This window comes from Barbatula barbatula (assembly GCF_947034865.1).
Source record: "Barbatula barbatula genome assembly, chromosome: 12".
NCBI classification, from domain to species: domain Eukaryota; kingdom Metazoa; phylum Chordata; class Actinopteri; order Cypriniformes; family Nemacheilidae; genus Barbatula; species Barbatula barbatula.
In genome coordinates, this window is record NC_136775.1 from 2,885,621 (window position 1) to 3,029,495 (window position 143,875).

The following is a 143,875-nucleotide window of genomic DNA, read 5'->3' on the forward strand; positions in this document are numbered from 1 at the left end:
CATTGGTGATACGTGTTCTTTTTGTAATATGCAGGAGGAAAACTTGGCCCATTTATTTTATAACTGTCCTGTAACCCTTAAATTCTGGTCTGACGTAAGCTCCTTTTTATTTGTCCATAAAAATATTGTTTATATGTTATCTCTTAAAGATATTATATGTTCATATACCAATGAATGTAAAATGTTTGTTTATGTGGTGAATTTCTATATTTTACATGGCAAATATTATATTCATAAACAAAAGTTTGCAAAATCTGCACTTAACTGCAATTTATTTATGTTAGAAATGGAGAACTTAAGAAAATCTCTTTTGCTTATAAACAACCAAAAAAATGTAAAGTTGTTAAAATTTATACAGACGTTTTTTTCAATTTAATATCCCGTCTAATTTTATGAATGGTCTTTTGTTTAAATATGTTTATATATATATAATTTGTTTTGTGGATATAGAATGTGTCCATAGGAAAGAGGATAATACTTGCTGTTATTTTCTGTATTTCTTTATTTATTTTTTCTTTATTATTTTTATTTTTTATCAATCTTTTTTTTTTCCCTCTTTGTGTGATATGTATAATATTGCTTCTTAAATTTAATAAAAAAAAAATAAAAAAAATAAATAAAAAAAATGCATCTCACGGTGATCACCGGTGATCGGTTCTGCGCAGATTTTGTTCATCTCAAACAAGCCTATTGTCTCCATCATCATCATCATCATCATCATCAATTATTGCTTAATTTTAAGGGTTGCCAATTGGCTTAATTGGCTGTGGGAGTAAAAACGGTGTTTTAAATGATACGAATATAGTCCATCATATGATCCATCCTCGAGCCATATTTACATTTGACTATTTTCTGTTTTTCCTGAGTCCCCATGCTCTTGATTTTGCTTTCAGAGACAGCACACCAAAATGTCTTCAAGCAGCTTTTCTGCTTTTATTTATATTACCGTACGTAGTAATAAGAGCCGTCAACTCTGTTGTTGATGTCATATTACCGCAATGATGATTTTTAACGCGCACGCTAATTTGACTGCAGCCAGAAATTTGCTCCAAATCTGCCAACAATAAGTAAAAAGTTGCCAAGCTCAACACGAACGAGCCCCGTTCTGACAGAATTAAATCATATGAGCAGTGTGGTTGCTATGGCATATTCTCGTCGGTCTATTATTTGCGTGAGATTTATTTGGGCAGAGAGTGAGCGAGAAAGCGCGTCATGACGTGTCAAACTGTTTGCGCCTTGTTGATGCGGCGCAGCAAGATCCGACAGATGGTGACACGATAGTATCGCGAGAGTGATGCGAAAGATCACTTTTTGTGTTTTTTGGACTCGTTCTCGCGGTATTTTGATGTCATCCGCCGCATCAAGTCGAACAAGCCGACCGGGTTCGCTCCAACTCCCTCTGTAGTCATTCCAGAACATTGCGAAACGTTTCAATAGCATCTGGCTGCAGACAAGATGCACTGTCAGACACATGCACGCTCAGCCGCGCATGCGCACTCGTCACATGCACGCTCAGCCGCACATGCGCACTCGTCACATGCACGCTCAGCCGCACATGCGCACTCGTCACATGCACGCTCTAATGTGGTGAACTGTAAGATTCATTAATAAAATGTAAAGGTTACTGCTTTTTAAGAGTACCGTGAATACTGGTGGTTCAGGTCAAGGCCAGGTATTTATTATAATTATAGCTGAAATACATTGCTGAACATCTACACTAATAATGAAAATACATTACTAAATAAAACCTTTTCTTGTACACGTATTCTTCCGGCCTAAAATTATAAACAAACACACATATATACATAAATGACTCATTCTACAATAAAAAGGTGCTTGTTAATCAATGGTTTAATGATAAAGTTTTATTATGTAGACATACTATATATAGGCCTATATATATATATAAAGAGCAGGATGGCTCACATCTGTTTTTTGCGAAATAGAGGCTTCCATATCAGTTTTCAATGCATATGTTGCATAAAATCATAACACAAAACAAAAAATGGACAACCCTGTTCAATTTTGTACTCGACAAAAGACTCTAAGATGCATTTTGTCCACCACATTCTATAAAAATGTTTGCATGTCCTGCATAAAAACAAACATCAGAGGCTTTACACTATCATGTTCTATGAAATGTGTACTGAAGAACTGTTCCAAGGCCTCTGCAGCTTCATCATCCTCCATGAACTGAGCCAAGAAGATTCCCAGAGAGTCAGTTGTGATCAGAAGGTTGCTGGTTCAAATCTCAGTGCCAGAAGGTCATGACTGAAGGGCCCTTGAGCAAGGCACCTAACCCCTGATTGCTCTGCAGTAATGTGCCACTGTAAAAAAATAAATAATTACTTGTAAGTCGCTTTGGATAAAAGCGTCTGCCAAATGAATAAATGTAATGTAAATGTTCACCAAGCACCACTGACTGGCAGTTTTAAGATCCGTCATGACACGTTCATGACACAACAATGTAGAAGATGATAAATAAAAATATGCTGAACAATAATGGCCACAACCTCTCTAACAAAACCTACTTTTCGTGGAGACTGAACCACCTGCTTCTCAGATGAAAAGATTGGTTTCATCTACCTAAAAAGCAAATATTAATTTTAGTTACCTTTAGGACTACCTTTTTAAGGTTACTGGTACTTTTCCTGAGGAGTTACCTGAGAAGTTACCTGTCCGTCAAAATGCTCTTCCTGTAAGGGGAGAAAATACAGCCCATGTTTACCAAGTTAGTCATGACAACATGCCATTCTTTACCTTATGATTAGTCTATGCTTTTACCTGAGAGATTTATTCCAACTAACGTTTTGCAACCTAAATACAGGCTGCTAATCACCTCTCAGGAAGGCTTTGGACTCCTCTGTATAGTGGGCAAACAATTTTACATGCCTGGAAAATAGTGATTGAATGTTAGATAATTCCTTTCTCATAAAAGCTTTAAATATTCAAAATACAAACAATTCCATACCGGTCCAGTCCAAAGTTCTCCATTAACATGACGCACCACCATTTCCTCAGCTCTACCATGTTCTGCTGCTCAAAACATAAAAGTCAATGCCCTTTGTCTAAAAAAAAGTCTCAAAGTTATTGAAAACTGTACTAATACTTACAATTGTGTAGTCAAATGGGGCATCCAGCACAATGTACAATGCAAACTATAAATGAAAGAGACGTCAGTATTATGGCAAAACAATATAATATTAACTACAAACATAATGTAGGCCTACTTACCATCAACATAAACACACCACAGTCGTTGCCATATGATTGTACTGGAAAACCCTTAAATATAATGAAAGGAGGGAATAAGCAAAATTTCAAAGAAAGATAGATACATAAGACTTAAAGAGATGGATGGGATAGATAAATGGACGATAGGATACAATTTAGATAGATAGATTTGAATAGACAGACAGATATATGGATGGATAGATAGCCAACCTTTCAGTCCATTTTACGGGTTTTAACCTATGTGCAATGCCCCTGTCAAAAATGCAAAAAACAAATACGTAAATAATAATTGATGTGTAGAAATATAAGGCTGTACAAGCTTATACTGTATGCACAAGGTTATTGAATATATAAATAATCCGAATCATCTGAATATTTCGTTTTCAAGCAACTCTACAAAATTAATTTAGATAACGTTAGTTCTTCAATAAATTACTGTATGAAGAACAGGTATCGTTACCCAAGTATCATAGATGCGATAGATCTGGTATCATTATAAGGATTAAGTTAGTTTTCGAAAACAACATCTTAGATGTAAAAGTATTGTTTTAATATATATCTAATACTGTATGAATGAAATCAATATACTTACAACATTCGTCTGATAATGTTAAAGAACGTTTTCGATTACATGTCAAATAATTCAATAACACTTTTACTTCGACTTAATCTTGTTCGAATTGAATATAGTTAAAACAACACTTTCACTTCGACTTAATATTGTATGAGAATAAATACATTGAATATTGAATAAATATACTTACAATTGGCCTGTAGGTCCATTTGATTCACAAACGTGTCTAACAGTGCATTTGTTGGAGTGCGCATGCGCTGCTGAGACTGCATGTGTTGGAGTGCGCATGCGCCGCTGACAGTGCATCTGGCCTGAGAGTGCATCTGGTCTGCAGACAGACCCTTCTCCAACATTTAGCTCAAATCACGTGGTTTGGTCGCTTTGAAACAATTTGAAGCAACAAAGAGTGTAACAACTTGACGGATTGAAGTTGTCTTGTGGTGAGTTTATTTGATATTTGACAATTAAATGTTACCGCGAATCTTACGTAATGAAATGTAACATTTCTCAGAATAAACATCGAGTCTGACCGAAATCGCTACCATTTTCTAGCTCAGCAGACAGTAACTGTGGCAAGACAATCGTTCTACGTACTTTCCTGTTGTCAAACTTCTGTTTAAATAACAACGAAACATAGTTTAAAACACGTTAAGAAAGCGGAAACTTCACAAGAGTAATGTGATAGCACACTGTCACATTTAATAAGGCCTGGAAAAGTTGGCATGCTCTACATTTGATGTAATTCCAAAGGTTCAAAGCTCTCCAGGTACGAGGATTATCTTATGCATTAGGACAGGTAGTTTTAACAATCGTGCCTTGCTTAAAACATTTGTGTGCATTTTGAAACAACGCAAATGTACTGCTGTATAATATACAACGATGCCAATAATGAACTGATCATTCTTTAACATTAGAAGCAGACAACCGATATATGATCAATATACAGTAGGTATATTTATGTTAATGTAAAGTTCCCTGAAACAAAAGGCAAATTGTGGATAACTGCTTTTATTTGAAAAACATTGACTGCAGAAAACAAGGTAACTACTAGATCTTTTCCCCCTGAAAATCATGCACCAAGCCTACTTTACACTAGTTAATGGTTCTTTGACCTTCAAACTTTTTTGGTATATTTTTTATTTAATAAAAAAATTATAGATGTTCTTCCAGAGCAACCCAGAAAAAAATATTTATAGTCACATGTCTAACAGGTTTCAAGAACATTCAGACCAAAATGGTTTTTCCAGCAATATGTTTTTGTTCATTTATAAATACTTTATCTACACACCATACCTACATCAAAAATGTTTCGCTAATCGCAGTAAGTGAAGTATCGTGACAGAAAGATACTGTACTGTACTGTATATGAACTGTAAACAACTAAATAAGTTTAACCAGAGGAAATTATTTTTTATTTATCAGCTATAACATTAACATTAAGAGATAACATTAAAAGTGACTATTTATGGGTCGATCATTTATCGTGCATCCCTAATTTAAGGTATGTCTGTGCAACTTGTTTTCAGTTGGACAGCTCTTACATTTATTTTATTTTAGGACTAGTCTTATCCCTGTTCGGGAAACCGTCCCTTGTTGTTTGGTTTGTGTTTGGTTTCAACTGCTCAAAAAATCAGTGAATGTAATTATACCAAACAAACCAAAACTCAGTTAAATATACAGTTAGGTTTTATTTATCCTTAAGATTGAACTGTGTTGTTTATAAAAAAGTTTTACGGCAGGTTGTAACTTAAACATTAAAATTACAATATTTAATGTTATTTTATTTATGCCGATCTGTTATATCAAATTGCTTTTTTCAACTGCTTACATATTGCTGAGATAATAGGCCTTCATTTTTATATCAGGCCCGGTTTCACAAACAAGGCTTAAGACTAGTCCCAGACATCAATGAAAGTTTGAGTTGTCTAAACTGAAAATAATGTGCACTGACATACCTTAAAATATGCCAGTGCCATTGCATTGCAGATGCACACCATTAATGTTTTTTAAGGATGCATTTTTATAAAAGCGACTTAAATATCCTAATTCAATTGAGGCATAGTTCTGGCTTAAAGTGATAGATCACCCAAAAATTTTATTCTGTCATCATTTACACACCCTTAGATTGTTCCAAACTTGTATAAATGTATTTATTCTGCTAAACACAAAGGCAGATATTTGGAAGAATGTGAGTAACTGAGCAGGTCTTATTCCCCATTTACTGCTAAACTAGGGAAAAAAATACTATGGGAGTCAATGGGGTATGAGATCTGCTCAGTTATAGACGTTCTTCCAAATATCTTCCTCTGTGTTTCGCAGAACAAAGAAATGTATACAGGTTTGTAACAATCTGAGGGTAAATTAAAAATTTTGAGTGAACTATCCCTTTAAGCTAGGCCTTGTCAATGAAACCGGACCATATTATATTAGTATATTTAGTATATTAGTTTCCCTGTTTCGTTTGGCTTGAACTTGTTCTCTGTGCTGTTTAGGTAAATTCAGATTCAGGTAAATGTACTATGCTTGTTTCTCCTCTAAAACTTGTTATGTGTGCACTGTGTTCTGTTAGGATGGTGATATGTTACTTTTTTCTTTTTTTATTAGCCATTTTCAGCTGTGTGAAGGTTGAACTCCATCACTTCTATCCACCCAGAGCTTCAAGATGTCTCTGACAATGTCTCAAGGTGACGGTGTGACTGTCATCACTGTCACCACAGACCCAGAGAGCAAATGGCCACTTCTGTGTCAGATTCTGGGTACCTTGTGCTACAGTCCAGTGTGTTCTGTAGCTCACAAGCTAAAAGGAAAGCTGACTGAAACTCAGACAACTTTTGGGGTGAGTTTCTATACTGCCCAGCATCCATAGAGGAATAAAAGGCACTGCAATGCATCTTCAGCATTTGATATATTCACAATACAGCAAAAGCTCTTCTACGTTATGCTTAAAAAAGATGCATTTGTGAATTGTAAACATTAGTAAAAATGATTTTACTTATTGTCTTATTTTGTAGGTTGTACAGATGATAATGGGAATCATCAATATTGTGTTGGGGATTCTACTTGCAAGTTTAGGAGTATATAGTTTCACGATGGACTGTAATGTACCCTTTTGGCTTGGTGGTATGGTAAGCTCAATCTCATTCTTCTCAATAATAAAAAATAAAGTTTCCTAAAAGGTCCTGCTGTAAGGTTCATGAAGAACTTTTCTGTTGCACCCAAAGTACTAAGAACATATTACTGAAGGTTTTATCTGGGGTCCAAAAATGGCCTTGCTGCCAAGAACACTTTTTAGTATGTTTATTTTATATAGTGCATATAGTGAATCTATTCAAGACATGGCTGTCAAACATCTCATGTGCACATGTTCTTTTCACGTTTTAATTTGTTTGCTTTGTAGTTACTTGCAGTTGGAATGGTGTGTATTCTTGCTGCTAAGTTTCCCAGTCCTTGTCTTGTAAGTGTGCATCAAAACCATAACTTACATTTTGATCGTAACTTTTAACTTTCGACTTTGTTTTTCAAGCATAATCAGTTTATATTTATTTGTGTGTTACAGCTGGTCATCGCAGTGATTTTAAACATTGTAAGTGCTGGTCTGGCAATTGCCGGTGTTGTGCTGTATTCAGTGGATATTGCAGTGGGCAGCTATCAGGGGTGTAGTGACTATTACTATGCAACACCCTCTCCTGAACGGAGAAGCAACACAGAAATCTGTCACTACTACAAGCATCTCAATCAGGTGATATTCTTTGTTTGTTTGTTTTATTCAGATTTCACTACAACCAAACATCCAACTTATATATTTGTACTCATACTAAGTTACCGTTGTTGTCCTTTTGTCTGTTGACACTGATGTTTTTCCTACTGTAGATAATCCTCGGAGGTCTGGATATTATGATGATAGTTTTTGCAGTTCTTCAGCTCTGTGTAGCCATCAGTTTCTGTGTTCTGACTCTGAAAGCTTTGTGCAAGAAGAGTGGGACTGCAAAGGTAATACATTATTAAAACAATACCGAAACTAAACATATCCTCTGGGATGATTACAATTCCATTCGTGTATGTTTGTGGTTTTACAGTCTGTGGAGGACCCACAACTTTACAAGCCACTCCTGGAAGATGCCGCTGCCAATCCTGCATGTTAGAGAGACACAATGAGCATGGAAAAGAAAGCAATGTATTGCAACACATTAATCAAGTTACATGTTTATTCTTTGTTGGATAAGTTGCAGTGGTTCTTAAAGAAAACACTAGAGCACTTTGGTGACACCCCTTTTCCTTTTATATAACACCTATGTAGAAAAAAAAAAATATTCGGTAAAAGAGTAGATCAGTGCTCTCACTTTTCACAGCTGACCTTAAATGTAAATGAAAGTAGATTTTAGCTTGCGACAACTTTATTTTCTATATACTGTCGTTCTGTATATATTTACTATCAAGCATGCCTTAATGTATCCTGGTGTGGATATAATAATCAAGCTTTTATCCTTTACAACGTGTAAAGATTGATTTTCTGTGGTTACATCATTGTTCCTCTAGGTGGGGCTAAGATCCTCAAGTATTATAAATCTTATCAACTTGTTGCCATTGAGAAAGCAAAACAGAGCCACTAGTCAGGTCCCAGACATTTCTTTTCATACCAGCATGACATACATGGTTATATTTTACATGTGGAAGTAAAACCAAACATGTTCTTTATGTTTGGGTTTATTGACCATAAGTAAGGAATAAGTTCCAGCTCCTCATCTCTCAAGCCCCAATGTGATGCACTTATTTTTTATGATTCTATGTTATCCTTATTACACACATGCTTACCAAATAAATAGATTGAGAATATATTACATGGATGTGAAATCATTTTATATGACAAGAAATTGTTTAGAAATACAAGATGTACAATTGAACAATCTGGAAGCATTGAAGTAAAAAAAAACTTGCAACAGCAGAGACCAATCAGAATCAAGTATTCTGGAGAGCCTGTAGTACAAACAGTTGATGATAATCTCAAAATGAAGTCTGTTCAACATACTTAAATGATTGACAAGTCTGGATTAAACGGCATGAAAATCAAGAGTTGTTGGGCATGTTAATATACCAGTAACACACCTCCACGCTGATATGCATCAATGTGTTTCGTTACTGGTAATTTAGGTGTCTTTAGATGTCAAGGTAGTTTTTTATGATTCAGTAAAATGACCTCACATGTCTCTTAAAAACAGAAGTCAGCAAACGTCAGAGCTTCAGAATCCAGTGTTTTCATATTGTAAATGCGGAGTGTACTAAAGTCGAAGAAAAATAAAGAGACCATTCCCAATTTCCCTTTAACCAGCATTTCTATGTATTGCGGTCGTTCCAGACAAAAACAAACCTCAGGAGTGACATAAAGTCATCCAACAGCAATGTGAAAGATTGGACAGCATGACAAAACACATGTAAACTGTGATAAAAATCAAGGTTAAATCCATATAAAAAGAACTTTTCTGTTGTATAACTTACTTCTCTGCAGTATTTGTGAACTGTAATAACACAGAACGTCTTTTCACCTGTTTCTCCTGTTGTTATTTTCTGCAAATTGTTATTTGGAATTTGTGAGAAATATTTGTCGTAGTTCACAGAATAGAATAGTATAATTTTACCTAAACAAAACAGTAAATTGTTTTTATTTTTATTTTTTGCATTACAAAATGGTAAGTATGGTATGAAGTAAGGCATATATTGCTTGAGACAAGAAGAGTAATACGGTCTGCTACTAAAAACATGATGTGTTATATTGTGCTTATGACTTTGTTTCAATCATTTTGCATCCATTAGAACTAAGAGACTTGGATGTACAAACAGTAACCCATTAAAATTATTGTTTATGATGCCAGCTGACAATTTAGACGCTACAAATGTTACATTGTTTGAACAAAAAACGTTATTTGCATACTCTGCATGTTTTTCCTAACCGGATGACATGCTTACCACTTTTACTTCATTTACAGCTGTCTTTTAATATCACATTTTCTGATGCCGGGATTATATTAGGGGATTAATATGGTTTATGTCCTCTGAAATTGTGTTATTTAAACAGTGCAGCGCTTTTTAAGATTTATATAGAGAAACTATTTATTGTTTGTTGATTTAAAGTCTTTTAGCCTTTCTGTTCATCAGAACCAGGCTTATTGGCCTGTGTTGGTACACAGAGGAGTTTTTCATCAGTTTTGAATGGGAATAGACGGATAGTTTATTCAATGTCAGTTTACATATTATTATTAAAAGCAGAGTTCAGGTGAAAGATGGTCTGGAAGGATGGTCTTGATGTTTTGCGGCATTGTTTTACTTTATATCTAGCCTAAAAATGGTTTTATAAAAATATCGTTTTTATAGTTTTGGTCTTCAATATTTGTATGTGTAGATATGTTTACCTTTGATTAGACTCTTACTTTATTTTTTTATATTTAATGTATTTTCTATATGGTAGAGTTGGTATAAACCAATGACATCACCAATGAACCAAGAAAACCAGACTTTGTGTTTAAGCACATGATACTGGTTTTCTAATGAGTTTATTCATGTTCTAATCTTAAAAACAAGAGCCTTGTGAAGAACTAGGCTTTATATCTATGTAGACATTTGTGGTGGCCTCACTCAGCATGTTAAACCAGGAAAAACCTCACCCTATGGAAGTTTTTCCATGTCTGCGTCAAATCCTGTTGGATGAGCCAGTGCATCATCGAAGCCACTCACCTTCTTACCATTTATTAGATTTTTTTCAGATGGAATTGCTCCGAAATGAAATTATTTCAACAGAGACCGCTTAAGGGAAGAAATAAGGTAACACTGAGCCGAGCGAAACCGCCCCGATGCACGTGATGTTTTTCTGCGTTCCTAAGGTCACCTGATGGGGCCGGACTCAATGCGAGGCTCTGTGGTCAAATCATATTCATGGAAAAGTCATTTTGGACCGATTAAAAAGGATCTAATACGGGAGTGTATGTCCATCTCTTTCCTAAAGCCAGCTGTGCATTTTGAGCACATTTCTCTGACTGGTTGGCCTGATTTCTAGAACTCTGCTAATAAGTCTATTTTCATCTTAAATGGAAAAAAGATGAAAGATCAAGATGACTTATCTTAGTTGACTACAATAAACCCTAGACATCCCTTGTCTCTTGCCATTCTGTTGCGTTTAGCCAACGTCCAGAAGTGAGGCCATGTGTCCTCAGCCAATGAGGCCATTGACAAAACTACTGCACATTGCTTTTTTGGAAAAACAATTATGGCTTGAAAACAAGTAGTTCACACTTATACAAGACTGTGCTGATCAAATAAGGCCAAAAACGTGTTAGCAGGAACTGATGACTCATCTTGCACTACATACATTTCATCCTAAAAAGAACAAGAATATCACCTACTGTTAAGGGTTAAATTGGATTTCTTTGGAGGTGGAGAAACCCGAAAATCTGCTGTAGATTACCAGAAATGTGATAGAGAACTACAAGGGGCATGGTCCTTTAAAAGTGGAAGCTGTACCATCAAAGCACTATGGGTACAGGAGGTCGTGATGCAAAACATCATGAGCTACTTTGCAGTCCTCGCATTAGCTTGTTGCTATTCTCACATTATGACACACAAACATTCTACAAGCATAATAATAAATATTACAAACAAATATGAAGTAAAATAATCATTTAAAATTTAAATCACTTTATATTATATTTATATTATTTTAAAAACATATCTGTTGTTCTCTCCTTTATGTTGTAAGGTCCGTGCAGAAAATTGGTGAATGCTCTCAAGAACCTAAATCATTCTGGAAGCTCTTCTGTCCACAATAACAAACGTTGGAACAATTCCTATCTTAAAGCCTTTGTAAAGCTCTGATTTTCCACATACAGTAAATGTTTTGTGTTCAGCTCACAGTCAAATTTGATCTTGTTTGTTTTTGACTGCTGCATTATAGGGTGGATCTTGGGATAATAATAGATCCTTCTGTGGCTCTTGGGCAAAATTACAGGGTATGATGGGTGTTTCATCCACAGTACATTTATTTTTACAGTGAAGCGTCTACAGCGATTTTTAAAAACGTATATCTAATGGCTGATACTTAAACCAGATTTACACATATATAAATCTTGCATATTGCAAATAGCATATGCAAATACAATGTTAAGTATTTTGTAAGAGTCTATGTGAGTCTGTGGTTGATTTTAGTTATTTTAAGTTTGGAAAGGATTTATAGGACACCATATGGTTTGCCGAAGTGTATTACGACGAGTAATAAACAAACCCCTAAGCAGAATGTTTGAGGAATATCAATATACTTCTGTGATATAGATTATCTATGGAAATGTTTCTCTGTTTCTGCGAGCTCGGGTTTTCAGATTTCACCAGAAACAGTCTGTTACAGGATCTTTGAAGTGTCCAAATCAAATAACGTGATGGGCTGATCCTGTATGTCTAGAGAGTGCTTGAAAAATACACAGATATACGCTTCAAAAACAGATTCACTGATTGTTTTATGAAAAAAAAGTATGAAGAAAATGTAGGTTGTGTACTTTATCATGACGGAACTACTGTATGAACAAGACAAAACATTACAGTTTAAAGTTAACATGAAACAGGACACACAATCCATTTTACATTCATATTTGACTTCTGATGTGTTTTTGAACAAAGCAGGATGATCAATCAGAATTTAATATTGTACTACATGTAACCACTTTTCAATCAAAATAATGCAAAACATTAATAGTGGGATAACCTCACCAGACCCCCACTTCATGTTCGCATAGCATGGCGCATGAAAAGATAATGATAAAGTGCACAGATAAGACTCTATATTCTATACAAATATATGATTATTTCAGTTTTTATTTCATGCCGTCTTTAAGAGAAAATCTGCAACCAAGAAGTCCAATTTAACGCCAGGACATAAAGCTAATTTAGATATAGAAAAAGAACTTGTATATCACAGAAAATACTTTGTTCAGTATACATTATTTTGTCACACAAAATTAAAATGAATGTTCGAATGCAGTTTATTGTGTATTTCAAGTTCATTGTGAGGATCAAGCTCATTCAATGACTGACACAGAGGGAATTTTTGGACTATTTCTTCATTATAAGCATGCAGGAAAAATTTATATTATGTGTTTACGACATATTTTAGAACTATTATTATTTAAGGGACAAGCCAAGATGCATGTTAATAAAAATTAAGTTTTGATGATCGATATGTTGATCACTCTGTTTTAAATTATATTATCATGTTTTTATCCATGCTTGACCTCCAAAGCTGTAAACGAACAGTTTTAATATGTCATATGTTTGCTTTGTATATGTCTGATATTGACTATTCTTCAACACTTAGTAAATAATCAGTGTACCAAAACACTACACAACTTTGACTATGGTTAATTTAAGCGTCTTCGGAATCAACTATCCTCGTCTGTAACAGATCAAGGCATATACTGTACATGTATATCACGGAAGTGGAAGCCACGACATAAAAATCAATATTAAAATCAATGCAGCCTTTTCTGAGGGTCATATTTGTTTTCTCAAAATGAGACCTTTAAAGTAACCTGAGATGAACTGGAAAGCTAGACTGTGAGGAAAATATAAATGAGTATCACTTGTGCATTTTCCATGGGCCAACAAAAAAGTAAAAAAAATAGCTTGTTTTGGCAAATTATACAGCAATACAGATGAGTGGGATCGGCTGCCAATATTAAAAGTTAAGACAAAAATGTAACATTCCCAGTAAAGTCTAACAGAATGTCTGTAATGTCTATTTTTTAGTTTTTGTTACAATTTATGTTTTAATTTCTTAATCATTTTGCAACCTATCAAGCATACAATATGTATTTAAATGATAGAAATGGTAAATGTAAATTATGTTATTGACGTATTTTTTATTATTTTTATTTTGCATCACATGCTGTAAATACAGTATGAAAAACGCACATTTAAATTCAGAAAGGCATTTCTGTTTTACATACTGCATTGTCATTTTGCATATTACTTTCTAAATAGAAGATTGCTACCCATTACTTTCATGAATAACAGCCAAATGCAGTATCATTAAAGCAAACTCATACGTTTTCAAGACTCTTTCTATACCATGTACTGTACTGTTCTACCCTTTTCTGTGTTTATCATTTTGTTTTGGTTTCTACCTGTAAAGCTGCTTTGAAACAATGCAACATTGTAAGAAGCACTAGATAAATAAAATTGAATATGACCTGCAAAAAAATCAAACCACCACTAGTTCACAAATATAGAAGGAATCTTCTTGGATAAGTAAAATTTCTTTATTACGCCAAATAATAAAAGTATACAAGTCTTCAGGCAACAGGCTAACTGGCCACAGTGTGAAAGCAGATCTTTTGGCTCTAGTCTTATACTTGTGCTTTGAAAGAAAACGATAGATAGATAGATTTGTATTGTATTTATTTCTTTGTTTATCCCATGCTTAGTACTACAAAAACTGTACATTTACATTTAAGCATTTGGCAGACGCTTTTATCCAAAGCAACTTCCATAGTTTTATCCTATACATTTGTTTCTAAGTGTGTGCAATACCCTGGGATCGAACCCATGACCTTGACGTTGTTAACGCCATGCTCTTACCACTGAGCTACAGGAAAGCCTATCCTAAAGAAATAGTAGTACAAACTCTCAGATGTCGAACATATGTTTTGGCCCTCACATCATAACCACAGAATGGTTTTGTACTGTAAATATTGTGGTTTACTAAAATATCATGTTGCAATGTCATTCTTAAACATCTGTCTAGCTGTTGAGTATGGCATTACTGTTTTCTGCTTGTTTTAAGCCGAATGAAGAAAGACATAAAAGTTCTTGAACTCTCCATAGTACTGTAGTTCATCAGAGAAGCTGCAGGAGAAGGCCAATTCTTTACACGAAGTCTTGACTGTATGCACCACACAATGAGGGATCATCTCAAAGAGCTGTTCAGCCATCGCCGTCATCTCAGGCTTCTTCTGTTCTGACACAAAAGTCTGAATCCGGACTTTATCAATGGGTTCAGGTGATGCGCTGTAGGAGATCACAACATTTGACTTCTCATCCGATGGCACCTGAAACCGACTCTTTCCCGTCAAACACTGAAAGTCTTTCTTGTTGGTGAACAGACCTTTGGGAGAGTTAAAGACACGGACCGACCAGCACACCCAGTCGTATTTATTTTTTAAATGGTCTGTTAACATGTCAGCCAGTTGCTGGTTGGTTTTGTCGCTGTGGTCTCTTACGATGCGTTTGGCTTCCAACTCAGCCTGTGTGGGGAAGCTGTTGATGCAGTCTTCAACAACTACGGTTATTTTAGACTGAACAACTTTCATCTTCTCGCCCCACTCTTGAAGTAACTTCTCCTCATTGCCGTATCCTTCCAGGGCTGCGTGTCCCAGTAAAGCGATCAAACCGATGCAAAACAGTTGCTTGAGCATAGCGCAGAATTCCTCCACCGGCCTGCGGCTCTTCTGCTCATAATTCAGTGTGATCTCCAGCACAGACTCTCCAGAGAAGTTATCCCCTGTTACAGCATTATACAGTTTGTGGAGGTTGTTGTCACCACCTGTCTTCTTGAAGTGTTCCATAAATGTCTTCTTTCTCACCTCCTTGAATTTAGGTTTAGCATTGAGAATGTCCATAAATTTGCGGAACTGGTTGGTCAGGTTCTCTTCCACGGAGAAGTAGCTATTATCTATCCCGCTTTTCTTGATCTCCTCGTTGATCTGCTGGATTTCTTCGGAAACGGCTTCGAGGCAATCTCGTACCTTCTGAAACTGTTCCGCCATGTACACCGCCTCTTTGCTTTCCACGTTATCCAGCGCCAGCTTCACAAGAGGAGCTGCGATGGAGAAAACGGGGAACAGATCTCCAGCGATGCTGGCCACCACTTCGGCACCCTGCTCGAAGACTTCCATCAAGGTCTCCACAACATCCTTCTTTTGTGAAACAAACTTCTGCAGCTGTTCGGCCATCTTTCAAGAGTTAGAGAGCTAAAAATATCTGTTCATTAGAAGATAAACATCATTAGAGAAAATACTGCACTTATACTAAATAACTAAAACTTGTACTTGTCAGACTGTGAAGGGATAGTTCACCAAAAAATGAAAAATTTGTCATTTACTCTCAAAATGTTTCAAACCTTTATACATTTTGTTTATACAGATACTTATATATTTTATACGAATTGTTTTATCATAAAATAGTTTTGAAAGAATGTTTGTAACCAAAAACTAATGGGGCACCACGGACAACTATAGTAGGAAAATCTATGGTAGTCAGTAATTTGGAACAACCTGAAGGTGAGTAAATAAAGACAGATTTTTCATTTGACTATCCCTTTAACACGAAGACCCTGAATTACGAAGAAAACATGTACACTCATTTGTTTTAAGCAACGTTACACATTGATTGCATGTGTGCCTTGTAGACATCTGGTTTACAAAGAATAATGGCCACACGTGCAAATAGTTGGACACACCCATAATTTAAGGCTTTCGTGCCTGGAAATAACAAATGCTGGCCCTCCAGCACAATGTCCAAATACCAAGGGTTTTCTAGTATGACAATACTAGTGCACTTCTAAGTGTGCATGCACATTCAAACCGTAAGTAAACCAAATAACTTTCTTGAGGAATGCCTGGAACAAGAACTTACATGTGTCAGTCCTGGTTTCCTCTAAAGGCTGTAGTGATTGATGTGAATCAAGGTGGGCTCGCTGAAAAAGTCCAAAGAAAAGAAATAAGAAACCACACAACTGCTGTTAGAAAGCAAAAGAGCAACAATAGCTGAACAGTACACGGCAGGTCTATGTACACATGGTAAGAGACGTACAGTATAATGTGTATTTCTGACGACCACACCTATAGATAAACAACCGAGATAGATGCATTCATTCAAATTCAAACAAACACTGAAAGAAATCGCAAACAGTCTTTTTGAACACTCACTCGCTGTAACCACACATCAGAATTGCAATACAAGAGAAAAGCATTTCAATTGGAAATAACCAGACCAGTTCAATCGGAGACGTTTATGTAACATAGCGTAACAAAGCCTTTTTCATAAGGAGTACAAAGTATTTTTGTTCTTTTTGATCTAAAAGCTTTTGCTTTAAAGCCTCTCAGTTGGAAACCTCATTAATTTAGCATTGAGAATACCCTGCTGGTTTGGCACAGTTTTGCTCGTTTTATAACAAATACTGTAAATACGCAGGTGTGAACAGACTTTATAGCTGCGTATTCATGAATATAGTTGTCAAAGTGAATCTTTGTGATGGCATTTCAAACGATAACTTTTAACTTCTGCCATCATTTATTAACCCCGATCTGGTTTAAAATCCTTATTTGACTCGTTCATCCGTGAAACACCAAAAATGTCTCAGTGGTTTTGTGTCCATACAATGGAAGTCAACAGAGCCAAGTGGTGTTTGCTCATCAACATTCTTCCAACTCTCTTATTTTGTGATCTGCAGAAGATGGATTTGGAATATATGAGGGTGTGTAAACGCTGGAAGAAATTTCTTGAGACAGGGCAGCATCTAACACAGAAATGTCGAAAAATATCTACACACACTAACATTCAGGTTCAACTAGCCTAGCAAGAACGTTTTCCAAAGCTCTACAGTAACCATGACAACAAGAGCAGAAAAAACATCCTGTCAGCTTCTCTCTAAACACCCGCATTTATAAAATACTGTCATAAGCTTTTTGTACAACGTTCTTTTTCGGAAATAATCTCTGATGCAAGCAATAATGTTTCCATAACTAAATGTCCAGTCACGACATTAAATCTCACTCCGTCAACAAGTTTCCTCATATACAGCAAGCCCGATGTAGGCCTGTATGCATTTTCTAAACGCTACCTGTTTCAAAGATGTGGCACAATTTCGTGTTTACACTGTTTTGTGAGGTTAACGTAAATTAACAATTATATCAATGCGCCGTCCAAACATACGCATGTAATTCAGTCAGTTTAAGAGACATAAAGTTGTGATACAGACGTAGGCCTCCGACGTAACCACGTGAAGGTAAGTTACGTGCACGTCAAGCCGAAGAAAACGTCTCCCAAAAACGTTTATAATTTACGTTATTTAATTGTATTCAGTTTATATTTTAGACACGAACAGCGCATGTTGTCATAAGAAACACTTCCTGGTTTAGGGCGCAAACGAGTCATCGCTTTTTGACAACAAATACGATTAAAGCGATGGATTTACAGAGACAGAGATGCCTTGCGTAAATAATCGATCAGACTTAGTCGTGTTATTTAAAAAGTATCATAGTCACGAGAAATGTCAGCCGCGAGAACAGGGTCTGAAGAGAAACGCCCTAAAACTTCAGCTCCCGTGAGAGAGAATTGAGACACAGACGACTACATTTAGAGAAGATAGTATAAACCTCGCGAACAAAACTCACCTTGGATCACAAATGGCACAAAAAAAGAAATCAAAACTAATTTGCGCAGATCTGTGTCGAGTAACTTCTGATCACGGGTTCTCCTGTAGCCTATAATCTCTCGACACACCCATCAGATAGAGAAGGAATCCGAAGTATTGGGTTTGGACACTTCTTAACATTTACCATGTTAACTACACTATAGCTTCCGCCCAAATACCAAACTCTATATCATTTCAGCATTTTGTTGATTTTTTATGCCTGATGACAAAATCAAACACATAAATTATATTGGATATAATAGAAATTGTATTGGTTTTAATGGAAACTTCACATTTGTCTCTTTTTGTACTCTGTTGAGTTCTATTATTTGGCTTTTATCTGGTTGATGGAAACAAAAAGAACACCATTAAGTGATTCACTACTTGAATAAAGCCCAAAGCCCACCGCATAAAGACAATAATAGCTTTAATGGTAAATGTTTCATAATGTCATTTGTAATGCCAATTTGTATTATATATTTTTTTGGCAGGGATGTCAGTAGGACTTAATTCTCTAGTAATTGGCAGATACTATGGTTACACCGGTAAATTTATGGTACAAGTCCCTACAAATGTGAAACAAATGGGTGGCTAGAGATACTTTGTGAAACAAAATTCTAGATCATATTCGTTTTATTTTGTGATTACATACCATGGATTACACAGGCTAAATATGTCAATGTATATTTTATATATACATGTATATATATTTGAGTAAAGCCCTCTCCCCTTTTTTATCAATGTTTCTAGAATCTAAAGTTTAAGTGATATGCTGCTTGATTGTAAACACCATGACTAACAATAAGTGCCATTAATCCACCCAGCCTCCTTTTGACAGCCACAGATGTGTTAAAACAGAGAACAAAACAGACTAATAATAATTTTACACAATATCTTTCATATGCATACATTAATATTTGGTATTCTTTGGCAAACCAGCAAGAATACACTTTCTCAGGTATGCAACAACAGCTGTTTCAGAGAGAATCGCCAGTATTTTTATCTCATATAATGCTTAGCAATCTACTATATTAAAGTCTGATTGCCATTTTGATGTTTCCAGTCTTGACACATCTATTCAGAATGAATGCATAAATATGCTTTTTTGTGAATCCCGAAGTAGAAGCATTCTGGCTGGAAGTTGTTTTTCTCCTCGACGTTCTTATAGCGGCTGACGGCATGAACCACGGTGTTGGGTAGAGAGTCGCACAGATTCTGAGCAACAGACACCATGTTACCCTTCATCTTCTGTGACTCAATCTGATCTAGCAGCTGGTTCTTGTTGATCGGTTTTGGGTCTGCACTGAAAGACACCACAACTCTGATGTCGTTCGTGGTGAGAAGATCGAAAAAGTTGCCACCTCCACCTTTTCCTTGGTACTTTTTGCCAGCGAGCCAATTCCAGAAGAACAGTCCACCTTGCTTGAACACCCTAACAGACCAAGAGACCCAGTCGTATTTCTTGTCAAGGATTTCCAGTATAAATGACGTGAACTCTGGGTCGACAGAGCCCTTCCGCTCCACAAGTTCCCTCTCCACATCCATCTTAGCCTGCTGGGGGAAATTTTCGATGCATTCGTCCACCGCGGCCTTCATGCGCTGTTCCACCTCCTCCATACGACCCTGCCATTTCTTGACCATAGCCTCGCCCACTGCTCCATCCTTCAGGGCAGCGTGACCCATGACTGCGATAATTCCCACAACAAACAGCTTCTTTAGCCTGGCACAGAACTCCTCCATTGCTCTTCTGCTCCGCTGCTCTGTGCTCAACACCGTGTCCAGCATGGGATCACCAGACATATTCTCTCCGAGTACCGCGTTATACAAGGCATCAATGTTCAGATCTGCATCCGTGTTCTCGTAGTGGCTAAGAAACTTCTCCTTCTTTTTCTCCTTGAACTTGGGCTTAGCATTGACAAAGTCTTGAAACTTCTCGTACTGGCTGATCATTTGCGCCTCGCTGTCAAAGTTCTGCTTGTTCATGGATGTCCGCTGCAGCTCCAAAGCAATTTTGTCGATTTCATCTTGGATGCCTTCGAGTTTCTGGTTGATCCTTTCAAACTGCTCGGTGATGTATTTGGCCTCTTTACCGTCTGGGTTGCTGAGGAGCTCGGCCGAGGCCACAAACACAGCCTCCAGTATGGGGTGTAATTGTCCCACGGTGGCTGCTAAAACCTCACAACTTTGCCCCATAATTTCCACTCCTTTCTCGATCTTGCTCTGGTTTTCCAGAACCCATTCTTCCACCCGATTCATTCTGACCCAAAGGAGAGAATCCTTCCTATCCTGTCTGTAACAGATCGAGGCAGATATATTATAAACTGGAAGCCACAAGATAAAAATCAATACCAAAATCAATGCAGCCTTTTCTAAGGGTCATATTTGTTTTCTTTAAATGGGACCTTTACAGCTACCTGAGATGAATCGAACAGCTGGACCACAGGGGAAAAATATCATTTTTGGACATGTTTGTACATGGACATTTGTACATGTTTTCCATTGACTTGAGCCATCTTGTTCGGGCATGTTATGAACCACATAACACCCCGCCCGCAAAGTCTCGGCAAATGATACAACAATAAAGTCAGATCAGTGGGATCAGGTGTCTGCTAAGTAAGAATTAAAAGCAAACACTCTAATGTCTACAATGATTCAAAGAACACATTAAAATGTAATGAGTACACAGCCATTGTGAACCGGAGAGAATAATTTATCATTTAAACCCCATCTGTGTAGCAAGGCAGATGTTTTCAGGAGGGGTTCCTGGAAAAATATATTTGAACGCTCTGGCTGTTTAAGTATTTCAGGACGTTTCTGGGCACTTTGATTACACAAGGGAGATGATCTCACACTCATATCTAATTTCCCAAGACTCAATATACAGAAAAAAAGGCACACCCAGATCTGAGAAAATCTGTAACAAATACACTTGTTCTGCAGTGAAAGCATTATTGCCAGCAAAGAGTAAAATTACTTTTTATAAATAAGAAGACAACAAATTCGAGATTTAACAATAGATTTGATACATTTTAGTCATATGTCCATTATCAACAATCTTGAATGTAATAATTTATCACATAAGGATTTTGTAGATTAGGAATTGTATTTGTCATTTATGACTCAACAATACATCTTTAAGACATTTTGATTTTACAGGAAATAGTAGCAAATTCAGTAATACTTACTGAACAACACAACGATCCTGATTGTTTCAAGTCCTCCTTTGTAAGAGTAAATACGATGGTTTTAAAAAGAAAAATCCAGGATTTTTCAGATTTAAAAAATCTGTACTCTGTACTTAATAAAAAATAAATTCAAGCTAGTAATATATGCAACACTGTGCATTTGATGGTTCCAGTTTGAGAATAAAATAACCTAACAACTGAAAAAGAGGAAGGGAAACAACCAACTGTTCTGTTTAAGCTCAAAGCCACATCCCTTATTTGTAATCCAGTGTATTTAAATGCAGCTCAGAGATCCACGAATGCCAATATTGACTCAAGCGCAACATCCTGCTATAAAACGATTCCCGAAAAAGTGTCCCCAACAAATGTTCATCAAAAAATGTATAGAAGACTGTCCAACCTTATCTATTATTATTATCTTTGCAAAAAACACTTTGCCTGGGTCCTATGAAGTTTTTTTTATTGAGACATTTTATTTGTAAAATAGAAAACAAAAAAAGCTACAAAGAGAACAAATGTATGCAAGTATATAGAGAAAAAAAGTCTTACCGTTAGAAGTATACAGAGGTATTTTCTTGATGTTTCAACACAGTCCAACAGTGCCTGAAATCACCAGCTTCTCAGGGTCCACATGTATATATAGACTTTCCCCTGCGGCCCTCCCACTTTGGATTAACTCCGTCCCCTGCCAGCATTCCTCAGAGCCCACTCGGAGAGATGAGGGACAGGCATGAATGCAGATAACATCCTGTAAACATTTACGCACTTTAATTATTGATATGATAAGTGTTTAAAACCAGCAACACTTACCCAAAAAGTATTTTAGCAAACACAAATAAATTAATTTACTCATAATTTGCCAATTTCATATGCAAAGTTGTTTTCCTTTTAGGTCATTCGGCAGCACTTGTCGAATTGAAATTTGTATGAATACTGGCCGTGGGGGGACGGTCATTTCCGTCACAGTGCTTTACATCGCAGAGAAAGACTCCTCTGTTTGTGCATCCCCAGCATGGCAGGCAGTCAAATGAGCTCCTTTTCCCTCGGCAATCGCTGTGACACGCTGGCATGCAATGACTCGTCTGAGGAGGAACAGTGGGGGCTTGTCATGGACTACACAGACTGTGGTCCAGGTGAGCAAATACCTTAGCATTCTTCTTTATCTCACTGTTACATCTCACACAATGCAAATCAGTAGGGTTTCAAACAAATGTGCTCAAAATAGCATAACAATGTGGAACATGTTCATCAGTAAACAGGGTGTTTCCATTCACAACACTCATGCGACCATCTAGCAACACACTGAGAACTACTTGGGAAATCCCGACATAGCCCTAGCAACATCCAACAGCACCCTATGTAGCCTATTGTGGTACCATTTCATTTAAATTTACAGAAAAGTAAAAAAAATAATAGTTTGTTTTTGTGCATGTATAAGATAATACACATCTTGTTGTATTGTCGCAATGCATTAGGAAAAACACAAACTTTAAAGATGCTGTGTGTCTAGCATGCTTAGAATAGTAATGCATACTTCAGTTTGTGAAGTGCATCACTATGGGTGCACACACAGTATACTCAGCAACAAGAGGTCACTTCAGTTCTAAATGAGGACAGGAGACAAAATATGACATTATAAGAAGTCTGATATGTTTGTAAGGTAATTTTTACGAATCTCTGCTAGTAAGTTAGACAGTAAACGTGCTGTGATTTTTTTCAAGCGCTGGCAGGTAGCTTGGGGAGGTCTATGGGAATACATTTGTGTGGGAATTAGCTTTAGGCCTTGTTGAAATGATTCAGACAGGTTTGTCCTCTTAACCGAAATGAACGCCGATTTAGGTGGGCCTTACCTGGAATGACATCACTTCTAACGTGCATTTGGCACGATGTTGCAGTGGTGTAAGGTCAAACGCACACCTTATACCAAAAAACAACAATCTTTAAATAACAACAAGCGTCAACAAGCAACTTTTGACACGAGAGCATCGTTACGTTTGACGAACGAGGAAATGTTGCGTTTTTGCTTTTTGTTTAACGTTACGTGGCTAAAATGTATGGCAACTGATTATTGGTGCACATTAATATTAGATATTAACTAATAAAATATCTTAATCATGAACCATATTTACGATAGTTACACGAATCATATGAAAACACGGTTACAACACTTTTAGTAAATAAATCCATGGTTCATTTTCGTAAAGGGTTGTTATTAGAAGTCCGAACAATAACACTGAAATATATCGTTATATTACCGGAAAAGTTGTTTTTCACTTTATCCTAGAACTCCAATAACTGTCTGTCAACGTGTTAGCAAACCACACGGAACGCCCACTCTGCATGGCTGCATAGCAACGTACTGAGTTGATGCGTGAACACGTATGTGGCATATTCGACCGTTCACGACGCGTCCGCCATCTTGGAACGGCCGATATTTCAGTTGCTGTCGTCACTAACAGTAAAAATCAATGTGTTTTCTTTAGGTTCCGCAACATTGCGCAGCCTCTGATTGTGAAAACAACCGAGATGTAAGTTCTTGAAGAAATAGGAAATCTTTCACGTGTGGAAATGTTTTAAATTGTGTTTTTATATGTATAAGTCAGTATTTTTTAAACATGTCGAGTGCTCACACACTGTTCCAATATGGCGGATGGCTATAGTGGCCCTTAGAAACAGCCATTAATTAACCGTATATGTGTATATATATATATATATATATATATATATATATATATATATATATATATATATATATACATATATGTATACGTATATACATATATACATATATGTATACGTATATACATATATACATATATATATATATACATATATATATATATATATATCTACTCGTAGCGGCTAATTTTGCGCAGGCAGAAACTGTAAAATATAGTTGGATTTACTGCAGTTAAACCCCATTATAGTCTAACCATGGTAAAAATACATAAGTTAATCAATAAATAAAAAGCTTAGTGCACATTAACTGTAAGAAAACCATGGTTTATTTTTTATGAGGGAAATGTCAGTCAAAGTTCTGTGCATGGTTCATTTCCTCATTTAACTCGCTGTGTCATTGCACATCTGCTTCCGGATCACAGAGGTTAAGTGCACTGTGTAGAAATGTCGTTTTGATAAAGGCTGTTGTAATGACAGATCAGAATATCTGTTTCCTTTTTGGCCTGCTTAATAAATAAAAAAAATAAAAATGATGTAATTTAACCTTTGCATGAGATTGTCAACATGTGTCGGTTGGTGAGTTTGTTTAGCCATGTACTGTAATGTCTGGATTCAAGTATATCTGTATTAATTGCAGTCAGGTCTCGCTCTGACCTTTAAAAACCTCAACCTTCGTGTCCGATGTAAATGGAAAATGTGATTACGACCCAGACAGTGATGAAAGCTAAAGGTCACCTCATTTCACTTCTTTTATTCATGCACGATTGTGTTTTGTGAAGGCTCATAAAGTGAATTTATGATCCGTTGTCATTTAACCTTCTAATGAGTTTGTCATATCATTTCGGTTGTCCTCAGTCCATGCACCACACACGGAATTTAAAATGAGGAGTCTCAGCAGGTGCACATTCTCTTTGCTATGTGATTACATTCAAAGTTTGTCCGAAGGACATTTTTTCTCATCAGTTTTGTTTGGGTTCCATTGCAGATCAGGGTCACTTTGCTGATAACATGATGTTCCACCAAGAGCTACGACATATCAAGAATGACATTTAGACTATGAGCAGTGCTGCCACTGAGAGATAAGGAATAAAGGAAAGGCTTTCTGGTTATTGACGGTTTTCTGAAGAACAGCCGTTTAGTTTCATTTCAATTATTCGGAAGAAACTTCAGGTTATACTACTTAATAAGGTTAAATATAATAATAACAGGTCCATCAGGTCTTTACCTGTTTTCCTACCTTGATTGAATGCAGCATCAGTGCTAAAAAACAACCACCTACCCACACACACACGCACGCACGCACGCACACACACACACACACACACACACACACACACTTATTGCTCCCCGAACTCTTTGTAAGTGGCTTTGGATAAAAGCGTCTGATAAAATACTAAATGTAAATGTAAATATACATATATGAGGCTATAATGCACAATTGCTATGGGAAAAAGCACTATTGGAAAATAACCCTGAACTTTATTGTTGTCAGATATTTTACTGGAACAATGGAATAAATCAGAATGTTAGGAAAAAAACATTAAAATACCAAAAAGCAGTGTAATCCTAAAATACTAAACAACCTGTATAATCCTAAACAACACAATACTTTGTATAATTTTCTTGAGCTTCATTTAACACATTTTACCATTTTAAAATATATAATACATAATACTTAGTGCAGAAATGCATGATTTATTTTTTCTGTACAGTTTTAAGTTACCTGTGATATATATCTTTTTATATGCATTAAAATAATTATTACCGTTAGGTCAACAGTCTTCTTTCCGAGAAAAATTATCAACTCATCTTTCAATTTTATTTAAACTCAGACTTCTAGGAAGCCTTATAATTGTCTCAAGTATTTAAGCTGGATCCTGTTTTACAACTTTGGGTTTAACTAAGTACATAAGCATAATTATTTGTCATGTTACACAATCAAATAATTAATAACTAATTAGCAAGTACTCATTATGCAAACTGTTTTCCTGTTGAAAGCACATGATGTAATGTTGATGTCGGGTGCTTTTGTAGACCCACCAGATGGCGCTAGTTAACAGATCAATCAGTTCCAGGATTAAAATAATTACGTTTATGATGGCACATTTATTCAACTGAAAATAATTTGAATATTACTATTCTGTTAAACCATTAACTACATAAGTGTTTTGAATATTTTATATATGTATTTCAGTGGGCTTTCTGCAAGCCATGGCCTATGTCTGTTTTCAGTTACACTATATATTCATGTACACAAATTCACCATAAACTACTTTCTTATTAACATGCATATTGGTTGTATATTAATATGCATAAAGCACATATTAATTCCTTATTCAGCATTGCCTTATTCTACATACCCAATTTTTTTAAAGCAGTACTTAGGGGTATATTGAGGCAAAAGTCTTAGTTAATAAATGATGAGAATTGGTCCCTATTCTAAAGTGTGACCTTTTTTTCGATACCTGATAATTAAGAAATCATGTCTAAAAACGGTCTACTTCATATCATCACTCCTTTACGATGTCCATACTTTGGCTAAATTCACAGTGTTTATAAAATTGAGACACTAGAAAGGAAATCCGTCATTTCCTGCCAGAGCAGAACGAATGTTATGGGAACAAATGGAGTAGATGGCAGGTGGAGGAGAGGCAGATAAACTGACAGTGTGATGTACACCGGTGCCGAGGAGACACGCACACTGTTTAAAGTAAACAGAGCAGAGGAGCTGAGCTTATCACAACACAAGAGAAAACATTGAGATGGAGAGAGATTCCAGAGTGCCGACGTGTCCTTAGATACAGACGGTTAAAGACAGATAGATTTCAGATTGCAATTATTTGAGCATTTACATGCTCGTGTGATAAAGAGAGAAATACATCCATACCCATATCCTTACCCGGCTCCATAATCATAAGATTGAGATAAATATTCAGAAAATTTTCATTAACGGTATAAATGCTGCCAGTGGGTGAGCTGGTGTGTCACAGTACAAATGTTTCAATGCTGTTTATCAAATCAGGCCACTTAAAGGCAGAAGAGCGGTCGATTGTCCACTCTGATGAAAAGGTAATGTCATTAGTTCAGCCTGTGATTGGCAGATCCAGCCAGAGTGAGGTATCATAGGATTGATCATCTGCCCTTGGCACTATAAGGCTGGGCTTAAAAAACAACTACTGGTTTATTAAATATTGATACTGACTTTCCAAATATGCTGACTTTTATAGTTTTATTCTCTATAAATAAAGTTAATGTCATGTCAGAGTACAATATTCTTTTTTTTTTTCAAATCAATTTCAAAATGTGTTAACAGATTAAATAGCAGTGGCGTTGTTTAGTTAAGTTCTTGTCCACCACTTGTCTTTTAACATCCTTTTGTTAAAACATTACATTAATAGTATAGGAAAATACATAAGTGATTTTCCAACAACTTCTGTACTCATTCAAGTAATGTGTTGTTAGCGCCCCCTGTCAGCAAATGTATGGAACAACTTTTAGACTAATGATAAATGAATTTTCCACAAGAAGTCAAGATTAATGGTGGAATTGTATACATTTGTTATTTTCCGTTATAGTCAGATTTAAGGTTTGGTCACTTATAAATTGTTATCAGAGATAGAAGCCATATGGGTCGATAATGTTCCTGCTAAATATTTGTTTTCATTCAATCTCTAAAACATTTGAAATAATTCAGGAGTCCCACTCATCTTTAATATTTAGCATAAGCTCCTTGTACTTTCAGATACAGTAAATGTATTTTAACTGATTGCAGTGGATTGTTTAAGTTTGTATAGAGCTTTGATGTGTGCTAACCGATTGTATATAATTGCAGATTATTTTTACATCTCACCGCTTCGTCAGACAGAATGTGCAAGATTTGGACCCATGCACTATTAAAGCCACTGTATTTCACAGACTGTTGCTATTTCAAAGCATTTAAAACCTTTTCTTTTGTGTTTTTGCCCACTTTAGTTACTTTTTAACAAAAGCAACATGCATGCATCTCACGAAAACAACAGATTTTGACAGATATAAAAGTTTGTATGTAAACTCAGTATACTCCTGAATATAATATTGTATAATGTTTTATGAAAAAATATAAAGGGATTTCATATACATTAGGTTTGAGTCTCAGGAGTGACAAACCAGACTTTAAACTAGAAGGTCTATTATGCAGTAAATAGAGGGAATGTATAAACTCTTAGAAGTCCAAATCAAGTTTAGGCTTCATTTAAATATCTATACTATTTTGGTAAATTGTGGTGCAGGTGTTTTCCCAGTCAGTAAGAAATAAAGGATAGGCCTATAAATAAATACATTCTTCTGCTATGAAAGTGCCAAAATTGGTAAAAAAATCTATAATATATATATATATATATATATATATATATATATAAACATGCATGCACAGAGAAAGAGAAATTTTTACAATCTGGTATGTATTTGTAAAGCTGTTGCACTTTAATACAATATACATGTGAGATGAGTGATTATACTACTGTATGAATCTTCTCGTGCGATCTTCATACAGTACTTTACCATTTTGAAGTTTAAAATATTTTTAAAAAGTTTAAAAAGTTTAAAACAACCCATGTTTTGATTACATGGGTTGTGCAGAACATGCTGAAATATATCACATCCATTTACCCATCACCTCCTGCAATTTGTCCGTCTTCACCTTCCACGCCATTTCCCGATCTTTCAGGTCATCATTCTTGAAGCCATAATAGGTCATCATAGTGGTGTAGCCAATGGTGAATAGGTAGGCGAGATAAGTGCAGAGGTCTTTCATGACTTGCTTGTCACCCTGTGCATACTCCAAATACACTTCTAGAACAGGCCGACCGAAGAGCTTACGTACCCCCACCACACCCTCATAAAGGTTGTTCATGTTTTCGTCATCTTTGTTTCTCTCGTAAACTTCTATGAATTCATCCTTCATGCGCTCTGACTTTGCCTCCACCATCTCCTTATATGTGCGGAACTGGTTTTTAAGGTTCTTTTCGATCTCATCATACAGTTTGTCCACCGCACTTTTCTTGATTTCCAGCAGAATTTGATGGTTGTCCACTGATATTTTCTCCACCTTTTGGTTCATGAGTTCAAATTCACGATTGAGGTCCTCCATTAAATCCTGCCCTTCCACATGTTGCAGCATCACCTTGATGAAAGGGCTAGCCACATTAAAGATGGGAATAAACCCCCCGACTACTGATGAAAGTTTGTCCACAATTTGTAGAGCTATCTTTATGACTTTCTTCACCTCTTGGTCAGCCATGATGTCTGTAGAAAGATGAATCAGTGATAATACTGACCTGAAGAAAAAATGAAACTTATAATTTACAATTTGTAGACAGTAATAAAAAATGGGCTTTCAATGGTTTCAAATATTTTGTAAGAAGAACAAACGGTAGACAAGACTATCCTAGATACTGCTAACCATGTATAACTTTTCAGAAAATTTTTAGATAATATTCATTCACGCTAAGATGGAAAAGACATAGGCCTGCTGCAAGAGGAAAGTTAATTTAAGATGAGAGCTCTTTCATATCTCTACAATTTTTTAACTTTTGCTTAAATCACTTGCATCTTAAATATTTCTCTTCGGAAAAGACCCCAAAAATGTCACAAATGTCTCTGTTAGAGTTTCAGAAGAGATCTCAACATTATCACATCAGTATGAACTCAAGTATTTGTCATCAGATTTACCCACATCCAGATCATTTAACCTTTTAAATACTTCATCTACATTCATTTTAGACTTCCATACTCTTCTTGTATTTTAACAATTGTATCATTTGTTTGAGTTAGAGGGACAGTTCACCGGCAAATGACAATTCTGTCATGAATGACTCAACCCTAAATTGTCCCAAACCTTTATAAATGTCTTTGTTCTTTTGAACACAAAGTAAGATATTTGGAAGAATTTTAGCTAAAAAACTTCCACTATGGTAGTCAATGGTGCCGCAGAAATCTCAGTTGTTAACATTGTTAAAAATATGTTTCCCTGCGTTCAACCAGACAAAGAAACATATACAGGTTTGTAACAACTTGATATTGTTTAATTCATGATAGAATTTAAATTTTGGGGGGAACTATCTCTTTAGGTCTTAGGTGATACCTAAATGAAACACAACCGAGAACTTCCTTACGTCTCCTTTTGGTTTGCACAACACCGGCATTGAAGCATTTTCCCTTGACAGCTGAGAAAGAATCAAACAGTTTACACCAAACACCTCTAAAGTCAAACCTACTTATGACAATCTAACATTCAGAGTATGAGTAATGTTCCTCCTGTTCACATTGGTCCAGAGCTTAGCTTCAATGTCAGTGATGCTTTGACCCCATTTGTCTTTGACTTCCTTGTGGTCTTCTGTTACCGAGGTGTAGGCTATGAGCACCATAAGACCGATGAAAGGTGCACCTGTCCTCCATCACTCTTCTGTTTCTATTAGAGTGGCCTTGCAAATAGAGATCCAGTACCAATGATTAAACACATCTAAACTCAAATTCTGCTCACATACATCTCACAGGTCTTGATAAAATCATTTATTTAGGTCAGACTCTCCACCACACGGATAATTGATTCACTTCTCATATTTGCCAAAAGTTTTCTTGATATTATTGATGCGGATCTGAAGGATCTGCTTGGTCTTCCTATCCTTCCAGCCTTTCATGGATCGAAATATATGTTACAGAATGCATGTTCAGTAAAAATGGAGTAAGCTTACCTGTGTCTGTAGTTGTTCTGTTCCTAATGGTACTGCTGCTGAACAAACAGCCACCATTTAACTGTTCGCTCTGAGAAACAAGTCCCTCCCTCTCTGCCATTCAAATGCTGATTTCTTTCTATAGCTGTTTACAATTTTGCATTGTTGCAAATCACTTTTACAGAAATGTTTTCATTTCGCACAAACAGTTCACACAAACGAAAAAACTGACAAATTTGCTCTTTCATAGGTCAGAGTAGTATAATCATATACTATGTGTCAAAATGTTGATTGATTTATGACCCTCCTGTCAAAGGTCTGTCAACATGTCACTCAAATGGTTCTTTTATGGCCTGTCAATCTTACTGACATTTATGTTTTATGGCTGTTGGGGATCCTATGGCCCCCACCTTCCTACAGTGGTAGCCCCCTCACCATTTCAACCTGGTTGCTATTCTACTAGGGTACATGTTGTGAAAAGTCGTATGCTTTTGTAAACTAGAGAGAGATAGAGATCATGTAAAATGTGTGATTGTGACATAGGTTTTGCAAAGAGTGATTTGGCCCAACTCTCTCCCAGGCATGTCATGTCATCCAGTTGATCAAGATAGTTTTGTTTTATGACTTTTTTATCTGTTAAAAGTGTGATTGTGACATAGGATTTGTAAGAGTGATTTTGTTTTTAGTTTTGTTTTATGGCTTTTAATCTGTTAGATGTGTGATTGTGACATAGGTTTTGTAAGAGTGATTTTGTTTTTAGTTTGTTTTATGGCTTTTAATCTGTTAAATGTGTGGTTGTGACATAGGTTTTGTAAACATTTATTTTGTTTTTATTTAGTTTTTTGGCTTTTTATCTGTTAGATGTGTGATTGTGACATAGTTTTTGTAAGAGTGATTTTGTTTTAGTTTGTTTTATGGCTTTTAATCTGTTAAATGTGTGGTTGTGACATAGATTTTGTAAACATTTATTTTGTTTTTTATTTTGTTTTATGGCTTTTTATCTGTTAGATGTGTGATTGTGACATAGGTTTTGTAAAGAGTGGTTTTAATAACTTCTAATAAATTTAAGTGTAAAGCCCGACAACTTTTGTATTAACTAAACTCAAATGTTAAAACAACAACTTAAGATATGTAACATGGTAACACAAAACCGTATATTCACCTTTCAAGTAATAAGATTACTTTCAAGTAATAAGGCTAAAACCTAGGGTAGCATCAAATCTTTTAAATGAAGAACTTTCTAAAAGCTGATACCAGAGCAAGTCTATCTTGGGAGATCTATATGTTGTTAAACATTTAAACCCCCCATTAACAGCGTTTCGCAAGACACATTGTCTGCATAAGTGGCCCATTCCCCTGCATGCTATAGGCATTTTTAAGTTTATTAGTAGTTTTTCATTTAAGTCTAGATTTTTACATTTAAAAGATGTTCTTATGTCTAACACACAATCCTGAAAAAAATTAGTCAGATCTGTCTGAAAAAAGAAGATTTTACACATATAGAAAATACGCATGAGTACAATTGTACAATGATTCCACCTAAATTAAAACCTATCAGAATATCTGAATGACTCTTTAATGAACATGACTTTAGTTTCACATGAATATTACTGGATTCAAAGATATGTTTCTGCATAACCATAAATCAATGATATGTCAATCACTCCTCACTTAAAGAAGACACACTTCTTAAGAAGGGCAGAAACCATATAAACCATAGAAACCAACTGACAAAGGACAATTTCACAATCACTGAGTCTTAATCTAGACATTCATTATTGCTTCATAACATTATATGACTTTATTTTCTATAATTGGAAGTAAATCAAGGTTACTGTAGAACATTAAACTCTGTGTCTCTTAAAAAAAACGAAAGGCAATTTTAGTTCAACTCAAACAAACACATTTAGTGAGGCAACAGGACAGACAGTAAAGAGACTTGGTTTGGTCTGAAACTAGTAAAACACATATGCTTGATGTGCCTTTAAATTCATAATAAAGTTAAAACCACTGGAACTAGAAATATCACAATTTTCTTAATAACATTCATGCAGGCATTTTATCAGAACTCATTAATGAATATCACTTTATTGGCAAAAAGTCATTGTCATGCTGTTCATTAATTGGAATAAACTTTTCTTTTCACCGCATGCTAGGGATTTTGAGTGACCCACTGAGACCCACAGTGTCTTAAACCATAATAATTCCTCCTCAGTACTTCAACACAATAAAGATGTGTTTGTTTCTGTCCTTAACAACGTTAAAGTTCAAACCATCCAGAACTAATCATTGCTATATTATCAAAATGTATTTGATCAAGATGACATCTTTATGAAGATGGCTCATTAATGAACACGATTTTAGTTTAGGTTATAACCAGATAAATATCTAGGTTTCTGCAGAACCTTAAACCGTGTGGGTTTATAATTTGCAGGTAAACTTTGTTAAAGGCTTATTTGAGAAGAAAGACCTATGACATGGACCACGTTTCCCATCTTACCCCGCTGCTGAAGACACAAGCATTTTTCCTGATTCATCAAGAGGGATGATGCCCCCCAGAGTTAATGTTTTTAATCGTTTAAATTATGGATGTTTCAGGCTCTGAATATCAGCATTGTACATATCTTACAATTTGTTAATATCTTCTTGGAATCAGGATTAAATACGTTATATTCATTTTCAACAAAACTACTATGTGTTATGTCAACCTCGGTCACAGAAAACATGTCCAGAATTGTTTGTGAGAGATCATCTTTAATCTGATGAAAATATCTGGATCTATTGACTAAAAATATGTAAAATAGGTGTTACAGAGACGATTAGGGAAGAGAAAAAGTTTGGCATTTTGAAAAAAGAATTGAAGACAAACAATAATTTTTATTTGGAATACCATGCATCAATGAATTTAACCTGTAAAGACTGCAAGACTACAAGAGCATTTGAAAGAATTTGTTTAGCTGTTGACAACTTTTCTATTTTCCTCCCTGTTTTTTTCAGAGTGAACAAAGACTTGGAAGTTTTCAAACTTTATAGAGTAGTACTGCTCATCAGAGAAGCTGCAGGAGAAGGCCAAATCTTTACAAGAGGTCTTGACTGTGTGAGCCACACAATGAGGGATCGTCGCAAAAATCTGTTCAGTCTTCATCGCCATTGAGGGCTTTTTATATATAGATGTACTCTGTTCCAAAACCAGAATAAGGGTCAGTATCAGGGCTTTATCAACGGGTTCGGGTGATGCACTACAGGAGATCACAACATTACATTTCTCATTTAACACCGACACCTGAAACTGATTATTTTCCATAAAACACTGGAAGTCTTTCTTGTCAGCGAACAGGCCTGTGGGAGAGTTAAAGACACAGACCATCCAGCACACCCAGTCAAACTTCTTTTATAAATGGTTCATCAACATGTCAACCAGTTGCTGGTTGTTTTTATCAGCATGCCCGCTCACACCTTCTCAGCTTGTATGGGAAAGCTGTTCATGCATTTTTCGATAGCCTCGTCTATTTTAGACTGGACCACTTTCACCTTCTTGCCCCACTCTTGACTTAAGGCCTCCTCTTCACCAATGCCTTCCATGGCTGCATATCCCAGTAAGGTGATCAAACCGATGCAAAACAGATTTTTCAGCCTAGCACAGAAATCCTCCAACGCCTTGCGGCTCTTACGCTCGTAATTTAGAACGGCCTCCAGCACGTTAATCCTGGTATCTCCTATCACAGCCTCATACAGAGTGTTAAGGCTGTCTTTTACACCCGTCCTCTTGAAGCTATCCATGAACATGCCCTTTCTGGCCTCTTTGGCCTCACCTTCGGCTTCGAAGATGTCCATAAATTTGCGAAAACTGTTGTTCAGGTTGTTCTCCACGGATGAGTAGACATCATCCATTTGGTTCTTCTTGATCTCATCTTTGATCTGCTGGATCTCTTCAGAAATGTCTGCAAGGCGATATTTTAACTTCTTCAACTGTTCCTTCATGAACTGGACTTTTTCACTTTCCTCGTTACCCATCGCCAGCTTCACACACTGAGCTAAAGTGCTGAAAATGGGGGAAAGATCTCCAGCGATGCTGTCTAGAACTTCAACACCCTGCACGATGGCGTCCACTATAAGATCCTGGTTCATCTTGTGAGAGATCGTAGGCAAAATATATCTGTGTAAACAATACAACATCATTAAAGATAAGACCCATACAACAGAGTTTTACTTCCAGTAGTGTCCTAACGTAATGAGATCAGAAATAAAGATCCGGGTATTAGATTCTAATGTATCAAGTTAATTTCATGAATGTGATGAAATTAAGTTTCTTACAAAGTTTTGTTGTTCTTTTAATCCCAGAGGAAAAAATGTAAATGATCAATTTAGGGATGATTTCCAAAAAATTGCAAAATGTTAAATGATAGACACACATATGACAATTGTGAAAATACATTAAGAGTAAGAAAGAACCAAATTAATGAAAATTGTAGAGGTAAAATAAACTGGTTTTGGGTAAATTTTTAAGAAATGATTGAGTTCATGTTAAGATTGCTAAAAAATTGCAGAATTCTCAGTTGGAGACATGTCTAATAGTGGCATTTGTGAGATGTGCAAAAGTTATCTATCCATTTAATCTCCTTGATTTCTAGGATAAATGATTAAGACATCAAAGACATCTGATCTTAGATTTTTCTGTTTTATAGGATTAAGTGAATTTGAGAAAAATCTAATTTATTGTAGATCACAGTTTCATTGTAAATGCAATATCTGAAATAAGAACCACAGCATTTTGCATACATTTAGGTTAATGTAGTACACGTTGTAAGGGGATTTTTTTATGCCTGTATGAACAAAAAACAACTTGATGCCAAGTGCATTCAAAAATAATGCTTTGACAAAATATATCCTTCAATATATTTTCTTTGGTGTTCAACAACAAAAGAAAATCCACTGTGGTAGTCAATGGTGCCCCAGAAATCTCAGTTGCTAACATTCTTCCAAATATATTTCTTTGTGTTCAACCAAACAAAGAAACAAACATATAAACAACTTGAGATTGTTTAATTCATGACTGAATTTTCCTTTTGGGGTGAACTATCTCTTTAGGTCTTAAGACTTAGGTGATACCTAAATAAAACACAACCGAGAACTTCCTTAAGTCTCCTGAACTATAAGTCACAATCTTTCCTTTGGGTTTGCACAACACCGGCATTGAAGCATTTTCCCTTGACAGCTCAGAAAGAATCAAACAGTTTACACCAAACACCTCTAAATTCAAACCTACTTATGACAATCTAACATTCAGATTATGAGTAATGTTCCTCCTGTTCACATTGGTCCAGAGCTTAGCTTCAATATCAGTGATGCTTTGACCCCATTTGTCTTTGACTTCCTCGTGGTCTTCTGTTACCGAGGTGTAGGCTATGAGCACCATAAGACCGATGAAAGGTGCACCTGTCCTCCATCACTCTTCTGTTTCTATTAGAGTGGCCTTGCAAATAGAGATCCAGTACCAATGATTAAACACATCTAAACTCAAATTCTGCTCACATACATCTCACAGGTCTTGATAAAATCCTTTATTTAAGTCAGACTCTCCACCACACGGATATTTGATTCACTTCTCATATTTGCCAAAAGTTTTCTTGATATTATTGATGCGGAGCTGAAGGGTCTGCTTGGTCTTCCTTGCCTTCCAGCCTTTCAGGGATCGAAATATATGTTACAGAATGCATGTTCAGTAAAAATGGAGTAAGCGTACCTGTGTCTGTAGTTGTTCTGTTCCTAATGGTACTGCGGCTGAACAAACAGCCACCATTTAACTGTTTGCTCTGAGAAACAGTCCCTCCTTCTTTGCCATTCAAATGCTGATTTGGTTCTATAGCTTTTTACAATTTTGCATTGTTGCAAATCACTTTTACAGAAAACTATTTTATTTTGCACAAACAGTTTAGACAAATGAAAAAACTGACAAATTTGCTCTTTCATAGGTCAGGAGATGGCTTTTAGTTGTCTTTTGATTAAGTAGATTTGGTTCAATTGGATGAGAATGGTTTGAGTTCATATTAAAATCTTAAACAATCACAACTTTTCATTTCAGACCTAATTGGCAAATCTGAGCTCAGTTTGTGACATTGTGGACATAAACTCTCATGAAGACATTTGTGAGATTGCTGGCTCTTTTTCTCAAGAGAAATATGTGAGATGCAACATACTCGAGTATTTACAATAATATACAAAATGTTTGTGATTTAATGTCAGAAGAACAGGTCAAAGGTGACGTTTGCAAAGAACCAAATCCTGAATGGTGAAAAAGTGGAGAAAACCTGGGCTCATCAGGGAAGGCCAGTTCTCCTCTAGCACATCATAACACCCGTGCAACTTGACAGAAGTTAAAAACTGTTTGTAAATGGAAACCAAACAAATGTGTGAAAAATTATACAGAAAGCAGTCCTTTATGCATATTATTCAAGACGTCCATCTCATGTTGTTTGCTGTGTCAAGTGCCGCATACAGTATTCATTGTTCTTTGATGTGGTGATGATGTTTAGTTTCTGGCTGAATGTATAAGGTCACGAATAAGGTCATGATCATGACACAATCCCATTGCTCTTCTGGTTGATGCAGGACAATTTATAAAATTTATAAAAATAAACTCAAAACTCTTAAACTAATCTCTTGTGTTGATCCCTGGTTTCAATCCAAAATAAAATAAACACTACCTTATTGATTTATCTCTGTTTCCTCATCCAAGATTACCTTATGAATCAATAAAGTATTTGACTTTCATTTCACATGAATTTCCTTGTAATCAAATTAAGCTTTCTGTGGAATCACAAACAGTATGTCTGTTTGTGATTCCACAACAAGGTTGTTAAATGCCTCTGTCACTGTTTTCTGTCGCCTGTTTATTAAATATTTGTTTAGCCAAGAGGAACTGACTCATGTCATGACAATTTCATATAATTAATCCAGACATTATTGCTTCATAACATTATATGACTTTTTCACATGAATATAATTGGAAGTAAATCAATGTTACTGAAGAACATTAAACTCTGTGTCTTTTTAAAAAATGAAAGGCAATCTTAGTTCAACTCAAACAAACACATTTAGTGAGGCAACAGGACAGACAGTAAAGAGACTTTGTTTGGTCTGAAACTAGCAAAACACACATGCTTGATGTGCCTTTAAATTCATAATAAAGTTAAAACCACTGGAACTAGAAATATCAAAATTTTCTTAACATTCATGCAGGCATTTTATCAGAACTAATGAATATAACTTTATTGGCAAAAAGTCATTGTCATGCTGTTCATTATTGGAATAAACGTTTTCTTTTCACCGCAACATGCAAAAACTGTTCCCCCTTGTCCCAATCCCTTTGGACTTCCCCCCATGGACTCAGGTGTTCCTCCCATGAACTTTGTTGTTCCCCCTCCCCCCCTCCCTTGTTTGTTATTTTTATTATGTCACCCCAACCCTTTTGTAATGTATTCTTGTCTGCCCCTGATCTTGTTTAGTATGTTTTGCCTTGTCTTGTCGTTGTCCCAGTCTGCCTTGTCTTGTCAGTCTACCCCTTGATGAACACCTGGAGGTGTTCATTTAAGGGGGGGCTTATGTCATGATTCCGCTATCATGTCATGTTTATTCTTGGTCTTACAGCGGAGTCATGGCATAGCCTTGGGTTTTGTGTGAGAAAGACATGGCTTTGTTTTGATTCTGACTTGCCATGTGCTTTCTCGTGTCTCGTCAGTGTTTCCCGACATCTCGTTTCCTCGTTAACCTTCCCTGAGTGTTTCAGTACCCGCACCTGACCCTTGTCAATTATCCTGTGTTTGTTTCCCTTTAAAGCCTCCTCTTGTCTATAGTCCTGTGCTCGTTCGTTGTATGCTGTACTTGTTACCCCTGTACATGTTTCCTGCTCTGTACATGGTCATTGGAGTCATAGTTCTTGTTTGTATATTGCCTTTTCAAAGTTCCTTATTCGTTGTCCTTAGTTGGCCATTTTTTGCCCCCTTGTGGGAAGTATTTGTTTTCTGTTTTTGTATCTTAATCAGTTAGTGTTTTCCCCATCGAGGGTGTTTTTGTTCTTTATTAAAGTATTTTTGTTAACCCCTTCACCCCGTGTCTGCCTGCACTTGGGTTCTTCCTCAACCACGATCGTGACAGAATCAGAGTGATTAACGCCGAGCTCTATACACAACGTCACAAATGAATTTGATGCAAGCGGTATGCACGTAGTCTGCAACACGGCGAAGCAACGCGCCAGAATAGCGTTGAGGATTTGAGACAGTCGCTAGCGAGACAATTCGCCCAAATAACTTCGAAGAGCTGTGTTTGCGAACAGAACAGTCACCAGGCGACAGCGCGCCGAAAGTCGCTGCATCAATGCGCTCCAGGACAAAACTATGGCGTTGCAGTCAGGTAGCCAGCCCTTAGCTCCGCAGAACCGTAACGCCTAAAATGGTCAAAACCTATAAAGTATGAAACCAAAATAGTAAACATTGTCTTAAAAGCAAAACGGATACAAACAATTTCGTATTTACCTATAAGGTGCTGCAGCTCAAGTCATTAATAGCGGGCACTCGGCCAGCAGTAAAGCACATAAGCAGTGGCGGTTTTAGGCACGGGCGAACCGGGCAGTCGCCCGGGGCGTCATTTTTTCATGTCACGTGGGGGCACCGACACGAGCAGTAAAAAAAAACTCTGGGCCGCCGCGAATCGGTTATCTATTATCTATCATTCATTCATTGTGTGGGGAATTGGCAAATTGGCGCCCCTGCATGCTGAAAAGATAAAGGTATGAAACTATAATGTTCTCTCTGTGTTATGATTACTGTATCCATGTTGTCATCTAAAGGCTAATTTTAATAACTCTTACTCTTAACGTTTATTACCCTTTTTGCAGTGCGAAAAGACGCTGCGGTGTTTAGCCTACTCGTTAGAGCGCCCGACTCTCATTCAGACGGACGTCGGTACGAGGCCCGCGCAGGACGGGTAGAACCGACAACACTTATACAACAAATTTTGTTTTAAGTCAACAAACACTAGATCTAATTTCACCATAATATTGTGCTTTGCAACAAAACTGTTACAAGTTCAGTTAATATTATTTATTTCCATCAGTTGGGTTAACGTAAGGTCCCGTAATGAGCAAACAGAATTTTCCAATCTGTAGCTAGTTTCAAAGACGAACATAACCTTTGCTATTTATTTGCTACATGACACATGTCCTAAACTTTGGAACAGTCTTCCCTGCAATGTCCGGGAGGCAGACACACTCTGTCAGTTTAAATCTAGGCTAAAGACGCATCTTTTTAATCTTGCATACACTAGATTATCATAATATATGTATTTCAAAGATCTAGGCTGCACTAGTTAGATCAACCGGAACCAGGGACACTTCCAATAACAAATGATGCATTTGTTGCATCAAAGAGTGCAGAACAGTACTCTACTCTCAGCCAGTCTTGTTTCATTGTTCCAAGGTTACCAGAGTAGGCAGGATGCAGTCCAAGGTTACCGGAGCGGGCAGGGCGCAATCCATTCCCAGACCTGACAAATGCCGGACGAAGGAGGTGGTGACTCTACAAAACTTCAGCCACTATTAGATTATTAATGATAATTTTAAATCTAATTTTTTTTTTATTTTGCCTTGTTGTGCAAGCACTGTCGAGCTTGTGCAGAGGCTGCAGTTTTTGCCAGAGGGGAACTGGAATCCCCTGGTTAGGCCTGGTTTTTTTTCTCCTTCAATGGAGTTTTGGGTTCCTCGCCACCGTTTGCATACTGTTTTGCACTGTTTTGCCTGGCTGCTAGAATTTGATAGTCTTATTTAATTAACAATGCATATAGGAATTTATTGTGTGTTTGATATTTGACCTGTGTTTTGACTTCCACAACCTTTTATGTTTTACTTATAGTCAATTTTTCTTGTACAGCTGCTTTGTAACAATGAAAATTGTAAAAAGCGCTATATAAATAAAGCTGACTGACTGACTGACATGTCATGAATATGAAGGAGGTTTTATGCATGTTTATGACAACTGTCATTAAGTGTCATTCGCTCAATTATGACATTTTTAATGCAAATATTGTTTGTTTGAGGTCTTTGTTGACAACTTTACATTAACCAATACATCTTAACCTGTCATAATTGTCATAAAAACATGACATAGCAGATTAATTATTGAATTTTAGACACTACTTAGCTGGGATAACTATCATATTCGCTGTCATGAGGCCATTATAACTCTCATTAATTTTTTTCTGACCCCTTTTTTTCCAGTGGTACAAATTGAATGTCAGTAAAATATCATTAAGTGTTAATACTCTGTCAAATTGTTTTATAACTATGTCATGTATACTTTTCTTGACCTCAACTACAGTGGTACAATAAAATTTTAATGAGAAATTAAATTTGTACCACTGTAGTTTAGGTCAAGAAAAATATGACATAATTTAGTTTTTTCGAGGGGGGGGGGCGCTCAAAGATGTTCTCGCCCGGGGTGCAATTCAATGTAGAACCGCCACTGCACATAAGCCTAAAAACATCGAATCATGAGGCTCTAAACAACTCTTATTATACGAGGCTGAATCCAGCTTCTTATTCGCAGTTTCTTATTGACGCTATCCGTTCCACCTTAAAAACGTGAAGCATCCGCTTTTCCAGTTCCCTATCGATACTTCACTCGTACTGCGTAGCAGGACGCTATGGGGGAAAACTCCTTTTTCTCCGATGACTGAAGCAATTCAAAAGCGCAGTGAAAACTGCACGGTGATTGGTTGGAAAAAAGTAAAACTTTAAACCAATCGTAGCGGAGCTGCCGGACCAATGGTGATGGCACCCGCCAAAATGGGCGGGGCTTATGGCTATATAAGCAGACACATCACCATAGGGTCTTCAGATCTCTTCTCCTTCAGCGACGACCTGGTCTTCGCTTCCCGAGACTGACTGCTTCGCCGTCGAGAGAGCACCTGCAGCGGATTCGACCTCCTGCTCAGCGCCTTCGCTCCAGCGGATTCGTCAGCGGCTTCGCTCTGGCGGATTCTGTTGGCGGCTTCGCTAGCGAGCGGTTTTCGCTAACCAGCCGGTCTTTTCCCTGCCGCTATCCGGCGACGCTGAAAGAGCATATTTTCACGCTTTCTTTTCAGAGAGTGTTAGAGCAAATTTCCTGCGGCATTCACGTGCAGTTTTCACTGCGCTACAATGCCGCGTCGTCCCTGTCACTCGTGTGGGGCTTTCCTACACGCCGTTGACGGGCACGATGAGTGTGTCTCATGTCTGGGTCTCTCCCACGCAGAGAACGCGCTCAAAGAGACGGAATGCTCTCACTGCGAGAGTATGAGTCTCTCCTCTCTGCGCTCGCGGATAGCTTTCTTTTCAGAGAGTGACTCCGCCCCTCGATCTCCCCCGCCTCTGCACGCACAGGACACTGTGCGAGCGAAGCAGCGGGGTAGAGGAGCAAAGCGCTCGGGGAAGCGCAAGCTCACGCCGGCTCGCCGTGCCTCGCCTTCCCCGCAGAGAGATGTTTCCCCGGTTTGTTTCACCCGGACAGATCAGAGTCCACTGGCGGCCGCCTGTGACATGATCTCGTTTGGTGGAAACGAACCGGAGGATGACGACGCCATGTCGTTAGCGGCTTCAGACGGGGAGGAGTTAGCGGGCTCGTTGGATGACCCCGCCCCCTCGCCGTCTCCAGAACCCAGCGGACACGGCCCCAGTGCGGACTCCGAGCTCTTCCGGGTCCTCACGAAGGCGGTCAACGAGCTGGGTTTAGAGTGGTCTCCCCCAGAGGAACCCACTCACAGCCGCCTGGACGAGTGGTTCTTGCCGGGGCGCCGTCAGGCTCCTCGTCAAAGAAACTCACCGTTCTTCCCGGAAGTTCACGGCGAACTCACGAAGTCGTGGCGCGCCCCCTATTCGGCCCGTCTTCGACCTTCTTCCTCCTCTGCGCTCACCTCCGTGGACGGCGCAGAGGAAAAAGGGTACGAGAAGCTACCCCTCCTCGATGAGTCTGTGGCCGCACATCTGTGTCCGCCCGCCGCCATCGGATGGAGGGCTAAAGCGTCTCATCCTTCAAAGCCGTGCAGAACCACCTCGGCCCTCGCTGGACGCGCATACTCGTCCTCAGGCCAGGCGGCTTCAGCGCGTCACTCCATGGCAGTGCTCCAGGTCTACCAGGCGAAGCTCCTCCAAGGCATGGATGAGTCCGACCCTGACCCTGCGCTCTTCAGAGAGCTACGGAGCGCGACGGATCTTGCTCTACGCTCCACCAAGGCCACGGCCCAGGCGATAGGCAGATCCATGGCCAGCTTAGTGGTGCTCGAGCGTCATCTATGGCTGACGCTGACGGAGATCAAGGATGCGGATAAAGTCCCCTTCCTGGATGCTCCTATTTCCACGACCGGCCTCTTCGGACCGGCGGTGGAGGGTTTCGCAGAACGCTTCACGGCAGCGCAGAAGTCTTCGCAGGCCATGAGGCACTTTCTGCCTAAGAGACCCGGATCTCGGCCGGCGGCGACCCGTCCGAAGCCAGCCTCGACGCAACAGCCGGTAAGAACCCCTGCTGCTCAGAAGGCTCCGGGAGCTGACAGCCGTCAACGCTCCCGATCCGGACGGCACTTCCCGCATCCTCAGCGACAAGGTCCCCGGCCTAAGATCACGCTGGACCCTGTGCCTCAGGCCCCGTCCTGAGCCCGATGCAAGGAAGAGGAAGGCTACAGGGCCCGCTCCAGCCGGCCCTCCTTCAAAGACTGCTCTCATGTCTGCCAGGTCACCCCGTTCAGTTCCGGGTGCCGGCAAAAATGTCTTGATAATGTGCAATGTTGTAATTGCAGGGCCTATTCTAACGCCCACACCACATTCTGCAAAATGTTTAATAAAACTCAAACATTGTCAAAAAAAGAGCAAGCTTCCTCTTCCGTTATCCTTGGGAGTCAAGCCCCCAAAAGGCGGCGTACCTCCTCTTTGCACCCAAACCCTTGCCGCCCGGGCCAAGGCCTGGAGGGCCATCCCCGGGGTGTCAGATTGGGTTCTGGAAATAATATCCCGAGGATATTCACTCCAGTTTGCTCGTCGACCCCCGCGCTTCCGCGGGGTCGTCCCCACCCGAGTACAGGACTCAAATTCTCACGTTCTGCGCACGGAGTTGAGGAATTTACTGGGAAAAAGAGCCATAGAAATGGTTCCCCCAGATCAAATCGAGTCAGGCTTCTACAGCCGGTACTTTCTCGTACCAAAGAAAGACGGCGGCATCCGCCCCATCCTCGATCTCAGACATCTGAATCGCGCCCTTATGAAACGGCGCTTCAGAATGCTCACGATGAAGCAGATCCTCTCGCAAATTCGCCCAGAGGACTGGTTCTTCTCTCTGGACCTGGAAGATGCTTACTTCCACATTCAGATAGCCCCTCGTCACAGGCGATTCTTGAGATTCGCCTACGAGGGAATTGCTTATCAATACACGGTCCTTCCATTCGGACTCTCTCTAGCTCCCCGCACTTTCACGAAGTGCATGGATGCGGCTCTTTCCCCTCTCAGACAGAAGGGAATCCGCATTCTGAATTACCTCGACGACTGGCTTGTCCTAGCCCAGTCGGAGGACGAGCTAAGGTCCCACAGATCCCTCCTCCTCAGCCACCTGGAGTGCCTGGGACTCAGGATCAATCTTGCAAAGAGCGCACTGTCACACAGCCAACGTATTTTGTTCCTGGGAACAGTCTTCGACTCAAAACGCATGTCCGCCAGAATATCGCCAGAACGAGCTCTGGTCATTCGACGGCTTGCGGCCTCATTCACACCCGGGGTTTCACGCCCCCTCAGGGTTTTTCAGAAAATGCTAGGCCTTATGGCCTCTGCATCTCAGGTACTGAGCCTGGGCATCCTCCGGATGCGCCCCCTCCAGTACTGGCTGAAGCCCAGAGTTCCTCCACACGCTTGGCGTCTTGGGCGACTGCGTGTTCTGGTGAATCAAGCCTGGGTAACCGCCCTAGCCTCGTGGAAAGATCCCCTTTGGCTAGAGCAGGGTACGCCCATGGGCTCCACATCCAGCCGGAAAGTGGTCACGACAGACGCCTCCAACACGGGTTGGGGGGCTCTGTGCGATGGCGAGCCGGCCTTCGGCCTCTAGTCGAACCAGGAAAGAAGCCTCCATATCAACTACCTGGAAATGCAGGCAGTATGGTTGGCTCTCCGCTACTTCCTACCGGTGCTAAAAGATCGTCACGTCTTAGTCCGATCAGACAGCATGACGGTTGTATCTTACATAAATCATCAGAGAGGCCTCTCCTCAAGACGCCTTTTTTCCCTAGTATCTCACCTCTTGGAATGGGCCCAGTCCAATCTGTGCTCACTGAGGGCAACTCATCTTCCAGGCAAACTGAACCGGGGAGCAGATATGCTATCTCGGAGCAACGTTCCTTTGGACGAATGGACGCTCCACCCCATGTCGGTTCAGCAAATCTGGCAAATCTTCGGCAAGGCGGAAGTCGACCTTTTCGCCTCAGAAGACAATACTCATTGCCCGAGTTACTTCTCGAAGGGCAAGGACGCCTTGGCCCACGCTTGGCCCAACCGGCACCTCTATGCTTTTCCCCCGATCGCGCTCTTGCAGCAGACGATCAGGAGAATCAGGGATCAAGCGCACTCTGTGGACGAACACAGCCTTGGGTCGCGGATCTCTCCCAGCTGCTAGTAGCAGCCCCGTGGCCCATTCCCCTGAGGCGGGACCTCCTCTCTCAGGCAGGGAACACGATATGGCACCCCCAGCCAGAGCTGTGGGTTCTGCACCTTTGGCCTCTCGACGGGAGCCTACAGACCTCCCAGAGAGCGTACTGAACACCATATCACAGGCTAGAGCCCCGTCCACTAGACGTCTCTACGCCCTCAAATGGTCTGTCTTCGCCTCCTGGTGTGCAACACGTGGCGCTGACCCAGTGTCCTGTGACATATCGCTGATACTGTCATTCTTACAAGAGTTGTTGGATAACGGCCGTGCCCATTCCACACTCAAAGTCTATGTGGCGGCTATTTCAGCCTCACATAACCTCATCGGAGGACAAGGAGTGGGCAAGAACGATCTTATCGTTCGTTTCCTGAAGGGCTCCAGGCGGCTACACCCCCCTTGCCCTCTTACAGTTCCCACTTGGGATCTGCCCACGGTCCTGAGGGCTCTAAAGGGTCCTCCCTTTGAGCCTCTGCTGTCTGCGGACCTCCGTTCATTAACGCTCAAGACCGCTCTGCTTCTCGCTTTAGCATCGGTGAAGCGTGTGGGGGACCTACAGGCTCTCTCTGTGAGCCCATCCTGTCTGGAATTTGGGTCGAACGACGCCAGAGTCGTCCTCAAACCAAGGCATGGCTATGTACCTAAGTAAGTAAGTAAGTAAGTAAATTTTATTTCTATAGCACATTTCACAGATAAAAATCACAAAGTGCTTCACAACAAAAGAAGAATACGCAACATTTATGAAAAACATTACAGTACAGAGCCTAATCAAAAGGACAGAAGTTCACATTAGACCGGCCTAGCCACCCTACAGTCTAGTTAAAAGCCTCTTTAAAAAGAAGGGTTTTTAACTGGTTTTTAAAATTTTCCACACAGTCCAAACAGCGTGTGGAAGGAGGCAAGGCGTTCCACAACCTGGGTGCCACAGCTTGAAACGAACGGTCCCCTCTTGTTTTAAAATGAGTACGGGGGGCAACTAAAAGTCTCTGACCTGTTGATCTCAAACTACACGAGGATGTATGCAGCTGTATCAGGTCAGAGATGTATGCGGGCGCCTGTCCTTGCAGGGCTCTAAAAGTTAGAACCAATATTTTAAAGTGTATTCTAAATTTCACTGGTAGCCAATGGAGTGAAGCTAAGACAGGAGTGATATGTGCCCTTTTACTTGTGTGCGTTAAAAGCCTAGCGGCGGAGTTCTGTACAGTCTGGAGACGGCCAAGATCCTTCTTATTAAGGCAAATAAAGAGACTATTACAATAGTCTAATCGAGACGAAATAAAAGCATGAATTATCATCTCCAGTTCTGCCTTTGACACTAAAGGTCTTATCTTAGAAATGTTTCTTAATTGAAAGAAACAATTTCTAATGAGTTGCTTCGAGTGTTTCTCCAACGACATGGCCGCATCAAAAACAACACCTAAGCTCCTGAGACTCGGCTGAACAGACGAGCCTAGGTCACCGAGATGTTGTTTTATCAGAGGGATGCTCTGCTCAGGGGCAATGATTAAAGTTTCAGTTTTAGCCGAGTTCAACATTAAAAAGTTATCATTTAGCCACTGCTTGATCCCACTCAGACAGTTGATTAAAGATGACAGTTTAAATAACTCAGTAGGCTTAAAAGAACAGTATAACTGAATGTCATCTGCATACAAGTGATAAGAGACATCTTTAAACTGGCTAATTATCTGTCCTAGAGGGAGTATATACAGAAGGAACAGAATCGGTCCCAGGACAGAACCCTGAGGAACACCACTCGATAAGCCTGCAGTATCTGACATGATCTGGTTTATAAAAACACTAAAACTTCTACCGGAAAGGTAAGATGTAAACCATTTTAACGCTGATCCAGATATCCCTAATAGATCCTGAAGTTTATTAATCAGGATATTGTGGTCAATAGTGTCAAAGGCAGATGTAAGGTCCAATAAAACTAACACTGTATGCTTCCCAGAATCTGCTGACATCAAAATATCGCTTGAAACTTTAACTAGTGCAGTTTCCGTAGAATGCTTTTTACGAAAACCTGACTGATATTTGTCAAAAATATCATTTATCTCTAAGAAAGTAGTAAGCTGCTCTGCTACCACTTTCTCTAAAATCTTAGCCATGAAAGGGAGTTTAGATATAGGCCTATAATTAATAGGTTGCAATGGGTCTAAACTGGGCTTTTTAAGAACAGGTTCAACAATAGCATGTTTAAAGAAGTCAGGAACCACACCAGTTAGAAGAGAAGTATTGATCATTTCTACAACACAGGGGCCAATACTATCAAAAACCTGCTTAAACAGTATAGTCGGGAGAACATCACTGTGGCCATTAGAGGGCTTCAACTTGTCTAGGAGAGTGGTAACATCATCTAATGACACTAGTTTGAAAGAGAAACACGGATGGAAAAGAGCCAAAGTACAAGCCTTGATATATGCAGGAGGTGGTGAAATGCTAGCTCTGATATTCTGAATTTTCTCTACAAAGAAATTAAGGAAAACATTACTGTTTGACAGAGAGAGCACCGCAGTTGGAGACACAGAAAGCGAAACCATAGAATTAATGGTGTCAAACAAGAATTTGGGGTTTTTCTTATTAGAGGATATTAGCTGAGAGAAGTATTTAGTTCTAGCACTTTTCAGAAGATCATTTAGAGAAGCAGTTAATTCCCTAAGATAAAGTCTGTGAACTTCAAGTTTAGTTGTTTTCCATAAGCGCTCTATTTTCCGACGTTTACTTCTACAGCTCTGAATAGATGTATTTATCCACGGGCAGGGCTTTTTAAGAGAGACAATGTTTGATTTCATAGGAGCCACTACATCTAAAATTGCTAAACATTGGCTGTTAAAAGATTCAGCATACACATTTACATCACTACAACCCCTTAGCTGGCATGGATCAAACAAAATAGAAAACTTCTCAGCAACATCCTGGTTAAGAACTCTCCTTTGAGTCTTAATTCTCAGAGGCGAAGGGTCCAGAGGTAAGTTCAGGTTAAAGAAAACACAACTATGATCACTCATATGTACATCCTCCACACACACATTTACTATCTCAAGACCTAATGTAAAAACAAGGTCCAGGGTGTGTCCCTTTAAGTGTGTAGGTTCTGAGACATGTTGCGTAAAATTAAAAGAGTCAGTAATGGATAGGAGATCTGTAGCTGCAATACATGACATATCATCAATATGAAGATTAAAATCTCCAATAATTAAAACTTTCTTCTAAGGTGCTCTCTACTATTCAGACGGTCGGAACAGCTCTTTGTGTGCTTCGGCGACCGCACCAAAGGGTCCTCGGTCTCGAAACATAGACTATCGAAGTGGATAGTTGAGGCTATATCGCTGGCTTACTCTTCCTTGGGCCTTCAATGTCCCACGAGAGTTAGAGCCCATTCCACTAGAGGCGTTGCCTCTTCCTGGGCATGGTATAGCGGTGTCTCTATAAAAGATATCTGTGCGGCGGCCTGCTGGGCTTCGCCGTCCACTTTTACAAGATTTTACAATCTGGACGTTCCGGCCCTTCAGGCCCGGGTCCTTTCTGCTTGAATTAGGTCGCTGAGCCATGGCTATAGCCACGCCAGCACTTAATTACTTTGGGACGATAACCGGTCTAGGCCACCTTCTAGCTTGGCCTTCGCCGCTTTTCAGGGTTTCCCTGCTTTACCCCGTCTCCGAGCCAAGGCTCCGAGACTATCTATGTTTTCGTTCCATCTGTAGCACGGCGTGATTATACTGGTTCCCCATAGCGTCCTGCTACGCAGTACGAGTGAAGTATCGATAGGGAACGTACTCGGTTACTTACGTAACCTCGGTTCCCTGAGATACGGGAACGAGTACTGCGTTCCTTGCCGTGCTACGAGCTGCATTGTCGTCGCTTCAGTCGAAGTAACCTGAAGACCCTATGGCGATGTGTCTGCTTATATAGCCATAAGCCCCGCCCATTTTGGCGGGTGCCATCGCCATTGGTCCGGCAGCTCCGCTACGATTGGTTTAAAGTTTTACTTTTTTCCAACCAATCACCGTGCAGTTTTCACTGCGCTTTTGAATTGCTTCAGTCATCGGAGAAAAAGGAGTTTTCCCCCATAGCGTCCTGCTACGCAGTACTCGTTCCCGTATCTCAGGGAACCGAGGTTACGTAAGTAACCGAGTACGTTTCTTATTCACGCTTAGCTTATGGACCATCTCGCGTTTCTCTTCTTTTACGTTTTTAAAATAAAAACGTTTAATGTGTGTGTGTGTGTGTGTGCGCAAGAGCGTATGTGTGTGTTTGAGAGAATGCACAGAGGATGGGATGCTGCTTGCTGTCTAAGTCACGACATGCTGAATGCCCCTTAAGATGAACGTAAACTTCACGTGGAACCCCCATCACCCACTCCCCCTACCATTCTGTATATTACTTTGATAGAACAGTTTTTTAGGCAGCCTATCTCCACAAAGAATATTAATCATATCCAAAAGTACCTACATGTTTGAAAGTGCAATATTCTAGTGCAGAGCCTGCAATACGGTTTATGCATAATTAAGTAATTTACGTGTATATTTGTAAAAAGCATAGTATACACCGTTTTGTTATACTTTGCATATCTATAATTAACTGTATATCTTATGTTAATTAATTATTTTCATCATTGATGTATTTTATTTTTATTCTATATATTTATTTTTTTCCATTTCCTGTGTTTGTCTATACTGTATTTTTTCATTCTGAGCTCCTGAAACCACAACACGTTGCTTGTCTGTGTGTGCAAAATTGAAATAGAAAGCTTATTTGAATTGTTTTCTGATCCACTGCTCTTATACAATTTATTATACTCTTATTGGTCTTAGCCAGTGCGTATATTACTGCTATGTAGTTACATGTATATAGATTTAAGTAAACTTTGTCACTTGTTGTATGTACAGAATATGTGTTTTTGTACAAGTATGTCTTTGATGGTGCGTTAAAAGTTCCACAGCTAGGTTATACCTTGTCTTAATGTCTACCGCATGCAAGAAAACAGTTTTACTGTAGCATTATGGGGTTATTAGGAAATTTGGGGTGCCATATCTCAACTTTCTTTGAGGGTGCGTTAGAAGTTCTACATTGGAGTTATACCCAGTATTTGCGACTAACATCTAGCCAAAAAGCAGATCTTTTAACAGTAGCATTTTAAAGTTATGGACCCATAAACTTGGCATATCTCAGAGTACTGTTCAATAGGCCGTTGCACTTATGGGACAATTTGAGGTGCTACATCTCGAAAACCTTTAAGGGTGCGTTGAAATGTCCACATAGTGGTTATACCCAGTATCCTTGACTACCACCTAGCCAAAAAACAGACATTTTTACTGTAGCATTTTGGAGTTATTGACCCCTGAAGTTGGCATATTTCACAGAGCTCTTCCATGGGCCATTGCACCCATTGGGACATTTTGAGGTGCTACATCTCGAAAACCTTTAAGGGTGCGTTGAAATGTCCACATAGGGATTATACCCAGTATCCTTGACTACCATCTAGCCAAAAAACAGAAATTTTTACTATAGTATTTTGGAGTTATTGACCCCTGAAGTTGGCGTATTTTACAGTACTCTTCAATGGGCCGTTGCACTTATGGGACATTTTTAGGTGCAACATCTCTAAAAACTTTGAGGGTGCGTTAAAAGTTCTACATATAGGTTATACCCAGTATCCTTGACTACCATCTAGCCAAAAAACTGACATTTTTACTGTAGCATTTTGGAGTTATTGACCCCTGAAGTTGGCGTATTTCACAGTACTCTTCAATGGGTCGTTGCACCTGGGACATTTTGAGGTGCTACATCTCGAAAACCTTTAAGGGTGCGTTGAAATGTCCACATAGGGATTATACCCAGTTTCCTTGACTACCATCTAGCCAAAAAACTGAAATTTTTACTATAGCATTTTGGAGTTATTGACCCCTGAAGTTGGCGTATTTCACAGTACTCTTCAATGGGCCGTGGCACCTATGGGACATTTTGAGGTGCTACATCTCGAAAACCTTTAAGGGTGCGTTACAAGTTCCACATAGGGTTTATACCCAGTATCCTTGACTACCACCTAGCCAAAAAGAAGATATTTTTACAGTAGCATTTTGAAGTTATGGACCCATGAAATTGGCATATCTTACAGTACTCTTCAATGGGCCGTTGCACTTATGGGACATTTTGAGGTGCTACATCTCGAAAACCTTTAAGGGTGCGTTGAAATGTCCACATAAGGGTTATACCCAGTAAACTTGACTACTGCCTACCCAAAAGGCAGACATTTTTACAGTAGCATTTTGAAGTTATGGACCCATGAAATTGGCATATCTTACAGTACTCTTCAATGGGCTGTTGCACTTATGGGACATTTTAGGTGCAACATCTCGAAAACCTTTGAGGGTGCGTTAAAAGTTCTACACATAGGTTTTACCCAGTATAAATATTATTAGATTCAATAAAGGTTGCTGCAGAATCACAAACAGAATGCCTTCAAAAAATAAAAGTGAATCTTTGTTTGACTTTAACAGAAGATGTAGAACCGTGACAGGACAGTAAATCACATGGTCTGCATGAGCCCGCACGAGTACAATTGTACAATGATTCCACCTAAATTAAAACAGAAATTCTGAATGACTCTTTAATGAACATGACTTTAGTTTCACATGAATATTACTGGTTTTAAAGATATTTATATATTTATTATAATTAATTACTTAATAACATGCACGCAGGCATTTTATCAGAACTCATTAATGAATATCACTTTATTGGCAAAAAGTCATTGTCATACTGTTCATTAATTGGAATAAACTTTTCTTTTCACCGCAACATGCTAGGGATTTTGAGTGACCCACTTTGAGACCCACAGTGTCTTAAACCATAATAATTCCTCCTCAGAACTTCAACACAATAAAGATGTGTTTGTTTCTGTCCTTAACAACGTTAAAGTTCAAACCATCCAGAACTAATCATTGCTATATTATCACAATTTATTTGATCAAGATGACATCTTTATGAAGATTTTAGTTTAGGTTATAACCAGATTAATATCTAGGTTTCTGCAGAACCATAAACCGTGTGGCTTTAAAATTTGCAGGTAAACTTTGTTAAAGACTTATTTGAGAAGAAAGACTTATGACATGGACCACGTTTCCCATCTTACCCCGCTGCTGAAGACACAAGCATTTTTCCTGAATCATCAAGAGGGGTGATGCCCCCCAGAGTTAATGTTTTTAATCGTTTAAATTATGGATGTTTAAGGCTCTGAATATCAGCATTGTACATATCTTACAATTTGTTAATATCTTCTTGGAATCAGGATTAAATAAGTTATATTAATTTTCAACAAAACTACTATGTGTTATGTCAACCTCGGTCACAGAAAAAGTGTCCAGAATTGTGTTTGAGAGATCATCTTTAATCTGATGAAAATATCTGGATCTAATCACAAAAAATATGTAAAATAGGTGTTACAGAGACGATTGGTGAAGAGGAAAAGTTTGGCATTTTGAAGAAAGAATAGAAAAAACAAGAATTTTTATTTGTAATACCATGCATGAATGAATTTAACATGTAAAGACTGCAAGACTACAAGAGCATTTGAAAGAATTTGTTTAGCTGACAACTTTTCTATTTTCCTCCTTGTTTTTTTTCAGAGTGAACAAAGACTTGGAAGTTTTCAAACTTTATAGAGTAGTACTGCTCATCAGAGAAGCTGCAGGAGAAGGCCAAATCTTTACAAGAGGTCTTGACTGTGTGAGCCACACAATGAGGGATCGTCGCAAAAATCTGTTCAGTCTTCATCGCCATTGAGGGCTTTTTATATATAGATGTACTCTGTTCCAAAACCAGAATAAGGGTCAGTATCAGGGCTTTATCAACGGGTTCGGGTGATGCGCTATAGGAGATCACAACATTTAATTTCTCATTCGACACCGACACCTGAAACTGATTATTTCCCATCAAACACTGGAAGTCTTTCTTGTCGGCGAACAGGCCTGTGGGAGAGTTAAAGACACGGACCGACCAGCACACCCAGTCAAACTTCTTTTTTAAATGGTCCATCAACATGTCAACCAGTTGCTGGTTGTTTTTGTCAGCATGCTGGCGCACGATACTTTCAGCATCATTCTTAGCTTGTGTGGGGAAGCTGTTCATGCATTTTTCGATAGCCTCATCTATTTTTGACTGGACCACTTTCACCTTGTTGCCCCACTCTTGATGTAAGTTCTCCTCTTCACCAATGCCTACCATGGCAGCATATCCCAGTAAGGTGATCAAACCGATGCAAAACAGATTCTTCAGCCTATCACAGAAATCCTCCAACGCCCTGCGGCTATTACGCTCGTAATTTAGAACGACCTCCAGCACGTTAATCCTGGTATCTCCTATCACAGCCTCATACAGAGTGTTAAGGCTGTCTTTTACACCCGTCATCTTGAAGCTATCCATGAACCTGTTCTTTCTGACCTCTTTGGCCTCACCTTTGACTTCGAAGATTTCCATAAATTTGCGGAAGCTGTTGTTCAGGTTGTTCTCCACAGATGAGTAGACATCATCCATTTGGTTCTTCTTGATCTCATCTTTGATCTGCTGGATCTCTTCAGAAATATCTGCAAGGCGATATTGTAACTTCTTAAACTGTTCCTTCATGATCTGGACTTTTTCACTTTCCTCGTTACCCATCGCCAGCTTCACACACTGAGCTAAAGTGCTGAAAATGGGGGAAAGATCTCCAGCGATGCTGTCTAGAAATTCAGCACCCTGCACGATGGCGTCCACTATAAGATCCTGGTTCATCTTGTGAGAGATCGTAGGCAAAATATATCTGTGTAAACAATACAACATCATTAAAGATAAGACCCATACAACAGAGTTTTACTTCCAGTAGTGTCCTAACGTAATGAGATCAGAAATAAAGATCCGGGTATTAGATTCTAATGTATCAAGTTAATTGCATGAATGTGATGAAATTAAGTTGTTAAAAAGTTTTGTTGTTCTTTTAATCCCAGAGGAAAAATGTTGAATTATCAATTTAGGGATGTTTTCCAAAAAATTAGGTAAGAAGTAGGAAAGTAGGAAAGAACCAAATTAATGCAAATTGTAGAGGTAAAATAAACTGGTTTTGGGTAAATTTTTAAGAGATGATTGAGTTCATATTAAGATCTTCAATAATATTGCTGTAAGGACAGACTTCTCAGTTGGAGACATGTCTAATAGTGGCATTTGTGAGATGTGCAAAAGTTATCTATCCATTTAATCTCCTTGATTTCTAGGATAAATAATTAAGACATCAAAGACATCTCATCTATGATTTTTCTGTTTTATAGGATTAAGTGAATTTGAGAAAAATCTATTTTATTGTAGATCACAGTTTCATTGTAAATGCAATATCTGTAATAAGAACCACAGCATTTTGCATACATTTAGGTTAATGTAGCACATTTTGTAAGGGGATTTTTTATGCCTGTATGAACAAAAACTACTGGATGCCAAGTTCATTCAAAAATAATGCTTTGACAAAAGATGAGGAGGACAGTTCACCCGAAAAAAGAAAATTCTGTCATGAATGACTCAACCCTAAATTGTCCCAAACCTTTATAAATGTCTTTGTTCTTTTGAACACAAAGTAAGATATTTGGAAGAATTTTAGCAAATGAGATTTTCGAGGCACCATTGACTTCCATTAAAATGATGGTCAGAGCTGCCCAAGAAGTGTATTTTCTAAAATCCTTCAATATATTTTCTTTGGTGTTCAACAACAAAAGAAAATCCACTGTGGTAGTCAATGGTGCCCCAGAAATCTCAGTTGCTAACATTCTTCCAAATACATTTCTTTGTGTTCAACCAAACAAAGAAACAAACATATAAACAACTTGAGATTGTTTAATTCATGACAGAATTTTCATTTTGGGGTGAACTATCTCTTTAGGTCTTAGGTGATACCTACATAAAACACAACCGAGAACTTCCTTAAGTCTCCTGAACTATAATTCACAATCTTTCCTTTGGGTTTGCACAACACCGGAATTGAAGCATTTTCCCTTGACAGCTCAGAAAGAATCAAACAGTTTACACCAAACACCTCTAAAGTCAAACCTACTTATGACAATCTAACATTCAGATTATGAGTAATGGTCCTCCTGTTCACATTGGTCCAGAGCTTAGCTTCAATATCAGTGATGCTTTGACCCCATTTGTCTTTGACTTCCTCGTGGTCTTCTGTTACCGAGGTGTAGGCTATGAGCACCATAAGACCGATGAAAGGTGCACCTGTCCTCCATCACTCTTCTGTTTCTATTAGAGTGGCCTTGCAAATAGAGATCCAGTACCAACGATTAAACACATCTAAACTCAAATTCTGCTCACATACATCTCACAGGTCTTGATAAAATCCTTTATTTAAGTCAGACTCTCCACCACACTGATATTTGATTCACTTCTCATATTTGCCAAAAGTTTTCTTGATATTATTGATGCGGAGCTGAAGGATCTGCTTGGTCTTCCTTGCCTTCCAGCCTTTCATGGATCGAAATATATGATACAGAATGCATGCTCAGTAAAAATGGAGTAAGCTTACCTGTGTCTGTAGTTGTTCTGTTCGTAATGGTACTGCGGCTGAACAAACAGCCACCATTTAACTGTTCGCTCTGAGAAACAGTCCCTCCCTCTTTGCCATTCAAATGCTGATTTGTTTCTATAGCTGTTTACAATTTTGCATTGTTGCCAATCACTTTTACAGAAAATAATTTTATTTTGCACAGACAACAGTTCAGACAAATGAAAAAACTGACAAATTTGCCCTTTCATAGGTCAGGAGATGGCTTTTAGTTGCCTTTCATAAAGTATTAACTTAGTCTCAGATATTTCTTCTAGAATCTAGATTTGGTTAAATTGGATGAGAATGGTTTGAATATTAAATCATATTAAAATCTTAAACAATCACAACTTTTCATTGCAGACCTAATTGGCAAATCCGAGCTCAGTTTGTGACATTGTGGACATAAACTCTCATGGAGACATTTGTGAGATTGTTGGCTCTATTTCTCAACAGAAATATGTGAGATGCAACATACTCGAGTATTTACAATAATATACAAAATGTTTGTGATGTAATGTCAGCAGAACAGGTTAAAGGTGACGTTTGCAAAGCAGGGACGTGCACAGGGGGGTTGCTCAGGTTGCCGGGCAACTGCCCATATGCCCTTCTCGACTCACGTTGCCCTTCCGAGGTGGAAAATAAATAAATCATACAATGGATGCAGAATTTCACATAGGTCTAGATAAAAAAAACGCAAAGCCTTATTCACTTCCATATTCGGGCAACGAAAGTGAAAGTCAGAAGGGGAAGGGCAAACTCTGTTGACGTGGCTGCAGCGCTGCACGCGACCGGCACCTGAGCTGAGCTTGCATGAGTCGCGGTTGTCGGGTGATACAACTCAACGTTGTCTAGGGTGACCATACGTCCGGATTTAGGCCGGACAGTCCGGATTTTAAGCCCCCTGTCCGGCGTCCGGGGCAGCCTCAAACCGGACACTCATTTGTCCATCTTTTTGGAGTTGTGCTGAATCGGCCTAAACAAAACCCGCTTTAGAACATTTATTGGAACGTTGCAGCATAGCGTCTGACGCCGCAAGATCTCTGGTCAACAAATGATTTGCTTAAAAAGGTGTAAGATAAATACCTGATATATCATTGGTTTAAAACGTAAACAAGCCTCCACGACGTGGAAGTGGAGTCCACGTGCTGGCTTCCTCACATCATAACTGTAACTTGCTAAAATGTCAGACCTCATTTAATCCGGAATGGACAAAAGAGCACAACTTTATATAAAAAAGCAGTAGAGACACTTTTCATGGAGGTCGCTGTGAAGTGGGTGTTTGTAGTCAAGGGACATGCGACATGCCAAAACAGAAAAACAAAAGTAACCGACGAGCTGCAGGTACATCGCTCACTAAATGCTGCAAAGTGTCCTACTTTTTAGTGTTATGGAAATGGCCACCATAACATTGTCAGAAAAGGTGAGTTTGTGATGTATAACAAACAAACGATCATCATTGAGTTTTATGAAATGAATTAAAATCTTCATAAATCCAGGCTGAGTTTGCCACGTTTAGCCTAAATAATAAGACAGATAACTTGCAGACAAGCAGCCTAGGCTACAATTTTTTTGGTAGGTAGGCATTAGGCAAACTTAGCTACATGTCTGCTGATAGTTAGTTTCTCACGTTTCATTTTAGCAAGAAGAATGAATGATGGAAGTAATGCATCACATTAATTATTTTATTCAAAATGGTTAAATGCCTAAATCCTATCACTATTTCTGGTATTGTTTGAAGGCAAGATGCCCACTGAAAAGATCCGGATTCAGGAGAGGGAGAGACAATTCAGGGAGGCATTTTGATAGGGATATTGATGTAGGGACTCAAGTCATGTTTTTCTGTGTTATTATTTGTACTAGTTAAGGTGACTGAGTGCTGTATTTCAGTGTTTTACTTCTTTATATATATATTTTAATAAAGACCCTGTTATTCTAAGTCCTTCATATAGCCGTGAGTTGGGTTTTTTGGGCGGGGGTGCCCTTTTTTCAGGTCAGAGCAACTGCCCCTCAAAATTCCTGTGCACGTCCCTGTTGCAAAGAACCACAATAGCATCTGTCTGCGCACTCGTCACATGCACGCTCTAACGTATTTCACGAGGTGAACTGTAAGATTCTATTAATTAAATGTAAAGGTAACATCTACACTAATAATGAAAATACATAACTAAATAAAACCTTTTCTTGTACACGTATTCTTCCGGCCTATAAACAAACACACATATATACATAAATGACTCATTCTACAATAAACAGGTGCTTGTTAATCAATGGTTTAATGATAAAGTTTTATTATGTAGACATACTATACATATATATATATATATAAAGAGCAGGACGGCTCAAGTCTGTTTTTGCGAAATTGAGGCTTCCATATCAGTTTTCAATGCATATGTGGAATTGTGAAAAGTTTTTACATAAAATCATAACACAAAACAAAAAATTTTGTACTCGACAAAAGACTCTAAGATGCATTTTGTCTACCACGTTCTCTTAAAATGTAGCATGTCCTGCATAAAAACAAACATCAGAGGCTCTACACTATCATGAAATCTGTACTGAAGAACTGTTCCAAGGCCTCTGCAGCTTCATCATCCTCCGTGCACATTATAAGTGGAAGGTGAACTGAGCCAAGAAGATCCCCAGAGTTCTCCAAGCACCACTGACTGGCAGTTTTAAGATCCGTCATGAAACGCTCCTAAGAAACAACAATGCAGAAGATGACAAATAAAAATATGCTGAACAATATTGGCCACAGCCTCTCTAACAAAACCTAATTTTCATGGAGACTGAACCACCTGCTTCTCCGATGCAAACTCAGATGAAAAGATTGGTTTCATCTACCTAAAAAGCAAATATTAAATTTAGTTACCTTTAGGACTACCTTTTTAAGGTTACTGGTACTATTCCTGAGGAGTTACCTGAGAAGTTACCTGTCCGTCAAAAGGCTCTTCCTGTTAGGGGAGAAAATACAGCACAAGTTTACAAAGTTAGTCATGACAACATGCCATTCTTTACCTTATGATTAGTATATGCTTTTACCTGAGAGATTTCTTCCAACTTCCGTTTTGCAACCTAATTCAGGCTGCTGATCACCTCTCAGGAAGGCTTTGGACTCCTCTGTATAGTGGGCAAACAATTTTCCATGCCTGGAAAATAGTGATTGAATGTTAGATAAATCCTTTCTCATAAAAGCTTTAAATATTCAAAATACAAACAATTCCATACCGGTCCAGTCCAAAGTTCTCCATTAACATGACGTACCACCATTTCCTCACCTCTACCATGTCCTGCTGCTCAAAACATAAAAGTCAATGCCCTTTGTCTCAAAAAAAGTCTCGAAGTTATTGAAAACTGTACTAATACTTACAATTGTGTTGTCAAATGGGGCATCAGGCACAATGTACAATGCAGACTATAAATGAAAGAGACGTCAGTATTATGGCAAAACAATATAATATTAACTACAAACATAATGTACTTACCATCAACATGAACACACCACAGTCGTTGCCATATGATTGTACTGGAAAACCCTTAAATATAATGAAAGGAGGGAATAAGCAAAATTTCATAGAAAGATAGATACATAAGACTTAAAGAGATGGATGGGATAGATAAATGGACGATAGAATACGATTTAGATAGATAGATTTGAATAGACAGACGGATATATGGATGGATAGATAGCCAACCTTTCAGTCCATTTTACGGGTTTTATCCTATGTGCAATGCCCCTGTCAAAAATGCAAAAAACAAATACGTAAATAATAATTGCTGTTTAGAAATATAAGGCTGTACAAGCTTATACTCTATGCACAAGGTTATTGAATATATAAATAATCCGAATCATCTGAATATTAGTTTTCAAGCAACGCTACAAAATTAATTTTAGATAACGTTAGTTCTTCAATAAATTACTGTATGAAGAACAGGTATCGTTACCCAAGTATCATAGATGCGATCTGGTATCATTGATTTTAAGGATTAAGTTAGTTTTCGAAAACATTAACTTATATTAAAACAATACTATTACATCTATCTAATACTGTATGAATGAAATCAATATACTTACAACATTCGTCTGATAATGTTAAAGACATTTTCGATTACATTTGTCAAATAATTCATAATAACACTTTTACTTCGACTCAATCTTGTTCGAATTGAATATATTTAAAACAACACTTTCACTTCGACTTAATATTGTATGAGAATAAATAAATTGAATATTGAATAAATATACTTACAATTGGCCTGTAGGTCCATTCGATTCACAAACGTGTCTAATAGTGCATTTGTTGGAGTGCGCATGCGCCGCTGACAGTGCATCTGGCCTGAGAGTGCATCTAGTCTGCAGACAGACCCTTCTCAAGAACCAAAACCTGAATGGTGAAAAAGTGGAGAAAATCTGGGCTCATCAGGGAAGGCCAGTTCTCCTCTAGCACATCATAACACCTGTGCAACTTGACAGAAGATAAAAAATGTTTGTGAAAGTAAACCAAACAAATGTGTGCAAAATTATACAGAAAGCAGTCCTTTATGCATATTATTTAAGACGTCCATCTCATGTTGTTTGCTGTGTCAAGTGCCGCATATTATTCATTGTTCTTTGATGTGTGGCGATGATGTTTAGTTTCTGGCTGAATGTGTAAGGTCACGAATAAGGTCATGATCATGACACAATCCCATTTCTCTTCTGGTTGATGCAGGACAATTTATAAAATAAATGTGTTCATAAAAATAAACTCAAAACTCTTAAACTAATCTCTTGTGTTGATCCCTGGTTTCAATCCAAAATAAAATAAACACTACCTTATTGATTTATCTCTGTTTCCTCATCCAAGATTACTTTATGAATCAATCAAGTATTTGACATTCATTTCACATGAATTTCCTTGTAATCAAATTAAGCTTTCTGCGGAATCACAAACAGTATGTCTGTTTGTGATTCCACAACAAGACTGTTTTATGTCGCCTGTTTATTAAATATTTGTTTAGCCAAGAGGATCTGACTCATGTCATGACAATTTCACAATCCCTGTGTCTTAATCCAGACATTATTGCTTCATAACATTATATGACTTTTTTATCAATGTTACTGCAGAACATTAAACTCTGTGTCTCTTAAAAAAACGAAAGGCAATCTTTGTTCAACTCAAACAAACACATTTAGTGAGGCAACAGGACAGACAGTAAAGAGACTTGGTTTGGTCTGAAACTAGTAAAACACATATGCTTGATGTGCCTTTAAATTCATAATAAAGTTAAAACCACTGGAACTAGAAATATCACAATTTTCTTAATAACATTCATGCAGGCATTTTATCAGAACTCGTTAATGAATATCACTTTATTGGCAAAAAGTCATTGTCATGCTGTTCATTATTGGAATAAAGGTTATTTACATTATAATAGGCAAACATACAGTGGATTGCATTATAGCCGACACCCATATGAACACTGTACAGCTGGTTTTGAAGTCATTCCCTTTAAACGCCATTGAAGTTAGAAACACGTATATTAATCTGTATCCTATGTAACTTTGGAGACGGTCCTTAAATTCAGACTATCGAACGTCAAACTAACGTTATGCCAGCGGATAAATACTGAATTTGTGAATCTGTCCTTGCATAATTTTGCAAAACTAGTTCTTCTTGTTGAAAACTACCTTCTTGTTGTTTTGCTTCGGGTTGTAGGCGTTTTTTTCCCGCTACAGACAGATAGCTTGTTTAAGAGCCATAGCCTATGTAAAATGCATCATCACGCACGGCGCAGTCATCACCTGCCGCGCACTACACGATGGATTAAATAAATGAAGTATTAATATCAAGTATAAATCCGCAAACTATAAGAATAGCGTCATTTATACAATAGTTTTTTTATTCGGTACTCAAGGAGACCAGGGGGGTGGTGCAGAGGCCCTACACAACCTGCATAGTCTCCGTATAAAAGGAGGATCGGATCTGGCTGTTGGCTTTTTTTTTATTTACTTTTTTATTAAACAATTAATTTCTCATCTAACACCGACACATGAAACTGATTGACTGAAACTGAACCCTGGAAGTCTTTCTTTTTGGCGAACAGGCCTGTGGGAGAGTTAAAGACACGGACCGACCTGCACACCCAGTCGTACTTCTCTTTAAATGGTCCATCAACATTTACATTTATTCATTTGGCAGACGCAAAACTACTTACAAGTAGTTTTTTTACAGTGACACATTACTGCAGAGCAATCAAGGGTAAGGTGCCTTGCTCAAGGGCGCTTCAGTCATGACCTACTGGCATTGAGATTTGAACCAGTAACCTTCTGATCACAAGCCCAATGATCTAACCCCCAGGCCACAACTGAGTTTACTGTTTACTGTTGTGACCGCATTTAATATAGTTAGTATCTTTGCTTTTGTGCTCCATGACAGTTTTATTAACTGGCTGTTACCCAGGGCCGGCCCGAGGCATAAGCGAACTACTCCTATATGGGGAGGCTGCAGACCTAGAGCCGGTAGATATATGCCCGAAGCAGTTTTACGCCCCAAGCAGTTTTACGCCCCTGTTGTTCCTTCTTTTATTTCGAGAGGCAAAAGTACTTGATTTAGTCAGATCATATGTTATGTCCGACTCAAACTTAGCTTACCACGTGTAGGTTAAACTGCCCCTAGTCTTCTCTGTACCTGCTCTGTCTCACTAACTTTTAACATAAATTAAATTTTTATTTTTTATCTTGTTGTCTGTCTTTAGCTTGCGTGACATGGCTTCTTCTGGTAAACCCTGTTTAATCCTTGCATTTAAACATACTCCACATGGTTTCTGGAGCAACATTAGAGTGGATAATCACAAATGTGTGATTTTTTTGACAGTCTATGATGTGTGAACACACAAAATACACATTTATAATAGGCATGTATGTATGCAAATCGCTAAGTCTCTAAGTAAAAAGACTTAAACTGCATTCGTCATGCATGATAAAACCCACATTAAAAACTTTGGTCCAATATGGTTTGAATGGTGATATTGGTTTGAGTTGTTTCTTATAAATGAAATCATCTAATTAAATAATGTATGTCTTAATATACGGTTTTCTTAAAATAGCTTACTGATCTGGATAAATGTATGTGCACTTAATGTGTGTTTTATCATACTCCGTCTTAGTTTTTTAACTTGTATCTCATAAAGGTGTGTCTTTGCTTTAACTACTTAAGAAAATTTAAATCTCTCTTTCTAAACTTGGCAGCCTCCCCATATAGTGTTATTCGCCGTATTTCCTTCTCCCCCTACTGGACCCATGAGTTACAACAGGGGCGTAAAACTGCTTGGGGCGTATATCTACCGGCTCCAGGTCTGCAGCCTCCCCCTACTCAACTAAGCAGCTGCTTGGGGCCCCCAGACCTACAATTAAACAACTTAAACAAGTGATATAAATGAATGGATGAATGAATGAATGAATATGAATGAATAAATAAATGAATAATTCAACACAAGAAAATTCTGATTTGCCGACAACTGCTGCTGTGTCTGCTAGCTTTTGAGTCATGTGCAATGGACATCTCGCGTGCGTTGACAATTAGCGCCGGTGCGCAAATGCGCGTCACTTTAATAAATGATAAGCCATGTAAAAAAATTGATGTATCCTCTGGTGCCGAAAAGAGACAGAAGAAAAGGACAGAGATGGAAAAAAATGAGCAAGATAAGCGGCAGCACAAATTTTGCTCACGTCACTTCAGGTAGCACTCATGATCTTATATAAGCCATCACCAGAGCTAACGTAAACGTCCCCGCCATCAAAAGTGAAATGTCTCGCATTATTAATATACATTTATCTAGGTGTAGTTCACGTTTTGGTAATATATATCAGTTTAAGTTGGAGAAAACAGCTGAAGGGGAACTTAACCTTCTAAGTGAAATGGATGCCAGCTAGCATTGCTGTATGTGTTGAAGTGAACGTTAGAAAATATACCATGTTGGGTGGGGATACTGCCGTGATGAAAATAGACTTCAATTTTATTAATATGGTGGCGAGTGTTGTAACAGGGCTATCCTCATATTTATAGGCTGCAGTAATGCGATTTTGATGTCATTGTTGTACAATTGTCAATGTTGGAACGCTTGCTGTTCTTACATACATTTAGGCATTTGGCAGACGCTTTTATCCAAAGCGACTTACATAGCATTATCCTATACATTTTACATAGGTGTCTGCAATCCCCTGGGATCGAAACCACAACCTTGCGTTGTTAACGCAATGCTCTTTGCTTTCATTATTTAAGTATCTATTTTTTTGTAACATTCTATTTTTGATTATATTAATGTTTGTCTATTTTAGTTTTATTTTAAAGATTGCACTTTTAATGCACATTTGCATTTGAACATTTGCAAATTATTTATTTCATGTTTTGTGACAGTTTGTATTCAGAAGTTTAAGAGTAAAGTATTTTATTTAAGTATCGATTTTGTATTATTTATTTTGTATTAATACATAACCTCACTGTATTAATTTATAATGTAACATCATAGCATGACATTTGTGTCAATAATCTTCAAGCAAATGGTAACTCCGCGTGGTGGGAGGGGGGCCCCCAAATCAAATTCTGCTTAGGGCCCCCAAGAGGCTCGGGCTGGCACTGCTTGTTACCGTATAGATCAGTGGTCTCCAAGGTGGTGCCTGTGGGCACCTGGTAGCCCGCATGAACTCTGTACGGTGCCCGCTAAACACAGGGCTCACCAGTAATGCTCAAGACAGTTGACAAATCTGTGACTATACCGATCAGCCAAGTGCTACATCATCTTGAAAGTTTATTATTAGCAAGTGTTATAAGCTTTAATATATTAAAGTGCAAAAATATCTGAAAGAAAACTGAATTTTTTGTAGTCAAAAATCTTATGAACAGATAAAGAAATGTGCACAGGTTACACTGAAGATCAGTATTACACCAGCCTTTGACTGACACATAGTGACACATTGAGGCAATGACAATACTTTTTTGAAGGTTATGAACAAAGTAAAATCAATCGACATTTCGGTGTCTCGACATTTATATTAACAGGCTATATTAATATCTTCTAAACTCAACGCACACATCCTTAATTTTATATTTTGTAAATCTATATCAGACTACATCGCCGTTGCATATGTAACAGTTCTGATATTACAATCAATCTACTGGTCTGTTCTGTGGTAACAAGAACTTTTTTAAAGAAGAGACTGACCAACAAAAATATTATAATAAATAAGTCACTTGGGACCCCTGTACATTAAAATCTCCACAATAAACAGTCCTGATATTGTCTGTATGACACACTGATGTGGTATACTCTCATTATAAAGTGGAATGAGTTCTTTTCATTGTTATCTGAAGTTATATAAATAAAAATTTTATATGGCCATTTTGGAGGCCTGTTCTTTAAAAAATCTACAATAAACACTCCTGAAATTGTTTTTATGACACACTGAGGTGGGATAAGAGTGTTAAAAATATTAATACTGACTAGCAGTTTAAAAACAGCTTAAAAAAGCCTAGCAACCACCTAGCAACTGTCAATCTTTCTCGTTTGGCCTGGGTTAAAGCCTTCACTTGTAGTGCAATCGAGGTTCTTTTTTCAATACTATATATTGTTTTATGCGTAAAATTATATGTAAATATGTTTATATATTTATTTAAATGCATTTGTTTTTAATTAATTCACAATCCACAGATTGGAACCGCGCTCGCCATAGATCGCTTTTATTTTGAAATCCCAAAATCTCTTTTTAACTGTAAAAATAACAACATTTTATGAGGGCTAGTTTGACTGTCGTTTTCGATGTGGTGGCTGGCTTGACCGCAGTGAAAATTGAGACGTCTTGAGGACGCCGCCAAATTTTGGCAAGGACGCATTTGGGGAAAATGGCGCGTGGTCACCCTAAATCATTACAGTCATAGTGTCAAAAAAGTTTTAGACACTATGTGTCTAAAATGCAAGCAAAACATTCTAAGGCTCAAGAGGCAGAAGAGGTAAAGGATTAATCCAATGCTGTGGGTGAGCTAGTGTGTGTCACAGAACAAATGTTTTAATGCTTTTTATCAGATCAGACCACTTAAGAGCAGGAGAGCGGTCGATGGTCCACTCTGATGAAAAGGTAATGTCATTAGCTCAGCCTGTGATTGGCAGATCCAGCCAGAGTGAGGCATCCTGGGATTGATCATCTGCCCTTGGCACTACTATTATGTTGGGTTTCATAAAATCACATATTGGTTTATTAAATATTAATATTGAGTTTCCTGGAGTAGGTCAGACTTCTTTTGTTCTTGTATAACAAACAAAGTCTGTAGTTTGGCTAAAGGATATTCTGAAGAAATGTTCATATGCACGGATGGACCAAATATGAACATTTCGAAAATGTTGTTTTGTTAATCCTTGTAAGCCCAGTGTCTATTTCAACATTGTCTTTTGTGAAAACATGACATTACTAAAGTAAAATGCAACAGTCATGTTACCATCATTTCTGCATCTAATCAGCTAATGCGTCATTGGCGTTAAAAATGCACATTTCAGGTATGGTTCTCCATAACTGACAAATAGGTCACTTTCACTATAAAATGTGCATCAAATATGTGTTCAGTAGTAGGGACCTTTATTATTTAACATGCAAGAATGGTTGCAGTCAAGGGGAACCTGTCATTCTGGGATATATGCGTTTGGTATGCAGTCAGGTTTAATATTCAGCCACCAAGAAACCTTTATCAGAGCTGGAAGCCAAATGGATCAATAGCTCCAACCAAGATAGAAGCCTCAACCACTAATAAATACAAGAGTTTCTATCGGTGAGCCATTTAGACACTGAAACAGGAGAATGAAACGGTTGAGGAGCCAAGATACTTTAGAAGAGCCTTCTTTTGTTTGAAATAAGGCAATACCCACAAATAAAATGAAATAACAAAAACTTTACAAAAATAACAAGATTATTTTTCTCCAATGGAGTTTTGGGTTCCTGGCCACCGTTTGTATACTTATTTTGTCTGGCCGAGGGGCTGCTAGAATTTAACGTTTTATTTAATAAGTCTTTTTAACATTTGACCCGTATTTCTCTCTCCTTATCTTGGGTGTGTGTTTCTCGGTGATGGCCCCTGTGTGTGTGTCTGTGTGCGCGTTTGTGTGTGTCTGTGTGTGTTGGGCGTTTTGTGTGTGTGTGTGTGTGTGTCTGAATCTGTGTGTATGTGTCTTCTGTGTTTTCACCTTTTTAGTTTTTACTTGCATAACCTTATATGTTTTGCTTATAGTCAATATGTTTTCTTGCAAAGCTGCTTTGTTACAATGCAAATCGCAAAAAGCGCTATATAAATAAAGTTGAAGGTTGAAGGAAGAGCAAATATACCATGTTACATTTAGAATGTGTGTTAATACCATCTGTATGGACACAAGTATTTGCTAACATCTCTTCATCATAATGTTGACTTTAAAAGAAAATGTCCTTTTCAAAATCTGTAAAGCAAGTCAACAAGTTTTTAAGATCATCAATTGTGTTTGCAGAACTGCATACTGTACTAAGTTAAGGCCTTCCTGGATTGTTCCCTTACTCGGCACTTCAACGATCTTAAAGGCGAGATCTAAAGAGCTGTTCGCAGCACTCTGTAGCTCTTCAGCTTTATATTAACAGAACAAAACTGTACACGGCATCTATTACTGCAGCGCCTGTACAGAAAATGCTGACCTACGTACAAATGAAGTAATTTCATTAGACGAGACTTTGAGTGGTGTATGTGTCCACTTCAGCGAGTTTAATAGCAATGAATGTCAACAGTGTTAATGTAAAACATTGCTCACAAAAACTGAAGTTAGATTAATCTGTGGTTCTTCAAAAAAAAAAATCATTAAATTATCCTGAATTGTGACCAGGAACCGATTCTGTCATGTCTGTTTGAGCTACAGCAGGTCATCATACAGGCTAAATGGGGCAGCTTTATTCTTTGCCAGTTTTGTTTAAATTTTACTACAACGTATTTGTTTATATAACACAATATATTTAGTATTGTTCTCTATTGATTTTAAAGAAAATGCAAACATGCATTAATAAAGTGCAGGTCAACAAGGAGTCAAATAATCTTGTTCAAAAGCTTGCAAGCTGCATCACCTAAAATGTATTTCATTATTTATAGTCCATCCTGCCAATTCAGTTCATTTGCTCTCTGTTTCTTTTTGCTGTCTTAAATGTTTAAGTACAATCAAATTTGATAAGTAATTTCAACTTGAGTTGCTGTAATAATAAGTAAAAAATGTAATTTAAGGTTCCGTGTATGACATCTGGCGACATCTAGTGGTGACGTTACAAATATAGAAATAGCTCATTTTAGGATAATAAAATCATAACGCTTCATTATGTAAGGTCTTTACACCTCTGAAGATATTGTTATATATTCATATTATTTATTTGATCCTCCAACAATTGCACGTTGGATTTTTTATATGTTGAAATGACTTTAAGCCAAATATGATTATACTTCATTTTAATTAACAAGAAAAAACAGCATAAACCCCACAGAGTGCTTTAACTTTGCATTTAACATCTAACTAAAAGTCATAGATTTTCTTTATATGTGGTTTTATAGTAATTCTATGTTGCATTTACGCATTTACTCAGAATGCACACACACATTGACATTCTTATGTTTTTCCCAGTAATGGCATTCTTCAGGAAAACTCGACACAGCAAAGCTCTCCTTGTGACGACTGATAGCGTGAACCAAAAACCCAGATAACTGCTTGTCCAGGACCTCCACTACAGCTTTGGCATCTCCTTTCTTGGCAGGACCGTCCATCATGTGTTTTACGCTCTCATCGGGCACGGGCAGCGGGTTGCTGCTGTAGGACACCACCAGATTAGTGTCGTTTCCTTGTGATACTTCAAAATATTTCTGTCCGGCCACACACTGAAAGTTTTGTCCAGCTCTCAAGTCTCTATATTTGCTCATGTTAGTAATGACTCTGATGGACCAGCTCACCCAGTCGTACTTCTTCACCAGGAACTCCAGGAGCTCCTTAGCAAAATCTTGGAGGTTTGAGTCCTCTCTCTCCTTAACAAGCCTGGTGATGTCCAGTTCAGCTTGCTCTGGAAATGAACTCACACATCTCTCGATGGTTTCCTTCATCTTCATCTCAATTTCTTGGACCTTCATGTTCCACTCGTGAATCTTCTCTTGCTCCGCCTCTTCACCTTGAGTCAGAAAGTAATATCCCAGTAAAGGGATTATTCCCAGGCAGAGAAGCTCCTTCAGTCTGACACAGAAGTCTTCCATCATCCTTCTGTTTCTGCCTTCGTATTCTTCCACAACATCCAGAATCGGCTCGCCAAATGTGCCATTTCCCACCAATGCATTGTAAAGCACAGAGAGGTTTTTATCTCCTCCCGTTATTAAAAAATGCTCCAAGAACAAGCGTTTTTTGACCTCTTTGTATTCAGGTTTGGCTTCCAGAATGTCAATGTATTTTCTGAAATGGTTCCGCAGATTTTCCTCCACAGAGAAGTACTGAGAATCCAAACGTCTCCTCCTGATCTCACAATCAATGTCTGTTAGCTGAGATGAGATGACATCCAGTTTGCTCCGTACAACTAGAAACTGATCTTTCACATAAATTACCTCTTTGCTCTCTACATTATCAAGCACCAGCCTTAAAACCGGGGAAGCAACCTCAAAAAGAGGACACAGCTCTCCAACAGCACTGGCCAGAACTTCGGATCCCCTCTCAAACATCTCCATTAGCGCTTCAATGGCGCTCTTCTTCTGGGCTACCAAGCGCTCCAGTGGACTGGACATGTCTCGAAAAGGAAAAAATAACAAAGAAAACACACACAAAGTAATAGTTGGATGTTTTTTTCATAACTGTAAGTACTTTTGTAAAGCATAATCTTTGCTCTAAAAACATTTATTTATGCTAAATATATTTTAAATAGCTGTTAAGAATGAGATCAAAATACAAAATGCTTATTTTGTTAAAGAAAATTGTATTTAATATTTTAGGGATGTACTGCTGTGTCTTGGGCATAACATGCACCACATCTATGATTTGAAACATTTTGTCAATTTTTATGGTCATCTTTCGTTTAGGCGAAGATTATTAATGAACGAAAAAGTACAAATTGCAATTTCATCCAATCAAATGACCGTATCACGTCATCATAAAACGTAAATAAGGCCACTACTGTACATCGAAATGATAAAATGACTCATCTCTGCAGATTAATACTGCCTAACACGGTACATTGTGCTGAATTATATACATTTGTGCATTTAGAGACACACCTTGTATTTTTTTCTAGAGCTCTAACGCAGTCAACATCATTTCAATGTCTTAAATTTGCGCATCCCTACAGCTTTCCAAAAAATAACCAGTTTTCTCTCACCTGGCAGGATAAACAGCTGGTGGGAAGATTTTCAAAACCTCCAAAGATCTCAAAATTAGCACAGTTTCTAGATCGAGATTGTCGTGATCAGATGCTCAAGGTGAAGTGTTTTGAGAGAGAGAGAGAGAGAGAGAGAGAGATAGAACGAGGGAGGGAGAGAGTTGCGCGCACTGAGTATAGGTGGTTCAGGGTGGTTTGGAAAGCGCCTGGTAACTGTCGGATTAATGACTCATAACTGACTGCAATGGATTCTTTCAGTGTGTGTATAGATAAAGATGCGATGTGCGGTTCAAATATTTCATTGTAATACAAAACTGTTAAGTTGCAGGTCATTTTTGCGGGGTACGCAACCTCACGATGGACTGGACCAACAGCATCGTGCGCAGGTTTGGATTTGCCTTTCTCTGGCGTATTTTACATATAGACGGCTATTCTTATGCACACATTTTTATACCTATTATACTATGACACGATTTTATAGGACCACTGTTATATCTTGTACAAATTTGACATTTATAACCAGATATACAGATATATTTAGTCAATTTTATATATTGGATTTTCAAGTGGTTGGATTTTTTTTATTTTGCAAGGCAGGCCTATTATTCCAAAAACGTTAGTGTAGGTCACTCGTGAATGAACTAAGGAAATTTGTTACATTAGCCATTTTCATGATCATCAAAACTGTATCTCATTCTATTTGGCAATAATGAAGGACACATTTTAGCCAAAACTTCAAGGTATGAAGACACAGATGTGATATAATTAGATTGTGGCTATTGACATATTATTTGCCACACTTAAATAACACTTTAAGTGAAGTTTGCTTCTCACGTTTTAGAGAAAACTCAGTATTATATATGTCAGTAATTTAGTCATCTTTGCGTTTAAATTGACCTTCATAACCCTATTGACTAACCAAAATGTATACATTGTTTTAATATGTTCACTTATATGAAACTTAATTAATTCGTGGCTGTTTTTGGTTCATATACGTTTCTTTACATTTATTTATTTTATCTATGCTCTTTATTTAACCCAACAATTATTTAAATTTTTGTTTTATAACATGCACACTTGAAAAAAATTGGCCTAAAATCAAATAGGCTGTATAACTTTTTAATTATGACTAGTAATGAGATGCAAAGTAAACAGTATTTATTTACAAATATACTGTACCAGTAAACCCGAGTTCATGTATGTCTGCAGAGCCAGGCTTGTTTTGCTCCCTCTAGTGTGCAAACAGTGAATTGCAAGTGTCTATTAAAAAACATCCTACATGCCAACGTCAATCCCATGATGCACCCCCAGAACGTTCAGTGTAGAAAACAATCCAGGTACAGGTACATGAACAAATATGACCACACTTCTCAGTTAGGAATCACTTCGTCCTTCACAATAGTGAGTTTTCTTTTTTCTGCAATAATTTAAATCACTAAGTTACCAAGACACTATTGCACAATGGGACATTATCTCTTGTTTACAAATGACAAGAAACGTGTGTGCATTATTCACCATGTTATTCATACTTTATTCATTATACTGCTGCATAGTACACGAGACCATATACGAATAACAATGATACAAGGTAAGATATACATGAAAGGTATTTTAAGGCTCAAGTAAATACAACATAGAGATTTTGTGACACTATTTGATGACATTTGTTTTACTTTAAATTATTTCTTGGCCGATTGAATTGGGATGCTTGGCAGTACTTAAGTAAGCATTGCTATGTTGCTGTGAGGTAGCTAAGATGTTCTGAGTGGTTTCTGGGCAAACATAGATAGATGATAGATGAGATGGTTGAGATGGTTAAGATGGTTGAGATGGATGAGATGGATGGACGGACGAACGGACGGATGTATTGATGATAGGTAGGTATGTAGGTAGATAGATAGATAGATAGATAGATAGATAGATAGATAGATAGATAGATAGATGAATGAAAGATCACTCTGGACTGCTTAGGACCTCTGACATCTTTATGGCCACATCTTTCATTTTCTCCTCCCACTCGACACGCAGACTTTCCTCATCATCCCCGACGATGGCAGCATAACTCATCAGAGCGATGAGACCAATGCAGAACAGGTAGATGAGGCGCCTGCAGAGGTTTTCCATAACATGCCGGTCACCCTGCGAGTGCTTCATGTACACCTCCAGAATGGGTTGGCTGAAGACCTTCGATTCGCCCATCACACCACCATAAATTGTGTGCAGGTTTTGATCCGACTGATTGATCATAAAGCACATTTCAAATTCTTTCTGCCGCTGCTGGTGTGCCGGCGAAGCCTCGACAGTGTCCATGAATTTGTTGAACTGAGTGCGAATGTTCTCTTCCACGCGGGAGTACAGGCCATCCACCGTCTCCTTCCTGATTTGAAGCAGTACGTTGTGGTTCTGCTGTGAAATTTCATCCAGGGCTCGATTCACACTTCCAAACTGACGCTTAAGTTTCTGAATATCCTCATCGTCCACGTGGTGAAGCACCACACGAATGAGAGACCCGGCCATGCCAAAGATGGGATTGACCACCGCTGCTGCTGATGAGATGGTTGCCACACATTCTAGAACCTTCACAAGACCTCTCCTTATCTTCTCATGGTCTTCTAACATGTCATTGTCAGCCATTGCATCTGGAGAAAGGGTTTATTTTGATGTTCACCTGAGCAAGAGAACATAATATGGTAAGGTACATTAAACAAACCATTACATTTACATTTTTATGATGTAAAAATAGATGTAGGTAGGCTATTCCCATTAAAGCAGCTTGTGCAACTAAAACAAGCTTGTTTTAAATTAATAATATACGTCTTAAGTTGTTTAGCTATAAAAATATGTTTTTGTCTTGTTAGAGGAGGAGACAGATAATATTTATATATTTTATATATATATTAATAATAATATACTATTATTTTTGGACCCTCACAAATGTTTAATTTTGCTCCGTTTGTTTGTCAATTCAGCACTTCCTTTTGGAAAACAGTCCCGAGACCAAGAAAGAAGAATTGGAGACCAAAACACCTTCCTGTGAGTTTAATATGTCTACATCCCATCTACAGATGACTTCTTGACTAGTTGATGTTTGTTTGGTTATACCGCCCCCTAGCCACTTCTCCATATTTCCTTCTTCGTGCTAAGGGTTTAGATCATCAGCCATATTCCAGCTTCGACACCTGATGAAATCCACCCATTCTCATGGGTCTCAATAACAATCACATTAGCTGCGTATATTGTTTATCTTACCTTTTCAGTTTGTTATTTACTTCCCTTTTAACTGTATCTCTTCCCAGCAGTCACTGCAGAATGGGCACTTTCATATAAGCTGAATACAGAGGGGTGTACAGAATGGACTGTACCATTACCTTACAGGGTCCTGCTAAGTGGAATACTAGAGCATCGTTTTTATCACAAGCCTGCGTTGTGTTAAATCTAATGTTATCTTAACGTTATTAAACCACCATATCCATTTTAACAGATGTGCTCGTCCAATTCAACCTTCATATAGAATTACTTTTGATTGACTAAACCGTCCAAAAGAAGAGCAACTAAAAGTGTAGTTTATTATTATTAACAACAATGTAAAAGGTGCCCAGAGATGCAGCATATAAGTATATCTTATTATGTCTATCTGTGTCTTTGATTTTGTGATCTGTCTTCCTGCTTTTAGATCATTCATCACACATCATGATAAACTGTAAATGAAAATGTGTAACTTAACCCTGTTTTTTCAAAAAGCAAATGATATCTTTGTACTGTCATGTGGTTAGTTCCTCATACACTTACACAGTTCCTTTTTCTTTTCTCGTGCACTAAAGCTCAGACACCACGAGGAAGTGAGTTTCCACAGTCTGGCACAAAGCGTTTAGTCAGTGTACTGACTGATGTTTTCTTTTTCCTCTTACTGTACGGGCAACAATTTGTATACGTGCCGTTGCTGTTTGTAGAGATTTTGGTTGATTTCATCATAAAGGCAGACGTCAAACGTGAATCTGCATCTCAAAAGTAAAAGCAGGCCCTGCGCTCGGAGGACAAAACAGACAATGATGTCAACAGCACTGATATAATGAAGTAAGAGATTTTCCCTAAACTTATTGTGATAAGTATCTAAGATGTGGAATACTAGCAACTCTGCTCGGTACGCAGCCAAACAAAATTATGAGTTATATACAATTATAGTCATGGAGAAAAATATACTGTATATTGTATTGTGTTAAGTTATTGTATAGATTATTCAATATATTATACAATTATTCAAATAAATATTATTTGAATGGATTTTGTTGTAAAAGCAGGAAGAGGTAAATGTAAATTATAATGTTGTCCGGCTCCAAACAAAGTTTATTTATCAAACCAATGCGTATAGGAAAAGATTTGATGTGGTGTTTTTTAGACAATGTAGCGTAGTGTCATCACTTTGGTCAGAATATTATTATTATTGTTTTTTTGTTTAGTATGTCACTATTTATCATAATTAATACGGTTCGTTGTAAATAAATAAAATGGGATTGTGGTGAGGAAGGCGGGACGAGAGCCGTGACGCGGGGCCGGACACATCCCGCATCTTATCACTCACGCCACCGGCCCCGCGTCACGGCTCTCGTCCCGCCTTCCTCACCACAGGGATAGTTAAATATATGATGTAAAAGCTCATTTTGAGGATATATGAGGTCAAGTCACTGAATGAAGGGATGGTTTAGCTGTGGTGGAAGCTGTTAAGCAGGTCAGCCTTTTTCTGACGAAGCACTTGGTTGCCATAGTAAATCCTTGGAGAAAGAGGTTCACCAGATGAAACTTGAATTTGAATTACTTTACCCAAAAGAGCGTTTGTGAATAAGACAGTAGATGGCGTTCTGTTGTGTTGTAGTACACCTGGTTTTGTGGTGTATAAAGAGCAAATGCACGGTTTACAGGCAACCTGGCCCTGCCTGACACACACATTAACAGTATCCCCCAGACACGAGCGATCGATACACATCTAGATCACAGGATAAAAGGAAATGTTCAGTGGCTTGTTGGAGGCTGTATATGGATCGCGGTCCATTGCACCTAAGCTGGTCTGTAGATACTCTTAAGAATGACTGATGAAACCTCAATTCTCAAGCTGTACACCACAAGAAGACTCTGATTAACAGAAAACAATGGGGGAAACACTGCTGTATTTTCCTTGTGAGGGTTCTTGTTATTCATGTTTGAATGACCATCTTTTGTCCACGGTTTATCGTGTCACTTTTGCTCTTTCCATCTTTAGCACCACATACATTCAAAGACTGTTGTAGTCTGTGTTTACAAATGAGGTAGAATAGAATTAGTCAAAAATAAGCTTGAAACATAAACTGAGATCCGTGTTCATTTTATAACTTGTTTTTGTCTTGTTATTAGTATTATTTGACTTTAATGATATGGGACAAAATATCTCGAAAGTTTACATTTAAGATGATCTACATTCATTTTATTGTCATCATTAAAAAGATGACACTCCCTCCCTTTTGAAAGATGTGTTCGGTCCATAGTTCATACTTTATACATAGTTCATACTTTAATTCATATGATTTTATAGTAATATGTGTTTTTTCAGGAGACAACACTATAAACCCTGTCCACACCAGACACGAACAATGCGACGCTACATGACACGGCAAACCCATTAAGAACAAGGCATTTGTCGCGCTGCATCCAGTGTGAACAAAATGTACATAATTGGAATGATAATATTTTTTTGTCACGTTGGATCGTGCCGTATCACTATGGTGTAGACAGGGTGTACTTTTTGTTAAATTTTTTAAATATTGCTCTTTTGTAAGTCTTTAAATTGCCGTAAATAAAACATAGACAACATTACACAAATTTATAAACCAGACTAAGATGACTTGTTATTCTTTGTGACACAAAGTGAGCCCCACATGTCCAGTTTAGACCTGACTTTTATCAAGGGATACAAGCTTGTTTTACATCCGATTACATACAAATGTTGTGTTTTTGTAAGATTATTCAGTATTTGTATACTGTATTTTCTGTATAGCCTAATGACCTTTTCTGGTTTTCCACGCTGTGCAGGTGAAATTGCTGTCATCACAATATTACGGCTGAAATGCGCTTTTAATCTTCTCTGTTGACAGCATGCATAATAAATACATGCACAAACGTGTTGACCTTCAGAAAGGTCAGCAGAGAAAAAAAGACAACAGCATTACAAGGCTGGAACACATTGTGTGAAATGAGAAAGAGAGCGAGAGAGAGGGAGAGGGGCACAGATGGAGCCAAAACAAGATCAATATACCGATTAGAACTGTAATACGCTAATGCTTTGGTGAACACGCTGATAGAAAAAGCCCATGAGTATAATCAACGTGTAATTCATCTCCCGCTTCCAAAGATTGAAACTGAGACTTATATTTTCTTAAAGATCACATTCCCTTCATGGAAATTAAGTTTTCAAACGTTTGGAAAAAATCTGCAGCATTACCAAAACTCTGTGGAGAGACATGTTTCTGGGACAAATTGGAAAGGCAGGAAACCCCATTTGATGTCTCACACAAACACTTAAAATATTAAATTGATTTGGTTTATTTTTGTCTATAAGTTGTATCTCCAATAGTTTATGATTAATACAGAGGATATTATTTGAGTATTTTATTAAATTTGCCATTACTTCAGTATATTTCTTGATGTTGAGTCGGGCGGTAATTCATTTAAAATGATCTTTCACATTTATTTTAAAAAGATAATTAACATTTTGTGAATATCAATATATTGGTTGTCATTTTTCTTGAAATGTTTGTGTTTACATTGAGTCTCAATACTACTTTTGTTTGTAGACTGGACAAATCTGAGCTCAGTTTAAGACATCATTGAGATCTCTATTATTTGTGAGATTTCTGGCTCTTTTTCTCAAGACAAATATCTGAGAACAAAAGTTTCCATTTGCTCTCCATGTAATCCAATTGATGTCAATGAAAAATAATTGAGACCTAATCGAGATTTTGTGTTTTTTTCTGCATTCACTGTAAAAAAATGCTATACTAGTATGTAGTATTTATGAAATATGTGCGTTTTTACAGTGTGGGTTTATTCAGAGTATTCTGAAAATTCTCTACACAGAACATTAGGATAAAGCCAGTGCGGAGGGCGAGCTGGTGTGTGTCACAGTACAAATGTTTTAATGCTTTTTATCAGATCAGACCACTTAAGAGCAGGAAGGCGGTCGATGGTCCACTCTGATGAAAAGGTAATGTCATTAGTTCAGCCTGTGATTGGCAGATCCAGCCAGAGTGAGGCATCCTGGGATTGATGGAGTGACTGCTGTTGTGCTGTTATGTTGGGCTTCATAACATCACTCATTTGTTTATTAAATATTGATACTGACTGACGCCCTTTCCTGAACACATTAATTTAGTTACTCTTGTCCAACTGAACTCAGAAACACTATGTCATATTGGAATTTGTTTTGGCATAATAGCAGTCGGGTTTAAGGTTCAGCCACTTGGAAACCTGTATCAGAGATGAAAGCCACACGAATCAATAGCTCCAACCAAGACAGAAGCATCAACCACTAATAAAGTTAAAAGTTGCCATCGGCTGGACCATGTTTTCTATTTAATCTCTGATACAAGAGAACAAGCTGGTTGAAAAGTTTTTTTATTTTTTATTGATAGAAACTTAAAGAAGGTGCAATAAGGATAAAAGAATGCAATAGAATAAACTCCTTCTCTTGAGTGTAAAGTATACTATAATGATGGATTGTTCCCTTACTCTTCGTTTCAACGATCTTAGAGACTGGATCTGAAGAGCTGATCGCAGCAAATCTGAAGCTCCTGAGATTTATATTAACAGAGCAAAATCCCTCTCGTTCTATTACTGCAGCCCCCTGAAAACGCTGACTTTAGTAAAAACAGCTCTAATTGAATTAATGCGGCCTTGAGTTGTGTTTCATAGCATTGGGTGTCAAATAATTTTTTGCAAATGCTCTGCTTTCCGTTTATTATGAGTAGGTTTATTAATTGCATGATAATATTTTCTGTGATGGGCACTTTTATTATATTGGCTCCATGTAAGTCTTTCACACAAAGCCCTGTTTGCCCGTCTTGGCACCATTATAACACTGTAGTCCAAAAGCCGTTTTCCTTACCTTTCTACACAAACTTCACAGCAATGATACTTCTTTACAGGGGTGATTTCAGTCGTAGAGAGATATACATTTATAGCATAGCATGAAAGAAATAGTACACATTTGCTTGAAAAAAAATTACATTTAGTTTTTACACTCACCTAAAGGATTATTAGGAACACCTGTTCAATTTCTCATTAATGCAATTATCTAATCAACCAATCACATGGCAGTTGCTTCAATGCATTTTTAGGGGTGTGGTCCTGGTCAAGACAATATCCTGAACGCCAAACTGAATGTCAGAATGGGAAAGAAAGGTGATTTAAGCAATTTTTAGCGTGGCATGGTTGTTGGTGCCAGACGGGCCGGTCTGAGTATTTCACAATCTGCAGTTACTGGGATTTTTTAACGCACAACCATTTCTAGGGTTTACAAAGAATGGTGTGAAAATGGAAAAACATCCAGTATGAGGCAGTCCTGTGGGTGAAAATGCCTTGTTGATGCTAGAGGTCAGAGGAGAATGGGTCGACTGATTCAAGCTGATAGAAGAGCAGCTTTGACTGAAATATACACTCGTTACAACCGAGGTATGCAGCACAGCATTTGTGAAGCCACAACACGCACAACCTTGAGGTGGATGGGCTACAACAGCAGAAGACCCCACCGGGTACCACTCATCTCCACTAGGAAAAAGAGGCTACAATTTGACAGAAAGAATTTGGCGTAAACAGAATGAGAACATGGATCCATCATGCCTTGTTACCACTGTGCAGGCTAATGGTGTGGGGGATGTTTTCTTGGCACACTTTAGGCCCCTTAGTGCCAATTGGGCATTGTTTAAATGCCACGGCCTACCTGAGCATTGTTTCTGACCATGTCCATCCCTTTATGACCATGTACCCATCCTCTGATGGCTACTTCCAGCAGGATAATGCATCATGTCACAAAGCTCAAATCATTTTAAATTGGTTTCTTGAACATGACAATGAGTTCACTGTACCAAAATGGCCCCCACAGTCACCAGATCTAAACCCAATGGAGCATCTTTGGGATGTGGTGGAACAGGAGCTTCGTGCCCTTGATGTGCATCCCACCAATCTCCATCAACTCCACCAACTTTCAGCACTTTGTTGAATCAATGCCACGTAGAATTACGGCAGTTCTGAAGGCGAAAGGGGGGGTCAAACACAGTATTAGTATGGTGTTCCTAATAATCCTTTAGGTGAGTGTACATAATGACAGGTATTTGAATAACAGTAAGATAACTTTGGTATCAGCTCTAAATGTGACAATGAAGAGTGTGCAATGAATTACAATAATTTTACAGACAATGAATTGTGAGCTGCCAATGCATAATGCCATATATGTGAATAGCTGCTGTTCAGATGAAGAAATACTGTACAGCAATATATTTGTTTATATCTAGAAAATATCTAGAATTTTATATGTTTACTCAGAATGCACACACACATTCACATTCTTATGTTTTTCCCAGTAATGGCATTCTTCAGGAAAACTCGACACAGCAAAGCTCTCCTTGTGACGACTGATAGCGTGAACCAAAAACCCAGATAACTGCTTGTCCAGGACCTCCACTACAGCTTTGGCATCTCCTTTCTTGGCAGGACCGTCCATCATGTGTTTTACGCTCTCATCGGGCACGGGCTGCGGGTTGCTGCTGTAGGACACCACCAGATTAGTGTCGTTCCCTTGTGACACTTCAAAATATTTCTGTCCGGCCACACACTGAAAGTTTTGTCCAGCTCTCAAGTCTCTATATTTGCTCATGTTAGTAATGACTCTGATGGACCAGCTCACCCAGTCGTACTTCTTCACCAGGAACTCCAGGAGCTCCTTAGCAAAATCTTGGAGGTTTGAGTCCTCTCTCTCCTTAACAAGCCTGGTGATGTCCAGTTCAGCTTGCTCTGGAAATGAACTCACACATCTCTCGATGGTTTCCTTCATCTTCATCTCAATTTCTTGGATCTTCATGGTCCACTCTTGAATCTTCTCTTGCTCCGCCTCTTCGCCCTGAGTCAGAAAGTAATATCCCAGTAAAGGGATTATTCCCAGGCAGAGAAGCTCCTTCAGTCTAACACAGAAGTCTTCCATCATCCTTCTGTTTCTAGCCTCGTATTCCTCCATAACATCCAGGACTGGCTCACCAAATGTGCCATTTCCCACCAAGGCACCATAAAGAATAAAAAGATTTTTGTCACCTCCAGTTTTAGGAAAATGTTGCAAGAACACACGTTTTCTGACCTCTTTGTACTCTGGTTTGGCCTCCAGTATGTCCATATATTTTCTAAACTGGTTGAGTATATTCTCCTCCACGGAGAAGAATTGACAATCTATGCGTCCTTTCTTAATCTCACAGTTGATGTCTTCCAGTTGAGATGAAAGGACATCCAGTTTGCTCCTCACAGCTAGAAACTGATCTTTCACATAAATTACCTCTTTGCTCTCCACATTGTCCAGAACCAGCCTCAAAACTGGGGCAGCAGCTTCGAAAAGAGGACACAGCTCTCCAACAGCGCTGGCGACCACCTCAGCTCCTCTCTCAAACATCTCCATCACTGCTTCAATGGCCTCTTTCTTCTGGGCTACCACTCTCTCCAGTGGACCGGACATTTTCTAAAAACAAACATTTATCCAGATATGTCTCCATTTAGATATAACAAATTACAGATTTGTTATATTTCAGACAAATGAGTGTGACTTTTGTCACTTGTGACTAAATTCAATGCTTGCTGGTTACTTTTTTCACACAGCCAAGAATGCCGAAAAGCTCAAATTTAGTCATGGAAAATACTATTCAGTTTCAATTCAGTCTTCTCCATTTTAAACAGGCATGCATATTAATGACCAAAACACATTAAAGAAAACCTGCTGTACAGGCCTCATGTAAACGTCATAAGAAATCACATTCAGATCAAAATAATGTTAGTTAAGTAATGCGTATTTAATGTCCCTAAACATCATATGGCGCGTCTCAGTATGTGGTCTACATACTGCGTAAAGGACACACCTAGAAAACACTTTTAGTCATAGATGTTAAAGATGCGCATCACCGCATTTACCCGAACAGAGAAGCTTTAAAACGGGTTCTTCGCGCCTGGCAGGATGGATAGCCGCTGGAAATCTCGACGTGTGTCCGAAATGTAAAAAATTCCCCCTAGGATTTGACTCGAAGATGTTTGTAATGACCTGAGTGAGTGCAATAGAGTGTGTATATGTGTGAGAGAGAGAAAGAGAGAGAGAGAGAGGGGGGGAGAGAGGAGAGTTGCGCGCTTTGAGCATGTTTTGGAAAGCCCTTGGCAACAGTCAGATAAAATATATTTGACTAAATTGGCTACCTTGTTGGTCGTAATTTGACGACAGATTGATCTGCTCTGTGTTGTTTTTTGGTAAAACAATAGCATAATGATTGTTTTTCAAGAGGAACATTGCGCGCAATGCGCAACACGGAGACGCACAACCGGATCACGAGAAACATGCGCAGACATTTTCCAAACAGGGTTGGCAGGTATTTCACTAGCGATTTATTTATTTACGCTTTTGACGAGTGTATATTTTACTATCGTATATGTATGATGTTATTATTTATAGTAGAAATGTGCGTTATGATCCATTCAGGCAGACGAAAATCTCTGTTAATATAATCTGTGCCTGAATGTTACCTTAAAAGGCCGTGTGCTGTTTCATACTTGCAAGCTATACATTTTTAAATCTAGATACATTTGTATAATTTGCGATTTAGTTGTCACTTCATTGACGTTATTCGAGCTGAAAAATATAAATTCAAGCTGATGCATTACATATCTTTTTGGTCGTCCTTAAAATCACATCTTTTAATATCTGCAAAATATAAAGTGGTCGACAATTTTATTTCCTTTAAGTCTAAAATGAACGTTTGGAATTGTCAGTTGTGACCTTGTCGTGGGTGTGAATCCATCATGAGACGGCGAATAATGACCAGCCTATGTTCTCCTGGGATCCAACAGAAAAGGATTTCACTTTTACATTAGGATTTGCATTGTTAACGTTATGCTGTATGATATACACAACCGACACGTGAAACGTTTTTAAAATGTTTTAGAGTTTCATATATAGATTATATGTAGGCTATACATAGAGAAAAGGCCAAACAAATCTTGTCCGAATTAATTTAAGAAACTGTATTTCAGCTTGCATTATTGTACAGGAATCGTCATAATAGCCCTCAACATACTTTGAACTAGAGGTGAACATAGAAATACGCAATACAAAACATTTATTAGACACTTTAATGTTGAATGTTTTGTGGTTTTCAACAGAGTTTCAGTTATGTTGGGGATTTAATGATTGGTTACCATGATTTAAGTTTCTGTAATATTTTGATTGCAATGAGCTGCACATGATTCCAGAACAAACATGTATTTGCCAATAAGCAAACATTTATGTGATTTGTTTTTTCTTTTTCAGATATGTGTATCATGAGTAGCCTACCTCTCAGATCTCACACAGCAACCTTTCGAAGATCTTGCAGTCCAAGACAAAGGAGATGATTTTTCTGTGACGTCACGTGGGGTAAAGTACAACTTTTATAAATAGATTTGTACTGTTGTATGAAATATTTTCTCTTAGAAAAAGAAAGTGGTAACATATTAGTCTTTTGGCAAACCTGTGTTTGTGTTAAAAAATAGGATTTATTTTTGCTATTTTAAAAGATAACCAGTCGATTGTTTTTAGAACATTTACACGGTTTTCTTATATTTGAATTTATTTTATTTAAGACGCTTTCCCCCTGATAGTGTACCGTAGGCTGCCAGCAGGGGCAACCAGAGTGGGTTTAACACTGAACTCAGTTTGTGGTCTTCTACTGACATCTAGCGGTGGAAGAACAAACCATACCCCAATGGCACAATACTGGTTCCCATCTGGTTCTCATCAATCAGACAAAAATTTAAATAAAATATTCCATAATTCATATATTAAATAATCAAATAAAAGGCTATAGGTGCGCTGTTTTGTACCAAATTTTAGGTCCAAGATAATGCAAAAAAATTGTTAAAAGATGATTGACTGACTAAATAATGTAAAGCAGCCAATAAGAGCCGAGAATATATGAAAACTCATAGGGTGATACCTCAAATGTATAAAATAATCTTCACAATTTAAAAACTAAAATATACCTAATATATAATTTTAACATTTATAATATATAACAAATGTATAAATCAATATAAAATTTCTTCATATACTACAATACTATAAGTTCTCCTTTAAACATGCATCAGGCTATGTATGACTCACTCATTAGAAATATCAAGAGTTTATATTGTGGATATTTATTGAAAACTGTAACAGCATTTTACAGACATTATAAGTACTGTATATGACGAATCTTTTGACATTCAAAAAGCATATAAACACAGAATCTTAGGCTATATATAGTATGCTATACATATGCATTTATTGATTTATGGTTAAATAATTTTGTGCAACAAACATGATGATCCAGATGAACTTCAGGCTTTGTTAGACACCGAGCTGCACGTTACGCTCTCTTTTACCATGCTTCAGAAATGAAAGGTTTAAAGAAAAGCTAAAGGAAACACCATCAGTGTAGATCTCCGTTCTTATAATATACTGTCAGAAACTTTGTAACCCTACAGGAAAAAATTTACTGGCGAAAAATACAAAACAATATTCTTTCATAAAAATATAAAAAACACAATATGCATTCACAGACAAACAGATAGACAGATTTTCTTTGTTTTATAACTTTATATATATCAAATAATTGTGTAAAAGCTGACTTCAATACAATGTTTATGGGACACTTGGGTGGGTTAACTGTGTGCATCTCACTTCTTATGCAGTTTATCTTTGCTCTTGCTGTAGATTATACTGTACAGTAGTTTATCTTTTAATAGCGTGATACATTTTGTTTTATAATGTTAAACCGAGCCAGCATAAACCTGTGATTGGAAAAAGCAGATTTACAGAAAAAAAGCCCCGTCACTATGCGTACAACGTACGTCAGCAAAACATGCAGTCATCAAGAACACAATTGCATTAGATGCTTCAGGTTGGTGGTGAAAAGGTCTATTAAAGTGGAAATGGAAAGCAAGACATGCATACAAGAAGGCAACCGAGAGGTTTTTTAAGGCATTGGTTGTGTGTAATAAATCAATTGCACCTCCTCAGCGCCTCCTGCATCTTCTCCTGCACGTTTTTCATCTTCTCTTCCCACTCCTCATTCCGAGCCTCCACATCATCTTCTATGAAGGCATAGTAGCCCATCATCGCAATGAAACCAATGCAGAACAGATAGGCGAGTCGGGTGCAGAGGTTATCCATGACGCTCCGGTCACCATCAGAATGCTTCAAGTACACTTCTAGAATGGGCCGGCTGAAGAGTTTGCGTTTCCCCATCACGCCATCGCAAAGCGTGTGCATGTTTTGGTCTTCGTTGTCATTCATGTAACTTTCTACGAAATCGTCCTTCTTGCGCTGCAGGTGCTCGGGCTTGGCTTCCACGATCTCCATGAATTTGCGGAACTGGTTGCGTAGGTTTTCTTCGATCTGGCCGTACTGTTTGTCAAGCGTCTCCTTCCTGATCTGCTGCAAGGTTTGACGGTTCTGGAGCGAAATATCTTCCAGGGCTCGATTCACGCTTCGGAACTCACGTTTGAGTATCTGGAGATCTTCGTCGTCCACGTGGTTGAGCACCACACGGATGAGAGACCCGGCCACGCCAAAGATGGGATTGACCACCGCTGCAGCTGATGAGATAGTGGCCACGCATTGCAGAACCTTTATAAGACCTCTCTTCAGCTTCTCTGGGTCATCAAAAATCTCATTGTCTGCCATTGCGTCTGGAGAAAGAAGTCTCGATGAGAATTTTTACCTGAAAAAGGTTTTGAGAGAGATTTAGTTGATACATACAGTATAATACATAAATTATATGTATTTTCTAAACAGAGTTGATTTCATTGGCCAACAATAGCCTTTTAGTCTCTGCCAAGTCAGCCAAATTTGCATTTTATGCAAATAAGAGTAATTTCCATATTCACCTGGAGACATGCGAAAATCACAGCCCTTCTGTGTGTTCACATTTAACACACGACAAGAAGAAATACAAAGACTGACTTTCATGAATCGAGGGAAAAATATATATTTATTGAGCACACAAATCAAAGATGGTCCACAAAAAAACCACTCAATTCTATGATAACTGCTAACAACATGGAACGTAAAGATTTAGACATGTTGCTTCTTTGCATTACATTCAGTGACACTATAATGACTCACGTCATGCTTTAAAAAAAGGCTTTGGTTGAGATATATTAAGAGCTTGCATTACAGGAACATAAAGTATTTTTCATGAACAGCTGAGGAAGAATCGACCATTTTATATTTTTCTCGATTCAAACCTGCTTATGACATTCGACAGTTCAGCATAAAATGGATTTGTCTCAGCGCTGTTTCAGTGCATCATCATCCCACCCTCAGTTCTCCTGTTCACATTGGTCCAGAACTTCTTGCATCTTGGTTTGAATATCAATGACCCTTTGGGCCCATTTGTCTCTCACTTGATCCTCGTCATCTTCTGTGACCGAGGTGTAGGCCATCAGCGCTATAAGACCGATGTGGAAAAGGTGAGCCAAGTGCGAGCACCTGGCCTCCATCACGCTTCTGTTCCTGCTGCAGGCCTCCAGGTAGACCTTCAGCATCGGCCTCCCAAACAGAGCCCCGCTGCCCATCACTCCACGATAAAACACGTCCAAGCTCACGTCGCTTTTGACCTTCTTATATGTCTTCACAAATTCATTCATGTGATGCTCTGTTTTGTCGGGGTAAAGCTTTACCTTCTCCACCATGGTGTTAAAGGCTCCGTACTGATGCTTGATGTACTCCTCATATTTACCAAAAGTTTCGTTGATTTCATTGATGCGGATCTGTCGAAGGGTTTTCTTGTTCTTCTCCGAGATGGTTTCCAATGTTTGGTGGATCTGCTCAAAGTCCTTGGCCAGCTCATGGTCCTCCTCAGCCACCAGGCCTTTCCTAACCACTCCAACCACAGAAGTCACAATCCCAAAGAGTGGATCTATAGAGGCGGCAAAGGAGGAGACCTTCTCCACATAGCCCAACACTTTGGCAGCGGTCACTCTGATCTCCTGATTTTTTGCCATCGGTGGGTCTGAACGTTGCTCTTATGGTCCTGTGGGATTCTGAAATGAGAGGAAACGCATGTGCTTAAAAAAATATTTGAAGCATCCTTGGACATTAAAAATGTATATTTTTTCAATCGTAATACAATTCTTTCTTCCATTTATGTTTGGAAGGTTGCTGTCCAGTCCTGAACCTGCTAACATCCCGAGTTGTGATATTTCATATTTACCTTTTAGTCTAAATTTCTTTCTTCTTCTAGTATAAACAATATGGTGCAATGTTTGACGATTAACTTTAAAACTATCAGTAAACAGGTGAAAGTTCACACATTGTGTTTGGCTTACAGGTTTTTGTGCTTTTAAAACTCACAGGATGTAACACTCAAACCTGCACAAAATAAGGGATTAGATTTAACGTACTCTAACGTAAACCGGTTTGTAAAGGAAAACAGTTTGTAATTATACAACTAAAACAATGACTAAGGGCTCTCGGAAACATAGGGTTCGACATATTCAGAAAACCACATTGTCTACATTTCATAATGAATGATGTCATACTCGTGGTTTTACATTAAAGTAAACGAAATACTAAACCACCATCTACGGACTTTCTCTTATAACGTGCAGCTGTCTCTGTGGGCTTTCTAGACTGAATGAATCCTGACTATAGATCAGGCTAACACAGTAAGCCCAAGAGAGAGAGGCTGGATGAAACAGCAAACATTTGATTCAATTACTCCAAACTCATGTCACAAGATGCACGCTCAGTAAAACACGAGAAGCATAAAAATGGGCCAAGCTACGGATCTTACCTGTAATGTGTCTTTAGATGTTTTCTTCCTAATGGTACAGCTGCTGTTTTGAAGCAGCAGCCACCATTTCACTGTCCGCTCTGAGAAACAGTCCCTCCCTCTCTGTCATATAGAGGCAGGATGAGGGAGTGACTCATGCTAAAGCAATGCTCATTGGCTTAAGAGAAGAAAAACACACATGCAGCCTTTCCGCAGTCTCTTTCTGGTGAACACACGCCCTGCGCGGAAAATGGTTGCAATGCTGTTTGCCAAGTTCAGCAAATGGTTGTCCCGTAGTGGCAAGTATGATTAATAATGGAGCCGATGAGCGATTTAAGATACATATAGTACATCGCCGTTGAAAAAAGATGAATCAATTCAGTATTTTAATTTGATTGTCTGAATCTAGGCCAAGACATGAAGGAAAACACTTTGTTCACAAAACAGAAGCAGAACACATTTGAATGCAACTATTGGGTGTTAACGTCGGTATTGACAAATTACAACTTTTCACTTCAAATTCCGAACGTGTTTTAATAATGTTTCAAAAATGTGGTCGCATGTATTTCCTGTTCTGGCCTTTCTGGTTAAGTAAGAAAAATTGTCTTCTAGTGAACCATAAACAAAAGTAAAAATGTGTAGGACGTCATATGTCATTCAAACTATTTATACAATCACAACTGCATTAACATTTCTTGAATGAGGTGCAATCCATAAAAAAATTTGATTATATTCTGTTGTGCCTTTTTTGGTAACAGGCAGTTTACCCCAACACCAGAATACTCTCATTATTTACGGCCCATAAGAATTATGATTTTAGGTGAATTAAGTGTTAAAAATACAGCTGAACTACGAACAATAGATGAACTGATAGGAGAGGCTGTCAACAGCTGTTCGTGTCATCTGTCGATTTAACACTCGTTCATAACAGATGTGATGTAGATGACCCTTGTAGATTGTGTTTGCAAAGTAAACGGTCATATTTGTTTCATCATTACTTACAGAAAATATTCACATGTACCTATAACCATATATAAGTGAAAAATTAACTCTTACAATGCAATTGAAGGATTAATATCCCGAAAGGAGATCTCGGTTTTTCTTTGCAAGACCCTGATAGAACAGAGAAACAAAGATCAGTCAAATCTAGATAGTACGACAAGTTAAAGCTTATTTGGGGCTCAACAATAAGGATAATCTGTAGTTGTGTTAATTTCTTTCTGCAATGAATGGAAAAGAGATTGTCTAAATGATTTGTGACAGTCTTGAAAGCATCAGTTGTAAAAAGGGTTGAAAAATATACACATTATGCAAATCAGTAATGCTTTGCATCCTACTGCATAGTTTCCCACCCAATGTGTGTTGCTCTATAGCTGTCATATATGATGTGAATGCTTTTTTTGTGTAGCCAATAGATAAACAAAAATAAAATCCATTGTGACAAGCCCTGATTTTAGACCAGATGGAAATGTCTATTAATGTCATGACTCACTGGAGAATGTGACTTAGGTTTCTCATGAATATTATTGAGTTAAGGTGTCAAACCACCAAGTGGTTCCTGTAAAACATAAAAGTTAAACTCAAAAGGACATTTAGGGAAGGTACAAGATTCACAATATCTATGCTGAGACCTAATCGTTTCAGATCTTTAGATAACCTCTCCGAAGCCTGTAACAGATATGCTGCTAGCTTTTCAGGTCAGAAGTCATTAAAGGATTAGTTGTATCCAAAAAGCGCTTTTATTGGATGAACACAAAACCAATGTAAGTCGATGGGGACCAACAGTTTTCTGTTACCAACATTCTTCAAACTATCTTCTTTTGTGGTTTGCATAACAAAGAAAGTCATTCATGTTTGAAAACACAAGGGGGCAAGTCAATAATGAACTTTCATTTTGGGGGTGAACTACTCCTTTCATTGTAAAAACGATGTGACCGACAGTTCTATACCAACTTAGTAAACAGCAGAAGGGCATTTACTCAAATATAAACATGGTCTTTGTACACTTCTATTTAATATTCAAAGGTTTAGTGTCACTTAGTTTTCCAACATCAAAAATAAACTTGCTAAAACTCGAAGACAAATTGAAATTGATAGGAATTAAGACTATGTTGAGACTTAAAAGCATACAAAAGAAATGAAACTTATATTTGATCATGTTCAGTGTAGTCACCCTTTGTGTAGAATTGTCATTCTATCGAGTAGCTTTGCAAACAGTATTGGAGTAAAAGAGGAAGAAGTAAAGGAGTTTATACCCACCTCTTATTGGCTTTTCTCTTCGTTATTCTGTCATTTCAAAAACAATTGTATTTGTAAAATTATTTAAGGAAAGAACAATTATATAAATATAGCTGCAAGCAGCAATCATCGGGTTTCGAGGTTAAAGGCAGTCAAAAGCAGTCGTGCATTCATGAACAGGTTAGGGGGTCACACCTCAACACACGCATGAAGGATCAAAGTCCAACACACACAGAAAAATGACAGGTATGAACTCATAGAAACTATGCATGCTTACAGAAACATGCACGTATACTACAAGAATGTTATTTTTCTGACTGTCAAATCATTTGGACAATTCGTTAATGAGTATCCGATTTTCATTGTTGTTGGCTTTTAAATTGAAGAGAAGGTGCTTTCAAACTCAAGAAGTCTGAAGTTCCTGGGCCGAGACGTTTGTTTTCAAAGCGTATCAGAGCCTGTAGATGTATAACCGTTGCATATTTACAGTATTTAGTGCCATTGTTCATGTTATAGCGCCACCTAGTGTCCAATCACCGTGTTATTTTTACAGTGAGCTCAGAGCGATGGTCTACACATATGTGTAAAACCCTGTGAAGCTATCTCAAATCCTTCTCTAACAATGTCCGTTTAAGTGTCATAGGCTCCGCTCAGTTCCGTTTTTGCCCCCCCATCGTGTATGAATATAAATTTCAACTTTTTTTCAATTATTATTTACATTCACACTCCACAGAAGTCATCTGCATTGGTTTGGTTCTGATCGGTTTAAAAACCAAGGACTAGTTCGCGAAAGTAGTTTTTTTCATTATCAGCGATAACTCACGAACCGTTCAATCGACATAAATGGTTCCAGAGGCAAAGTTGTTCAGAATGAGAAGAGCTATCATATGATGTAAATAGTTTGGGTATATGTCAAATGTCACGTGATACACAATTGTTTAAGTAATGAAATACGCGTCAATTTAGCCATTTCTACTGGTCTAGCGCCACCTAGTGTCCAAACGCCACCTTCTTTTGTAGGTGACCTCAGAGTGATGGTCTACACATATGTTCCAAGCCCCATGATGATGTCTTCATGCGTTCTGGATTTATGGCCATTTTAATGTGATAGGCTCCGCACAGTTCAGTTTTTGCCCCCCCCCTACCGTGTATGAATACAAATTACAACTTTTTTTCAATTAATATTTACATTCACACTCCACAGAAGTCATCTGCATTGGTTTGGTTCCGATCGGTTTAAAAACCAAGGACTAGTTCGCGAAAGTAGGTTTTTAACATCATCAGCAATAACTCACGATCCGTTTGATCGACAGAAGCATGTCCAGAGGCAAAGTTGTTCAGAATGAGAAGAGCTATCATATGATGTAAATAGTTTGAGTATATGTCAAATGTCACGTGATACACTTAAACAGTGCTTACACTTAAACAGTGCAAGTTTAAGCACTGCAAAACGTTTTTTCGCCCCCAGTGGCCGAATGAGTTCATATTTCTTACAGACCTTCAGGACCACGAGTCGAACAAGCCCAGCGAGTGTCGTTTCGATCGGCCCCCGTTAACCCTGTCTAATGAGTGCTCAAAATTTATTGGCCGATGGCGGCCATGTTTTTTGAGAAACGCCAAAGTCCTTTTATACAGTCATGGTGCATGACACAAAGACACACCATACCAAATAATAAGTCGATCGGGCAAACGGTTGTGTAGTTATAGCCCTTTTCAAGTTCTTTGCTATTATAGCGCCACCTAGTGGCCAAACACCGAGTCTTTTTTATTGTGACCCCGGACTGAGGGTCTACACATACGGTCTAAGCCCCGTAAAGATAGCTCAAATGGTTCACGAGTTATGGTCATTTTAGTGAAACTGGCTACTTCCGGTTTTGATGTTTTGATTCCCCCTAGCAAACCTGAATCGAAATTTCAACTTCATTTCAATGAATATTTACATTTACTTTCCACAGAATTCATCAGCGTTGGTTTGGTTCCGATCGGGCAAAATCCAGGCACTAGTTCATTTTTTTTTTTTCATAAAATGCAAATTAGCGGGAAAATTTGCATACCGGAAATGAAATCGGAGATAGAAATTTTTTAAGTTTGGAGCCAAGGATTCCAATGATACCAAACATTTTGTTGTGCGACATCCGGTTTACGAGAATTGAGCTCAAACGCATTGGCTATCGCTATAGCGCCACCTATGGGCCGATTTGGCTGGCTCCGAGTATCTGAGTAGCGTGCAAGACTACTTCCATCCGACAAAGTCTCGAGTTTCTAAGACTTACGGTTTGGGCTGGGCAATGCGTTTTATGGCGGAAGAATAATAATAAGAAGAATAAAAATCCATACAAAAACAATAGGTTTTCAGCACTTCGTGCTCGAAACCCTAATAATAAAACCCACAAATACAATACGTTTCTAGCGCTACGCGCTCAAACCCTAATAAGAAGAAGAATAAAAATCCTTACAAAAACAATAGGTTTTCAGCACTTCGTGCTCGAAACCCTAATAATAAGAAGAAGAAGAATAAAAATCCTTACAAAAACAATAGGTTTTCAGCACTTCGTGCTCGAAACCCTAATAATAAAACCCACAAATACAATACGTTTCTAGCGCTACGCGCTCAAACCCTAATAAGAAGAAGAATAAAAATCCTTACAAAAACAATAGGTTTTCAGCACTTCGTGCTCGAAACCCTAATAAGAAGAAGAAGAAGAATAAAAATCCTTACAAAAACAATAGGTTTTCAGCACTTCGTGCTCGAAACCCTAATAAGAATAATAATAATAAGAAGAATAAAAATCCTTACAAAAACAATAGGTTTTCAGCACTTCGTGCTCGAAACCCTAATAATAAAACCCACAAATACAATACGTTTCTAGCGCTACGCGCTCGAACCCTAATAAGAAGAAGAATAAAAATCCTTACAAAAACAATAGGTTTTCAGCACTTCGTGCTCGAAACCCTAATAAAAGCTACAAATACAATAGGTTTCTAGCCCTACGGGCTCGAACCCTAATTAAAGGCAGTCAAAAGCAGTCGTGCATTCATGAACAGGTTAGGGGGTCACACCTCAACACACGCATGAAGGATCAAAGTCCAACACACACACACGCAAAGAAAAATGACAGGTATGAACTCTATGAAACTATGCATGCTTACAGAAACATGCACGTAAACTACAAGAATGTTATTTTTCTGACTGTCAAATCATTTGGACAATTCGTTGTAAAAACGATGTGACATACAGTTCTATACCAGCAATTATCGGGTTTCGAGGTTAAAGGCAGTCAACGTGGCAGGTGGGGCGCGCCAAACGGGAGGAAATGTTCCTTTGTATGCCTTATATGGAAACGTGAGATCAAATCTTCCGGAATTTTGTATTCATGGTTACAAATGAAATTGTAGTGAGGTCGGCGGGGCGAGAGCCGGGATTCGAGGCCGGTGCGTGAATGATAACGGTCTGGTATCACGGATGGAGATTTCAACTTTATTTCAATGAATATTTACATTTACTTTCCACAGAATTCATCAGCGTTGGTTTGGTTCCGATCGGGCAAAATCCAGGCACTAGTTCATTTTTTTTTTTTCATAAAATGCAAATTAGCGGGAAAATTTGCATACCGGAAATGAAATCGGAGATAGAATTTTTTTAAGTTTGGAGCCAAGGATTCCAATGATACCAAACATTTTGTTGTGCGACATCCGGTTTACGAGAATTGAGCTCAAACGCATTGGCTATCGCTATAGCGCCACCTATGGGCCGATTTGGCTGGCTCCGAGTATCTGAGTAGCGTGCAAGACTACTTCCATCCGACAAAGTCTCGAGTTTCTACGACTTACGGTTTGGGCTGGGCAATGCGTTTTATGGCGGAAGAATAATAATAAGAAGAATAAAAATCCTTACAAAAACAATAGGTTTTCAGCACTTCGTGCTCGAAACCCTAATAATAAAACCCACAAATACAATACGTTTCTAGCGCTACGCGCTCAAACCCTAATAAGAAGAAGAATAAAAATCCTTACAAAAACAATAGGTTTTCAGCACTTCGTGCTCGAAACCCTAATAAGAAGAAGAAGAATAAGAAGAATAAAAATCCTTACAAAAACTATAGGTTTTCAGCACTTCGTGCTCGAAACCCTAATAATAATAATAATAAGAAGAAGAATAAAAATCCTTACAAAAACAATAGGTTTTCAGCACTTCGTGCTCGAAACCCTAATAAGAAGAAGAAGAAGAAGAATAAAAATCCTTACAAAAACAATAGGTTTTCAGCACTTCGTGCTCGAAACCCTAATAAGAATAATAAGAAGAAGAATAAAAATCCTTACAAAAACAATAGGTTTTCAGCACTTCGTGCTCGAAACCCTAATAAGAATAATAATAATAAGAAGAATAAAAATCCTTACAAAAACAATAGGTTTTCAGCACTTCGTGCTCGAAACCCTAATAATAAAACCCACAAATACAATACGTTTCTAGCGCTACGCGCTCGAACCCTAATAAGAAGAAGAATAAAAATCCTTACAAAAACAATAGGTTTTCAGCACTTCGTGCTCGAAACCCTAATAAGAAGAAGAAGAAGAAGAATAAAAATCCTTAAAAAAACAATAGGTTTTCAGCACTTCGTGCTCGAAACCCTAATAAAAGCTACAAATACAATAGGTTTCTAGCCCTACGGGCTCGAACCCTAATTAAAGGCAGTCAAAAGCAGTCGTGCATTCATGAACAGGTTAGGGGGTCACACCTCAACACACGCATGAAGGATCAAAGTCCAACACACACACACGCAAAGAAAAATGACAGGTATGAACTCTATGAAACTATGCATGCTTACAGAAACATGCACGTAAACTACAAGAATGTTATTTTTCTGACTGTCAAATCATTTGGACAATTCGTTGTAAAAACGATGTGACATACAGTTCTATACCAGCAATTATCGGGTTTCGAGGTTAAAGGCAGTCAACGTGGCAGGTGGGGCGCGCCAAACGGGAGGAAATGTTCCTTTGTATGCCTTATATGGAAACGTGAGATCAAATCTTCCGGAATTTTGTATTCATGGTTACAAATGAAATTGTAGTGAGGTCGGCGGGGCGAGAGCCGGGATTCGAGGCCGGTGCGTGAATGATAACGAGCGCCATCTGTACGCGCACCGGTCTGGTATCACGGATGGAGATTGTGAAGCATAAGTGGACGAACGACCGGACCGTCAGCGAGAGAGGACCAGGCCCGGAAAATGTGTTTGTGTTTTGTCTTTTACGTCCTTGTTTATTTGATTTGATTAAATATGTTAAATGTTCGCCGGTTCCCGCCTCCTTCCTTCCCTTCATGGAACTTTACACTGGTGTCGAAACCCAATAGTACGGTGCGCGTACAGCTGACGCTCGTTATCATTCACGCACCGGCCTCGAAACCCGGCTCTCGTCCCGCCTACCTCGCTACAGAATTTTTTAACGGTATCCGGTTTGGTCCCATATGGGATATTATTTCCGTGCCCCTGCAGATAAACTCCCAGATATGAGATTTAGAATGTTCAGTGACTGCCAGATTCGTTGGTTTGCGCTGAGCCAGAGACGGACGAGCTCAGCGCTGTCATATATCACAACTATGCAGTGTTTTCCACCTAATAATGTTTATTTTAGGTTTCAGCCATTTAAATACACATAAGCACTAGTAAAACAATACATTTGGAGTTTGTAAGATACACACTCATGTCTGTGGAAGCAGCAATAACAATCTATTAAAATATAATTTGACGACGCGTGTTATTCACATCAGACAAACATAGTGGAAGTAACTATAAAGTTTACAAGAGTTAAAGTTCTAGGAGTTCACCGGCCACTTTCTTGCATGTATTTCGGGAGAAACTGATGACAGACAAAACTGAACTGCTTTGCAAAGAAACATGGTTGCACCCGTCTCATAGATCAAGATTATTTATTAATGACCAAACACACTCACTTACACATTTTTGAGAATCGGAATATCAGATAGTTGATGACGTGGTAAGCAAGTTTGTGAATATTTTGAAATAAAAAAGGAAATTAAGGCGTGGCTGCGGTGTGTCACGTGACAAATATGACGCGTCGCCATGGAAACATTAAGGGGGAATCATTACTAGTCTACATGGAGTCTATATTAAAAGACCCCGAGAAAAATATAACCTGGAACCGAAGTGCCAAAATAACGTGACATCGGCATATTAATTGTAACGGAACAAACTTTCGCGGCCATATTTAAATGTTTTTTTTTACAGATTTCAAAATGGCACTTTTATATCTTTTCTATTTTTGAAATTAGTACTGCACAGCTGCACTTTTATTTCTCAATTTTTTTATTTCATGAAAGTTATTATGACACAGCTGCACTTTTATTTTCTTTATTTTAGAACTTTCTGTTATTTGATGTATATAGTTTGTATTTTAGATACAACTTATTACTCTGATACTACTTTTTAGTTCAATAAATTGGAACATGTTAAGCTTGTTGCGCATTTCATTAGCATTGTGTTGGGGCGATGGGGGCAGGTGGGGCTTGAAAATTCCCCCTTGTCTAAAGTGGGGAATGACCAAAATAGTTTGAGAACCACTGGGTTAGAGGGTCACACCTCAACACACGCATGAAGGATCAAAGTCCAACACACACACACACAGAAAAATGACAGGTATGAACTCATAGAAACTATGCATGCTTACAGAAACATGCACGTATACTACAAGAATGTTATTTTTCTGACTGTCAAATCATTTGGACAATTCGTTAATGAGTATCCGATTTTCATTGTTGTTGGCTTTTAAATTGAAGAGAAGGTGCTTTCAAACTCAAGAAGTCTGAAGTTCCTGGGCCGAGACGTTTGTTTTCAAAGCGTATCAGAGCCTGTAGATGTATTACCGTTGCATATTTACAGTATTTAGTGCCATTGTTCATGTTACAGCGCCACCTAGTGTCCAATCACCGTGTTATTTTTACAGTGAGCTCAGAGCGATGGTCTACACATATGTGTAAAGCCCCGTGAAGCTATCTCAAATCCTTCTCTAACAACGTCCGTTTAAGTGTCATAGGCTCCGCTCAGTTCCGTTTTTGCCCCCCCACCGTGTATGAATATAAATTTAAACTTTCTTTCAATGATTATTTACATTCACACTCCACAGAAGTCATCTGCATTGGTTTGGTTCTGATCGGTTTAAAAACCAAGGACAAGTTTGTGAAAGTAGGTTTTTGACATTATCAGCGATAACTCACGATCCATTTGATCGACAGAAGCATGTCCAGAGGCAAAGTTGTTCAGAATGAGAAGAGATATCATATGATGTAAATAGTTTGGGTATATGTCAAATGTCACGTGATACACAATTGTTTATGCACTCTAAAACCGTTACTTCGGTGCCAAACACTGAGTCTTTTTTATTGTGACCCCGGACTGAGGGTCTACATATACGGTCTAAGCCCCGTGAAGATAGCTCAAACGGTTCACGAGTTATGGTCATTTGAGTGAAATAGGCTACTACCGGTTCAGACGTTTTGGCGCCCCCTAGCGACCCTGAATCGAAATTTCATTTCTTTTTATGATTATTCATATTCACACTCCACAGAATTCATCACGTTGGTTTGGTTCCGATCGGGCAAAAATCCAGGGACTAATTCATTTTTTTTTCATAAAATGCAAATTAGCGGAAGAATTTGCATACCGGAAATGAAATCGGAGATATACGAAAAATAATAATAAGAAGAATAAAAATCCTTACAAAAACAATAGGTTTCAGCACTTCGTGCTCGAAACCCTAAAAAACGAATTTCAGGCATTTAAGCATATGCCTTACTCAAGTGGCCTAAACTTTAGTGTATCTTTTGCCATCGACCCCCTGCTGAAGTCACAGGTATTTTTCCTGATCCATCCAGAGGGGGCAGTAATTTACATTTTCAGATGTTTCATAAAAAAACATCAGACAGTGACTAAATGTGACAGGGTGCCATTGACTGATGCATCAAAGACACGATTTTAACCCTTTAACTGCTGGGTGTTTTTAGGTTCTAAATAAAAGAGCTGAGACAATCCTCCATTATTATGGTTAACATAAGTTACATTTGACTTATTTGATATAATGCAACTATTTTTGTAATTAGTCAGGACTATATATGATGTGAAAGACTATGCAGGTAAGATACAAAACAATATGAAGATGAAATGGCTAATATCCTTACTTAAAGGGTTAATTTGTCAAACTAAACCTGTACCACCACCAGCACCAAACAGTGTCTGTGGATGTTATAAACATGACCACTCAAAAGCTGTGTTGTGCTTAAAACAAGTGCTAGTTTAGACAAGTACTAGTTTTGGCCAAGTTAAGAGACTACAGTCAAAGAAAGAGTCATCTATACTCTGTGCTTAACTGGATAAAAAACAGCTGCAAGTAAAATACATGACTAAACTGAAAGGTTTAAACAGTCTAGGTCTAGGATGAACCTTAGGCCAGAGTCGGATATCTTTTTAATTTCAATCCAATAACCTATACTTGAAGCATTCATTTGTAACTGATAATTATTCATTACAGTTTCGTTCGGAAACAGTTTGAAATGCTTAAGCTGTTAAGCACAATGATCAATAATGCCGTGTGTCGTCTGATTCAGGAAGTGACAGCTCTCACTGCTCCGAGGAGCGGCCATCTTTAAAACACCATGAATTCACTTTGACAAGTGAATCTGTTAAAAATCTCATTTTAAAAACGCACAAAACACACAAGAAAGCATATAAAATGCATGATAACAGCACATTTAAATGCTTTTTATTCTTTATGGACCATTATTAACCGTTTTTTCTCTTTCTTTCTCAGAGACTGTTTGGGGCACTTCCCTTGGCCCATGGTCCAAGACAAAACAACAACTGGGCAATTTAAGCCAAAACATTCAAATACAACATACTCATGTGTTTTCTCAATTCATGTGAGTATTTCAAAGAGTTTAAAGCCCCACTAAAGTGGATTATTTGAAGCTAGATGCTGTCTGCCCTGTTATAGCTCCCCCTAGCAGCACCCTGCATGTTTCCTTGTTCATGCTAAGCAAGATATCCATTTCCAACCCTGTACAGACACCATGTAGGAGATGTAAAAATCTATATACAGGCAAATATAAGAAACAATGTGCATCTAAACAATGCCATCCATCCATTAGGGACCTTCCCATTGGAAAACATAGCTCCTCTTACCTTTTTGGATTGCTACCACTCTCTCAAAAGTCCCAATCCCGACTGCACTTCTTCTTCCCAGCAATCTTTGCAATGGAGTCTCTACCATTTAGGCTCAATGTGGAGGGGTGTTCAGATTGGACTATGCCATTTTGCTGGTTTAGAGAGGCCCCTGGTGCATCCAAAAGGGCCCTTTAGACACCATTTGAGTGCAAGTCTTCACTTGCCCCATTGCAGTGGCATTTATGAAGCCCTATTGACCAGCCCCCTCCTCAAGCCTCAGATGACCTCCCCTAGTGACATTCAAATATTCCAGCCTTCCAACAGCCAGACAGTATGATACAGAGAACCAACTGTCATTCTGGAGGCAGCTGAGAGCGTAAAGTGTCTCCAAAGAGGCCAGCTGCCAACATTGCCTTTGGTTACAATAGATAAAAAACGATTTGTGGAGGATATTTTATTTAAATCTAAATCAAAATAAAATAATGAGTGTTGGAATAAACCAAATTTATGAAAATGGGTCATTTAAATATGAGTCATCCACTGCGCATACAGGACCAGAGTTGGGAACGAAGCCTCTCTGATGGCTTGGATATGTGTCCAAAAAAGAGACGTGTTCGCAACATTAAATGAATAAACTGTAATGGCTCTTTTTAGCTAAATAAAAAAATTATATTAAGGGTTAATGGCTAACAGGGATAGATGTTCTGATTCGAAATGGATTAGTGTTGAAGCAATGGTTTATATCATTATGAAAAGCCTCTTTGTCATCATCATACACACAGACCTTCTCTTCCACACACACTCCTCCTTTGAGGACAATAAACATTCTCCAAAACTGAACTTTTCCATTCTCTTTTATGTATAGAGAATCCACAGCCAACACAACATTTAACAATTATGAAATTAATATTCACTGCACGTTTAAGTAACAATGAGTGTAACGAGGGCATGCTACAATGGTGCATGTATTCACTTACAAGTACTGTAGCAACTTTGCATGTGGTCTTTACAAAAGACAACGAAAACCAGTGCAAACACGAAATATATGGTTACTGTAAAGTGATATGACTATTGCTCTGAGATCCAACTATAACGTGCATAACTCCAGCAGTGGCAAACGAGAATAGATGCGCAAAGATGCGAGTTCTCTGAAAATCTGCAAGAGGTTGAGTGAGATGCGTATATTTACACAATGTAGCCTACAACACGACTTGTAGCTTTTATATGCTTTGTAACTTCGATTACATTTCAACGTTATTTGAAACTGAGCACCAAATCTACGCTATACAGACCTCGCGTTTGGAAATGCGCATGTCGTGTGTCGAGATCATGCCACATAAGAGCGTTAGACCTGTTTATACAACACGCACGTTAATATGACGAAGCAGTAGGGGATATATTACTGTACAATATCTTTATGAATGCTTGGATGCAATAGACCAAAGAACAGAGAAGTGCTTACCAGCGTCGTGCAAAAACAGCCAGGTGCGCAAAGCAGATCGCAGCTATTTGGGGGGGCCGATTGTTTTGTTTAGCCTGCTGTTTGTCTAATATCAAACGCACTAAAACTCACAAATACATAAATGAAATACCACAAGGCAAGGATGTATCCGGTTTGATCAACAATGCGTACTTCTACAATCCAATAATGATTGTAGGGCTATTTTTAGACAGGCACCGCTGGCCGACGCTGTGTTATCATAACAAACAATACTGTTGTGGATCACTAAACAACTGTCCTGCCTTTAAAACACCCGAAACAGGGTAATGTCGTATTATCCATGTGACGCTAAGAATTAGGATAACGTTGTAGGAGATTCTTTTTATTTTTAGGCTATTTTGTTGGCGGAGGCATATTGCGCACAGTCAAATGTCGACATTTCATCGTTGTTTTATTTGTCTGTTTTAACTTAGTTGGGCTGTTATGAAGATGCGATGTCATAAAAGAAACGTGTCCCATGTAAATAAGGTAAAAAGCAAAGCAATTTTAATGTGAAGTTTTTATTAAATATATCATTTATTTTTCATTCATTTAAATTTTAGGAACAAAATGGAGTGAAATAAAGTGTAGCATATCTGCATATGAAACTGGTTTGTTTGATTTGTCTTTCTGCTATGTGTCATAGCCACTTCTCAAGGTTCCTATTATGGATGCACCCCAATATCGGTAGGCCTACTCCTACTCCATCTTTTAAATAAGGTATCGGTGCATCCCTAGTTCCAATAATCACAGCCACCCTTTAAAGATCCACGGAAGTGCTTTGATATGTGCATCTAGTTTTAATGGCGTTGACAGTTCAAGTGCTTTCTCTCCTAGGAATATCCATTGGCATGTATTTTTCCCCAACGCCTGGAATTTGACGAGACGCTGAAGTGTAGTATGTCGTCATATACAGTAAATGGTTCTTCCATATTTTTGGAAGTGAGAGCCTGTACATTTTCAGAATCAGAATCAAAGCTTTATTGCCAAGTGTGCTTGGACACACAAGAAATTTGTTTTAGTGACAGAAGCTTCCAATGCACATACTGGTTAAAAAAGTGACAAGGCACAGGTAACAAAACGTAATAAAGCAATAAGCCCCAAGAAGCCGTGGGTTACCCGGGTATTTTATAACGGCTTAGATCTCCGCTCAACCAATCAGAATCAAGGACCAGAACTGACCGTTTTATAAAAAAATTATATGTGAGAGACAATACACATTTGACAAAAAATGACAATATTAGACAAAATGACGAGAGGCAGTATATGTACAAATGCGCTATATACAAATTAAACTGTGTTATAAGTTATGCAGGGGAATATTATATCAATAACATAAGTACAGGCTTTTGAATGTTTATCTTCTAAAGTTTTAGAGCACACTATGGTTTATAGATATCTTTACACTTAAAGCCAAAACAAACGTTTGATTTCATGGAGACTTTAGTTGAAATCAAACTATTTTTGTTTTTTTATCAATTTCCAAATTGTATTATAGAGCTGTCAAAGGAAGGACTTAGTTGAAGGACTAGTAGAAATATTAACTAATCAACTAGTGCTTAGTAGCCTATTTGCATTTACAGTATTCATTGCACAAGCCTTTATTTTTAACAGAAAATTGGTCAATGTTTTCAGATTTTAAGTTGTTCACATAGGCTTTGGCCAATGCTTTCTGTAGGTTTAGTTAATTGGAAATGCACTTTACTGATAAAATGATGTTTTTGAATGATATCATCTGTCTTCAGTGAAATTGTTTTCTGAAAAGTTTAAATGAGTCTAGTCATTTTTCCAAATTTAAAGTAAAAATCAATAATTGTAAAATTCCAAATGAAACCTTTTCCCAACATGAGACATTACCTACAGTGTCTTTCTTTAATGTTGTTTTAGAAGGAAAGTATATGTCCTATGTCCATCTCCTTTATTACAACAGTTTAAGGGAAGAATTTACCCCATAATGTGACACCTTTAATGCTTAGAAACTTAGTCTAATGAACACTATTTAAGAAGAGTATAGAAGGCCAGCTTAACCTTTTGATAGGCTACATACAGTACTGCAATAATTGTCAGTCATGTGATATCCACGGGAAACAGACTGTCTGTGGGTACTGTCCATGGTGCTGTTGAATTTCTGACTGTGACTGTAGTGTTCCTCATGATGCTTTGTGATATCATTTTCTCTTGGGTTTGGACAGAAAAGCAGGTAATGTATGTAATTTGTTACAATATTTAGATTATTTTTCTGTGCTCAGCCTTGATGTGTTTTGCCATGGTCGTTGCAATTAAAACAAAGAATATGTATACAAGTTTCAGACGTTACCCTGCAACATTCTCTTATGCAGAGATCACTTATTTAATAATAATTTATGTAGCGTATATCATATTTTCTTGCAATGTGTTTTGCTTCTTAATCACATCACAACCATGGGAGCGGACAGACAAAAAATTGTACTACCATTGTAGAAATGCCTCTCAGGGGAAAAAGTCTAAAGCTGTTGGACATGATTTAAGTCTTTAATAAATGTATAAATGCGGTGTTTCTTGAAAATTCATCAGCAGCTGAAACAACAAAAAATTATGTGACTTTACAATTACGAACCTTCCATTTGTCTCAAGCGCTTCAAGACTTGTTAAAAGCTTCAATGCTTATATTTCTTTTCATTTTGGTGTTTTTTTAAGTTTTCATGTGGGTCAGACACATTGACAGGTATTACGTGCACATCACAGCACCTCCAGGTGGAGAACATACTGTGTTTAGATTTCTGCGAGGATTAAAAAATATTGGTGAGAACAACAAGAACAAATTCCTTCAATGAGTGATGGTCATTCTTTCAATACCTGGTAAGTACAATGTTAAGTCAACTTAATTTGTTCATGACAATGTAAATGAGCATCAACTTAAGTGAATATAAATAAAAAGTTTTGGGAGACCTCATTACTCAGTTAAACTGAGGGACTGCATTTACTTAATCAACTAACCACATTTACATTTACACTTATTCATTTAGCAGACGCTTTTATCCAAAGCCATTCGTCTGTCAAGCATTCACAGAAGAGGTGTGTTTTAAGTAGTTTTAATGTATTAGTGTTTTCAGCATCAAACCTGCATGTTTCTTAATGACCAAACACCAAAAAACGAACGTAGGCCATTGTAAAACTATAACTTCAGTATCTGCTACTTAATACAGGACAGACCTAGAAGGGTTGTCATGCAGTGTTAAAGAAGGCAATCACAGCCTTTACCTAAACAGAGCAGCTTTAAAAAAGATTATTCACATCCAACAATTTGTGATAAACAGTAAACTAACTTCAAATACTTATGCAACTTAACACAATTATGTTGCTGAGTTTACCCTATCAAACTGTACGATAACACGCATCTCAGCTGAAATAAGATACCGTACATGTTTGTAAAATGCAATTTGCAAACATTTATTAATTTTGTGTTAGATTTGTGTATTTATGTGAATAGCTCTCAGCCATAACAATAACCTTTGTTATGTTCCTTGGTATGTGTCACCATCTGTCACCATCCCCGTACCCGTCTTCTCTTCCCATATGATTGGACAACTCTAGAGAATTCTTTATGACGTCATTCACTACATTAACTAATCTGGTTTATAAGGAACGTTTGATTCAAACCCTATACGTCGCCTCACAGCATTATATTAGTACAAATTTTGACTTTGGGGTGGAAAACTGCAATTGTAAAATGAACTCACCAACACACAGTTGAATAAATCATGGAAAAAAATCTTTGGCTGTTGGCTTTGGTGGCCCCCGCTGGTCGGTTATGTAACTACATTTTTTTTTATCTTTATTTGTTCTAACTAACAGCCCTTTCTCCCGTTGACAGCCATTGATTTAAGTGTATTCAGATTAATGTTTACTCTGTATTTCAATACTGTAGGCCTCTTAAAATGTCTGCATGTATTCTGGCAATTCCAGTCCAGTGTATGAATTTCAAAATAAAAAAAACCCAGGAAGTCAGCAAGTCACAGTGTGAAAAACATTGTAAGCAAAATCAGGCTTATTCCATCAGTCATTTTTTAACAGATCCTAAAATACTAAAGTACAAACATTAGTATTAGTGTTTAAACGTGAAAATGAACTTGGTTAGTCTTTGTATTTTTAAAACTCTGCAAACATCTTTTTGTGGTTTTGAACAGTCTGTCATGTTTCATTTTCTGCAAATAAATCCAAATATCCTCTTCTATAAAATCCTGTCATTTCTCGAACTGATATTTAGTCGATTTCATCCGAGATGTTTTCGAGTTTCTGGTTGATCTCTGGTGAGTTTGTGTTATTCTTGAGAATTAGTGTTGCAGGCTTCTGCAAGTCTCCGCCCCTGAATGTATCCTTATAAATGTGAATGCCAACTCAGAAGCTACTTCATACAGACTCGCACAACGTTTCTGCATCTTTGCCATTTATCAATTCAAGGTGAGTTTTGATTTCTCTGTAAATCTTATCTTTGTTCTGATACCCGTAAAGGTACAAAAAGGTTTTTTATACCCCAGCGGTATAAAAGGTTACGTTTTGTACCTTTGTTTTCTGAAAGTTTTGCCTCAAATAACAATATGCTGAATTTACTTAAAATTATAGGGCATCATTTTGTGCAAATCAGGATTTTTAAGCAATATTTAAGATATTGATAGAAGATATACACGGTAGAAAGCCTATTAATATTCATATAGAATTACCTTAATATTTGGATACTGTGCTGTAAAGGACATGATTTGGCATCACCCCGTCTATAAATCAAGGTGTCGAACTATTTGCACCGTGGTAAAATGGTTAGTTATCCTTAGTAGACACATGCAGTATGTTATAGCATAAATAAATTATTACCTTTACATGCGATCTCAACAGGGTCTCCAAGTGTTAACATTAACACTAGTGTTAACCTCTAGAGGCAGTTTCCCTGACAGGGCTTAAGCCTAGTCCCAGACTACTAGTCCCAGACTACTTAAAATGTTTGTGCCATCATGATAGACAACAACTTGCATTTATATCTTAAAATATATCAGTGCCATTGTTTTGTCTCAAGATGCACACAGTAATGTTTGTTTGTAAGGTATGTTTTTAAAAATGCCTTAATTTAGCTAAGGCCTAGTCTTTGTTTAAGATAATCCCTGTAATTAAAAAATATTTTGGGTCTTATATCTAACCAATTGTTCTTATTTTACACAGGCATTTTAGACAATCTTATTCCGCAATGACGGACGAACAGCTGAAAAATGTTTTTTCAGGGTCAAAGGAAGTTCTGGGGGATACGTTGCATGTTTTCGAGACGTTTATTGAAGGGGTGGCCAGCGGTCCTTTCTCCGCGGTCGCCGCTATAGTTCCTTTCATGGAGCTGCTGCTAGATAATGTTGATAGCAAAGAGACGGTGTTCACAAACAAGCAGTTTCAGAAGTTAAATGATCAGCTTGAAAACGTTTCTAGAGACATCAAGCAGATTAATGAGATGATTAAAAGAAGATCTATAGATGTCGCATACTACCAAGTGGAGAGGAACCTGACCAACCAGTTCCGTCATTTTAAAGACATCTTCCTAATCAAAGATCAGAAGATCAGAGACCTAAGAACAGAGATGTTCAAAGAGAACTTCAACCAGACACATGGTAAAACCAACCTCGACACTTTGTATGACGCTGTAATGGGAAAAAACATGTTCGGAGAATCTGTGCTGGAGATCGCTCTAAATTACGAGCAGAAGAGCCGCATGCTGTTGGAGAATTTCTGCGCTATGCTGAAGAAACTATTTTGCATTGGTTTGATCGCCTTACTGGGACACGAACGGCTGGCACAATCTGGTGAAGAGAAGAAATTAGCTCAAGAGTGGGATGTGAAGATGAAAGAGGTCCAGTCTGAAATAGATGGGGTTATCAAAAAATGCATCAACGACTTTCCCAAACAGGCTGAGGTGGATGCAGAGTACATTGTGAAAGAGCAAAGTGCCAAAAACAACCAGGAACTGGCTGACCTGTTAAAGGAGCGTTTGAAAAATAAATTTTACTGGGTGTCCTGGTTGGTCCTTGTCTTTGATTCTCCCACAGGCCTGTTTACCAAGAAGACAGACTTTCACAGTTCGGCTGGAAAGAGTTGGTTTAAAGTGGCGGTGTCAGATGAGACGTTAAATGTTGTGATCTCCTACAGCGCCTCACCTGAAACTTTAGATAAAACCCGGTTAACGAACCTGGTCCTGGACCAGAATACATGTATATTGAAGAGGCCCTCAATGGCAGCAATGGCTGAACAGCTGTTTGCGACGACCCCTCATTGTGTGGTGCATACAGTCAAGACCTCGTGTAAAGATATGGTCTTCTCCTACAGCTTCTCAGATGAGCAGTACTATTATAAAAAGTTTAAAAACTTTAAGGTCTTTTTTCACTCTGAAACAGGGAGGATTTAAATGTAATTTAAATTTAAAACTGCTAAACATTTTGATTTAATGTCTTAAAGGGTGCTTCTCCCAAAAAAACGAATAATCCATCATCATTTACTGACCTTTGAGTTGTTCAAAATATGTATACATTTGTGAAGATTTCACATCACCCTCAGTAATTTGTGGGTTAAGTTTATATTATGTTCTTTACATGTCTAAGGTGCACATTAGATTGGAAGAATGACACCAGTCATTTTACTTTATTTAGAAGTTGTGTTAATTCTCATACCTTTGACTCTGGGTTCATGGCTGCAGCATGGTTCTGAGGGGCGGGGTCTAAGAGGGTGTGCAGCTTTTCTGATTCCCTTTCTATTTGATCCTCAGTAATTATGGGTAATGTAGGCTTGGTTCATTTATTATGTTTGTAGGGGGGGGGGGGGTTGTTATGTAAATGGTTTATTCTTGTTGTTGCTTTGGGTATTAGTTTCACTTATTGTGAGGTAAAATAATTTACTTTGATGTAAAATCATTTACTTAACTAAACCATAATTAACAAACAAGTTTTACTGTTTATGTATATGAATTTCAATTGTCACCCATTTAGTTAAATTGGTTTGATCCTCTGGGTAGGAAAGAGACACACTATGTCCCCACAACATAGCTTTGTTCTGATGAACGCAGAGAGAGATATTTGAAAGGATGATTGTAACCAAACAGACATACTTAAAGGCTTGATGCATATTCCTGATGTGATTGTCCGTAAGTCATTGATGCATGTTATTCTTCTAAATTCAGAATCTTCTAAAAATGTAAAAATATGAAACATTCCCGCCCATTCTAGTATTTACCATTGATGAAATGAAATCAAATGTACTCTCTGTTAAAAAATTGACTATTCTTTACTCATAATATATACTGTATACATATTCAGTTCATATATTAATTTGATTAATAAACTATTTGCATTCATTTTAGCGTGTATTATTCTTAGTAGTCTCATGGTTTTCAACGGCATTGTTGTGATGCATTTTTCACTGTTTATGTTTGGTATCATACAGTAATACCTGTTGAATCTGTTTATAGTCAGATGATGTGCAATTATATGAATATTCAATAAACCCTGCTCGTTCATCACATCCTGGTTGGATTTGTCAGGTTTTGTCAACCCACACATTCTTCTGCAACTCTGAACTTGTTCATCTTGCTTCAGGCAACATGGATTTAAAATCATGGAGTTGAATATGAGGTCGGTGAACCCTTCTACCAGCGTCACATTAAAGAGATAGTTCAACAGAAAAAGAGTGTCTTCATTTACATGTACTCACCTTCATGGGATATAAATAATATGTTTAAATAAATCCCCTGATGGTTTTATGTCCATTCGGTGGAAGTCAATGGGTGTCAATGTTGTTTAGCAACAATCTTTAAAGAAAGTCATATAAGTTTGATATGACATGAGGGTGAGTAAATGATGAAATAAGTTTCACGCTTCGGTGCTGCCAGACCAAAACTCAATGAAATTAACATATATTTCCAGGACCAGCTCATCAGTTTCAATGCTATTATGTTCATAACTTACCAAAAGATCAAAAGTTTAGGGACATTTGACTCCCCTTTTTTTAAATTCTGAAATCCCTGTGATCTGAAGGCGTACATATTAATATTCAAAATTAGCTTAGTGAAAAAAGGCATTATTAATGCAACATTCAGAAAAACTTGCAAAATATTATTTGTTGTAATGTATACAGCAACTTGCTTTCTATAGGGGTTTTTATATAAAGTGCCTCCATTACAAATGCATCAGATTATGCATCTATCAAAAGTATTTGTTCAAAACTATGAAAATGCAGAACCATTTAATTTCATCGTCCAAAATTCCATTGTTGTTCGAATTATGTTATGACTGCTATAGTTATGTTTTCATTAATCTTAATGGTGTATATTTCACCGCATATTTCATCTGTAAACCATAAATCAATATAAACCTGTGATTGGAAAAACTAGATTACAGTGCATCACTGTGTATGTGTGTGTGCAGTATAACTTGTAGTTATCAAGAGGGTAACACCGTATTATACACTTTAGGTTGATGGTGAGAAAAATTTGTTATGGTGTATACGGAAGAGAAAGAAAAGAATGCATGTGAGGAGGTCACAGAGACAGCATTGGTTGTGCAGATGTTGAAATGTCACTTTCAATCCTTCAGATATGCTTGAATCTTGCTATTCACCTCATTCATATTTATCTCCCACTCCGTGTACCGAGCCGACAGATCATCTCCTCTGAAGGCATAGTAACCCATCATAGCAACTAAACCAATTCTGAACAGATGGGTGAGTTCTTTGCAGCAGGCTTCCTTTTCTTGCTTTTCACTGCCTGAATTCTTCTCGGGCACTTGTAAAAAAGGAAGGTTGAAGAGTTGATCCTCGGCCACACCCCGATAAAGATCGTTAATGTTATTGGTTGCTCCACCATTAAAATAACTTTTAATGAAAGCCTCTATTTTGCCTTCACGTTCGCCTGGTTCTGCCTCCAGGACCTCCATGAAATCGCTGAACTGTTTGCGAAGGTTTCGTACAGTCCCGTCATACTGTAATTTAGATACTGCGCTATCGATCTGCAGCTCTGTTTGTTTGATCTGATCTGATATTTCATTCAGGCCTTGCTTCACGGTTTCAAATTTTTCCTTGAGGTTCTCAATTTCCTCATCATCTATAGAGTTGGCCACCGCTTGTATGATGGATCCAGCCATGGCTGAAATGGGACAGAACATCCATGCTGCTGAAGAGAAGGCCCCCATTACTTTAAGAACTTTTACGAAAAACTTCTTATCGTCAGCCATTTCGTCAGGAGGAACACAGATCAATTATAATGTTCTCCTGTGGAAGGAAAAGAGAATAGTCACATTTCACGAACACAATTTTATAACTTACAGAAATCACATACCACTAACCACATAACGACAGGAAAATTAACTCTTACTTTGCGATGGAAAGGATTGATACCCCGGAGATCTTGGTTTTTCAATGCAAGTTGAAAAGAGGAAAAAAACGTAGTTTCAGACAGATCTAGAAAAGAAATGACTGATTATAGTATAATTAAATGTATTTGTATTTTTCATGGACCATCATTAACATTTTGTTAATCAGTTAACAGTTTGTTAATATCTTTCCATGTTCTTGTTAAGAATGATATCCATTTCCAACCCTATACAGACCCTATACGGTAAGACCGGTAAAAATCTATATACAGACATATAATATAGCCGCAGTTTGCATCTTAATAATTCCCTCCATCCATTAGTAACCTGCCCATTGGACAACACAGCTCCTCTTACCTCTTCAGATGCCACCGTCCTCTCCGAAGTCCAAGTCCCAACTGCACTTCTTATCATCGAAACGCAATTCCTGAAATACAAGTTTCTACCATTTACGCTCAATGTGGAGGGGAGCTCAAATTGGATTAAGCCATTTGGGTGTTTAAAGAGACTTTAATGTTTACAAAAAAGGGCCCATTAGACACCTCTTTCTTTACAATAGTCCACTTGCTCATTAAAGTGGCAAGATCAAAGTCCCATTGACCAGTCCTTGCCTCAAGCCACAGATGAATTCCCCCATTAAAATTAAAATATTCCAGCCGTCCAATCAGATCGTCAGATATGAGAACCAAACACCTGAGGGTGCAAAGTGTCCCCGAGAAAACCAGCCGGCCTAGCATTGCCCTTAACAAAAACTGTGACTCAGTGTTTAGAGCATGGCACTAGTAACACCAAGGTTATAGGTTTGATACCAGGGATTGCACATACTTAAAGAAAAACAAATCTACATGTATAGTGCAATGTAATGTAAGTCGCTTTGGATAAAAGCACCTGCCAAAGCGTAAATTCATTCTGGAACCCATTGAATCATGTTAAGGCCCCCAAAATGAGCAACCAACGCCCTGTGAATGTGGAGGTATGACTGTTTCTGAAATTAAAAGAATAAAATAAACACGAATGATTAAAACACTTTTTTTTTACGTATGAGAAAGCTTGACCCCCTTTGGTGGATTTAGTTATTCTAGGTGTTATTAAAAGTCCTGAGTTTTGAGATCTTAGAGAGCGTGATGGGTTGTAGTGTGATAGAAGCTCTGTTAGCTAAACCCTTTAAGGCTTTATAAGTGATTAAAAGAACTTTAAACTTAATGTGAAGCCAGTGAAGGGTTGATAACATTGGGGTTATGTGATGGTATTTTCTGGACCTGGTTAGAACTCTGGCAGCTGCGTTCTGAACTAACTGTAGTTTGTTTATTGATGATGCAGGACAACCACTAAGTAGTGCATTACATTAGTCAAGTCTTGAGGTCACAAATGCACGAATAAGATTCTCTGCTTTAGCAACACATAGAATATTTCATAATTTGGCAACATTTCTTAAGTGGAAAAAGGCTGTTTTTGTGACATTTGAGATGCGATTTCGAAATGACAGGTCTAATATAACGCCTAGATCTTTTACAGTATTTGTTGGAGTAACAGTACATCCTTCAACTTGCAGTTTATAATCCGAAAATATTCGGTTTGCGTTTCTTTGGTCCCATAAGTAATATTTCTGTCATCCATTGTTTTATATCTTCAATGCACTCTGCCAATTTGGATAGCTGGGAGGAATAATCTATTCTTGATGTCTGTCTGACAAGTAAGATCTAAACCATTGTAGTGCCTGTCCCTCAATACCGGTATAATTGTGTAAGCGATCTAGAAGTATGTTATGGTCTACAGTATCAAACGCAGCACTAAGGTCAAGCAGGACCAGGAGTGAGATGTTACCTTTATCTGATGCTATAAGCAGGTCGTTTGTAATTTTAACGAGTGCAGTTTCAGTGCTATGATGAGATCTAAAGCCTGACTGAAATGTTGCGTGTATGTCGTTATTTTGTAAGAAAGAGCACAACTGAGTGCACACTACTTTTTCTAGAATTTTAGACAGGTATGGGAGATTTTAAATCGGTCTATAGTTTCCTAGTTCATTTGGATCTAAGTTTGGTTTCTTGATTAGAGGCTTAATGACGGTCATCTTAAAGGGTCTTGGGACATGGTCTAGATTATTCATAGGACAGATTTGGAGGTTGAGTTTTTACTATTTTGTCGTGAATGTTTTCGATTTTCTCTGTAAAAAATATCATGAATTCATTGCTACCGAGGTGCGGCGGAATAGCCAGGTCAGTTGATGTCTGTTTATTTGTTAATTTAGCAACTGTGCTAAATAAAAACCTTGGATTTTTTTTGTTGGTTTCTATGAGCTTACGAAGGTGCTCAACCTTTGCTGCTTTTAGTGCCTTTTTATAACAATTTGCACTCTATTTCCACACCATTTTAAAGACCTCTAATTGCGATTTTATACATTTGCGCTCTAGTTTACGTGTTGAGTGGTGCTATTGTACCATGGTGCAATATTTTTCTCATGAATCTTTTTGACTTTATAGGTGCAAAAGCTTCTGATGTATTAGAGTAAATAGTGCCCAATTTGCTGGTCAAAGGTGGCCTTTATCTTTAAAAAATGTGTGTGAAAAATAAAGCTATTTTCGGCATCATGAAGTTTCAGCAGTGTGAAAACGCAAATGCAGTTTAATTCAAAATTCTTAAGAATAAATGTGCCACGAAAGGTTTTTCACTGCGATGGCATATAGAAGAACAATTTTTGATTCCCTACAGAATCTTTCAGCCAAAGGTTTACAAAATAACTTTTTATAGTCTAAAGAACCTTTTTCCACCGCAACGAAACTTCAATAATTCATATATTTCAATCATGATACTCTTAAAATACACTGAAATGTATGTTTTTCGATAAGAATGGAATCCACATTGGCTTACAACTTGGCATGCGTGTAGGCTTTTGCCACAACATGTCCAAAATTACAAGGAACAACTAGCAAAATCTGAACGTCAGCACACGGTTATTCGCAGGAACTCTGCCATCTATATTGGCTTTCGCACCGGTGAAAAGGGTAGGGCTTTGTGATTGCTGTTTCCAGTAATCGTGAGGTTTTATACAACTGGCATCATACGTTATAATACGAATGTGTCACTTTGTAAATGGTTACAGATTCCCATGAAATCAGGCTTGCATTATAAATTAAAAACTAAAAGGTCTTTATAAACTCAAAGCCTCATCATATCTATGATATCACTTGCTGTAGATAATGAAATAGCTGTCCTGCATGGCAAAAGTTGAAATGTACATGTTTTTGAGAAAAAGGTTGACAATGGCGCAAATTAAAAAAATGCAAAACCAGCATTATGACAGCACTATATATTTTTTTCTCAATTAAATACGTATTTGAAATTGAATTGAATGGTTTAAACTACAAATGTATTACCAGGATGGTCTACTACTTTCGCAGAGATTCGTGAGTGTGGATCAGATGGACACTAATTATGTATTATGTTCCTTCAATGTGTTTTTGTTAAATCGCCCAAAATAAGGTCTGTGGTTAATAAAACTCCTGAAAATATTTCCACGTTTTATTCTATGACATGAGACAAACCAATTATTACCCGTTTGTGTTTTAATAAATACTTATTGTGTCTTTAAAACACAAGGCAGGTGCTAACAAGTTCCTAAAAGTGATTACTTCCTTTGGCGGGGACGTTAGACATCATTGCGCATATAAAGCTCTTTCTTTGAAAAGTTATTTGTATGAACTTCAATGATTTGAAAACGCCACCTTTCAAACGTTGGTCTGTAGGAAGCTCTGCCAACTGACCATAAGAACAAAGGGGTAAAGTCAAAAGAAAGGGGGGAGAAAAGTAGGAACGATAGGCCATTGAAAATTATTCCCCTACAACATTTTGCTGAATAAGAAAGCTTTATTAAAAGACAGAGTAATAAGTGATTGTGAGTCTGCATTTTATCTAAATTTGTATGACCCCAGATCAAAATAAACTAATGAACTAGATCTAAACCTTCGATCTGGCAAGAACATGAACAATGAGAAACAAGTATAGAACTGGTTACTTTAAAGGTGGCCTATATCTTTAAAATATGAGTGAGAGAAATGAGGCTATTTTCTGTATCATGAAGTATTATTCATTGTGATAGCATATAGAAGAAAATGTTTTGGTTCCCTTCAGAACCTTTCAGCCAAAGGTGTACAAAATAACTTTTTATAGTCTAAAGAACCTTTTTCCACTACAAAGAAACTTCCATCCATCCATCCATCCATTTTCTTCCGCTTATCCGGGACCGGGTCGCGGGGGCAGCAGTCTAAGCAGAGATGCCCAGACATCCCTCACCCTAGACACTTCCTCCAGCTCTTCCGGGGGGACACCGAGGCGTTCCCAGGCCAGCCGGGAGACATAGTCCCACCAGCGTGTCCTAGGTCTTCCCCGGGGTCTCCTCCCGGTCGGACGGGCCCGGAACACCTTCCGAGGAAGGCGTCCAGTAGGCATCCGTAACAGATGCCCAAGCCACCTCAGCTGACCCCTCTCGATGTGGAGGAGCAGCGGCTCTACTCCGAGCTCCTCGCGGGTGACCGAGCTTCTCACCCTATCTCTAAGGGATCGCCCAGCCACCCTGCGGAGGAAGCTCATTTCAGCCGCCTGTATCCGGGATCTTGTCCTTTCGGTCATGACCCAAAGCTCATGACCATAGGTGAGAGTAGGAACGTAGATTGACCGGTAAATTGAGAGCTTCGCCTTGCGGCTCAGCTCTTTCTTCACCACGACGGACCGGTACATCGACCGCATTACTGCAGAAGCTGCACCGATCCGTCTGTCAATCTCCCGTTCCCTCCTCCCCTCACTCGTGAACAAGACCCCGAGATACTTAAACTCCTCCACTTGAGGAAGGAACTCTCCACCAACCTGAAGTGGGCAAGCCACCCTTTTCCGACTGAGGACCATGGCCTCGGATTTGGAGGTACTGATTTTCATTCCAGCCGCTTCACACTCTGCTGTAAACCGTCCCAGTGCATGCTGAAGGTCCTGGTTTGAAGGGGCCAACACGACGACATCATCCGCAAATAGCAGAGACGAGATCGTGTGGTCCCCAAACCTGACACCCTCCGGCCCTTGGCTGCGCCTAGAAATTCTGTCCATAAAAATTACGAACAGAACCGGTGACAAAGGGCAGCCCTGCCGGAGTCCGACATGCACTGGGAACAGGTCCGACTTACTGCCGGCAATGCGAACCAAGCTCCTGCTTCGGTCGTACAGGGACCTGACAGCCCTTAGCAAAGGACCACAGACCCCATACTCCCGAAGCACCCTCCACAGGATGCCGCGAGGGACACAGTCGAATGCTTTCTCCAAATCCACAAAACACATGTGGATCGGTTGAGCAAACTCCCATGCACCCTCCAGCACCCTGTAGAGGGTGTAGAGCTGGTCCAGCGTTCCACGGCCTGGACGAAAACCACACTGTTCCTCCTGAATCCGAGGTTCTACTATCGGCCGTATTCTCCTCTCCAGTACCCTGGCATAGACTTTCCCGGGAAGGCTGAGAAGTGTGATCCCCCTGTAGTTGGAACACACCCTCCGGTCCCCCTTCTTAAAAAGAGGGACCACCACCCCGGTCTGCCATCCCAGAGGCACTGTCCCCGACCACCACGCGATGCTGCAGAGGCGTGTCAGCCAAGACAGCCCCACAACATCCAGAGACTTGAGGTACTCAGGGCGAATCTCATCCACCCCCGGTGCCCTGCCACTGAGGAGTTTCTTGACTACCTCAGTGACTTCGGCTTGGGTGATGGACGAGTCCACCTCTGAGCCCTCAGCCTCTGCTTCCTCAATGGAGGACGTGACGGTGGGATTGAGGAGATCCTCGAAGTACTCCTTCCACCGACCGACGACATCCCCAGTTGAGGTCAACAGCCTCCCACCTCCACTGTAAACAGCGTTGGTAGGGCACTGTTTCCCTCTCCTGAGGCGCCGGACGGTTTGCCAGAATCTCTTCGAGGCCAGTCGATAGTCCTTCTCCATGGCCTCACCAAACTCCTCCCAGGCCCGAGTTTTTGCCTCCACAACCACCCGGGCAGCAGTCCGCTTGGCCTGCCGGTACCTGTCAGCTGCCTCAGGAGTCCCACAAGCCAACCAGGCCCGATAAGACTCCTTCTTCAGCTTGACGGTTTCCCTTACTTCCGGTGTCCACCACCGGGTTCGGGGATTCCCGCCTCGACATGCACCGGAGACCTTACGGCCATAGCTCCGAGTGGCCGCTTCGACAATGGAGGCGGAGAACATGGTCCACTCGGACTCAATGTCTCCAGCCTCCCTCGGGATCTGGTTGAAGCTCTGCCGGAGGTGGGAGTTAAAGATCTCTCTGACAGGAGACTCGGCAAGGCGTTCCCAGCAGACCCTTACAGTACGTTTGGGTCTGCCGAGTCTGTCCAGCTTCCTCTCCTGCCATCGGATCCAACTCACCACCAGGTGGTGATCAGTTGACAGCTCCGCCCCTCTCTTAACCCGAGTGTCCAAAACATATGGTCGCAGGTCAGATGAAACGACCACAAAGTCGATCATCGACCTGCGGCCTAGGGTGTCCTGGTGCCACGTGCACTGATGGACACCCTTATGCTTGAACATGGTGTTCGTTATAGACAAACTGTGACTAGCACAGAAGTCCAATAACTGAACACCGCTCGGGTTCAGATCAGGGGGGCCGTTCCTCCCAATCACGCCCCTCCAGGTGTCACTGTCGTTGCCGACATGGGCGTTGAAGTCCCCCAGTAGGACGACGGAGTCCCCAGTCGGAGCACTTTCCAGCACCCCTCCCAGAGACTCCAAGAAGGTCGGGTACTCTGCACTGCCGTTCGGCCCGTAGGCACAAACAACAGTGAGAGACCTAACCCCGACCCGTAGGCGCAGGGAAACGACCCTCTCGTTCACCGGGGTAAACTCCAACACATGGCGGGAGAGCTGGGGGGCTATAAGCAGACCCACACCAGCCCGCCGCCTCTCACCATGGGCAACTCCAGAGTGATGAAGTGTCCATCCTCTCTCGAGGAGTGTGGTTCCAGAGCCCAAGCCATGCGTAGACGTGATCCCGACTATCTCTAGTCGGAACCTCTCAACCTCCCGCACCATCTCAGGCTCCTTCCCCGCCAGCGAGGTGACATTCCACGTCCCTAGAGCTAGCTTCCGTGTCCAGGGATCGGGCTGTCGAGGCACTCTCCTCCGACTGCCGCCCGATCCACAATGCACCGACCCCCTATGGTCCCTCCCGCACGTGGTGAGCCTTCAATAATTCATATATTTCAATCATGAAATATACATTCAAACACTCTTAAAATACACTGAAATGTATGTTTTTCGATAAGAATGGAATCCACATTGGCTTACAACTCGGCATGCATGAAGGCTTTTGCTACAACATGTCCAAATTAACAAGGAACAATTAGCAAAAAAAAGCCTAAACGTCAGCACACGGTTATTCGCAGGAACTCTACCATCTATAATGTGCTTTCACACCGGTGAAAAGGGTAGGGCTTTGTGATTGCTGTTTCCAGTAATCGTGAGGTTTTATACAACTGGCATCATACATTATAATACGAATGTGTCACTTTGTAAATGGTTACAGATTCCCATGAAATCAGGCTTGCATTATAAATTAAAAACTAAAAGGTCTTTATAAACTCAAAGCCACATCATATCTATGATATCACTTGCAGAGGGCAACTTGTTGATAACATACTTTCAAACTTGTGATGACAAAAATGTGATGCCTTATTTTTACACTCACAGAACCAAATTCAGTTTTCTTTCAGATATTTTTGCACTTTAATATATTAAAGCTTATAACACTTGCTAATAATAAACTTTCAAGATGATGTAGCACTTGGCTGATGTGTCACTTTGTCAACTGTCTTGAGCATTATTGGTGAGCCCTGTGTTTAGCGGGCACCGTACAGAGTTCATGCGGGCTACCAGGTGCCCACGGGAACCACGTTGGAGACCACTGATCTACGGTAACAGCCAGTAAAGAAAACTGTCATGGAGCACAAAGACCAAAGACACTAACTATATTTAATGCTGTAAAAATAGACAACGACATAGGTAAACATAACAAATGAGACTAGACAATGAACAACGGAAGAAACAGATTTAAACAGCAACTGCCTGACATGTCGATGGACCATTTAAAAGAGACGTACGACCGGGTGTGCAGGTCGGTCCGTGTCTTTAACTCTCCCACAGGCCTGTTCGCCAAAAAGAAAGACTTCCAGGGTTCAGTTTCAGTTAATCAGTTTCATGTGTCGGTGTTAGATGAGAAATTAAATGTTTAATAAAAAAGTAAATTAAAAAACTCCAACAGCCAGATCCGATCCTCTTTTTATACAGGGACTACGCAGGTTGCGTAGGGCCTCTGCACCACCAGGGGGCCTCCTTGAGTACCGAATAAAAAACTATAATGTATAAATGACGCTATTCTTATAGTTTGCGGATAATACTTGATATTAATACTTCATTTATTTAATCCATCGTGTAGTGCGCGGCAGGTGATGACATGCGCCGCGTGTGATGATGCATTTTACATAGCTCGTTTAAGAGCCCCTAAACCTAGGCTGACTTCTGACACCCCAGCATCACTGACTACTGGAACCCTTTCTTTATCCTGCACTCAACATCAAGACCCCTAAAGAAGCCAGAAGTGTCACACTACACCCAATCCACACTTCACTGTGGAAATTACTTATCTTTTTTTATTCCATGTGACCCTGCCTTGAGGGCAGCTCATCGGATAGATCTACTTTTATTCTGTCAGTGTGCTTATATTGTCCATATTTATTGTTGGTCACTAGACTTTAACCTCGCACTGTTGGACTTATTTGTACGACCACCATGACATGTACCTACTATCCTTTTGTTAGAAATCACTTGTAAATGTGATGTTATACCTCGAAATATTTGGTACCAAATATCCTCATTACTTGATACAATGTTTACTGGTAGCCTAATTCTTTTCATCCCAGAGCTGACCTCTTTAAATTATTAACAGTTATTGTAAGTGTTCTAATTTGCCTGTAATGTTTTTTACCAACATTTTTTGTAACAACGCATGTTCTTTAGTACTTTATTTTATTTTTCAGTTATTTATATTTCAGTGCTCTTACACATCTTGTTTCAATGACGGTTACTGTACTTAAATGCAGAATAAAAACGCCAAATGGGAATTTGTCTGAATTGATCAATAATTATTCTTGATAAACTGCATGCTAGAAATATATAAATATTTAATATATATATATTATAAGCGGCGGCAAAACGCACGAAAATAGCGTTTGCCTCCGACAGGCCGCGGAAGAGCCGCCTTTGATATAACGGCGGCTGAACGGCGGTTGGCCCGCGGGCCATCCGCGGAACGAAGGAGGTAGAACGTATGGCGTTCCATTCGGTCCAAAAATATGACTAACCAGCGCACACACGTCTCACTGAACGTGACGTCTGCGTCTGCCGAACGTGACGTCTGCGTCTGTTGCTTGACTCGTTGGTCTGCCGAACGTGACGTTTGCGTCTCACTGAACGCGACGTCTGCGTCTGCCTGAACATAGGCTACAACCAATTTTATGTTTATATGTTGACAATACCTTTAAACAGTTATTAGCTGAAAGTAAGCGTATTCTTTCTTTTTGGAATAATAATCTTTCCCGTAAATAACATAACTGACATCTTTAAACGCCATAACCCAATGTTCAGCCTTTATAACCTCTTGAGTACCTTAACTGAGATTTAATATTCTTGCATCACTTCCATACAGTGGGAAAATGACTTGTTCCCCTGCGGATTTTGAAAGTTTACCTGTTTATGAAGAAATTAAGCATCTATAATGTTTATGGTAGTTTTTACTTTAAATGATAGAGACAGCATATCAATCAAAAATCTATAAAAATAAATCTTTATAAATTATTTCGCAACTCGGTGAGTAAAATTAGTATTTGATCTGGCTCCCACTGATTATATACTGTATTAATAGGTAGGTTATGTGGTTATATGTAACACAGATTACTCCTGTCACTTTAGGAAAGTACTCCTAATGTCAGTTTGTTAGGTTTAATAAAGAAGCCAACACTATCTGTATATTCCATTGCAACCTCTTCACCATGGTCAAGACTAGATTAATAGCTGTCAAAGGTTATCAGGGACAAGATTGTAGACTGACACAAAGCTGCTTTGGCTACAGACAGAAGCTTAATGAGAAGGAGACAACTGTTTGTGTGATTATTTGGAAATAGAAGAAATAAAAAATAACTATCAATTGCCCTTGGTCTGAAGAATCCTGCAATGTTTCTCCAATGGGGTAAAGATGATCATGAGACAGGTTAAAGATCATTCCAGAACTAAACGGAAGAAACTTGTTCATGATTTCAAGACAGTTGGAATCACCGTTAGCAAGCAAACTATTGGTAACACGCTATGACACAATAGATTGAAATCCTGAAGCACCCGCAAGGTCCTCCTGCTCAAGAAGGCCCGTCTGACACATCTGAAGTTTGCCTTTAACATCCAAATGATCCAGAAAGGGCTTAGGAGAAAGGGCTGTGGTCAGATGGGGCCAAAATTAACTCTCTGTTTTTGGAGGGGGAGAAATGCTGACTATGACCTCAAGAACACCGACTCTTCAGTCAAGCACATTATGTTTTGGGGCTTTTTCTCTGCTTTGGGAACAGTATGACTTCACCAGATTGAGGAGGTGAGGGACGGTTCCATTAACTGTTAAATATTGTACGAGAAACTCCTCCCCTCAACTAGAACACTCAAGACGGCCTTCAACATGACAGAGACCTAAAACATATAGCTGAGACCACCAAGGAGTGGCTCAAAGAGAAGCACAATAAAATACAAATCAATTTCTAAACCAGTTCTACATTCTTCCACCCATGCACCTTTCATGCAGTTTAATTAGTACTAAACAAATAAGTACTAATTCAAGTAATTAGCTAAATTAAAAATATGATATTTGGCTGAGATACAACTATCAAAATCAGAGGGTGCCAAAAAACTACTTATTTATGTAATAATAAATTCAGTACTGTGACAAATGTTAGGTTGAAAATACGTAATGATTATAGTTTGTAAGTGTGGTTTAAAATGAGAGCTTTGAATTGTTCAATGACTTGCACCACCAGTTTTGTCATTTTATCAGATGGCAAAAGCAGCCTTTGCATTTGTTTTGCATTCAATTATGGTTGAAATCAATGTAGAACACAGTAGATTTGAAGATGTTCTGGACTTTAAAATCCCTGAATAAGAATATTGTGTTATACTAGCTTGCACTTATCACTCACGCCACCGGCCCCGCGTCACGGCTCTCGTCCCGCCTTCCTCACCACAATGACAATTTCACTTCACAATCACAAGAGTCTTAATCCAGACATTATTGCTAAACGTGATCTTTCTAAATAAATTTAGGAGGAATAATTGTATAATTGTACTATTGCAGGCTCGTGCAGAGCATGTGACTTACAGTCCTGTCATGCTTCTAGATCTTCTGTTAGAGTCAAACAAAGATTCACTTTTATTTTTTGAAGGCATGCTGTTTGTGATTCTGCAGCAACCTTTATTGAATCTAATAATATTTGAAATCAAAGTCATATTATTGAGTCATAATGTGATACGGTCATAGTGATAAGTTTCTCTTGGCTAAATAGCAGAAATGATTGTACTTTATAAAACTATACCTTTGTAAATAGTTGCACTCATTTTAAGGTTGGATTTATTTGTATGTGTTTATGAACCCTGGAGAATAAGCAGCAAACCTTGCAGAGAGAGAAAGAACAACTTCATTATTAACTTCATATAGGCCTAAAGATGTCATCTTGATCAAATAAATTGTGATAATATAGCAATGATTAGTTCTGGATGGTTTGAACTTTAACGTTGTTAAGGACAGAAACAAACACATCTTTATTGTGTTGAAGAACTGAGGAGGAATTATTATGGTTTAAGACACTGTGGGTCTCAAAGTGGGTCACTCAAAATCTCTAGCATGTTGCGGTGAAAAGAAAAGTTTATTCCAATTAATGAACAGCATGACAATGACTTTTTGCCAATAAAGTGATATTCATTAATGAGTTCTGATAAAATGCCTGCATGAATGTTATGAAGAAAATTGAGATATTTCTAGTTCCAGTGGTTTTAACGTTATTATGAATTTGAAGGCACATCAAGCATATGTGTTTTACTAGTTTCAGACCAAACCAAGTCTCTTTACTGTCTGTCCTGTTGCCTCACTAAATGTGTTTGTTTGAGTTGAACAAAGATTGCCTTTCGTTTTTTTTAAGAGACACAGAGTTTAATTTCTACAGTAACAATGATTTACTTCCAATTATATTCATGTGAAAATAAAGTCATATAATGTTGTCACCGGGTGAAATGAAGAGGAATGGCCAACAACATTGACGAGCGCCAGCTGTGACCACTAATCAGGCCGGTATTGGCGAGCACATGTGGGGAGATGGATAAAAGGAGAAGCTGGAAGCCATAGGGTGCTCTCGTGTTTGGTGTGCTTGTTTTTGACCTCGGATTCCTTTCAGCAGCAGCAGCAGCAGCAGCAGCAGCAGCAGCAGCAGCAGCAGCAGCAGCAGCAGCAGCAGCAGCAGCAGCAGCAGCAGCAGCAGGTGTGAGGGTGTTTAAACACTGAAGACGGGTGAGTGACTGGCAAATGGGACTGAGGACAGAGTGATTAAGGATCTATGTTGTCACCAAAGAGGAAAGTTAAGTGCACTTTAATTGGCTTATGAGAAAAGTGATGTTATGATGATTGGCCTAGAACATGCTGAATACTGACCTGTGCTTGCTGTCAGGGTGTATTTCTCTCACCGTGAGCCTCAGAGATCAAGTAAAGAACCGGGCCTTATGTGATCGAGCTGGAAACCTGATACCCTCTTACGAAAATCGATCCGTGGATTATCCGACCCTGCCGAGATTGAGTGAAGGCTTGTTGTTCACTGTGAGGTAGTGTGGCATTGCAGTGTCTGAAAGTGTGAAGTGAACACGTGTGAGGAGTTCTCGTATTGATGTATGCACGAGTGTGGGAGATTTAACCATTACCATCACTCGGTAATCTTGGTCTGGGGAAGTCTAACCAGTGGGGTATCAAGCATTCAATCTGATCTACAAATCTGAAGAACTGTGCCTGGGTTCCTAGCCTGTTGTTGCTGTATCCGAGCGCGGAGAAGCTAGGCCTTGTGCGCCGGTGGGATGAGCCGCACTTGAGGTTGTGGGAGATTATCCTCTGATTATTGTTCTAGGAACCGAAGAAAGCCCAGTCACCCCCCTTGTGTTTCTGGATTCTCTCCTGGGAGACTGCCACCTCCTCCCTGTCTGCTCAGGGAAAGAGAAAGCCGGTTAGTAACGCTTGTACTGCCTACCCATTGTTCTGTGACCACATGAAGTTGCTGGATGCTTTGGCGACACCCTTCGACGAAAGTCTGGTCCACCGCTGCCCTGCAAGAAGCAAACCTCGAGTCTGTTGGCTGCTGCACCCGACCTGCTACGAAGGAGGAAGCCGGTTAGTAACGGTTGTACTGCCTACTCATTGTTGTTCTGTGAACACAGGAAGTTGCTGGATGCTCTTGTGACACCTTTCGACGGAAGTCTGGTCCACCGCTGACCTGCAAGAAGTAAACCTCGAGTCTGCTGACTGTTGTGCCCAATTGGCTGCCGCATTGGGAGTGAAGAGATCCCTTTGTGAGGAGTAAAGAGATCCCTTTGTGGGAGAAGGGAGTCTACAGCTGCACCGACGCCCCGACCTAGAGTCTATCGTGTCGCTTACCTTCCGCGACTGGTTGGCTAAGGCCCTTTTGACTCTCCGCTGGCCCACGTGGGACGCCCTGGAGTGGGGCTTCAATGTTGTTAAGTGCTTTTAATTACTTAATAAAGAGAAACGATTGCGTACCATCGTTGTCCTGCCTGACTGGTGTCCTTGGTGTCGGCTCCTCCGGAGTGTGGTGGTTGACCCTCGGTTTTAGAGAAACGGTTACAATGTTATGAAGCAATGTCTGGATTAAGACACAGGTATTGTGAAATTGTCATGACATGAGTCAGATCCTCTTGGCTAAACAAACATTTAATAAACAGGCGACAAAACAGTGACAGAGGCATTTAACAGCCTTGTTGTGGAATCACAAACAGACATACTGTTTGTGATTCTGCAGAAAGCTTAATTTGATTACAAGGAAATTCATGTGAAATGAAAGTCAAAAATTTAATTGATTCATAAGGTAATCTTGGATGAGGAAACAGAGATAAATCAATTAGGTAGTTTTTATTTTGGATTGAAACCAGGGATCAACACAAGAGATTAGTTTTGAGTTTATTTTTATGAACACTTATTTTTTTAAATTGTTGTCATGATCATGACCTTATTCGTGACCTTACACATTCAGCCAGAAACTAAACATCATCGCCACACATCAAAGAGCAATGAATACTGTATGCGGCACTTGAGACTGTCATGATCCTGCCTTCTCTTGTCTTGATTTTCTGGTCTAGGGGCAGAATCATGACCGATCCACGTGTTTTATGTGGAGAGAAACATATTATTGTCAATCAGGACATAATATGCGTTCTCTCCTGTCTCGTCATTTGGCCCCGCCCCTCTCGTTTCTAGTATAGCTTTCCTCCTGTGTCTCATTACCCACACCTGCCCATCGTTATCTCCTTTGTTAGTCTCCCTATTTAATGCCCTTGTATTTTCTGTCCTATGCTCGTTTGTTCTCGTACCTCTTGGTAACTGTATGCTTTGTGTAACTGTGCTATTGAGGATTTGTCCCTACGCTGTGTCCCAGCGTTAGCTTCCTTTTTGTTACAGCTGGTTACCCTCCGTGAGTTTTTTGTTGCTGTCTTTGTTATCTCCTGTATTTTACCCCCTCGTGGGTTTTTGTTTTACTTTATTAAAATCTGTTACCCCGTATTGCTGCCTGCGCTTGGGTTCTTCTCTCACCTTACCTGTTTCGTGACAGACACAGCAAACAACATGAGATGGACGTCTTGAATAATATGCATAAAGGACTGCTTTCTGTATAATTTTGCACACTTGTTTGGTTTACATTTACAAACAGTCTTTAACTTCTGGTAAGTTGCACGAGCGTTATGATGTGCTAGAGGAGAACTGGCCTTCCCTGATGAGCCCAGGTTTTCTCCACTTTTTCACCATTCAGGATTTGGTTCTTTGCAAACGTCACCTTTGACCTGGGGTGTATTCCAGAAAGCTGGGTTAAATTACCATCAGATTAACCCTGAACTGTGGGTTGATTAACCCAAAACCTGCTTACTCTGGGTATGTCGGTTCCAAAACACCTGTGTCGAGTTAGTCTAATCAACCTACTGCTAATAACCTTGAGTTAATGCGCGCGCACAGAGAACATATCAAGGCATTTTCAATGGAATGCCGAATTCAGGAGTCACCATGGAAACTAAGGGTGAAAAGTTACGTGCCGCGTACTTCTCGGAAGCGGACTCACAACTTTTAATGAGTTCAAGCCCATTATCATGTAAAAAAGCAATACAGCTGCATTTTTTTTATTACATTTTAAATATGCTTGCCTTTCTTTTGTTAATTTGCAAAAGTTGAACAATTGTCTTTTTGAGCATGTGGCATGACTCGACAAGCATTTACTTTTCTCAACATCAGTTTCTTAAGAATACAGTGCAATGTATATTGAAAAGAAATATTTAGGCCTCTTGTTTTATAAGGTGTAATCATTCTGGAGCCAAAATAAGTCTTTCCCAAGTCAAAATGAAACACAAAAACATTCTCCAAAAAGTTAATATTGTATTCTAACTGTTTTAAGATCAATGTCTTAAGTTACTTTTACAGTATTCTTCCTATATAGCTAATAGAAAGAAGGCTGAGGCCCGTCTTACTGGCGGGGGTCCACCTCCACCTCCCCTTACCCCATCTCAGGAGTTGGCTCTTTCACTTAATAAAGTGCCCAGGTTTATGGCCAGGGAACTGTACAAAAGTGTGTAGAAAACGTTTCAGTGCCATGCATACTGTACGAACAGCTCTACACACTTTCACCTTTCCCACATGCTCTGCATCGCCCATATTGTAGAGAAAACTCTCCGTAGCAAAAAAGCGCAGAGCAATACAAAGAATTTGTCTGGCGCTAGCGCTGACCCGCGGTTTGTCACGTTTGATATGTGTGGTTTTAGTAGGTTTGTTAAATAAATTAACGACTGCCTAGAAAAACAATAGCGCTCCTGCAAATATTCCTTAGGATAAGAGAACACATCGATATGTGGTTTTATCACCCTCTCATGGCGAAAAAAACCCTGTATAATCTGTGCCTCTCATGAAAAGGGCATGCCATGCTCAGAAACCTCTCTGAAACAAACTAACCCTGCAACATAACCTGCTCCGGAGCAGGTTATCCTCAGAGAGTCAGTTGCTATGGTAACTTACATAACCCGAAAGTTACCTCCATTTTTGGAACCGAAAGCAGATGTTATCCGCTTACTTGCTCCTTTACTTACCCAGGTAAGTCACATAACCTGCTTTCTGGAATACACCCCTGATCTGCTGACATAAAATCACAAACATTTTGTATATTTTTGTAAATACTCCAGTATGTTGCATCTCACATATTTCTCTTGAGAAAATGAGCCAGCAATCTCACAAATGTCTCCATGAGATTTTATGTCCACATGGTCACAAACTGAGCAAACGGATTTGCCAATTAGGTCTGCAATGAAAAGTTGTGATTGGTTTGAGTTCATATTAAAATCTTAAACATTCTCATCCAATTGAACCAAATCTAGATTCTAGAAGAAATATCTGAGACTAATCTGAGTTAATACTTTATGAAAGGCAACTAAAAGCCATCTCCTGACCTATGAAAGGGCAAATTTGTCCGTTTTTTCATTTGTCTGAACTGTTTGTGCAAAATAAAAAAATTTCTGTAAAAGTGATGTGCAACAATGCAAAATTGTAAAAAGCTATAGAAAGAAATCAGCATTTGAATGGCAAAGAGGGAGGGACTTGTTTCTCAGAGCAAACAGTTAAATGGTGGCTGTTTGTTCAGCCGCAGTACCATTAGGAACAGAACAACTACAGACACAGGTAAGCTTACTTCATTTTTACTGAACATGCATTCTGTAACATATATTTCGATCCATGAAAGGCTGGAAGGCAAGGAAGACCAAGCAGACCCTTCAGATCCGCATCAATAATATCAAGAAAACTTTTGGCAAGTATGAGAAGTGAATCAAATATCCGTGTGGTGGAGAGTCTGACTTAAATAAAGGATTTTATCAAGACCTGTGAGTTGTATGTGAGCAGAATTTGAGTTTAGATGTGTTTAATCATTGGTACTGGATCTCTATTTGCAAGGCCACTCTAATAGAAACAGAAGAGTGATGGAGGACAGGTGCACCTTTCCTCGGTCTTATGGTGCTCATAGCCTACACCTCGGTAACAGAAGACCACGAGGAAGTGAAAGACAAAAGGGGTCAAAGCATCACTGATATTGAAGCTAAGCTCTGGACCAATGTGAACAGGAGGAACATTACTCATACTCTGAATGTTAGATTGTCATAAGTAGGTTTGACTTTAGAGGTGTTTGGTGTAAACTGTTTGATTCTTTCTGAGCTGTCAAGGGAAAATGCTTCAATGCCTGTGTTGTGCAAACCCAAAGGAAAGATTGTGAATTATATTTCAGGAGACTTAAGGAAGTTCTCGGTTGTGTTTTATTTAGGTATCACCTAAGACCTAAAGAGATAGTTCAACCCAAAATGAAAATTCTGTCATGAATTAAACAATCTCAAGTTGTTTATATGTTTGTTTCTTTGTTTGGTTGAACACAAAGAAATATATTTGGAAGAATGTTAGCAACTGAGATTTCTGGGGCACCATTGACTACCACAGTGGATTTTCTTTTGTTGTTGAACACCAATGAAAATATATTGAAGGATTTTAGAAAATACACTTCTTGGGCAGCTCTGACCATCATTTTAATGGAAGTCAATGGTGCCCCGAAAATTTCATTTGCTAAAATTCTTCCAAATATCTTACTTTGTGTTCAAAAGAACAAAGACATTTATAAAGGTTTGGGACAATTTAGGGTTGAGTCATTCATGACAGAATTTTCTTTTTTCGGGTGAACTGTCCTCCTTATCTTTTGTCAAAGCATTATTTTTGAATGAACTTGGCATCCAGTAGTTTTTTGTTCATACAGGCATAAAAAATCCCATTACAAAATGTACTACATTAACCTAAATGTATGCAAAATGCTGTGGTTCTTATTACAGATATTGCATTTACAATGAAACTGTGATCTACAATAAAATAGATTTTTCTCAAATTCACTTAATCCTATAAAACAGAAAAATCATAGATGAGATGTCTTTGATGTCTTGATTATTTATCCTAGAAATCAAGGAGATTAAATTGATAGATAACTTTTGCACATCTCACAAATGCCACTATTAGACATGTCTCCAACTGAGAAGTCTGTCCTTACAGCAATATTATTGAAGATCTTAATATGAACTCAATCATCTCTTAAAAATTTACCCAAAACCAGTTTATTTTACCTCTACAATTTTCATTAATTTGGTTCATCCTACTTTCCTACTTCTTACCTAATTTTTTGGAAAACATCCCTAAATTGACAATTCAACATTTTTCCTGTGGGATTAAAAGAACAATAAAACTTTTTAACAACTTAATTTCATCACATTCATGCAATTAACTTGATACATTAGAATCTAATACCCGGATCTTTATTTCTGATCTCATTACGTTAGGACACTACTGGAAGTAAAACTCTGTTGTATGGGTCTTATCTTTAATGATGTTGTATTGTTTACACAGATATATTTTGCCTACGATCTCTCACAAGATGAACCAGGATCTTATAGTGGACGCCATCATGCAGGGTGCTGAATTTCTAGACAGCATCGCTGGAGATAGTTCCCCCATTTTCAGCACTTTAGCTCAGTTTGTGAAGATGGCGATGGGTAATGAGGAAAGTGAAGCAGTCCAGTTCATGAAGGAACAGTTCAAGAAGTTACAATCTCGCCTTGAAGCCATTTCTGAAGAGATCCAGCAGATCAACGAGGAGATCAATAAGAACCAAATGGATGATGTCTACTCATCCGTGGAGAACGACCTGAACAACAGCTTCCGCAAATTTACGGACATCTTCGAAGTCGAAGGTGAGGCCAGAGAGGCCAGAAAGGGCTTTTTCATGGCTAGCTTCAAGAGGACGGGTGTAAAAGACAGCCTTAACACTCTGTATGAGGCTGTGATAGGAGATACCAGGATTAAAGTGCTGGAGGTCGTTCTAAATTACGAGCGTAATAGCCGCAGGGCGTTGGAGGATTTCTGTGCTAGGCTGAAGAATCTGTTTTGCATCGGTTTGATCACCTTACTGGGATATGCAGCCATGGAAGGCATTGGTGAAGAGGAGGCCTTAAGTCAAGAGTGGGGCAAGAAGGTGAAAGTGGTCCAGTCTAAAATAGACGAGGCTATCGAAAAATGCATGAACAGCTTCCCTACACAAGCTAAGAATGATGCTGAAAGTATCGTGCGCCAGCATGCTGACAAAAACAACCAGCAACTGGTTGACATGTTGATGGACCATTTAAAAAAGAAGTTTGACTGGGTGTGCTGGTCGGTCCGTGTCTTTAACTCTCCCACAGGCCTGTTCGCCGACAAGAAAGACTTCCAGTGTTTTATGGGAAATAATCAGTTTCAGGTGTCGGTGTTAAATGAGAAATTAAATGTTGTGATCTCCTATAGCGCATCACCCGAACCCGTTGATAAAGCCCTGATACTGACCCTTATTCTGGTTTTGGAACAGAGTAAATGTATATATAATAAGCCCTCAATGGCGATGAAGACTGAACAGATTTGTGCGACGATCCCTCATTGTGTGGCTCACACAGTCAAGACCTCTTGTAAAGATTTGGCCTTCTCCTGCAGCTTCTCTGATGAGCAGTACTACTCTATAAAGTTTGAAAACTTCCAAGTCTTTGTTCACTCTGAAAAAAACAGGGAGGAAAATAGAAAAGTTGTCAACAGCTAAACAAATTCTTTCAAATGCTCTTGTAGTCTTTACAGGTTAAATTCATTGATGCATGGTATTCCAAATAAAAATTATTGTTTTTTCTATTCTTTCTTCAAAATGCCAAACTTTTTCTCTTCACCAATCGTCTCTGTAACACCTATTTTACATATTTTTTGTGATTAGATCCAGATATTTTCATCAGATTAAAGATGATCTCTCACAAACAATTCTGGACATGTTTTCTGTGACTGTGGTTGACATAACACATAGTAGTTTTGTTGAAAATGAATATAACTTATTTAATCCTGATTCCAAGAAGATATTAACAAATTGTAAGATATGTACAATGCTGATATTCAGAGTCTGAAACATCCATAATTTAAACAATTAAAAACATTAACTCTGGGGGGCATCACCCCTCTTGATGAATCAGGAAAAATGCTTGTGTCTTCAGCAGCGGGGTAAGATGGGAAACGTGGTCCATGTCATAAGTCTTTCTTCTCAAATAAGTCTTTAACAAAGTTTACCTGCAAATTTTAAAGCCACACAGTTTAAGGTTCTGCAGAAACCTATATTAATCTGGTTATAACCTAAACTAAAATCGTGTTCATTAATGAGCCATCTTCATAAAGATGTCATCTTGATCGAATAAATTGTGATAATATAGCGATATAATGATTAGTTCTGGATGGTTTGAACTTTAACGTTGTTAAGGACAGAAACAAACACATCTTTATTGTGTTGAAGTACTGAGGAGGAATTATTGTGGTTTAAGACACTGTGGGTCTCAGTGGGTCACTCAAAATCCCTAGCATGCGGTGAAAAGAAAACATTTATTCCAATTAATGAACAGCATGACAATGACTTTTAGCCAATAAATTCATATTCATTAATGAGTTCTGATAAAATGCCTTCATGCATCTTATTAGGAAAATTGTGATATTTCTAGTTCCAGTGGTTTTAACTTTATTATGAATTTAAAGGCACATCAAGCATAAGTGTTTTACTAGTTTCAGACCAAACCAAGTCTCTTTACTGTCTGTCCTGTTGCCTCACTAAATGTGTTTGTTTGAGTTGAACAAAGATTGCCTTTCGTTTTTTTAAGAGACACAGAGTTTAATGTTCTACAGTAACATTGATTTACTTCCAATTATAGAAAATAAAGTCATATAATGTTATGAAGCAATAATGTCTGGATTAAGACACAGGGATTGTGAAATTGTCATGACATGAGTCAGTTCCTCTTGGCTTAACAAATATTTAATAAACAGGCGACATAAAACAGTGACAGAGGCATTTAACAGCCTTGTTGTATTCCGCAGAAAGCTTAATTTGATTACAAGGAAATTCATGTGAAATGAAAGTCAAATACTTTATTGATTCATAAGGTAATCTTGGATGAGGAAACAGAGATAAATCAATAAAGTAGTGTTTATTTTATTTTGGATTGAAACCAGGGATCAACACAAGAGATTAGTTTAAGAGTTTTGAGTTTATTTTTATGAACACATTTATTTTATAAATTGTCCTGCATCAACCAGAAGAGCAATGGGATTGTGTCATGATCATGACCTTATTCGTGACCTTACACATTCAGCCAGAAACTAAACATCATCACCACATCAAAGAACAATGAATACTGTATGCGGCCCTTGACACAGCAAACAACATGAGATGGACGTCTTAAATAATATGCATAAAGTTTATATTTGGTTTGGTTTACATTTACAAACAGTTTTTAACTTCTGTCAAGTTGCACGAGCGTTATGATGTGCTTGAGGAGAACTGGCCTTCCCTGATGAGCCCAGGTTTTCTCCACTTTTTCACCATTCAGGATTTGGTTCTTTGCTAAAGTCACCTTTGACTTTATCTGCTGACATAAAATCACAAACATTTTGTATATTATTGTAAATACTCGAGTATGTTGCATCTCACATATTTCTCTTGAGAAAATGAGCCAGCAATCTCACAAATGTCACCATGAGATTTTATGTCCAAATTGTCACAAACTGAGCTCAGATTTGCCAATTAGGTCTACAATGAAAAGTTGTGACTGTTTAAGATTTTAATATGAACTCAAACCATTCTCATCTAATTGAACCAAATCTAGATTCTAGAAGAAATATCTGAGACTAAGTTAATACTTTATGAAAGGCAACTAAAAGCCATTGTCACGCCAGGCTCGGACCGATGTACACACCACAGGCGAATAGGAGGTAACACTAGGGATTTTATTAAAGGAGTTATCCAAGAACACAAAGATGTCCAGAGCGTACAAAAAAACAAGGATGTTTCTTCAAAAAAGGAGGTAACAAAATTCATAACAGGTACCAAAGTAAACGGGTAAACTCCAAAACAACAAGCAACGGATAAATTCCTTCAAAAACACGGATATCTTCCTTTCAAAACACAGGTAAATTCCACAATGGGTAAATTTCACAATGGGTAAGTCACATAAAACATAACGACATCAACACCGAACAAAGACTGAAGTAAAATTCCCAAACTAAATAGTGTCCAAACAAATGAGATGACGAGCAGCAGGTGCGGGTGTAATTAGAATTCCGGAGAGCGTGATCGGTGCGGAGTGTGAGAGAGCTCTGTTGTAGGGGCCATGGTCGGCGGAACCGGTGTTATAGTACCCCCTCCTCCACGGTCCGCTCCAGCGGACCCATCCGGACGATAGGACGGCCGCGTGGACGGGGAGCAGGTTGTTCTGGATGGCTCTGGTGGAATTCACGAAGTAGTCCAGGATCGAGAATGTCGATGCGGAGTACCCAGGATTGTTCTTCTGGGCCGTATCCCTCCCAGTCCACGAGATATTCCAGCCGCCCGCCTCGTCGCCGGGACGCGAGGATCTCCTCCACCCGGTATATGTGCTGGGAGGCGTCTAACGGAGGAGGAGGTAGGTCCGCCGCTACATCAGGCTCTGTGGAGGAAACAGACACAGGATTAGTGAAGGGTTTGAGCAGCGACACGTGGAAGGAGGGAGAGATCCGATAGTGCGGGGGAAGTTGAAGCCGGTAAGTGACGAGATTGATCTGTCTCAGGATAGTGAAGGGTCCCACGTATTTGGGAATCAGCTTCCGGCAGGCCTGACGCAGGTTCCGAGTTGACAGCCAAACTCGTTGTCCCACCTCATATTGAGGCGTGGGTGAGCGTCGAGTGTCCGCATATCTCTTTTACCTGCGAACAGCCTGCTGGAGTTGTTGGTGGGCTGAATCCCATACCCTCTCACTCTCCCGATACCAGTGGTCCACAGCTGGCACCTCCGACGGTCCTTCGGTCCAGGGGAACATAGGGGGTTGGTATCCGAGGATGCATTGAAACGGGGTGAGGCCCGTAGAAGCTTGCCGAAGCGAATTTTGGGCGTACTCGGCCCAAGGAAGATACCGATGCCAGCTGTGTTGGTGATCGTGGCAGTAGGTCCGCAGGTACCTCCCTAGGTCCTGAATCTTTCGCTCAGCTTGGCCGTTAGCTTGCGGATGATAACCGGACGTGAGACTGACGGTGACATTTAAACGGGTGAAGAAGGCTTTCCAGACTCGGGATATGAACTGGGGACCTCTGTCCGACACTATGTCTTCGGGCAATCCATATACTCTGAAGTCTTTGTTAAATAGAGCCTCCGCAGTCTCCATGGCAGTGGGTAGACGGCTCGGAGGGCTTCGGCACTCCAGGACAGTTTCTTGGATCTTTGCCTAGTCATTGAGGTTAGAGGAACTGCGATGCTGCTGTATCCCTGGATGAAGCGTCTGTAAAAATGAGCAAAACCGAGAAATCGCTGGAGTTCCTTTACAGTCTCGGGTCGAGGCCACGCTCGTACAGCATCCACCTTCCCTTGATTCATTGACAGTCGGTTCTCTGAGATGATGTACCCCAGGAAGTGCACGGTCGACTGGTGGAACTCACATTTCTCTAGTTTGAGGAAGAGATGATGCTGTCGCAGACGTTGCAATACCTGAGTGACGTGATGAACATGGTCTTGGAGCGAACGAGAGTAGATCAAGATGTCATCTAAGTAGATCACCAAAGTCCTTCCCACTAAGTCACGGAATATCTCATTCATGAAGCTTTGGAATACTGCAGGGGCATTCACTAATCCAAAAGGCATGACACAGTATTCGTAGTGTCCATTGGGTGTTATAAATGCAGTCTTCCACTCATCCCCAGGACGAATCCGAATTAAATAAGCACTGCGGAGATCGAGCTTGGAAAATACTCAGGCATGTCTCAGTTGTTCCAGGGCGGCTGGGATCAAAGGAAGGGGTAAGCAAAACGTCTTGTGGACTGGTTAAGGATCCGGTAATCTATGCAGGGACGGAGACCCCCATCTTTCTTACCCACAAAAAATAAGCTGGAGGCGGCAGGGGATCGGGAAGGTCTGATGAATCCCTGACGTAAGGCCTCCTCGACATACTCCTCCATGGCTCTCTGTTCTGGGGCGGCTAAAGGGTAGATCCTATCCATAGGTAGTGTGGCGTCCGGCAGCAGCTCGATGGCACAGTCCCATGGCCGATGGGGAGGTAGCTCGGTTGCTTTCTGCTTTGAAAACACATCCTGGAACGACCGGTACTGTGGCGGAATCTGGACGGAAGACGGAGTCCGGGGATTCTCGATATTCGTGGACTGAATTGTTACAGGGGCTGCAGGAAACGAAGCGTGGTGTACTGTGTTGAGACATCGCTTTTTGCAGGCCGGACTCCAGGCGAGGATTCTACCCGAGGCCCAGTGGACATGGGGTTCGTGTTCTTGTAACCACGGTCGTCCCAGGACGAGATCAGAGGTGGACCCCTCCAGAACTCAAAAGCTGAGACTCTTCGTGTTCAGGTTCCACACGGACCGTAACCAGAGGTGAGTGATGCGTGATTCTTCCACTTCCCAAGGGTTTTCCTAAGATGTTGTGGACCACCATGTCTCGATACTTCTTTAAGCGGGGTAACTTCAGAGTGCGCAAAAGACGACGAGAAATAAAGTTCCCTGCGGCTCCAGAGTCAATCAAGGCCCTTACAGGAAACACAGCGTCGGACAAAGAGATCACTGCATTGGTGGAAACCAGGTATGGAAGTGAAGCAGGTGTCTGTGCGGTACTCACCGCGGTGCGGGACGGACGGACCGGACAGGAAGCGATACGGTGATTAGCTCCTCCACAGTAAAGGCAAAGGTTCTGGTTTCGGCGACGAGCACGGTCTTCTGGGGATAGGGAGTACCGATCCACTTGCATCGGTTCGGGTTCTGAAAAGGTCGGTCTCCCCGGGGCTGTCGTCTGTGGAGGAGTGGGCACGGGATGCTGAGTTGGAGGGAAGTTGGTTCCACAGGCAGATAGTCGTTGGGCTATTCTCACCGCCTGTTGAATGAGCTTCTCCAGACCGGCAGTGTCATCATAAATGGCCATCTGAGCTCGGACCCGAGGTTCCAGTCCCTGACGAAACATTGAGATAAAGGCTGGCGCGTTCCAACCACTGGAGGCTGCGAGGGTTCGAAACTGTAGAGTATAGTCTGCCACAGAAGATCTTCCTTGGCGGAGTCTCAGCAAACGATCAGGAACTGATAAATGATCGGTTGTCATACCGAAAACCTCCCGGAAGTGCTCCATAAAGGTCGGCAACGTGGTGGTTCTCCTGCCGAAGACCTCCTGCCTTCCAAATCCCTTGAGCCCAACTCAGCGCCTTACAGTTCAGAAGTGATATGATGAAGGCTATCCTAGCGGTGTCCGAGGCAAACTGATTGGGATGCATATGAAAGTAGAGCTCACATTGCAGACAGAATCCGTTGCACTCCTACACAGACCCGGAGAAACGTTGGGGAATGGCCATGGGACTGGAGACGTGGGATCCGTGGGGATTGCCGTGAGCATGCCCGCGAAGTATCTCGACCAGATGGGAAAGAGGAGCCGTGGACGTGGAAGAAGTTGACGGTGCTGAGGGACCGGCGGACTCCTGTGGTGCAGACATCGTTGGTTGGGTGGTTCGGTGTACTGTCACGCCAGGCTCGGACCGATGTACACACCACAGGCGAATAGGAGGTAACACTAGGGATTTTATTAAAGGAGTTATCCAAGAACACAAAGATGTCCAGAGCGTACAAAAAACCAAGGATGTTTCTTCAAAAAAGAGGTAACAAAATTCATAACAGGTACCAAAGTAAACGGGTAAACTCCAAAACAACAAGCAACGGATAAATTCCTTCAAAAACACGGATATCTTCCTTTCAAAACACGGGTAAATTCCACAACGGGTAAATTCCACAACGGGTAAATTCCACAACGGGTAAGTCACGTAAAACATTACGACATCAACACCGAACAAAGACTGAAGTAAAATTCCCAAACTAAATAGTGTCCAAACAAATGAGATGACGGGTGTAATTAGAATTCCGGAGAGCGTGATCGGTGCGGAGTGTGAGAGAGCTCTGTTGTAGGGGGCGTGGTCGGCGGAGCCGGTGTTATAGCCATCTCCTGACCTATGAAAGGGCAAATTTGTCAGTTTTTTCATTTGTCTGAAATGTCAAGTCAAGTCAAGTCAGCTTTATTTATATAGCGCTTTTAACAATTTTCATAGTTACAAAGCAGCTGTACAAGAAAACATTGACTAGTAAAACATAACAGGTTATGGAAGTCAAAACACAGGTCAAATATCAGACACACAATAAATTCCTATATGCAGAGTTAATTAAATAACACTAAATGTGTGTGTAAAATAAAATTATTTTCTGTAAAAGTGATTAGCAACAATGCAAAATTGTAAAAAGCTATAGAAAGAAATCAGCATTTGAATGGCGAGAGGGAGGGACTTGTTTCTCAGAGCAAACAGTTAAATGGTGGCTGTTTGTTCAACCGCAGTACCATTAGGAACAGAACAACTACAGACACAGGTAAGCTTACTCCATTTTTACTGAACATGCATTCTGTAACATATATTTCGATCCCTGAAAGGCTGGAAGGCAAGGAAGACCAAGCAGACCCTTCAGCTCCGCATCAATAATATCAAGAAAACTTTTGGCAAATATGAGAAGTGAATCAAATATCCGTGTGGTGGAGAGTCTGACGTAAATAAAGGATTTTATCAAGACCTGTGAGATGTATGTGAGCAGAATTTGAGTTTAGATGTGTTTAATCATTGGTACTGGATCTCTATTTGCAAGGCCACTCTAATAGAAACAGAAGAGTGATGGAGGACAGGTGCACCTTTCATCGGTCTTATGGTGCTCATAACCTACACCTCGGTAACAGAAGACCACGAGGAAGTCAAAGACAAAAGGGGTCAAAGCATCACTGATATTGAAGCTAAGCTCTGGACCAATGTGAACAGGAGGAACATTACTCATACTCTGAATGTTAGATTGTCATAAGTAGGTTTGACTTTAGAGGTGTTTGGTGTAAACTGTTTGATTCTTTCTCAGCTGTCAAGGGAAAATGCTTCAATGCCGGTGTTGTGCAAACCCAAAGGAAAGATTGTGACTTATAGTTCAGGAGACTTAAGGAAGTTCTCGATTGTGTTTTATTTAGGTATCACCTAAGACCTAAAGAGATAGTTCACCCCAAAATGAAAATTCTGTCATGAAATAAACAATCTCAAGTTGTTTATATGTTTGTTTCTTTGTTTGGTTGAACACAAAGAAATATATTTGGAAGAATGTTAGCAACTGAGATTTCTGGGGCACCATTGACTACCACAGTGGAATTTTTGTTGTTGTTGAACACCAAAGAAAATATATTGAAGGATATATTTTGTCAAAGCATTATTTTTGAATGAACTTGGCATCCAGTAGTTTTTTGTTCATACAGGCATAAAAATCCCCTTACAAAATGTTTGACATTAACCTAAATGTATGCAAAATGCTGTGGTTCTTATTACAGATATTGCATTTACAATGAAACTGTGATCTACAATAAAATAGATTTTTCTCAAATTCACTTAATCCTATAAAACAGAAAAATCATAGATGAGATGTCTTTGATGTCTTAATTATTTATCCTAGAAATCAAGGAGATTAAATGGATAGATAACTTTAGCTTACATCTCACAAATGCCACTATTAGACATGTCTCCAACTGAGAAGTCTGCAATCTTTTAGCAATCTTAACATGAACTCAATCATTTCTTAAAAATTTACCCAAAACCAGTTTATTTTACCTCAACAATTTGCATTAATTTGGTTCTTTCTTACTCTTAATGTATTTTCACAATTGTCATATGTGTGTCTATCTTTTAACATTTTGCAATTTTTTGGAAATCATCCCTAAATTGATCATTTAATTTTTTTCCTCTGGGATTAAAAGAACAACAAAACTTTGTAAAAACTTAATTTCATCACATTCATGAAATTAACTTGATACATTAGAATCTAATACCCGTATCTTTATTTCTGATCTCATTACGTTAGGACACTACTGGAAGTAAAACTCTGTTGTATGGGTCTTATCTTTAATGATGTTGTATTGTTTACACAGATATATTTTGCCTACGATCTCTCACAAGATGAACCAGGATCTTACAGTGGACGCCATCATGCAGGGTGCTGAATTTCTAGACAGCATCGCTGGAGATCTTTCCCCCATTTTCAGCACTTTAGCTCAGTGTGTGAAGCTGGCGATGGGTAATGAGGAAAGTGAAGAAGTCCAGTTCATGAAGGAACAGTTGAAGAAGTTAAAATATCACCTTGCAGACATTTCTAAAGAGATCCAGCAGATCAACGAGGAGATCAAGAAGAACCAAATGGATGATGTCTACTCATCCGTGGAGAACGACCTGAACAACAGCTTCCGCAAATTTATGGACATCTTCGAAGCCGAAGGTGAGTTCAAAGAGGCCAGAAAGGGCTTTTTCATGGCTAGCTTCAAGAGGACGGGTGTAAAAGACAGCCTCAACACTCTGTATGAGGCTGTGATAGGAGATACCAGGATTAACGTGCTGGAGGTCGTTCTAAATTACGAGCGTAAGAGCCGCAGGGCGTTGGAGGAATTCTGTGCTAGGCTGAAGAATCTGTTTTGCATCGGTTTGATCACCTTACTGGGATATGCAGCCATGGAAGGCATTGGTGAAGAGGAGGCCTTAAGTCAAGAGTGGGGCAAGAAGGTGAAAGTGGTCCAGTCTAAAATAGACGAGGCCATCGAAAAATGCATGAACAGCTTTCCCATACAAGCTGAGAAGGTGTGAGCGGGCATGCTGATAAAAACAACCAGCAACTGGTTGCCATGTTGATGAACCATTTAAAAAAGAAGTTTGACTGGGTGTGCTGGTCGGTCCGTGTCTTTAACTCTCCCACAGGCCTGTTCGCTGACAAGAAAGACTTCCAGTGTTTGATGGGAAATAATCAATTTCAGGTGTCGGTGTCGAATGAGAAATGTAATGTTGTGATCTCCTATAGTGCATCACCCGAACCCGTTGATAAAGCCCTGATACTGACCCTTATTCTGGTTTTGGAACAGAGTAAATGTATACATAAAAAGCCCTCAATGGCGATGAAGACTGAACAGATTTTTGCATCGATCCCTCATTGTGTGCCGCACATGTAGCGCCCTCAACACAGCCTGATGAGGGAAGATGTATGATAAATAAAAACACAAGACACGGGGATCACCATCAGAGTCTCTGTATTTTCTGAGCTTTTGGTTGTAAATATTGTAATTTAACACATTTTTATCACACCTCAACAGTATCAAACAAGACCGATATGAAAATTACATTTCAACAGTCAATATGTGCATAGCCCATCCTGTAAACTGTTTTGTTCACACACAAACACACACATACGGGCAAGCACTCCATAGGGTTATCAACAGAAAATACCCATGACAACAAGAACCCAAAACAATTGCGTCTGCCAAATGAATAAATGTAAAAAAATGTACAAAAAATTAAAAAGTACAACAACAAGGTGACCTTGAACAACGAACGAGCACAGAAAAACTAGAATTCCCCTGCCTGCAGATTGTATATCAGCTTAAAAAGTCACAAATGTGGTGTTCACTTGTAAAGATGATATTTTATAGACAAAACATGTAAACATCATAAACTGTTGTTAATCTTATTTTCTGCAATGTTCCAAAAGTCTAAGGGAAAAAAGCATAGGCTTTCGGTCGAGGGAACCCGCGCGGGGTTCGCCTTCAAAAATACATCATCTCAGAGGTATTGGATTGACCAGCAACTCCCGCCTTCCCGACTGGACTAAATCCCCAATCATGTTCTGAAACCAGTTAGCAAAAAGTATGAGTTTAGCTGACAGTAGGTCAAACCTGCTTTGAAAGTATTGAGTATGAAAGTAGCCTTTTTATCCTATCCCATTTCCTCAAATTGTCCATGTCAGGGAACAGAATATATTATAATTCACAATATGACACCTTGAGAGTATTGAAGCCCAGCTAAAACCTTTGTAAATTGTCAGTCATGTAAGGTCAATGGGAGCCCTGCTGGTACTGTCCATGGTGCTGTTAAATTTCTTTTGAATTTTGATATCTTGCGATTTCTTTTTTCTTTTGTGTGTTTGGATTGGCAGATAGGTAGAGTACATGCTGTACTTTGTTTTAATTCGTTAGATTCAACGTTTATTTTGTTTTTGCTCAACCTGGATATGTGTTGCAATTGAAAAAGAAAAGAACCAATATGTAGTCAAAACTCACTCTGCAACATTCTCCAGTGCAGGGATCTCTTATTTAATCATAATTGTAAAAAATATAGTGCATAGCCTTCGATCGTGCATTTCTAAGAACAATCATGAGAAGGAACAGACAAAACATTTCACTGTCGTTGTAAAGACCAGAGTTCAGAGCCGGTGGACAGTATTTTAGCCTTTAACCCATGAATAATTGTAAGGTTCCTAAAATATTTTTAGATTAGCAGCAGGACAGAAATTGTTTCATAGGATGTGTGGTCTTTATTAACAGTCACATTAACAGTCACAAACAACCTGTTTAATTCCAATACTCTCAAACCTAACAAAAACCAAATATTATTTATATTATTTTTTTATGTTGTCACAGCGCCTCCCAGTGGAGAACATTATACCGTTCTTTTTTTTCTATGAGAATTAAAAAATATTGAAACTGTGAAAACGTAAATGTAAATTATTAAATGAATAGAGTTATGTTATGACGTGAGACTTTTCCAACACATAATCAGGGGTCTGTAGACTTCATGGTAGTCCGAAATAAAATGTGGAAAACATTCAGGCGGGAAGGTAGACATTGTTTTTAAAACAAGCTTATCGGTCCTATGCAATGGGCAGATAGATATACACATACCATTGATATATGTATTCATACTGCTTTGCATACAGAAAAAATACACAGAAAAGGCTGTTGGAGAAAAAGTGCAGTATTAGCAACCAGCCACTAGAGAGAAGTATACACAAGGATAAACCTATGGACGCCTAACATGCAATCTTATGGCATCTCATTGAGTTTTGATGTCTTCATTGGTCCACTTACACAAATATTGATTCTATTTAATGCATGTGGATATTATACTGCCAAAACAAAAAGGTCTTTAACTCCAGAATCACAGGGTAGCCATCTCCTAATGTAAAAAAGCCAATTTCAGAAGTTGCTCTAGAATAAATATCCTTGCTAAATTGTAAAATACAAGATGGAAATAGGTCTTGTTTTGTGTTCCACGGAATAGGAAAACATTTTAAATAATGTATTCTGTTCAAGCAGTATGATCCTCCTTATTTGCGAATGGTTTTCTAAATGTTGACCTAAAACATCTCGCTTTTATCATTGTTACGCTACAAGTGACACTTGTATAGTAGTTTTGTAGCAAAGGATGCACCACTGTGTCAAAGGTTTTATCACTCTGGAGGCTGCTTTGCGTCGTTGTGCAGTGAAGTGACCCGAATACTAAAGCAAAGTGGTGGAGGTGTTGTCGAGTGGGAACAGGGGTGGGCGATAGTGGTGGGGGGTGGCTTGTATGATGAGAGTGGATTAGAGATGGGGGAGGGCGAGAGTTACGGGCAGTACAGTTCTGCAGCTGTGCGTGCGCTCTGTGTCTGTTTGTGATTATTTGGGGAGGAGGGGGGCAGGAAAGGTTCAGAAGTGTTGGAGCAGAAAATCTCTCCTCTCCCTACTCTTTATTTTTCTCTTTCTGTCACTGGACCAGACGTAAAGCAACAGCAATTTGTGCGATTTCACAGCTCACCGGCTCCCCAAAAAACTCTGACAGTCTTACACTAAGAATGGACGAAAAGCAGGGAGGTATTGAGGGGTAAAATGATGTTATGAACTGAACAGACAGGGGGAATTTGAAGGAAGAGGGATGAAAGAAAGATAAGAGATAAGGAAAGATGTGAACATTACAATCACAGTTACTATTAAAAGTCTGCAGACGCTTGTGCTGTAGCGTGTGGATCCGGTCAACGTTCAGATGAAGGGTCTGACAGTTGAGTCGGTCGGGGCACAGCTGACAAATGCCTAATGTAGGCCAGTACATCTCCACTTGTTTTGCTTTGGGACTCTCTCATTTTATGCGGAACATCAAGTGACAACTCGACATGGTACCAAAACTATTTATCGCACAAAATGTGATTTTAATGGCACCTATAAATCACAGCGCAGAATTTATTGTGGTGCTCTCCATTTCTCCATCTTCTGGCATAGCCTATGTGCTATCAAATAAACTGAGGAAAATATGTCGTATTAAAAAGATTTCACTGTCTAAATGTATAATGCTCTCTTTGGCACAGCTATGGTGTTTTCACACAAATGAAGATAAAAGGTTTCCAATAATTTAAAAGATGTTTGCTGGGACAATAACAAGAGCCACTTTAGAGATGTGCTGCTCAGGTGCTCTCCAGATAAGACATGTCACCTGAGTTCTTTGTCTCGAGGGGTGTGAGACATCTGGATTGGCTTTTAAGGTCAGTCACAGGACAGGAAGCCCCTTTAATCCTTCCAACTGTGAAGTGAGAAGGATATTTAGTTGGATTGGACTCACAGCCAAATTACAGCACACCGTCAACCTTTTTCTACCCTTATTATTTTAAATGGATCATAGCGTTTTTTTCTAAACAATTTTTTCATTTGAATAAATGGCTGCTCGTGTGCATGATTCATACATTAATAAACAACATGCATCAAGAATGCATAATTGCATCAAAGCATACCTTTGTGTTGAACAAAATCAAGATTGTGAATGCGACAGGTGCGCTACAGTATAAAATGGCAATCATGAAGTCTGTGTAAGTAGATCTGTTTCTCCTCACTTTCTGTTAGACACCCTGACTATACAGTAGATTTGAACTGCTGCTGCTGTCTTTCCGGTCTAAAGGGTTTCACTACAACGCTTCAGCTGCGTCCGCTGGCACTTCGAGCAAAAGTGATCAAGTGTTTGCATTTCTATCAAAGCCGAGCATGATGCTCTTCAGGTGGATCATGGGATTGACAGCTCTTAGGTTCCAAAGCATCCGTACAGCGTTCTGGGGCGAGCGGCAATAGGCAGGTTTTTTTGCTTGACTGTTAATGTACAGTTGATTTAGAAAGTCCTATAAAACATACTGCATTGTCAAATCCGCCGGATGCAATGAATAGGAAATAGGCCAGATTGTTAATAAGCATTGTGGATTCATGTTGATGATTCTCAAAGTACAACCTGAAAGACAAAAGTATTTATTTGGTTAGTCAATTATTATAAATGTTGTGTATTATGGGTATAATATGTGTATACCCTGTACCTTTTTGTACATTTCTTGTATATACTGAATATAGTGTATTTTATATTGTTATTGTAATCTTCACACTATTTCTCAAGATTCATTCAAACTACACAAGTGCTGTTGGAGATGTGAAAATAAAATTGATTTGATATCATTTTATTTGTTAATATTTGTTATCAATTTATTTACTAATTGAATCTTTGCCATTTAACAGAAGGGACTTACTAATAAACCAAACCCTTGTTCTACATGATTTTCCATCCCCTGAGACATAGGATCACGTCTATCCATATTGTTCTTATTTATCCATATTGATGTGTGTTTGAGCTGTTATGTGTAAAACGTGCTTTTCTGTGCCTATCCATAAATACAATTAAACATTTTCGTACATTTTGTCTGTTAAGAAAATAAAAT

The 143,875-nt window shown here is 38.9% G+C and overlaps 15 protein-coding genes and 1 long non-coding RNA gene across 29 annotated transcripts; 5 read left to right on the forward strand and 11 right to left on the reverse strand.

Annotated features, from left to right (window-relative positions):
- The first annotated feature begins 1,353 nt into the window (after positions 1–1,353).
- Positions 1,354–10,172, forward strand: LOC306901748 (uncharacterized protein). 2 transcript variants are annotated; one of them, XM_079469792.1, is made up of 8 exons: positions 1,354–1,457; positions 4,143–4,248; positions 6,413–6,644; positions 6,820–6,933; positions 7,206–7,262; positions 7,365–7,547; positions 7,679–7,798; positions 7,885–10,172. In XM_079469792.1, exons 3-8 carry the CDS (start codon positions 6,471–6,473, stop codon positions 7,948–7,950), a joined length of 714 nt encoding a protein of 237 aa, XP_079325918.1. In that variant the 5' UTR covers positions 1,354–1,457; positions 4,143–4,248; positions 6,413–6,470; the 3' UTR covers positions 7,951–10,172. The 2 variants fall into 2 exon arrangements, with proteins under 2 accessions (XP_079325918.1, XP_079325917.1); XM_079469791.1 differs by lacking the exon at positions 1,354–1,457 and having other exon boundaries at positions 4,108–4,248.
- A 3,545-nt stretch (positions 10,173–13,717) lies between these two features.
- Positions 13,718–18,370, reverse strand: LOC306902185 (protein rapunzel-like). Its single transcript, XM_079470559.1, has 3 exons — positions 18,235–18,370; positions 16,475–16,535; positions 13,718–15,820 (listed from the first exon to the last, which is right to left on the reverse strand). Exon 3 carries the CDS (start codon positions 15,790–15,792, stop codon positions 14,620–14,622), a length of 1,173 nt encoding a protein of 390 aa, XP_079326685.1. The 5' UTR covers positions 15,793–15,820; positions 16,475–16,535; positions 18,235–18,370; the 3' UTR covers positions 13,718–14,619.
- A 136-nt stretch (positions 18,371–18,506) lies between these two features.
- Positions 18,507–25,482, reverse strand: rpz5 (rapunzel 5). 6 transcript variants are annotated; one of them, XM_079470556.1, is made up of 4 exons: positions 25,356–25,482; positions 22,289–22,521; positions 21,989–22,187; positions 18,507–20,544 (listed from the first exon to the last, which is right to left on the reverse strand). In XM_079470556.1, exon 4 carries the CDS (start codon positions 20,508–20,510, stop codon positions 19,329–19,331), a length of 1,182 nt encoding a protein of 393 aa, XP_079326682.1. In that variant the 5' UTR covers positions 20,511–20,544; positions 21,989–22,187; positions 22,289–22,521; positions 25,356–25,482; the 3' UTR covers positions 18,507–19,328. The 6 variants fall into 6 exon arrangements, with proteins under 6 accessions (XP_079326682.1, XP_079326681.1, XP_079326683.1 ...); XM_079470555.1 differs by lacking the exon at positions 25,356–25,482 and adding an exon at positions 23,695–23,812; XM_079470557.1 differs by lacking the exon at positions 22,289–22,521.
- A 3,063-nt stretch (positions 25,483–28,545) lies between these two features.
- On the reverse strand, positions 28,546–30,874 carry LOC306902212 (protein rapunzel-like). The gene is made up of 2 exons (XM_079470597.1): positions 30,850–30,874; positions 28,546–29,401 (listed from the first exon to the last, which is right to left on the reverse strand). The coding sequence occupies exon 2, from the start codon at positions 29,394–29,396 to the stop codon at positions 28,752–28,754; it is 645 nt and encodes a 214-aa protein (XP_079326723.1). The 5' UTR covers positions 29,397–29,401; positions 30,850–30,874; the 3' UTR covers positions 28,546–28,751.
- Positions 30,875–32,389: 1,515 nt separating this feature from the next.
- LOC306902115 (protein rapunzel-like) lies at positions 32,390–36,605 on the reverse strand. The gene is made up of 2 exons (XM_079470424.1): positions 36,572–36,605; positions 32,390–34,984 (listed from the first exon to the last, which is right to left on the reverse strand). Exon 2 carries the CDS (start codon positions 34,954–34,956, stop codon positions 34,279–34,281), a length of 678 nt encoding a protein of 225 aa, XP_079326550.1. The 5' UTR covers positions 34,957–34,984; positions 36,572–36,605; the 3' UTR covers positions 32,390–34,278.
- A 16,307-nt stretch (positions 36,606–52,912) lies between these two features.
- Positions 52,913–56,113, reverse strand: LOC306902057 (protein rapunzel-like). Its single transcript, XM_079470343.1, has 2 exons — positions 56,089–56,113; positions 52,913–54,336 (listed from the first exon to the last, which is right to left on the reverse strand). Exon 2 carries the CDS (start codon positions 54,306–54,308, stop codon positions 53,139–53,141), a length of 1,170 nt encoding a protein of 389 aa, XP_079326469.1. The 5' UTR covers positions 54,309–54,336; positions 56,089–56,113; the 3' UTR covers positions 52,913–53,138.
- A 12,598-nt stretch (positions 56,114–68,711) lies between these two features.
- On the reverse strand, positions 68,712–69,893 carry LOC306902056 (protein rapunzel-like; the record flags this gene model as incomplete). The annotated part of the gene is made up of 1 exon (XM_079470342.1): positions 68,712–69,893. One exon carries the CDS (start codon positions 69,891–69,893, stop codon positions 68,712–68,714), a length of 1,182 nt encoding a protein of 393 aa, XP_079326468.1.
- A 2,091-nt stretch (positions 69,894–71,984) lies between these two features.
- On the reverse strand, positions 71,985–73,795 carry LOC306902060 (protein rapunzel). Its single transcript, XM_079470350.1, has 2 exons — positions 73,730–73,795; positions 71,985–73,148 (listed from the first exon to the last, which is right to left on the reverse strand). Exon 2 carries the CDS (start codon positions 73,112–73,114, stop codon positions 72,434–72,436), a length of 681 nt encoding a protein of 226 aa, XP_079326476.1. The 5' UTR covers positions 73,115–73,148; positions 73,730–73,795; the 3' UTR covers positions 71,985–72,433.
- Positions 73,796–74,304: 509 nt separating this feature from the next.
- Positions 74,305–99,792, forward strand: LOC306902061. The gene is made up of 3 exons (XR_013787404.1): positions 74,305–74,554; positions 83,055–83,159; positions 98,602–99,792. It is a non-coding gene; the product is annotated as an uncharacterized lncRNA (long non-coding RNA).
- On the reverse strand, positions 80,040–81,221 carry rpz6 (rapunzel 6; the record flags this gene model as incomplete). The annotated part of the gene is made up of 1 exon (XM_079470337.1): positions 80,040–81,221. The coding sequence occupies one exon, from the start codon at positions 81,219–81,221 to the stop codon at positions 80,040–80,042; it is 1,182 nt and encodes a 393-aa protein (XP_079326463.1).
- On the reverse strand, positions 83,900–100,674 carry rpz (rapunzel; the record flags this gene model as incomplete). 5 transcript variants are annotated; one of them, XM_079470348.1, is made up of 4 exons in its annotated part: positions 83,900–85,485; positions 88,597–88,653; positions 89,800–89,826; positions 98,973–99,016. In XM_079470348.1, one exon carries the CDS (start codon positions 85,446–85,448, stop codon positions 84,765–84,767), a length of 684 nt encoding a protein of 227 aa, XP_079326474.1. In that variant the 3' UTR covers positions 83,900–84,764. The 5 variants fall into 5 exon arrangements, with proteins under 5 accessions (XP_079326474.1, XP_079326470.1, XP_079326472.1 ...); XM_079470344.1 differs by lacking the exon at positions 89,800–89,826 and having other exon boundaries at positions 83,900–85,453; positions 98,973–99,060; XM_079470346.1 differs by lacking the exon at positions 89,800–89,826 and having other exon boundaries at positions 98,973–99,034.
- Positions 86,087–86,770, reverse strand: rpz2 (rapunzel 2; the record flags this gene model as incomplete). Its single annotated transcript, XM_079470349.1, has 1 exon — positions 86,087–86,770. One exon carries the CDS (start codon positions 86,768–86,770, stop codon positions 86,087–86,089), a length of 684 nt encoding a protein of 227 aa, XP_079326475.1.
- A 4,157-nt stretch (positions 100,675–104,831) lies between the features above and the next one.
- On the forward strand, positions 104,832–107,957 carry LOC306901103 (uncharacterized protein). Its single transcript, XM_079468614.1, has 3 exons — positions 104,832–104,874; positions 105,625–107,229; positions 107,587–107,957. The coding sequence occupies exon 2, from the start codon at positions 105,650–105,652 to the stop codon at positions 106,847–106,849; it is 1,200 nt and encodes a 399-aa protein (XP_079324740.1). The 5' UTR covers positions 104,832–104,874; positions 105,625–105,649; the 3' UTR covers positions 106,850–107,229; positions 107,587–107,957.
- LOC306901105 (protein rapunzel-like) lies at positions 107,705–110,204 on the reverse strand. Of its 3 annotated transcripts, none has more exons than XM_079468619.1 (3): positions 110,160–110,204; positions 109,805–109,836; positions 107,705–109,701 (listed from the first exon to the last, which is right to left on the reverse strand). In XM_079468619.1, the coding sequence occupies exon 3, from the start codon at positions 109,662–109,664 to the stop codon at positions 109,017–109,019; it is 648 nt and encodes a 215-aa protein (XP_079324745.1). In that variant the 5' UTR covers positions 109,665–109,701; positions 109,805–109,836; positions 110,160–110,204; the 3' UTR covers positions 107,705–109,016. The 3 variants fall into 3 exon arrangements, with proteins under 3 accessions (XP_079324745.1, XP_079324746.1, XP_079324747.1); XM_079468620.1 differs by having other exon boundaries at positions 109,805–109,890; XM_079468621.1 differs by lacking the exon at positions 109,805–109,836 and having other exon boundaries at positions 108,417–109,701.
- Positions 110,205–126,827: 16,623 nt separating this feature from the next.
- LOC306901407 (protein rapunzel-like) lies at positions 126,828–130,706 on the forward strand. Of its 2 annotated transcripts, none has more exons than XM_079469107.1 (2): positions 126,828–126,861; positions 128,614–130,706. In XM_079469107.1, exon 2 carries the CDS (start codon positions 128,642–128,644, stop codon positions 129,827–129,829), a length of 1,188 nt encoding a protein of 395 aa, XP_079325233.1. In that variant the 5' UTR covers positions 126,828–126,861; positions 128,614–128,641; the 3' UTR covers positions 129,830–130,706. The 2 variants fall into 2 exon arrangements, with proteins under 2 accessions (XP_079325233.1, XP_079325232.1); XM_079469106.1 differs by having other exon boundaries at positions 126,831–127,338; positions 128,614–130,032.
- Positions 130,707–138,291: 7,585 nt separating this feature from the next.
- On the forward strand, positions 138,292–138,969 carry LOC306901311 (protein rapunzel-like; the record flags this gene model as incomplete). Its single annotated transcript, XM_079468990.1, has 1 exon — positions 138,292–138,969. The coding sequence occupies one exon, from the start codon at positions 138,292–138,294 to the stop codon at positions 138,967–138,969; it is 678 nt and encodes a 225-aa protein (XP_079325116.1).
- Positions 138,970–143,875: the final 4,906 nt, after the last annotated feature.

Excerpts from the sequence above, each read along its gene's own strand:
- LOC306901748 (XM_079469792.1), top strand. The coding sequence starts at position 6,471 with ATGTCTCTGACAATGTCTCAAGGTGACGGTGTGACTGTCATCACTGTC. Across the intron at positions 6,645-6,819 it reads AAACTCAGACAACTTTTGGG|GTTGTACAGATGATAATGGG; the intron begins GTGAGTTTCTAT and ends CTTATTTTGTAG. Across the intron at positions 6,934-7,205 it reads CCTTTTGGCTTGGTGGTATG|TTACTTGCAGTTGGAATGGT; the intron begins GTAAGCTCAATC and ends TTTGCTTTGTAG.
- LOC306902185 (XM_079470559.1), bottom strand. The coding sequence starts at position 15,792 with ATGGCCGAACAGCTGCAGAAGTTTGTTTCACAAAAGAAGGATGTTGTG.
- rpz5 (XM_079470557.1), bottom strand. The coding sequence starts at position 20,510 with ATGAATCGGGTGGAAGAATGGGTTCTGGAAAACCAGAGCAAGATCGAG.
- LOC306902212 (XM_079470597.1), bottom strand. The coding sequence starts at position 29,396 with ATGGCTGACCAAGAGGTGAAGAAAGTCATAAAGATAGCTCTACAAATT.
- LOC306902115 (XM_079470424.1), bottom strand. The coding sequence starts at position 34,956 with ATGAACCAGGATCTTATAGTGGACGCCATCGTGCAGGGTGTTGAAGTT.
- LOC306902057 (XM_079470343.1), bottom strand. The coding sequence starts at position 54,308 with ATGAACCAGGATCTTATAGTGGACGCCATCGTGCAGGGTGCTGAATTT.
- LOC306902060 (XM_079470350.1), bottom strand. The coding sequence starts at position 73,114 with ATGGCTGACAATGACATGTTAGAAGACCATGAGAAGATAAGGAGAGGT.
- LOC306901103 (XM_079468614.1), top strand. The coding sequence starts at position 105,650 with ATGACGGACGAACAGCTGAAAAATGTTTTTTCAGGGTCAAAGGAAGTT.
- LOC306901105 (XM_079468619.1), bottom strand. The coding sequence starts at position 109,664 with ATGGCTGACGATAAGAAGTTTTTCGTAAAAGTTCTTAAAGTAATGGGG.